A 116,898-nucleotide genomic window follows, 5' to 3' on the forward strand; every position below is an offset into this window, starting at 1 on the left:
TGTAGGAGTTGGGAGATCATATTGCGGCTGTACAGGACATTAGTTGGACCATATTGGAATACAGGGTACAGTGGGCTGGTCTTCCTGCTATAGAAATGATGTTGTGAATCTTGAAAGGGTTCAGAAAAGATTTACAGGGATGTTGCCAAGGCTGGAGGGTTGGGGGAGGGGGAATAGACTGGGGCTATTTTCCCTGGAGCATCGGAGACTGAGGGGTGACCTTATAGAGGCTTATAAAATCATGAGGTACATGGATAGGGTAAGTAGACAAGGTTTTCCCCTCGGGGTGGGTGAGTCCAAAAGCAGAGGGCATAGGTTTGAAGTGAGAAGGGAAATATTTAAAAGGGACCTAAGGGGCAGCTTTTTTCAATCTGGAGCTGGTGTGTGTATGAAATGAGCTGTCAGAGGAAGTGGCGGAGGCTGGTACAATAACGACATTTAAATACGTATTTGAATAGGAGCCGTTTAGAGGGATATGCGCCAAAAACTGGCAGATGGGATAATATTCAATTAGGTTATCTGGTCGGCATGGAGGAGTTGGACCGAAGGGTCTGTTTCCGTGCTGTGTACCTCTATGACTATGTTGTACACCTCTGGATGGGACTTGCTCAGTCTCCTTCCTCGGAGGGAGGGATGCTACCACTAAAGTCCCTCCTGATTGAGAGTCCTTCATCGTGACTTCAGCCAGGGTGAATTGAATTGAACTGAATTGAACCCATGCTGTTGGCATCACTCTTCATCACAAACCCAGGCATCCGAGCTAACTGAGCTCACCAACCCCCCTCAACGAAGTCAACGCCTGTCGGAATGTGCGAACTGTTAAAATTAAATTTAACTGATTGATTAACGCTGTCAAGGTAATCAATGATATCTGTATCGTATTCAAACCCGATTCTTTCCTCATTGCTTTTAAAATATCGCTGGCATCACATCCTGTGGGCGGTTTGGGATTGAAGCAAACGCCGTTTGATTTTCTCCGTTCGCGTCAACTCTAGCGTTACACGTCACTCTGCTTCCCCATAGGTCTCAGGCGAGTTCTTGTTACTGTGCAAAGCAAGAATCGAGATGCAAACGATTCAAATGCGGATGTTCCTGAATTTAATGATAGCTCTTTCGCACACAGGTGAGTTTCTGTCCTATCACCCGTTATATACATATAGTGTTTTAACACGGGACAAACCATGAGCCGAAAGAACTGCGGATGCTGTAATTCAGAACCAAAACCAGACATTGCTGGAAAAGCTCAGCAGGTTTGACAGCATCTGTGCAGAGAAATCAGAGTTAACGTTTAGAGTGGAGCAACCTGTTCCTCAGAGCTCGACCCCAAAGCGTTAAATCTGATTTCTCTCTCCAGATGCTACGGGACCGGCTGAGCATTTCCAGCAATTTGTGTTTTTCTTTGTTTCTGAAGGGACAAACTGATCCTTTCAAGGAGAATTCCTTCTTATTAGGCATCGAGGATGATCTTCTCCCACTCCGATGCTGTGAACCCCGAAGTGACTAGACTGTCCACTACTGCACGCGCATACCCTATCACTAGTGGGGGGCGGGGGGATTGGTATTTGCTGAATGAAGTTAACAGGCGTTCAAGTAGCAATATATATGTGTGTGAGAAAGGATTGTGACTAATAATGTGGAGAAACACAAGGTGATACACTTTGGTAAGAAGAGTGCGGAGAGGCAACATTGAATGAAGCTACAAGAGGGATTTGGATTTACATATGCATGAGTCATTAAAGATGGCAAGAGAGTTTGAAAGTGATTAGTTTAGGACACAGAATCAGAGGCCTCATAAATAGGTACATAGAGTACAACTGCAATGAAGTTATGTAGAAGGTGCATAAGACACTGGCCCAGCCTCAGCTGGAGTATTTTAAGTTAGGAAGGGTGTGAAAGCCTCGGAGAGAGTGCAAGGTGGTTTACAGAATGCGGGAGACAATGACAAAGCGGTATTACCGCAGAACTGTTAATTCAGATAAGGTTCTGGGGGTATGGGTTCGAATGGTGGAATCTGAATTCAGCAAAAAAAAATCTGGAACCAAGAATCTAATGTAGACCGTGAAGCCAATGTCGATTGGTTCACTAATGCCCTTTAGGGAAGGGAAAACTGAAATCCTTACCTGGTCTGGCCGCCACGTGACTCCAGGCACACAGTAATGTGGTTGACTCTCAACTGCCCTCTTCGCAATTAGGGATGAGCATTAAATGCTGTCTAGGCAGCGACGCCCTCATCCTATAAATGAACAAAAAAAAGTTCCGGGAATGAGGAATTCCTGTAAAGAAGGTGGATTGGAGAAGCCTGTGCTGTTCTCCTTGGACAACGAAAAGCAGATAGAAGAATTGACTGAAATATTTAAATGCATGAGACGTTGGACAGAGTAAATAGGGCGAAAATGTTTCCTATTTTCGCGTGGAAAGATGGAAAACAAGAAAGCAAGTTGTAAAAGAAGCAAAAATGTTATAAAGAACTTAATTTTCATGCAGCGAGTAGTTAAAGTCTAGATCTGGAGCAGGTGAGACTTGACCCTGGTTCTCCCTGTTCAGTGGCAGGGACACTACCAGTAGACTCCCACCTGACTGAGTTACATAACGTTACGAAGGTGCTGACATGGTGGTTGAGCAGGTCAATGGTGAATAACAAGGCAAAATAATTTTAAGGTGAAGGATGTGAAGTTTAGAGGGATTTTGAGGAAAAACGTTTTAACCCGGAGGCTGGTGGGAATCTGGTATGCATTGCTCGGAAGGCTAACGGAAGCTACACAATCTTTAAAAAACTTTATATGGGCAATATAAATATCATAACATTCAAGGCTATGGACCGAATGCTGGAATATGGGATTAGGGTAGATTTAGAGTGTTTTTTTTAATCGAGTGCAGACTGGATGGCATGATTCTATGACTCCAGAGGAATTTACAGGGAAATTAAACTGCTGTCTGAAAGGAAACAATGGGCACGCTTATGGGGAGAAGGCAGAAAATATAACACCAAGTGAGCTGCTAATATGGAGAGCGGGTGCAAATACGATTACAAAGAAAAATTACAAGAAGCCATTCATCCATACATCGTATGTGCACTATCTGTTCTACGGGCCTCGTGACTTGGTAGCTTTCCCTTGTAGTCATGTACATTGTTTCTATTCAAATAAACATCTATTATCCTACCAAATGCCTTAATCGAACCTGCAATCATCACACTGCCAGGCAGTGGATTCGAGACACAAGCCACTCATTCTGCGAAAAATGTCTTTTTCCCGTCACATTTGCCGCATTTACAAATTATTTCAAAACTGTGCCCTCTCATTCTTAAGAATTTTTAGAAGTGGAAACAGTTTCTCCCGATACTCCATTCTGACTTTTCAAGTGACAGTTTCTATCAGGTCTCTTCCCAGCTTCCCTCGGCCATCCGCATGACTGGAACATTTTTTATAGATCTCTTCTGCACTCCCTCCAATGCATTCTCATCCGTTCCATCGTGTGGTGCCCAGAACTGTACCCAATACCCCAACTGAGGCTTAAAATATATAAGTTGTATAAATCCATGATGGGCCAAATGGTACTTCTGTGCATTGTAACTATTCTGCAATTCTGTGACTGTGTTGAATCCAATTACTTTTATGGGTAGCTTTAACATAAATTCAGACAGTATAGAATGAGGCCGTTTAGCCCCATGGTTCTTTCTCTGGCTTTTTGAAAATGTTATCCTCCAGTTTGTTTCCCATCTTCATTTAATTATTTTCCTTTACAAGTTTAGCTAATTATTTTGTGTAAATTCTTATTGTTAATCAGTTTCCAATATGCTTTTAGCTGGTAAATTCCTAGTTTTATAAATTATATCTATTAAACGTTCTCATCTTAGAAAATTCTGTGGATAGCCACTATAAGTTAATATCAGCAGTTCTGGAAATAACTGACACCTTGGACTCCTGAAAGAACTTTTTACCTCTAACTATAAAAAAACCCTGTGGAAATATGAACTTAAAAATAACACAAATAGCTAGAAATATTAAGCAGCTGTTATGACATGAGTAGAGAGATAATCAGACCTCAGTATGAAACCTAGTTAGGGAGATCATATCCTTATTTTTGTGGTTGGTTAACATTGTGGTTTCTCACTGAAACACATTGACATGCATCTGCATGTAATATTTAAACCAGAACAACTTCTTTTGCACAAATTGAAAAACAAGTGTAGCTAGCTAGCTTTGGTGCAAACACCAAAACAAGAATTCGACCTGTTTTCCAACACCATTGTTGAAAAGATTCAACGCCAGAGAACTGCCATTCCTACCTTGGATTTTCAATCCTTGCTTGATTCACAGCAAATGGGGAAATGTAATTTGCCTGCTTTGGCAGGAAGAATAAAAAGGTAGTGTACTATTAAAATAGAAAGAGGCTGCAAAACTCAGTGGTTCAAGCTGATCTTGGCACCCTGTGCATGAATTACCACAAGTTAGTTCGCATACCGCAAGTAATTAGCAAGACATTTGGAATGTTTTTATCAGAAATGGAATGAAATATAGGTTGGAATTTTATGGCAATTGCAGAGCATATTGATGAGGCCACATCTGGAGTATTGTTTACAATTTCCATCTTGTGCTGTGGGCATCAGAGGCAAACTTAGCATTTGCTACCAAACCCAGATTACCTTTCACATCAGTGGCTTGTTAGGCTATTTCAAAGGCCCTTAAGAGTCAACAAAAATTGCGTTGGGTCTGGAGTTATGCACGAGCCAGATTTCCTTCCCTAAACCATATTAGTAAGCCAGGATGGGTTTTTACAAATATTGAAGACACTTCCACAGTCTTGATTATTGAAGCAAATTAATAATTCCTGGTTTGCTTTTATTAGTAATGTGTTGAACCCATATTCCTAGAGCATTAGCCTGCATCTCTGGATTGCTAATCCAATTAATTTTGCTTTTATTTAACCTATAATCCTATTCAACCTGTTCAGAGATGTTACCACTGCACCACAAGCAGGCCCAATTCCACGAACTTCACACTTAAATGTAAAGTCTCTCAAACTGCAAGTTAACTGATACTTTACACTCACATACATAGGGCCCCATTCATTCATTACTGGCAAGTGAACACCATTGGCAGAACTGACATTCTTTTCTGGATCTGAATAACATCAGTGAGACTGATGGTGGCCATCATTTTTAATAAGCTACGCTCCATCTGGTGTGTGTAACCATAGCACTGTTTGGGAACAGAGTCCCAGGATTTTGACCCAATGACAGTAGGGAACAGTGATATAGTAACAAGTCAGAATGATGTGTCTCTTGGAGGGGACCTCGTGGTGTTCCTAATTCCCTGCAGCCCTTGTCCTCCTATCTGATAGAGATCACAGGTTCAGAAGGTGCTGTTAAAAGAGACTTAATAAAGCACAGCAGTGTACCTTGTAGATGGTTCATTTTACTGCCACTTTGCAATATTGCAGAAAGCCCAAACAATCTGTTTGTTTTTGTCTGGGATAATGTCTATTTCCTGAAATATTGAAACTGCAACTGTTTGGCTAAGTGAGGAGCCTTGAATCAGGGGTCTTCACCTGCATCCCACATATGAGATGGGAAGCCTTTGGGGAATCCAGAAGTGAAGTTGCTGTTCAAACAGATATGAATGTTGGGAATTCTCCACCTCAGAGAGTCAGTTATTGAATATGAAAGAGGTTGACTGTAATTTGGATACTTTAGGATTGAATATCTTGGGGGATTATTCTATAGATATTTGTAAGGTAGGAAATCAGCCATTGGTCTAGTGAATGGTGGAGCAGGCTCCAAGGGCCGGCTCCAGCTACTGATCATGTGTTCTTCTGATGAAATTGTTCCATTGTACTCCAGACAGCGTGCTGATGAAGGAAGTCAAAGTGTTCCAGTCTCCAGATGTCGTGCATGTGACAGAAGGAGCTTCTGTGCAGCTGAACTGTACCTTTGAAACGCTAGGCCCTGTTGGACAAATTGTTTGGAAGCGTGCCTTTGAAAATGCAGAAGTTTCGGTCAGGAACCCTTTCTATGAGAGGCGGCTGGAGACATTGGGGTCTGAGTTATTTGCCCAGGGCAAGGCTTCCATTAAGATCAACAGAGTATCGAAAATAGACTCAGATTATTACTACTGCCAGGTGGAATTCATGACAATTGGGAAAAGCCATGGGACCACAACACAACTTGTTGTAACTGATCGTAAGTGAACAGACAAAAGTTGATTTTAAGAGTTTTTTTTCCCAGTATCATGACATTTTCGTAGCTTATGTTCATGTTATGCTCTCAGATAGCATGTGGGCACTGTCAGTTATCGCCTTACATCTGCATCAGTTTTGGCAAATTGCTTTCAGAAAAAAGTAAATCCAATGGGAACCATTTCTTTCTGGGGATAATTAACGTCTCTTCCTGGTGTGTTGCCCTAACCGACACCAAGGGTAACCATCACTTACTGTGCTCATTGACCTAGGCTGACTCCTCATCTTTGTAACTTGTGACTTTTCTCCATGGACCAGACTCTCCCTATCGTTATCCTCTTTGACATCTTCTCTACCCCGGGGGTTCTCCGTTCCCTCAATTCTGGATGTTGTACGTTGCCCCATTTAAAGAACAAAAAGCAAAGAGCTTTACAGCACAAGAACGGGCTTTTCAACCCATCAAGCCTTGAAATGACACATGATGCCCTTCTAATCTAAAAATATTTTGCCACTAGGCAATCGTATCCCTTTATTCCCTGTCTATTCAAGTATCTGTCAAGATGCCCCTTAAATATTGTGATTATATCTACTTCTACCACCTCCTCTGGCAGTATCTAGGCACTTACTACCCTCTGTAAAAAATAAACTTACATTTCCGTTAAACTTTCTTCCTTTTATCCTAAACCTATGTCCCCTAGTAATTGACATTCCTACCACCTTTCATCTCAACATAGAAGGTACTATCTTCAACTCCCAAAGCTTTGAAAGCTACTCACTCAAAAATTTTCCCTCAATCTTGCCCCCACCCCAGTTCTTTAATGACCAGCTCCTGGAGGTCTTTTTCCATGCAGGTCTTACAGGGAGTGCTTTATGAGAAAGTTGATGCATTGGTTTCAATTTTCCAGAATTTCCAAGATTCCAGGTAAGTTCAACTGGACTGGAACAGGGAAAATGTAACTCCTTTACTCAAAAAGAGAGAGTAAGAGAGAGAGAGAAAGAGAGATACAGAAAACATGAAACTATAGGCCAGTCAGTTAACATCTGTCAAAGGAAGGATGGTAAAAGTTGTCATTAAATATGTTCTGGTGGGACATATTGAAAAAAAAGTAACAGGCAGAAATAACATGATTTTGTGAAAGGGAAATCATTTCTCACTGACTTCTTGGAGTTACTTGTGCTATCAGTAAAGGGGTACTGAGGGATTCTCTATGCTTATATTTCCAGGAGGCATTTCAGAAGGTGACATATTGAAGATAATTGTGGAAATGAAAAACTTGTGGTTTGTAGGGAGCATATGGACATGGATAGGAGATTGGCTATCTAACAGAAAAGAATAGGCGTAAGTGTCATTTTTCAAGAGACAACAAGTGGTGTGCTCAGGGATTGGTGCTGCATTCTCACATCTTTATAATTTACCTAAATAATTTGGATGAAGGGACTGAAGGTAAGTTAATTGAATTGGCTAAAATCACAAAAATGGGTCAGAAAGTAAGTCATGAAGAGGACATTAGAAGGCTGCAAAGTGATTTTAGAGAGATGTTGTGATGGTGGGGTGGTGGGGTTGGGGGGAAGCTAGCGGGAGGTGGTGGAGTTTGAAATTTTACAATAACCCACCAGTCAGAGATGCATGTCTTCACTTCATCGAGTTACTGTGTTTGAGATGGTTGCATTGAGTGAATGTTACTGGAAATTTTAGTTGCATTTAGTTTATTCCTCCATAAGCTGGTTGTAGAGAATTCATAGACTCTGCAATGTTTACTGGTGTGCTGTTATGAATTACCTCAAGAATGGCTAATGTGATTTTGTAGGACTACTACATGCACGCCATCATTCTCCCCATTACATTTTTTCAGAAATGCTTCACATTGCTATGTAAATTATTCAACTGTGTGTTGTGAATTAAATGATATTTGTTATCTTACACCAGAGTATGGAACTGATTGTCCTGACCCACCCATCAGTCAATCATTTTTACTGATGCTGGCACCCCTGGCGTTATTCACTCTTGTGATTATTGTCCTATTCTTTCGACTGTACAGTCAACATAAAGGTATGGTGTAAATGCAAAAGCGGTTATGACTTTTCTGTTATTTTTGAGAATGTGGTTGTAGATTTGTGGCAAGCTTGGCACTGATTACAGGGATTGCATGTGTTATTGCAATTATTATAGCATAAAAGATGTAATTAGCCCAGAAGTGTAAACAAATGTCTTAAATTTCACTAATTTTGTAAACTTTTCTTCCAATTTAGTTTTAGAGAGTCTTAAAGGGTATGTATGGAATGTTTCGCTTTTCACTATGTAAGTGTTGGCTTTTACAACATAGGAACTTGCAATCCATAATTGTCTTTAACTTGATCTTATCTTCCAGGTCACACACAGTCACACATGTGAAAGGAAATGACCGTAGAGATGGTAATATTTTATGTCCATTTCTTATAGTCAAACAATTGTATAGTTAAATATTGAACCAGGTGTTTTTTGGACTATTTTTAACTTTACTGCTGTGATGTACTTCATAAGGGTGTTTAAATACCTAATCTATAAATAGTTGTTTGAAAGTATGAGACATCGGCATGAAATTAATTGTCAATAATCAATAATTTATAATCTCACCTCAAAGAACATCCTTCATTAGTCTTGATCTGCACAAAGCTAGGGCAATAAAATGAACTGCGGTAACACCTTAACCCCTGTCTCAGAATGTTCAGGATGTATGTCCCACTCAAGAAAGTGAAGGAAAAAAATCAAGGATGGCACTTCCCTCAGTTCTGAACTGTTTAAGATACTGACGTCCAGACAAGATCTGAAACCAATGCTGAGTTGGCCTGTTCAGTTGGCATGGTGCTACAATTAGGGAGTTCTTGCTGAGGTACTCTCCAGATCTGTAGTTCAGTGATGTCTCACTTGAGGCATTTCCAAGGTTACCTCATCTGCTGTAACTGAACTGCAGCATACAGACAATGCTTGTGTCTGCATTTACTCCAGGCCAAAGTCAACAGAGGAACATGCACAACAACAAGGCCCTGACACGAAACTTTCATAAGATAAAGTTCATCTACTAACCTGTCCCCTGGTTATCAAAATCCATGATGAGGCCTTCGGCAACATAAAGTATCTTCCATACCTTGTGAGCTTACTATCAACTAGGTCAGACTTTAAAGATGACATTGCACCTGGGAAGGATCCACATGCCAGGAGTCTCATCGCTGATAGTAAGCTGAAGTCAAAGCTCGGCAGAAAGAAGTGCATCTGGCAAACCAGATATTCCACCCTTTGATTTCCAAAACTAGCTACTGTGGGGTTTGAGGAGAGGATGTAGAAACTGTGCTTGGTTGTTTGATGGCAAAGATAACTCATCCGCATTATGTAACTGTGCATCACTGTTTATTTTTATTCCAGAGGCAATTGAAGTTCAGGTAAGATCATTTTGAAATTGTAATTTCAAATAACAATATAGACCTGCATACTACAACCAGATGGTGGTAGAATTGTCACCTATGAGTAGAAAGGCTCTTGCCCAATATTTTTAGCCACCAAACAGGTGCATTTTAAATTAATAAATAATGAGCTTTGCTGGCAACACTAAAATTTATTGCCTGTCTCTAAGTGTCTTTGAGAAGGTGGAGCAAAGCCTCCTTGATTTACTACAGTCTATAGAGTGCAATTATGTCCAAAGGACTGATGAGAAGGCAGCACCAGAATTTTGACCCAGTGAAAGCAAAAGAATGGTGATATAACTGCACTATAGGGCGGAGAGTAACTTGGAGGGGAGCTTGTGAGTGGTGGTGTTCCTTTGTGTCTGTTTGTTTTTAATGTGCCAGAGATTTGACAGATACTGTTCAAGGGAACTTGATGAGTTGCTGCAGGGCATCTTACAGCTGGTAAGACGCTGCTGCCACTGTGCCTGTGGTAGAAGGGATGAACGTTTAAGGCGGTGGATGTGTGCCAATTGAGCAAGTTGTTTTGTCCTTAATGTTCAAAGTTTTTTTCATTGTTGTTGGAGATTCCCTCATCCAAGTGGAGAGCATTCCATCACACTCCTGACCCTTTTGTAGATAATGGGCAGACTTTAGGAAGTCAGGAATCACCACAGAATACCCTGGTCTTGCAAGCACAATGTTTATGTAGCTGGCACAGTTTAATTCCTTGCCAATGGCAACTCCTATGGATGTTGGTGGAAGAGGATACAAGGAGGTAACAGCACTGAATATGAAGGGAAGAGGGTTATATTACCTTTTGTTAGCAATGGTCATTATCCAATAATTGAGTGGTGCAAACATTGCTTGAGTCTGAATGTTGTCCAGATCTTGTTGCATGTGGACGTGGAATGCTTCAATATCTGAGGAGTTTCAAATGGTACTGAGCATTATATAGTCAACAGTGAACATCACCATTTCTGCCCATACATTGGAGAATTCATCTGTAATGCAATAGCTTGGGTCCAGGACATTATTTTCAGGAACATGTGCAGCAATTCCCTACGGGTGAGAAGCTGTCTGAAACGTGTTGGTCTTCCAGAGCAAGCCATGACCTTGACTGAGTGTTGAAGACTGGCCCATTCCAAGGTCCAGGGCTGCATGCTAAGGGATGCACTAAAGCTTAGGGCAGCTTCGGTCAAACCACAGTGGGGAAAGACCACGATCTAAGATGTTTCTGCTGAAGTTTAATAGGGGTGCTCTCAGTTATCGGATCCCCCAGTGCCTCAGATACATCTAAATGGTATCTTACATAAGTAAGAAATACCCGAATTTTGTTTGTCCTCCCTACAAAGACTGTACAGAACCAAACTGCTTTAGTGACTATGTATATAAAGAATTTTATGAGTGAAATACATTTTTGAAATTAAACACAATATTATTTTTAGGAAACATCATCTGGTCCCAGGCAAGAGACAGTTCTGCCTTTCAAAAGCCAAACCTCCTTACCTGTGTACAGCACTGTAAAAGTACTGAGCACTGTTAGAGAAACCACCTCTTCAAACCAACATCTCACCTATGCCCAAGTCACGTTTCATTAAGATTATAAGAGCTATTGAAAAACTGCACTGAAGAGAAAGGCTCCATGAGCGATGACCGAAGTGGTAAAGCATTTGATATGAAGTCAGTTTGCATCTGAGAAGTCTTTTTGTGTATTATTCTACATCTCAGTCAGACCAAAAAGTGATGTAAAAGATTGCAAATGATAAACATTCTCTTTTCATGTCAGTTGTATTTGTTTTGAAGGATTGTGAAATTAGTTCCATTTGAAAGTCTGTAAGAATATCAACATTTTTTTCAAAGAAAGGGTACTTCGGATTATTTTCAAATGCTGGAATGCAGGATGGAAATTCACTGCTTGAACTTGTTTACTGGAAGTCATGTGTCTAAATGAATAGCCATCGGGAATTGTGGCTATTCACACAGCACAACTGGGAGTTGTATGCACATGTAGATTTCAGCCCAGGTGACGACAGTCTTCTGCACTGGGAAACTCCATTGCCAATGTCCCCTGGCATGTGAGTGGATCATGTTGCAATGAATCTCAGCTCATTCTTGAACCTAAGTAATGATCACTGTCAAAGAGGAAACTTGGGGATCTGAATGCAATACGAATCAGACAAGTAACTCCCATCTGTTGGCCATTCATTAATCTCAATCCATAATCACTTGCACAACCTTGTTGAGAGCATTTTACACAATATACTGCAGCCCTTCTGCTCCCTGAATTGTTACTTGTATAAAATTGGGCCTCATTGACCCGGAATAAATCACATGCGACACCTTACTATCACCACCCCTCCTAGCTCAATCACCACAGCTCCCAGTGTCCACCACATGAGAAGGCAGAGGCATTTCAATTTCCGTCTTAAACTTTCCTAAATCAACACTCCATATGGGCACAGAAACGTTGTGATGAAGAAAGAATCAGTTTTCACTTTATCCTTTCTCCATCCGGGTACTGGCAAGACATGACAGTCGAGTTGCTAACTAATACTAGCAGTCATATTACAAAATGTACTGCTCTGAAACAATCACAATTTATTTGGAATGACATAATGGTGCGCCTGGTAGGTCAATGTGAGAACTGGGCAAACAGAGTCATCTCCTTCTCCTGAGAAGCTCGTACAAGACTCTCCTTCACATATCCTGACAAAACTACATCTGAAGAGATCCCAGGGGCAACTGCTTGTATCAATGATAACTGTCTGCGTTTAGTGACACTCACTTATACTGTGACATTGGATTGAAAGCTATCATATTTTAGCACCTTTCATCTGAAGTTAACAATTAATTGGCCTTTTTTTTTGGTTTATCTCAGCAAAATACATTAGCTTATCTTTGACTGGTGTGCCTATGTTATGGCATTCCAAAGGTAAATCCCTGCACTTCCATATTTCAAACTGTGTCAATAAGCTCTGTATTTTTGTTGAATATGTTTTGTTTTATAATAAGTCAATAGTTTTCTTGTTTCTTAAAGTAATCTGGTTGATGAAAGCTTGTTATGAAATAAATCTGCATACTTAATTGGCCATATCAAGAATTGGCCAAAATTCTTTACATCAACTTAAATTAATCTTGTGACCAGCACTCTAGTGGGCCAAGACAAAGACAAAGCAATCCTGAAATAACTCCACAGAGGCTGTTATCCCCTCGCCAAGTTGGCCTTTATTGACAGGTACATATTTCATGACACTAGCCTGGCTTCCTCAGGCCAGCTCTCAGAGTGAACAGAACTTCTGACAATCTCATTTTTATCTGTCAGTCAGGGCCCCGACTGGGTCAGGTTAACAGCCCTAATCAGGGAACTCATATTGTGAGATCCGCACGGCTGGCTTTGTTACAATGACTACACCTTCCACAATTGACAGTAATACAGTGACGCAGTAATTACATTTCAAAAGTATTTAATTGGCTCTAAGGCAGTTTGAGACATCTGGTGATCATACAAGCTGTCCCATAAATACTAGTCTTTCATTGTTTCTCCCAAGTAATTAGCATTTATGTTGCTGTACAATTTGGCTTGGGGCCTAACACGTTTCAGTTGGAATCAGAAGGTTTATGCTTTGAGCCTCTCTCTAAAGACTCGAATCTAGAATAATACCACAGGAGGAACTTACAACTTAGGAGCAAGAGAAGGCCGCTCTGCTCTGATATTCAGTAAAATTGTAGGTGATCTGACTGTGATCACAATGATTCTTTCTTGACTACCTCCTCAAAGGTTGATTCACTTGTATATCCAAAATCTATTTAACTCAGCCTTAAATAATTTCTACATCCCAGCCTTGTGTGCTTTGTTGGGAAAAGAATTCCAAGCACTAACAAATAAGTTTTACTAATCTCTATTTGAAAAATAAAACTTCATTCTTAAAATTGAGTCTTCTAATTCTACTCTCTCTTACATGAGGAAACATCCTACTGGTATCCATCCTATACCTCCCCCCTCATGATGTTACACACTTCAGTAAGTTCTATACTCCCAACCAATTCTTAAACATTGCTAAATGGAAACATTGTCTTGCACTCATCAGGATGAGGGTACAAGAAACCAGATTTGGAAATGGAACGCCAACATGCAAAGAGAGTTCTAATTGGTTCTGCTATCATTGACATGAAGATGAAACTCAAACTATAAACTATCATTCTTTCTTCTATTGATTTAACTTGTGACCTATGACTACAATGCATTGATATGAGACTTCTTTAGAATCATAGAATCCCTACAGTGTGGAAGCCAGACCATTTAGCCGAACAAGTCCACACTGCACCTCTGAAGGGCATCCTGCCCAAAACCATTCCCTACAATGTGGCATTTCCTCTGTCTAATCCAATTAACTTACACTGGGCACGAAAGTCAATTTAGCACAGCCAATCCACCTAACATGCACATCTTTGAACCGGGGGAGAAAAACCCACACAGACAAAGGAAGAACATGCAAACTCCACACAGACAGTCACCCAAGGGTGGGATCGAACCTAGGTCCCTGGCACTGTGAGGCTGCAGTGCTAACCACTGAGCCACCATACTGCTCTTCAGGAGGTTGAATCGTTACATAAATCTGTGTGAATTCTTTGAAATGCACTCGAAGACTTCTTCTGTACATTATTGAACATTTGAATAAGAATGTACAAAAACGCAAATGAGATATGTGAGGCAAATTGACCTTTTGTGAATTTCAAACAGCAGTTTTACTCTGGGAATTCTGAAACATCAATAGTATGAATCTCTGAAGTTCAGGCAGGATGCCAAGGACCAAATTTTCACTCCAGAACAAAGATTAAGGCATCAGGGAGACTAGAAAATTGAAAGCTAATTCAAGCAGAAGAACTTCCTTGATTTGCCATAAATTTGAAACAAATATGTATCAGAAAAATAAGGAGGCTGAAGAGAAAATCATCAAATGAACTGTACTTTCACCTCAGAATATCAAAAGGAACTAGTGAAGGTATTGCATATCACATTCTTGCAAAACTTCCTGCAGGGATTGTCACTTCAATGGAAACTTTAGTGTCACTTAATTCAATGAGCTGGTCACAAGGTCTGAAAACCATTAACCTAGTATCTCATCATCTTTTGTGAAATTGAAATTGGAAGAGTCTTGAGTTCCATATTTGAAACAAAAATTAATGCATATTAATGCATTATGGGCAGTTTGCAAAAGGTTCCCAACATGAGGGGTCAGTGGTCAGCACTGCTGCCTCACAGCACCAGGGGCCTGGGTTTCATTCCACCCTCCGGGCGACTGTCTGTGTAGAGTTTCCACGTTCTCCCACTATCTGTGTAGGTTTCCTCTGGGTGCTCCAGTTTCCTCCCACAATCCCAAGATGTGTAGGCTAGGTGGGTTGGCCTTGCTAAATTGCCTGTAGTGTTCAGGGATGTGTAGATTAGGAGGGGATGGGTCTGGGTGGGATGGTCTAAGTGTCAGTGTGGACTTGTTGGGCCAAAGGGCCTGTTTCCACACTATAGGGATGTATAATTCTCACAATAAAGGAGTTTATGCCCTGAGGAGGTACTTGACAATTTTGGCCTGTTTCCATTGGAGCTGAGCAGAACGAGAGGCAATCTTACCAAAAGATACAAAATTCTGAGAGGACTTGACATAGCGAATACTGAAAGGATGATTAATCTTAAAAGGAAAGATTAAAATAAGACAACCCATTGTAAAATAGAAGTGGTCCCCTATTCAAGATGAAGCTGAGGATATTTTCCTTTTGAGGGTTGAGAGTCTGTGGATATTTCCCCAGAGTACAGTGGAGGTCATTAAATATTTTTAACCTCCTCATAGGCAGGTATTCATTATAAATAGGAAAGCGAATTTGAAGTCACAATCAAATCAGCCGAACTCTAATGGATGGCAGACTTGTCCTGAGTAACCTTACTCCTGTTCTTAGTTCATATGTTAACAGTCACAAATGACTGATTGACTGAGCACTTGGGTAGATATTAAAAAATCAGATGGAGTGAGTACAGATTAATAAAGACTAGCACTTGGTAAGCTAATATAGACAATCTTTTCTACACAATTTAATAAGGGAACAGGTGACCCTTCCTCAGAACTGATGGTGGCTGGGAAAACATCAGTTTGTATGCAGAAAATAGGGAGGTGGGTGGGGTAGGGAGTAAACAATAAGATAGAGCCCAAAGAGAGAGAAAGACAGTTTTACAGACAAAGGGGTTGCTATCATTAGGAAGGGTCACTGGACCTGAACATTAACTCTGTTTACCCCTTCACAGATGCTGCCAGACCTGCTGAGCTTTACCAGCAACTTTGTTTTTGTTCGTAGTTTTTCTAGCCTCTCCTTATATTTTATATCCTGTAATCCAAGTAGAATCCTGATAAACCTCTTCTGCACCCTCTCCAAAGTCTCCACATCCTTCCTGTAACGTGACATCAAGAACTGAAGGCAATACTCTAAGTGTGACCTAACCAAAACATTACAAAGCTACGACATGACACCTTGACTAAAAACCAAAAAGCACTGGGGATGCTGTAAATCAAGAACAAAAACGAAGCTGCTGGGAAAGCTTCGCAGGTCTGACAGCATCTGTGAAGGAGAAAACAGAGTTAACGTTTCAGGCCTGGTGACCCTTTCTCAGAACTGACATCTTGACTGTTGTGCTCAAGCGTGATGTGCGATATGGAGTGAAGGTACATAATCCCACAATCTATTTGGAAGGGGAGGAAGGCTCAAAAAGGTCAAGACCCATTTTTCAAAACACACGAAACTAAGAGAAAGGAATGGGACAATAATATTCAATACACATGTGGATAATTGAAGCAGATTCTCAATTTTATTAAATCAGAAGATTTGCTTACAAAGGAGGCACGGTACAAAAGGTGAATTTTAGGCATCAGAATAAAAGCACCATGTGACCTGGCTCTTCTAAAACTCCCAATCTGGGGTGAGAGGAGGTAACACACTGGAAATGGATTAGACTGCATGAAAGGCAGAGGCGTGGATAATCTAAATTGTTATACTTTACTGCTATTCACTAAACTATAGGTAGTACACACACCTTGCCTGGAGAAAGGGGGATAGGAGGGTGGAAGACAGAGGACACACACACACACACACACACACACACACACACACATACACGTACATACTCTCTCAATGAGTATAGCTTATCTTTCACAGACAAATGTCCACCCTAAATATTTCAGCCAGGACAGTAGTTGGGAGCTCTGCAATTGGTCAAATTGACTCATTGTCGTTAAGGTTTGGGGAACAATAGATGATCCAGGATTCCCACTCAAACTTGCGGGAAAGACCAGGTATGGTGTTCCTTGCAAAACCGCCAGGCAATCAATACGCAGGGGCTTTGCCTGACTGTCAAGCAAATGGTCACTCAATGCTGCAGCGCGAAAGTGAAATTCCCGCCTTGATACATGACAGCTCAAGATCTGTATAACTGTCGCTGCTAATATTTTTCTCTCAAAAAAAGGACTCCATTTATACTGCACATAGTTAAACTTCTCAGCATCCGTATTTAATGGCGAAGTGAGGGATGTTTTCAATTACATGTTGTCCAGATTATGGCTTTGTGCATCTTACAAACACAGAGACATGCGTCGTCTGTCCAAATTAATCCTATCAGAATGAACTTTCCTCGGATTTTAATTACTTTGCCGGCAGTGATACTTAAAACGAAAACAAAAGCAAAGCTTTCCCTGCTTGTTTTAAGAACCCAAAAGGAGCAAGGCAACTGGAAGTATGCTTCTGTAATATCATTTTTTGAACTTTAGGTGGTGCTGTTGCGCAAGACAAAAATGCTAGAACACCCAGGGTCAGAGGCAAGCGGCAGTGGGCAGCATTTTATCAAAAAAAATCCTTTTTAACCCCAGATTGAAGCCCTCTTTGCGCGCGGGTTTAGTAGGAGTACGTTTTCAAATTGGCCACCGAGTCTAAAACCGGCATTGTGTTTTCCTGGAGCTACCCCATTATTCCATTCAAACCAGTTTGCACGGCCAAGCGCCCACTTGAAGTTACATACTTAATAGGGACAAAAAATCTGAAATGCAGTCGGAAGAACTAATTGCCTCTCTCTGCTGGACCAGCATTTCAGAGCGCAAATCTCTCTCACCTCTCACCTGCCCATAGATGCAGATGTATCAAGGTATCTTTAGCACGGGATCTCCCCTGGTTAAAACATACCGCTGTTCAAATAGTGATGTGAACACAGGCATTCAACTCATCAGCAAAGATACTCCCCACAGGAACTCAGCAGAACGGGGATCGTCCTCTCAGCTCTGGTTTGAGAAAATCTTTGAAAAAAATTCCAAAGGCACAAATTAACAAGGTGACATTCCCCAGTTATGTGCTTTTTTAAAAAAAAAACGTTGCCCAAACAGAAAATCAATGATTTTAGCCAACTGGGGAACGATTAATACTTTTTTTTAAAAATGAAGGCTGCCGTGTTTCTCAATAATTTTCTCGAACAGTAGAGGACAATAATAACTGAACTACTGCGCATTTAGTTTCGACGCAGGATTAAGTCACAGTGGGTTTGACCACAGCTGGGTTTGGGATGACTCCGAGTTTGTGGAATTTGACATGTTGCCTCTTCCACCTCGCATGTTTTTTTCCAGATTTCGCCCAACCAGTTGCAGGCTAGAAAATGAATAACAAAACCGAAAAGTAAAAGGCAGACTTGATGGAGCCCTAGTTACTTGGTTCTGGAAGCAAACAGCTGAGAGAAAACTGGGATGTGAGAGAAGGCGGTGGAATATAAAAAGATGGAAGTCTGACCTAGGGTGTGTTGCACAGGATTGGAGACAGACACCTACTGAAAGCAAAAGATTCGTCGGAAATCGAAAAATCCTGGAAAAGCACACACGGAGGGAATCCAAACGTGAAAGGAAGGCAGGGTTTCAGGAATTGTTCTGAGAGGGTGACTAGCCCCGAAATGAGGCACTGGGTTGGACCTGGAGACAATAAAAAGTTGCTCCTCAAATTAGAGCTACATTAATACCGATGTTTCACCCCTAGGTGTCGTAGATAGACCCACAATCATCAAACAGCAGCTTTGTTCTGCCGGTCGAGCCCTGTCGACATTGAAGAGGAGCTCTCGGTCTCTAGCCCCAAAGAAGAAGCCCACCTCACTTCTCGGATTGGGTTGAGGCAGTTTGTTCCCGATCCAAAAAATCCAGTACATCTCTAGCATATCGATCAAATCAGAGTGGTTTTCTATTGTATGCCACCATAGAATTAAGGCAGGTGTGGATTAAACGCCACACCCCTTCTTCCACAACTCCCCCTCCCTCACACCCTCCCAAACTGACTCTAATACTCAAACTTCTTATTGATTAAAATGGAACAGGAGCTCAGGGATGCTCCCAGTTTAGCCACTTCTGTGCAGGAGGCAGGGATCAATGTGTAGTCTGGAAGCTTTTTGAAGGCCTGGAAATAAAGGTGGGAAAAAGAAATCCTTATTATCAAAAACAGAAGAAATGTCATGTGAGCACTTCAACCGTTAGCAAGAGCAGACCCCCCCTCCCCCATAACTAACTCCATTTGGCAACTTACGTTATGAAAACATATTTTACAGTAATCAGGATGTCCAAAGGATACCCAAAAGAAGCAGTGTGTAAAATTTGACGCTGAGCTCTAACTCAGTGTGTAATGTCATTATTTACTCCCCATTCCCAATTCTATTCAGAAAGGATGGTGATGAGCCACATTTTTGAACCACCATCTGTTTTGACTTGTGCAAGCACACCCAAAGTACTGACAGGGTGGGAGCTCTTGAATTTAGATTCAGTGACAGTAGTGATATAGGTCTATGTCTGGACAGTGCGTGGCTTGGATGAGAACTTGCAGGTACTTGGTGTATTCCCACACTGGGCACTTCGAGGTAAGGAGACATCAAAATGTGGCGAGAGATACAGGCTTTTGAAAATCTTGGATAATGGAATGAAGGAAGGGAGGGAACCTTACAACTCGGTTCCTCTGCTGTTGAAGGACTGCCAACAGTGGACAGTAGAAAATTAGATGTGGAAAAGCCAGAATTGGAGGAGCACAAAGATTGTGGTGGGTAATCGGGCTGGAGGATTTTAAAATGAAAGAGAGAAGCGAGAGCAGGTTATAAAAAAATCAAAGACAGGGATAAGAACTTAAAAAAAATGGAAGTGATGCTGGACAAGGAGCTAAAATAGGTTAGAGGCCCAGGAATGATGGATGAACAGGAGTTGGTTCAGAGTTACATTCCAAGCACCAGACATTGTGTGTTTCCTACCGCGCAAGAACCTGTAGCTGAAAATAGAAGGACAACCCATTCAAGTCCATTCAATAACTGTTTCAATGAGCCAGCCTTTAAATTTGTTCCGATGATGCTGCACTAGTGGCTGTGCCTGGAGGGGAAGGGAATCCCATCTTACAATGTCCGACAGTCTGATCAGTAAAACACGGAGACCTGATGAGTGAAAGAACTCCCCAACTATTTGCCACGCAAGGTAGTTACACCAAAGCAGAAGACAGCCATCAGCAGAGAAATGAGAGATGCAGAGTAGACAAACAGGAGGCTGGAAGAACACAGCAGGCCAGGCAGCATCAGGAGGAAAGGAGCAGTCAACATTTCAGGTATTAACAAGAGATGCAGCTCTCTAACCAACAGCAAGGAGCTAAAGGACATTTCTGGCATGTGATCCTCACCCAGACTGACCAAACACACAGGCTCCTGAGGGCAGTCAGAAAATTGTAGACCCAAGTCTCACTCGAGACCTGTGCACCAAAAATAAACATTCATAAAATCATGAGGGGCATGGATAGGGCAAATAGCCAAGGTCTTTTTCCCCCCGAAGAGCAGGGGAGTCCAAAATTAGAGGGCATAGGTTAAGATGAGAGGTGAAAGATTTAAAAGGACACTAAGAGGCAACATTTTCACACAGGGTGATGCATGTATGGAATGAGCTGCCTGAGGAAGTGATGATGGCTGGTAGAACTGCAACATTTAAAATGCATTTGGATGGGTGTATGAATAAGGGATTAGAGGGATATGGGCCAAATGGGACCAAATTAAGTTAGGATATCTGGTTGGCTTGGACGAGTTGGACCAAAGGGTCTGTTTCCACGCTGTACAAATACAGCCAGCATCATTGGGAAGAAGGAGTGCTTTACTGTCAGAGACACTGCATTTTGGATGAGGCATTACAGAGAGGCCTCATCTGCTGTCTCAGCATGATGGGAAAAAGTAAACTCAGTACTATTTTGAAGAGCAGGAAGTTCTCCTTAGTGCCCTAGATTTTTCCTCAATCAACATTGCTAAAAATATTAAACATGGATCCAACCACTTACTGTTGGTGGAACCCTACTGTACATAATAACTAGGAGACTGTAAGGACTGCAGATGCTGAAAGCCAGAGTCAATAAAGCAGGTCAGACAGCATCAGGGGAGCAGAAAAGTCAACGTTGACTTTCCTACTCCTCTGATGCTGTCTGACCTGCTGTATTTGTCCTACTGTCCATAAATTGGCTGCCACTTTTCTTGATAGTCCAAAAGCATAATGCACTGTAAAATACCGAGCCTCAAAGCACTTGCTTACTTAAACTTCAAAAAAAAATGCAGTAGCACTGAAGACCATTCAATTTATTCCATCTGTGCTAGCGCTTTGCAAGAAACCCACTCAATTTAATCTCTCATGCCAGCTTTCTCATGCAACTGCCCCCTCCACACTTCTTCAACCCCAGCCATATGGGTCAGCCATCTTCAAATATTTATAAGCAATTATGTGTTGGGGTGGCAGTGACTCAGCAGTTAGCAGTGCTGCCTCACAGTGTCAGGAACACCTTTTTCCTGTGCTGAAGATCCCTGCGACTCCAGCAATCAAGTTCAAGGGAAACCAAGTCATCTTGGAAACTGAAGGGCCACCCCAAGAAGAAAGGGACAGCTCTCTGAAGAAATTTCTGCCGGTTACCCATCTCATCCATTTTGTGAATTATTTAAAATTAATAAATTCTGATTGGTGACTCATCCTTACTTGGACAATGAGAACCCCTCAACTCTTGAGTGCCTCTTATTACATCTTCCCCCCAACCTTTTTGGATTCTTACCATTGGCTTGTTTCTGTTCCAAAGAAAGATTAACTTTTAAGTCATTTGGGCCAGGGTTAATACTGCTGCACAAGTAAACCCAGGGATATTCAAATCAATGGCGCCGAGAGATTTTTCTACTGCTTGCTTGGCTCTGCTCTTCAGACAAAGACTTCTTTAAAAAGCATCAAAGCTGCCAGCATCTTTCCCACAGAAACCCCCTTCCCTTTTCATCACTGCTCATTTTACAGAATGATCAAGCCAAGTTCAAAAAGACAGCCAACTTGCTCGCATGTGTGTTAAAAACAAAGCCAAGCCCACTTTAGATCAACCCAACTGCCAAAATTGGGTGGTGGGGGAAGCAAAAAGACTTTTAAAAAATCCGATCACATATTCCTATAGATCAGAGGCTCAAGAACATACCAGACTGCTCAGTCCATTCACACATCAACAAAAAAAAAGTCATCTATTGAGTACATGAATAGGAAGCATTTAGAGGGATATGGGCCAAATGCTGACAAATGGGACTGGATCAGTATAGGATTTCTGGTCGGCATGGGTGAGTTGGACCGAAAGGTTTGTTTCTGTGCTGTATGACTCTGAAAACAAAATTGTCACCAGGAGCAGTTAGATTGGGCCCCATCTCCTTAACGATGGTACTTAGCAGCAGGGCAATGATCCCAAGGGCCTGGCAGTAATGGCAGAACATGCTCTGTCTCCATCTCTGCAATTCTCAGGTCTACAATTTGTTCTTATAACTGTCACCCAGCAATTAAAAGTGCTCTCCTGGGCCCCTTTCTTTTAAATAAAATAGCAGCTGTTTGATTTCCCTGTCTAGTGTTAGAATGTGCATCAGGACAAATGGAAGGCATCAGCTGACTCTCAGCACCTTCACTATCACAGGAGTTAAGGAGAAGTGAAAAAGGAGACTCTCTGTGCAGAGTATACTCAATAGATCCAATATTGTAACAAATTTTACAAGGCAGGGAGGAGCAAAAGCACTGAAATAACTTCTAGGGGTGGGTGGGGTGAAGGTTTAATGAGTCAGATGCAATCAATCTTTTCACCCCATGGCCTCTTCAGAAAGAGTTCAATGCAAGGTACAGCCAGCGAAAGAGAAGAAAACACAGAGGAAGAAAAAGTAGAACAAGCCAGGGAGAGACAGCGTGAAAGGGACAGAGATTAAGAGAGAAAAAAAAGGAACTTCGAGAGAGAGGAACACACGCACAGAAATTGCTGGGGGAGACAGAGAAAGAGAAAGGAACACGCGCACATAAACCAAGGTGAGTGAGGGGAGGGCAATGCAGACAGACAGCACACACCAGGGACAGAGAAAGGGAGTGAGGAGAGAAAGTGATACCCAGGCAGAGAGAGAGCTGGAGAAAGAAGAACCTGGGGGTTGTCACATGGGAAAACAATGGGAAAGTCGTAATATTGGGAAATGAACACACTGGAGCTCCATTTTGAAGTATAGGAGACAAGTGGGACCAGTGTATCTCATCTGCCAGTCTTGTTGGCTTTTGCAGACAGAGTGGAAGGCAGAAACAGAGACAGAAGGGGACAGGATTAGGGGGATGGGAATGGGGGAAGTGAAAAAAAAGAAAGACAGAGAGAGAGAGAGAGACAGCTGACGTGTCTGCACCATGTTTCCGCACAGCTTTCAAAACATCTGTGAAGTATTAACCCAATGTACAGACACGTTGCAGCTGTGGTGCTAATTGAACACTGCCTCGGTCGCAGAATACGGTTAAAATTTTTTTTCAGTGTAAGTTAACAGCTTTTCAGAATATGCACAGCCTGTCTCTCATGTTACCAGGCCCAGGAGAATAGTGGTTGCAGCTCTTAACCTGAGGCAGAGACAATGTTAAATTGGGGGGCGCTACAATTGCCGTCTATTCTTCCCTCAATCGGGCCCCCTCTCTTTCTTTACAATACTACTCGCCAACCAGCAGGGGCGTTGAACTCGAGCTGGTGTAAACTATGAACAATTTAAAGAGGAATGCACACCAGTGTTACTGCTCACCTATTCTGGTTTAAAGGGGAATACGCACTAGTAGCTGACTTAGTTTAAAAGGGACTCCCAACGGCGGTGGTAGAACTGAAAACTGCTCATCTCCAACCATTTAAACGTTTTAGAGATTTTCACACTGAAGGAGCAGTCGTATCCCCTCCTGCCAGAACACCCCTCCCCCACCAAAGACAGAGCCCCTGTAGAGCCGAATTTATAGCTCTGGGCACTGACCCAAGAAAACAGGACAAGGAAAATTAAAGACCTTGGAACTTTCCGGAAACTCATCCACTGTCCGATGGACCAGGACGTTGCATTTGTTGCCAACACGTGCATAGATGCAATTGGCCGCAGCATCATCTGGTACACTGAGTTTGTCGTACTGATAGTCCGTTAGTTGCTCCATCGCCTGAGGGCAGAAAGAGGAAAACAGTGAGGAAAGGGTGCACATTGTGGAAACCACAGGCCTGTGTCAGTAACCACTCACCTCACATGGGCTACTGTGATAGCGACTGACTCAACATCTTCCACACACAGGCAGATACAAAGCGATTCGACCACACTGCACCCATTCCACACTTGACCAGAGTATTGGGTCACGCAGAGGGAGCTTTGCTCTGCATCTAACCCATCAGTACCAGGGAGTATTTGACAGGGGCGCAGTAAAAAGTTCTCTCTACTCTTTTAATATGAAAGTTCACTGTCCCCATCAAACACTCCCAGGACAGGGATAGCAGGAGTTAGCTACCGAGTAAAACTCCTTCTACACTGTCCCCATCAAACATTCCCGGACAGGGACAGCACAGGGTTAGATACAGACTAAAGCTCCCTCTGCACTGTTCTATCAATCACTTCCAGCACAGTCACAGCATGGATTTGATATCGAGTAAAATTTCCTCTACACGTAAAATTACGCCGCTTCCACTCTACACCCATCAAACACTCCCAGGACAGGTAGAATGCAGAATGAAGCTTCTCTCCACACAGTTTCACAAACACTGCCTGGTGTTGGTACAGCTAGTCTCAGGAACTGCAGCTTTCAGCTCACTAGAAGAACCAGAGTTAGTGCCGTGAGGAAAAATGTTTTAATGCAGTCACTCTTTATGATTGGGAGTGCACTGCCGAGGCTGAGGTTGAGGCAGATTCAACCGAGCTTTGTGAAGGTAACTGAATTAAATACCTACAAGAGATAATATTGTCAGAGCTACAGGGGAAAAAGCAGAGAGTGCGACTGGGTGAATTGCTCTTTCAGAGAGTCAGTATGGGCAATAGAGGACCATTGGTTCCCTTCTAGGGCTGCGACTAAATGATTTTGTCTCCTTTTATTCTTTCATGGGATGTGGATGTGTGTGTGTGTGTGTGTGTGTGTAGGCCAGCACCTGTTGTCTATTATAATTACCCTTGAGCTGAGTGGCTTGTTGGGCATTTCAGCCCATAGATAAAAACCTGGCACATGGAAGCCAGAGCAGGTAAAGATGGCAGATATACTTCCCTGGAGAACATTTGTGTATCAGATAGGTCTTTACAACAACTGACAATGTTAATCATCACTGCAGTTGGCTTTATATTAATTTATTGGTTTTATCAATCAACTCTAAATTCCAGCTGCAGGCTGAGTCCAAAACAGCATTAGTTTGGGCCTGAGGATTGCTACTCCAGTGATACTACTGCTACACTGCTGTCTTTCCAAATTAACCATATCCAGCCCTAATCTGGGATAAAGGCCCATTCCTGAAGATTCCTGGTGAGGTCTGCTGTAAAAGCACAGGAGAAAATGAAGTCTGGCTTAGCCAAGAAACAGAAACTCAAATAAGAGCAGAGAAATGTTATGATGCTGGAAGAGGCTACGTGGCCCATTTTATGACCAATAATAAAACTAGCCACCACTTCATCTTTCAGTACCTGGAAATCTGAAATCTTGCAGCCTACAGCACGTGCAGGTCCAGGTGCTCGTTTCTGCTTCTGCTAACAAACCAGGCAGCAAAGTCTAGATTCTGAGGTGTAAATGATTTTTCTGCATATTCATTCTAATCATGATACTAATTGCCTTAAACTTCTGGCAATGGACCTGTCTTGTACAGAAGAATCTTCTTCCTGCCTGCTCTATCTAGACACCTGACATTTTGGATCAGGAGAATCACAGACACGGAGAATTAAATGGGCAAAACTGGAGCCCAAGTTGAGAGGTTTAGAGCACAAAGAGGAGTGTCTTACCTTGATTGCCTTTCGAGCAGCCTCACTGTTCCCAATGATAATAGTGCTGGGTCCACCCATGCTGCAGAAACTTTTCAAATGATGGGGTTCAGGAATGTGCACAATAGAGACTGTAAAATCCTAGACAGAAAAGACGGAACGATCCATTGACACAAACCTACCTTCTCCACATAAAAATCGCATCTGAAACAATCAACCCACAAACCAAACTAGAACATTTTGTTGTGGTTACTTGGCTATATATTACTTTGAGGATTTTATCTCATCAAATGTACATGGATCAGTAAGTGCAGATTCCTAGTTCAACAATTTACTCCACAGCCCCTAAAACCTACTTCCCCTCGGACACAGAGGCTGGAGGACAATAATAAACTTCCTAAGTATTAATCAACCAAGGGAACATCACAAAATAAAGGGCACTATTTTATAGAGAGTGTGCAGGAGCACACACACCTGGCTGTATAAATGTTGAAATCATTAAAGATGGAAGGACAAAGGAGATCGCAATCACAGTATTCTGGGCTTCATTAATGTGGGAATAGAGTACAAGAGCTGGAAGGCTATTTAGAAATTACTGGATATTGCTTAAACATTGACTGGAGTATTGTGTACATTTCCAGGTTCACACTTGGGAAAGGACATGAATACTTTGGGAAGAGTACAGAAGAGGTTTACTGCACTGGTTCCACGGAGGAGGCTCGTCAGTAATGTGGAAAAATTGGAGAAGCTAAGAAAAAGGTAGAAATGTCCATAGGAGAACATTTTGGCCGTAATGACCATAACTCACCAAGATTTAAAGTGTTCATGGAAAGAGACAAATAGGGGGAAATAAATAAAAGTTTTGAAGTGGGGTTGGTGAGGGGAGCCAATTTTAAGACAATAAGGCAGGGTTTGTCGAAAGCAGACTAGATGTCTGGAAAAATTTACATTAAAAAAAGAGTGGGAGCCCAACATGTTGCTATAAAAGTGGGACCTGAAATTCCAAAGAATAGTTTGGGATGTACAGGATTGAATAAGGATTGACAAAGGGAAGCTTATGAGAGCTCAGAACACCAGATTCCCTAGAGATAAATGCATTCTGAAAGGGGTTAGGAGTTAGGAATGTAAAGATGGAGCATGAAAGACACTGGCAGGTAACAAAGGAAAACCAGGAGCATTTTAAAGCAATGTCTGGACCAGACATGTACCTAGGCCTTCTTGCCCAGAAGTAGGGACACTGCCACTACACCACAACAGCCCCCATTTTATGAGCTTATTCAACAACAGGAAGAGTACGAAGTAGCAAGTAGGTGGAGCCAAAAGGCAAAGGAGAGCTTTTAAATCAATACTTTACATCTGTACCTGCAATAGAGAACACTGTTGGTATAGAAATCAGGGAAGAGGACTGTGATATAGCTGAAGAAAATTGAGTGGGAGGAGGCATTAATGGTTATAACAAGCTTAAAATTGGAGATGTTCCCAGGCACAGCTGAGATGCAGCTGATTCTGCTGTGGGAAGAAAGGGAGAAGATTGTAGGGACCCTGACATTAATTTTCAAATCCTCTCTGGATACAGGAGAAGTGAGAGGACTGGCAGATAGTTAATCTGGAGCCTGTATTGAAGAAGGGTGGTATAGAAAAACCAGGGAAATGCTGGCCAGTGAGACTAGCATCATTGAAAGTGAAGTTATTAAAAAAAAAGTTGAGGGCAAGAACTAATCTTCACTTGAAGAGGCAAGAATTATTCACGCTGTAAAACTCTGACTTTATGGGACTATTTTCCCTCGAGAGGAGAAGGCTGAGAGGGGATCTGCCAGAAGTTTTCAATTTAATGAGGATCTGGACAGAATAGGTAGAGGTAAATGGTTTCTGCTCGTAAAAAGATTGAGACACAGAGGTGACAGTTTGAGAGTGTTTTGCAAAAGAAGTAAACAAGATGCGATAAAAATATATTTTTAACAAACAGCAATGGCTTGGTTCTGGAAGATGTGCTGCTGGGAAGGGTGCTGGAGGCAGATCCAACTGAGACATTCAAGAGGGCATTGGATGATTATTTATGCCTTTGTTGGACAGGACATTGAATATCGAAGTTGGGATATCATGTTGTGGCTGTACAGGACGTCGTCTAGGCCACTTTTAGAATATCATGCTCCCCCCAGTAGGAAAGATGTTATGAAACTTGAAAGGGTTCTGAAAAGACTTACAATGATGTTTCTGGGGTTGGAGGGTTTGTGCTAGGGAGGGAGAGGCTGAAAATGCTGGAGCTATTTTCCCTGGAGCATCAGAGGCTGAGGGTTGACCTTGTAGGTGTTAATGAAAATCAAGAGGGGCACGGATAAAATAAGTAGTTGAAGTTTTTTTCCTAATGTAGGGGAGTCCAAAACTAGAGGATGTAGGTTTAAGGTGAGGGAGTTGAAAGAGACCTAAGGGGCAGGGGTTGAAAGAGACCTAAGGGGCAGGGGTTGAAAGAGACCTAAGGGGCAGGTTTTTCCACACAGAAGGTGAAGCCTATATGACATGAACTGCCAGAGGAGGCGGTTGGTTCTGGTAAAGTTAAATCTTCTAAAAGGCATCTGGATGGGTATACGAATAGGAAGAGGTCAGGGGGATATGGGGCAAATGCTGGCAAATGGGACTAGATTAATTTAGGATATCTGGTTGGTGTGGATGAAAGGTCTGTTTGTGCTGTAAGAATCAATGACTCTAAATCAAAACAAAGTGCAGGATTACGGGAACAGACTGGCCGGGGACAAGCTAAAAATTCTCACTCAGCTTGTGCTAATACGTTGGGATGAATGGTCCTTCTTCTGTACTGGTACAGTTGACTGCTTGTGTGGTTCAGTCAAATGAACTCTTTTTTAAAAAACTATATTTATATCATTAAAACAGCCTACTTTTTGGAACCAACAAATCTTTCACTGTTTAACCCAGGGCATTAACTACTCCCAGCCTTCATGCCCAATTTAAGTTCCTCACCCCACATTTGCACATTATCCTCAAGAAAAGCGCATTAAGACGGTACCAGGCTGCCCCCTTCACATTGACATGCCTGCTCTCGACACTGGATCATCTCCATGCAACAGCAAAGCATATGACCCCAACCAAACGCCCCCACCCGGGGGGGGGGGGGGGGGCGCAAGGTGGGGCGTCTCACCTTGAATGCCTCCGCCACATACTCTGCTCCTTTGTGATTTGTCCACTTGGAGATCCCAACAAAGAACTCGCGGCCTGGAACCAAAGAAAAGGAGAGGGAAGATCAGAAGTTGAATGCCGAGCAAATGTGGCACAGAGGTAATGCCACTGGGTAAGAAATCCAAAAGGACCCCAGGCTAATGCTCTGGGGTTGCAGGTTTAAAAATGGTGTAAATTTAAATGCTATTTTTAACAAAAAAGTTTAAGTTATCATTGATTGTCATAGCAGTTATCTGGGTCACTAATATCCTTTATTAAAGCCAACTTTCTGACCTTATCCATTGTAGACTGCGTGTGACTCCAGACCATAACAATGTGTTTGACTCTTAACATATCCCCCTCTCAGTTGTACAGTAATGGAGTAATACAGCATGGAAACAGGCCCTTTGGCCCAAACTGGTCCATGCTGACCTATGGAGCCCATTCAGCTAGTTCTAATTGCTTATCCCTCCAAATCCTTCTCATCCATGTACCTATCCAAATGCATTTTAAACATTGCTATTGTACCTGCCTCAACCACTTTCTCCAGCAGCCCATTCCATATACTCACCACTCTCAGTATGAAAAAGTCACCCCTCAGGTCCTTCTTAAAACTATCCCCTCTCACCTTAGACTTGTGCCGTCTAGTTTTCAATTCACAATCCCTCGGATAAAGACTATATGTATTAATCTAACTATGATTTTATACACCTCAATAAAGGTCACCCTCATTCTCCTACATTCCAAGGAATAAAGCCCTATCCTGGCCAACCTCTCCCTATAATTCAGGCCTACCAATCCTGGCAACATCCTTGTAAATTTTCTTTGCACACTTTCCAGTTTAACTATGTCTTTTCTACCACACGGTGACGAAAACTGTACACAGTACTCCAAGTGTGACTTCACCAACAATTTATGCAACATGACATAATATCCCAACTCCTAAACTCAATGCCTCGACCAATGAAGGCCAGCATGCTAATTGCCTTCTTCACCACCCTGTCCACCTATGACACCACTTTCAATGAACTATGCACTTGTACATCTAGGTCCCTCTATTCCACAACAGTCCTCAGGACCTTATCATTTACTGTATAAGTCATACCTTATCTTGACTTTCCAAATTGCAACACCTCACACTTATCTCTATTGAACTGCATTTGCCGATCCTCAGCTCACTTTCCCATCTGATCAAGATCCTTCTGTAATTTTTGATAATCTTCTTCACTATCAACGATATCTCCTATCGTTCACAAACTAACTAATCATGCCTTGTACATTCACATCCAGTTCATTTATGCAAATAACAAAAGGTCCCAGCACGGACCTCTGTGGCACACCACTAGTCACAGACCTCCAATCCAAGAAGCAACGTTCAACCAACAACCTCTGCTTCCTACCACTGAGCCAGTTTTGAATCCATTTAACTAGCTCTCCCAGGATCCCATGCGACCCAACTTTCGTGACTAGCCTGCCATGTAGGACCTTGTCAAAGGCCTTACTAAAGTCCATATTGGTAATATCAACTGCCCTACCCCCATCCATCCTCTTGGTTGGCTCTTTAAAAAACTATAAAAAGATTTGTCAGACATGGCTTCTCACGCACAAATCCATGCTGACTCTCCCTCATCTGACCTTGAATATCCAAATATTGGAATATCCTGTCCCTCAGTATTATCTCCAATAACTTGTCCAGCACTGATGTCACTGGCCTGCAATTCCCTGGCTTGAATTTGCTACATTTCTTAAACAATGCAACAACATTAGCCATCTACCAGTCTTCCAGAACTTCACCAGTGACTAAAGATGAGGCAAAAATCTCTGCAAGGGCCTCTGTAATTTCTTCTCTCACCTTGCTCAACATCTGAGGATGGACTTGATCAGACCCAAGGGATTTATTCACCTTAATGCACTTTAAGGCTGCAAACACCTTCACTCTGGTCCTGTGTATGCAATCCAAAACAACCCCACTTGTTTCCCTTATTTCCTTAGCATCCATGGTTCCTTTCTCAGTAAACACTGGAGGAGAAATATTCAGTAAAAATCTCCCCCATCTCTTGTGACTCCACATGTAGACAGCCATGCTGATCTTTAAGGGGTCCTATTCTCTCCCTAGCTACTTTTTACTCTTAATATAGCTATAAAACCTCTTGGGATTACCTTTAATCTCATCTGCCAGATCAATCTCATACCCTATTTTTGCTCTTCTGATTTCCCTAGAGTGTGCTCCTAACACTTTTTAATAGTTATCTAGGGATTCACTTGAGCCCAATAGCTTAAATTCAGTGTTTGCCTTCTTTTCCTGACCAGACCCTCGATACCCCTTGTCAGTCGGAGATCTCTTGGGACAATTAGGGATGGGCAACGAATGTTGTGACATCCACATCCCATGAAAGTATCACTTTAAAAACAATTATACAGCACAGAATTTAGAGCAAGAGCAAGAGCATGTGCTGCCAGAGTGAACCAGAGTGATAATGAAGCAGTAATGCTATTTTACAGTGAGATAAGATGACCTGCAAAGTTCGATCTGAAAACAGGTTGTAATCTGATATAATAGTTACGTTCAAAATGCAATAAGTGAAACAGATACTGTGTAGACAAAATGGTAAAATGTTGCTGCGTGCAGCTCGCTCTCGGAGGGGTGGCAAAGGATAAAAGGGCTGAATGATCTCAGCATTTTGCTGCATCGTTCTATAACTGTCAATTAGGTGAGATGCAGCTTTGTCTACAGGGGCAGCACAGTCATTAACACTGCTGCCTTACAGCACCATGGACCTGGGTTCAATTCCAGCCTCGGGCAACTGTATGCACATTCTCCACGCATGCTCTGGTTTCCTCCCACAGTCCAAATGATTTGCAGGTTGGGTAGATTGGCCATGGGAAATTGTCCAAAGTGTCCCGGAATATACAGGCGAGGTAGATAAATCATGGGAAATGTAAAGTTCTGGGGGTGGGACTGAGTGGGATCATGTTTGGAGGGTCAGTGTGAATTTTGGCCTGCTCACACAGTGTAGGGATTCTACGATTAAACGCTGCCATTTCTCTTCCCCAACAGCCTTGGAGTACACACACCAAGGCAGAGGGACAGCCACCAATTTCCAACCACCAGATCAGTTGAAAAGTCTGAATAGATACAAATTGTTATGATCTAACACCATATCAACATCCTGGGGATTACCATTGACCAGCAAATGAACCGGACTTGTCAAATAAATACATTGGCTATAGAGGCCAGGAGTTCTACATTAGGGGATCTCCCCAAAACCTGTCCACCATCTGTAAGGCTAAAGTCAGGAGTGTGTAGGAATTGGGACATCATGTTGAAGTTGTGCAGAACATTGGGGAGGCCTCTACTGGAGTACTGTTTCTGCTTATGGTTGCCATGTTATAGGAAAATTATTATTAAACTGGAGAGGATTTAGAAGCAATTTACCAGGATGTTACCAGGAGTAGGGAGTTTGACTTATAAGGAGAAATTGGATAGACTGGGTCTTTTTCTACTGGAGCATTGGAAGTTGAGGGATGACCTTACAGAAATTTATAAAATAATGAGAGGTATAGATAAGATCAATGACAGATGTCTTTTCCCTAGAGTGGTGGATTTCAAGGCCAGGAGGCATACTTTTAGGTAAGTTGAGAAAGATTGTAAAGAGACATGAAGGGCACTTTTTCTTTTACACACAGAGTGGCTCGTGTGTGGCGTGAACTTCCAGAAGAAATTCTGCAGAAACAGTTACAACATTTAAAAGACATAGGGATAAGTACATGAATAAGAAATGTTTGGACGGATATGGGCTAAGCACAGACAGGCGGGACCGGTTTAGTTTGGGATTATGATCAGCATGGCCTGGTTAGACAGAAGGGTCTGTTCCCATGCTGTATGAGCCTATGACTTGCTGGGTGCAATTCCAACAATACTCAGGATGACTGAACACCGTCCAGGACAAAGCCTACCAACAAACTTTTACTCCCTTCACCAATGCCATAGATCAGTTGTAGCATGTACATCTACAAGGTGCACTCTACCCATCCCTTATGTTCCTGTCACAGAACCTTCCAAAGGTATAGATTCTACCTACTTGAAGGACAACAGAGCAGAGCAGCAGATACTTGGGAGTAGCACCAGCTGCCAAGTTTCCTTACAAGCCATCCTGGCTTGAAGGTACATTGCTGTTCCCTCAGTCGCTGGGTTAAAATCATGTAGCTCCTTCTCTATACACACCACCCTGTTTACCATGGTTCCAGATGGCACCAATTTCAAAGGCAATTAGAGGTGGGCAACAAATGCTGACCTTGCTGTTGGTGCTCACCCATGAAATATTTAAGAGAACAATCATGCTGCCCTTAACTTAGCAGCAAGGCTTGCACAAGACTTGGCAAAGCTACCAGATTGACACTCAATTTTGACAACCAACAGGCGAAGAAAGCAGAACCACTTCAGGGAGATAATAAAATGTGAGGCTGGATGAACACAGCAGGCCAAGCAGCATCTCAGGAGCACAAAAGCTGACGTTTCGGGCCTAGACCCTTCATCAGAGAGGGGGATGGGGGGAGGGAACTGGAATAAATAGGGAGAGAGGGGGAGGCGGACCGAAGATGGAGAGTAAAGAAGATAGGTGGAGAAGGTGTGGGTGGGGAGGTAGGGAGGGGATAGGTCAGTCCAGGGAAGACGGACAGGTCAAGGAGGTGGGATGAGGTTAGTAGGTAGCTGGGGGTGCGGCTTGGGGTGGGAGGAAGGGATGGGTGAGAGGAAGAACTGGTTAGGGAGGCAGAGACAGGTTGGACTGGTTTTGGGATGCAGTGGGTGGGGGGGAAGAGCTGGGCTGGTTGTGTGGTGCAGTGGGGGGAGGGGATGAACTGGGCTGGTTTAGGGATGCAGTGGGGGGAAGGGGAGATTTTGAAACTGGTGAAGTCCACATTGATACCATATGGCTGCAGGGTTCCCAGGCGGAATATGAGTTGCTGTTCCTGCAACCTTCGGGTGGCATCATTGTGGCAGTGCAGGAGGCCCATGATGGACATGTCATCAAGAGAATGGGAGGGGGAGTGGAAATGGTTTGCGACTGGGAGGTGCAGTTGTTTGTTGCGAACTGAGCGGAGGTGTTCTGCAAAGCGGTCCCCAAGCCTCCGCTTGGTTTCCCCAATGTAGAGAAAGCCGCACCGGGTACAGTGGATGCAGTATACCACATTGGCAGATGTGCAGGTGAACCTCTGCTTAATGTGGAATGTCATCTTGGGGCCTGGGATGGGGGTGAGGGAGGAGGTGTGGGGACAAGTGTAGCATTTCCTGCGGTTGCAGGGGAAGGTGCCGGGTGTGGTGGGGTTGGAGGGCAGTGTGGAGCGAACAAGGGAGTCACGGAGAGAGTGGTCTCTCCGGAAAGCAGACAGGGGTGGGGATGGAAAAATGTCTTGGGTGGTGGGGTCGGATTGTAAATGGCGGAAGTGTCGGAGGATAATGCGTTGTATCCGGAGGTTGGTAGGGTGGTGTGTGAGAACGAGGGGGATCCTCTTGGGGCGGTTGTGGCGGGGGCGGGGTGTGAGGGATGTGTCGCGGGAAATGCGGGAGACGCGGTCAAGGGCGTTCTCAATCACCGTGGGGGGGAAGTTGCGGTCCTTAAAGAACTTGGACATCTGGGACTTCAGGGAGATTACCTCTCATACAGTGAAAACAGGCACGTGTCCTGAACTCCTCCTGACCCTCATGAAGCAGCAGCTTCACGCATGCATTCATGCTGTCAGCAATTCACACTAACCACTTCCTCATTTTAGACAGTGTGCAAAATAGAACCATTACAAAACAAAAATAGTCTTATCTTAATGTATCACTTCCTGAGTGAGCAACAGATGGGAGAGTTACAGACACTGTGGGGGAGACATGAAGTGCAAGTGGGTGAAGGTTTGCTGCCTGCAGGATCCATATACAGAAAATCCAGTATAAAGCAGCTCAAGTCTCAAATAGAACAAAACCTACTTTGTGACCAATGGGACCACCACAAGATAGAATTAATAATCTCAAGCCACTGTTGACAATTTCCAACAGAGCACAAGACAGAATGGAATATGCAGAAATGGCATACTGGGTCACCTGGAGATTGGGGCCAAAGTAGTATTGAATGAGTGGTGTTCAAGAAGCTTTGTTCTGTCCCTGCTCTGGGAAAAGTCACAGCGAGAAAGCACACATCCTTTGCTGCACATTGGGAGGAAAAACCACTAGGATGGAAAAGAACTGGACTACAGCATAGCATATAGTTGGCTGCTAGGTACACTTATTTTGAACAAAGTTGCTCTTCAAATTGAAGCAGCAACTTCAGATTTAAATTGAATGAAGGAGATACTGACATTTTCTTGTTTTGGCTCTCTGTAGATTAGCAAGAATGAGTTGAGGAGGGGAGCTTTGCCATTACTGTCCTATTATTCTAGAGAAAGGGCAGGCAATTGTAGGTGCAAATTATTAGATCAGCCATCATCTCATTGAGTGGTAGAGCAGACTCAATGGGTTGTATCGCCTACTCTTCCTACGATGTCTTATGGTATGAACATGGCAGATGGAGCAAAGTCACATGCATCACTTCCAAGTGAATGCTTCTGTGAGGAAATGAAAGCATGGACGTGTTCAGTTTAGGGCACCACATTTTAGGAAGGATACGTGGAAGCCTGAGAGAGGGTGCAATAAAGTTCACAAGAATTGTTCCAAGGATGAGGAATTTCAGTTTTACAGACAGATCGGAAAAGCTGGGAGGCAATCTGTCAGAGATATTCAAATTCATGAAAGGTCAGGTGGAGTGGATTGAGAAAAACTGTCCTGATTCATGGATGAAGTGAAAAACTGAAAAAAGGTATCCATTTAAAGCTGTGAGAACAGAAATGCTAGAGAAACTCAGTAGTTGGAAGCATTTATGTGGAAAGAAACAGAGTGCATATTTTAAGATCAATGACATTTTATTCTCCAGTATCAACAGTACAATGTTTATAAGTAGTAAAATCATAGCAACTGGTTCTTTTAAGATAATGCAAGAGTAATCTTATTTATGAAGAAAATGATTAGGATCTGGAATGCACTGCCCAGTTGTGTGGTGGAGAAAGTCTTTCAAAAGGAAATTGAATAATTATTGGAAGAAAATAAGATTTGCAAGCCTGTAGGTAAAGCAGGGAATTGGGACTAGCAACTTGCACAAGCGAAGAATGCACACAGACACTATAGCCTCCTTCTGTTTTTTAATTCACTCGTGGGATGTGGGCATCATTGGCTGGCCAGCATTTGCTGCCCACCCTTACTTGTCTTGAGAAGGTGGTGGTGAGCTGCATTCTTGAACCACAGCAGTGCATGTGCTGTAGATGGACCCACAATGCCCTTCAGGAGAGGAATTTCACCAAGCAACAGTAGAAGGTCAGTGAGATATTTCCAAACCAGGGTTGTGAGAGGCTTGAAGGGGAAATTGCAGGTGGTTGTGTTCTTGTGTATCTGCTGCCCTTGACCTTCTGGATGGAAGTGGTCATAGGGTTGGAAGGTGCTGCCTAAGGATCTTTGATGAATGTCTGCAGTGGATAGTACACACTGCTGCTACTGACTGTCAGCAGTGGAGGGAATATATTCTTGAGGATGTGATGCCAATCAAGTGGGTGATTTGTCCTGGATAGCATTAAACTTCTTGAAGGTTGTTGGAGCTGCACCCATCTCAGCAAATGGGGACTATTCCATCCCACTCCTGACTAGTGCCTTGTAGATAGTGGACTGGCTTTGGGGAATCTGGCGGTGAGCTACACACAATATTCCTAGCTTTTGACCTGCTCTTGTAGTCACTCTGTTTATATTGCAAGCCCATTTGAGTTTCTAGTCAATGGTAAGCCCCAGGATGTTGTCAGTGAAGGATTCAGTGATGGTAACACCATTGAATGTGAAGGGGTAGTGGTTAAGTTGTCTCTTATTGGAGATGGTTATTGCCTGGCATTTGTGTGTCACAAATGTTACTTGCCTTTTGTCAACCCAAACCTGGATATTGTCCTAAGCCCTGTTGAAAATGGACTGCTTCAGTATCTGAGGAGTCACAAGTGGTGCTGAACATTGCATAAATCAACGAACATCCCCACGCCTGGCTTTATAATGGTGAAGGAGCCGAAGATGATCGGGCCTAGGACGCTGCCCTGAGAAACTCCTACAGAGATGCCCTGGAGCTGAGATAACTGACATCCAACAATACTGGCAGCTGGTCTATAACCATTCCATGGATGAGCTTCACTCATTCCCTAGTCAGCCCACAGTCAAGGCATGGGTCCACGCCAAGGAGAATGGGTAGGCAATGCCAGACAGCCACTGGAGTCTGGAAAACAAGTCCCAAATTAGAAGGAATGCCTCCAATGGCATTGTCAATCCAGCGTGGGTAACTTGACCACAAGCAAGTAGGTGAAAGCTCACACAACTGAGCTTCTGGCAATGATGCAGGAGTAATTGTCAGGAGGTGGTGGGAGAAAAAAGAAATATATAATCAGTTTTCACCTGTAAAGAAGACATCACTGCCATCAAGCGTGGCTCTCTCGTCAGTCACCTCGAACACACGCAGCTTCAGCTCTTCCAGAACACTCTTCACCGTTGCCACCTGCGATACAAGAAGATGCCAATCAAATCGCTGCCTCATCCAAAAAAAAATCTACCTGAATAGCACTGAACTACCCTCTCCCCAATCAGTATGCTGCTCCAGTTACTGAATGCACTCCCATCCAAAGACTGCCAGGATGGGATTACCAAAAAAAAGCCTCCATTTAGAATCGTTAACACAGCACAGTAATCATCATTCCGCGCTAGTTCTCTACAACAGCAGGATATAATGTTTCAATTTACAAAATTCTTCCTAAGTGTGGATAGGAAGTATTCCTTTGGTTGGGGATCTGGTTGCTCCTAGCTGTAGGCTTAGAATAAAAGGGCAGGCAATTTAAGACGGAGAGGAGGAGGCACCTTTTCCACTTAGAAGGGTCTGAATCTTTGGAATTCTTGAACTGAGAGAGCTGTGGAAGCTCATTCATTGAGAACATTCAAGACAAAAATCAACAGATCCTCTGGATATAAATAACATCAAGGGATATGGGGTTCGTGGAGGAAAATGGGGCATAGGAATAGATAATCAGAAGAGCAGACTCGATAGGGTGAATGGCCCACCTGTTGTCGAACACCATTTAAAAAAAGATGTTAAGCATTTCCCCAGGTAGGCAGCCACAAGCATCCATAAAAAAAGGTCAGGAACTCCTGTCTTTGTATCCAGTCTGTGTTGCACCACAACCAAAGATATGAAGATGAGTCCTCATCTGCCCTCTTTTTTTTTTCCCAAAGGAAAGGATCCCATGGCCCAACCAATTTTTTTTATTATAAACTGAGATTAAACGATAATGACCTAATCATGTCCTCAATGCTCTTTGTGGGATCTTGCTGTGGACAAATTGGATTCTGTATTTCTCCCATTACAATAGTGAAGAATTGCCACAAAGTAACAATGAAAACAATTCAGTGGCTGCAGAGCAGTTTGGAAATTCTTGAAATGGTGGAAGATGCCGTAGAATTATCAGGGTGTGTTCAAGTTGTTCAAGGCTCATTGAGCAGAAATTGAGCTTGGCCCCAGGCAAATAACACGAAAAGTGTAAACCAAGTCAGAGTTATATGGAGACAGACCCTTCAGTCCAAAATGTTCATGACATCCTAAAGTAATCTAGTCCCATTTGCCAACATTTGGCCAATATCTCTCTAAACCATTCCCATTCATATACCCATCCAGGCACCTTTTAAATGTTGTAATTGTACCAGCCTCCACCACTTTCTCTGGAGCTCATTGCATAGACATACCATCTTCTGCGTGAAAATATTGCACCTTAAGTCCCTGTTAAATCTTTTCCACTCACCTTAAACCTATGCCCTCTAGTTTTGGACTCCCCTGCCCTGGGAAAAAGGACCTTGGCTATTCATCCTATCCATGCCCCTCATGATTTTATAAACCTCTATCAGGTCGGCCCTCAGCTTCTGTCGCTCAAGGGAAAATAGCCACAGCCTATACAGCCTCTCCACATCACTGAAACCACCTCAACCCCAGCAACATCCCTGTAAATCTTTTCTGAACTTTCTCAGGGTTCCTAAGTAGGGGAACCAGAATTGAATGCAGGAATCCAAAAGTGACCTCACCAATCTCTTCAGAAAACTCAAAGAAAATTGATGAAGAAAGGACAATCAAATTAACAAGACATAATTTCCCATGCACAAAGCCATGTTAACTATGCCTGATCAGTCTTTGCCTTTCCAAATACATGTAAACCCTGTTCCTCAGAATTCCCTTCAACAACTTATACACCACTAACGTAACGCTCACTGGTCTATGGTTTCCTGGCTTTTCCTTGCCACCTTTCTTAAATAATAGCATCACTGTAGTGACCCTCTAGTGTTCTGACATCTCGGCTGTGGCTATTGATGATATTAAGGGGACCAGCAATCACTTTCCTGGCTTCCTACAAAATTCTAGGGTACATTTAATCAGGTCTCAGGGATTTATCCACATTTATGCATCTGAAGATAAATCAGCACTTCCTCTTCTGTAATATGGACACTTTTCAAGATATCACAATTTATTTCTCCAAGTTTTCTAGATTCCATATTCTTCTGCACAGTTAAACACTGATGCACAGTATTGGTTTCATATCTTACCCATCTCCTGCAGTTCCACATGTAGACAGCCTTGTTGATCTTTAAGACACCCTACTCTCTCCTGAGTTACCCTATTGTTCATAATGTATTTATAGAATCTCTTTGGATTCTCCTTAAATCTATCTGCCAAAGCTAGCTCATGTCCAATTTTAGCCCTCCTGTTCTCCCTCTTAAAATATACCTGTACTGCATTTATACTCCTTGAGGGAACTACTCAATCTCTGCTGTCTACCTGACTTATGCCTCCTTCTTTATCTTGGAGAGCCTCAGTTTCGAGTCATCCGGCATTCTCTACACCTACCAACCTTGCCTGTCATACTAACAAGAACATACTGCCCCTGGACTCTTGCTATGTCATTTTTGAAGGCCTCCCACTTGCCAACCATCCCCTTGCCTGTGAATAGCCTCTCATCAACTTTCAAAAGTTCTTGCCTAATTACATCATAATTGGCCTTACTTTAACTTTTGGGTCTGGTCTATCCTTTTCCATAAATATTTTAAAACAAATAAGCTTATGATCACTGGTCCCAAAGTGCTCCCCAATGACACCTCAGTCACCAGCCCTGCCTTATTTCCCAACAGAAGGTCAAGTTTTGCTCCTTCTCTAGTAGGTACATCTACATCATGAATAAGAAAATTTTCTTGTACACATTTAACAAATTCCTCTCCATTCAGCCCTAACTATAGCAGTCCCAATCTATGCTTGGAAAGTTAAAATACCCTCCTACTATGACCCAATATTCTCTATCTTACAGTTTAAAAAAAAATTCAATTCATGGGATACAGGTATCACTAGCTGGATCAGAATTTATTGCCCATCCCTAATTGCCCAGAGGTCAGTTAAGAGTCAACCACATTGCTGTGGGTCTGGAGTCACATGCAGGCCAGACCAGGTAAGGATAGCAGATTTCCCTCCATGAATGACATTAGTGAGCCAGATGGGTTTTTCCTCACAATTGGCAATGGTTTCATGGTGGTCATTAGACTCTTACTTCCAGATTATTATTAAATTCAAATTCCAACATCTGCCATTGTGGGATTCAAACCCAGGTACCCAGAACATTACCTAGGCCTCTGGATTAATAGTCTAGCAATAATACCACTAGGCTATCGCCTACCCTCGATATCCTAACAAAATTTGCTTTTCAGTTTTCGGCTGACTGTTGGGGGGTATATAATGGAATCCCAATGAGGTGATCATCCTGTCTTATTTCAGTTCCAATGAAATAACTTCACCGAATGTACTCTAAGGAATATCCTCCTTAAATACTGCTGTAATGTTATTCATAACCAGTCCCCCTCCTCTCTTGGCCCCACCCCACTTCTATCCATCCAACAGCATCTATACTCTGGAACTTACTCCCTTCTCTGCCTCACTCTTGCCTGCCTTGACTATCTGACTTGCCCCTCTGTACCGGCCTCAGGCTTCTCTCTTTGGTCACCGCTCTCCCCCTTATTAGTTTAAAGCATCCCAGTAGCACTAGTAAGTCCCCACCAGGATATTGGTCCCCTTCCAATTCAGGTGCAACCCGTCCTTTTTATACACCAGAAGAGATTCCAATGATCCAAAAATGCAAATTCTTGCCACCTGCACCAGCTCCTCAGCCACACATTCCATCTACTCCATCCTCCTATTCTTACCCTCACCAGCAGGTACCACTGTGAGTAATCCAAATAATTGTTGCAGGAGTAAGTCATTCATCCCACTTGGCTCCTGCACCATTCAGAGATAGTAAGAACAGCCGATGCTGGAGTTAGAGATAACACAGTATGGAGTGGGAGGAGCACAGCAGGCCAGGCAGCAGAGGAGCAGGAAAGTTGACGTTTCGGGTTGGGATCCTTCTTCTGAAATGGGCTGTGCCTGAGGAGCAGCAGAGGCTGTCATGGTCAGGGCTAAATTGGGATGGCCCGAATGTGGTTTGGAGTCCATTTTGGATGACCCAGTTCCATAGGCAGGTACTAAGACAGACATTGTGGCTGTACTACCTGGTTTACATTTCTAAAGAAGGATCCTGGCCTGAAACCTCAACTTTCCTGCTCCTCTGATGCTGTCTGGCCTGCTGTGCTCCTCCAGCTCCACACTATGTTATATCTGCTGCACCGTTCAATAGTTTTTCTTTTAAATCATTTAGGGATACGTGGGAATTGCTGGCTGGGCTAGAGTTTGCTCCTCATTCCGAGTTGACCTTGAGAAAATGGTGGTTAGCTGCCTTCTTGAACCATTGCCCTCTATTTGGTGCTAGCATACCCATAATGGCAGACAGGGAGTTCCACTTTTGAGCTAATCTGATCACACCAACTCCACTTTCTGCCTGTCCCCACAATCCTCAATTCAACTGTTAAATCAAAAATCTGCCTAACTCAGCCTGGAATATTTTCAATCATCCAGTGTCCACTCTCAAAATGAATTCCCAAGATTAACCATGCTGAGAAAAGAAATTCCTAATTATTGGAAATTGAAGATCTATTATTGTCAAACCGAGCCCCCTAATTTTACATTCCCTCACGAGAGGAAATATCCTCTCAGTATCCAACCTGTCAAGCTCCCCAGAATCCTGGGTTCAGGGAAATTAGTGGCGTAGTCGTAATGCAGTAGATCAGTAAACCAGAAACTCAGGATAAAAGTTTAGGGACATCATTTCAAATTGCACTGTGGCAGATGGTCATATTTAAATTCAAGTTCTAAAAGAATTCTGGAATGAACAGTCATCTAATGGCAACTACATAGACATTATCAGTTGTTGCAAAAGTGCATCTGGTTCACAAATGTCCTTTAGGGGAGGAAATCTATCATCCCGACAGTCTGGCCTACATGTAATATAAGAGCCAAATACTGGAAATATGAAATAAAATCAAAAAAAGTGCTGGAGAAACTCACCAGGTCTGGCAAACTCTGGAGAGAGAAACAGAGTTAACATTTCACGTCCATTATGATTCTTCAAAAGAACAATGTGGCTAACTTTTAATTAGAGATGGGCAATAAACACTGGCCTAGCCAGCAATATTCACATCCAATGAATAATGTTTTAAAATATTTTGGTAAGATTACCTCATTCTCAATCTAATAAGCATGGGCCCAATCTTGCCTCATGAGACCACCCCTTCATCCAGGGTTCAGTCTCACCTTCTCAAGCCTGCTTCCAATGCAAGTATTTTGCAGTTTACATAAGGAGACTAAACCACACACAATACTAGTCATGGTATCACCTACACCCTGAACTTTTGTGGCAAGGATTTTACTCTCATACACCGTCCCACCTGCAATAAAGATTAACACTGTGTCAATTACATATTGTGTTACTCAGCCACCTTTGTGAAACTTCAGATGAAATTGACATTGGAAAGAGCTGGCCTCCTTCACAACATGCCCTCCCACCCACCCTCAGTTTTAGGTATACTGCAGCTACCACTGCACAAACATCTAGGGGAGCACACAGACATAAATAAGTGGAGATTCAAAAAGTAAGAAGACAAAGGGAATACTGTCGCAGTTCAGGCTGTTGGTTACTAAGGAGATAGATAGATGGCAGCGTGAACTGAAGTCAGTGTGAAGTCAATGACTTCCAGCATTGTAGGCCAGCTGGCCTGGAACCCGAGACCTTAGAGCTCAGCCTTCAGCAGCTGTTACACGGTGTTGAGCTTCACTGCTGTGTATTACATTCACAAGGGGACTGACAAGCTTAATAGTCAGCTAGGGCCCGGGAGTCCAATTCTGGGCACTGTATATTTCGGAAAGGATGACAAGACCTTGGAGAGAATACAGAGGAGATTTACTAGAATGCCTTTGAGGATGAGGGACGTTCTGTTCTTTGGAGGCCAAGACAACCGTGGTTTTGTCATAAGGTTAACAGGTACTGCATTAATACTAAAACTGCTGTTTCATTTGGCCCCTTGGAACAAAAGGAACTGCAGGCTTGATAGGGCCTCAAAGAAAATCAAATCATTTTGGTGGATAGTAAACAAAGAGAAAATTACAGAACAGCCCATAAAGAGAGAGGTCTAGATTTAAGGTGATCTGGAAAGCAGAATAAGGTGACGCAAGGAAGCATTTTTAAACAGAGCTAATTTTTTTTTAAGAATCTGGAATGCACTGCCTGAAAAGGGTGATGGAAGCACCCCCCCAGATGAGTAGCAAAATTTTAAAAAGGGAATTTGATAAATACTTGAAGAACCTTATGAATCAGTGCAGGAGGCCGCCATTCGGCCCCACATTCCTGCTCCACCATTCGATAAAATCAGAATATTCAATATTCCTGCCTATTCCCCAGTAGCGTATCCCCCTCTTTCTAAGAAATCTGTCTGCTTTTGCCTTAACAAAATATGCATGGACTCCACCTACACCATCTTGTAAAGATTAGTTTCCATGGTCTCTCAAACTTCAATTTCTCCTCACTTCTGTCTTAAAATGGATGACTCTTTAAGATTCAACAGTGACCTCTGGATCTAGATTCTCCCATGCGGAAACATCATCTCCACATTCACCCTGTTGACCCCTTAGGATCTTACATATTTCAATCAAATTGCATTTTACTCTATACTCCAGCAGATACGGGTTGTTGACTTGCTGGCTGAGCTGGCTTGTTTTTGTTCAAACATTTCATCACCATGCTAGGTGACACCATCAGTGCAGCCTCCAATGAAGTGATGTTATTCTACTCTGCTTGGAATTTATACTGTCTGGTCCATTATACTGAGTACTGTCATTTCCAGTTTTGATCTGTATGCATTTGTATGGTCGGGGCCAATTCTATATGTTTGTTGAGTGAAGTATGGATAGACAACCATGCTTTTAGGAATTCCCTTGTGTGTCTATGTTTGGCTTGGGCTACAGTGGTTACCTTGTCCCAGTTAAATTGATGGCCTTCACTGTCTGAAGGTACAGATATTAAGGAGAGCTTGTCATGCTGTTTTGCCGCTAGTTGATGTTCATGTATTCTGATGGCTAGTTTCCTTCCTGTCTGTTCGATGTAATGTTTGTGGCAGTCATTGCATGGTATTTTGTAATGCAAGTTGTGGGAATGGGATCTTTATCCTTGTACGCGTTTGTCGCAGGTTGGCTGTGGGCTTGTGGGCCACCATGCCTCCTTGCAGTCTTAGGTGCCTAGTTGTCAGTATGTTCTTGATGTAGGGCAGTGTGGCCAGTGTGTTAGGTCATACTGTGTCCTCCTGCTGTTGTTTGACCTAGAGGCATGATTCTCCACCTACAAGTATATAGAACTGGACCCCATGTACAAACCCATGCAGATCAAAACCAGAAATGACAGTACTCTCTACAATGGACCATACAGTATAAATTCCAAGCAGAGTAGAATAACATCACGTCATCAGAGGCTCCACTGATGATGTCTCCTAGCATGGTGATGAATAGTCTGAACAAAAACAAGCCAGCTCGGCGAGAAAGTCAACAACCTCATCCACAACCAGAGCTGCAGGTTTTTGTAAAACTCCAGCAGATACAAGTTGAGCTGGTCCAATCTTTCCTCATTAGGAAAACTGACCGTTCCAGTTTTGTGCCTAGCAGATGGGAAATAATTGCAGAACCACGGAGAAAGCCCTCACTGGGTATTGAAGGTGCGAATATCTTCCGTGTGCTTTAAATTCTGTGATTCGCAAAACACAGTGAACAAAGTATGCGAGGTCCCAAATCTTCAATCTACGACTGGTTACAGTACAGGATGTAAGGGGACCCTAATCATCAACCATGGATCCCCGCTGGTAAGTATCAGGAACAATTAAGAACCACCTCAATCCTAGGAGAGGCCATGATTAAGCTAGGGATCCTCATCCTTAAGGCAAGGCTGGAAAAACTCTTGGATGCCCTCCTGACAAAGTGGTCTCTGAAGAAACCCATGTTAATGAGACAGTACATTAAGAGCCCCACACACCACCTCGGACAGAGAATCTTGTTTCTTGTTGTTTAAAGGAACATATGAAATTCACCAACGTAATTTGCCAATATTTAATTCTTCAACTGATCTAATTGAAGAGCAGATTAATTTTCTCTGTCAATGGGTTGCCACATTTCACATCAGCAATTCAGGGGAGGTGATGTCCTATTGGTATTATCACTGGGCTGTTAACCTAGAGACTTGGATAGCATTCTGAGGACCAAGTTTCGAATTCCACCGCAGCAGATGGTGGAATTTGAATTCAATGAATTTCTGGAATTAAAGAATCTAATGATGACCGTGAATCCAGTGTCAGGAGAAACCTATCTGGTTCACGAATGTCTGTCAGAGCAGGAAACTGCAGTCCTTACCTGGCCTGGCCTACAAGCAACTCCAGACCCACAGCAATGTGGTTGACTCTGAACTGCCCTCTGGGCAATAAATGTTGCCTGGCCAGCGATGCCCTTATCCCTTGAAAGAATAAAATGCACTTCAGAAAATGTGCTTTATTGCCTATAGTGCACTTTGGGACATTCAGACAGATCTGGTGGCAGAGACATATAGCAGCGCACACACACACACACACACACACACACACACGTATTTATGTATGGCTGTGAAAAAGACACGCACATAGCCCTATATATAAATGTGGGTTTTCTCCTTTAAAAGGTAGGCTCCCTCCTGCAGGCAAAATACTGGCTCTGAGTTCACTCGTCCACAGTGGGGCCAGTTCCCACTGCCCACTTCCGCCACCGGGTACTGTTTTATTGGAAAAAAAAGCAAGAAACATCTCTGTTTATGAAACATAAAAAGAACAGACAGCTGGTGGAGACATGTTCAGGGCAGCATAGGTTGATTGCCTTCCTGTCATCTCTTCCCTTCCCCCACCCTGGACAACACCATCACTCACCCCACCGCACCAGATGGCAAAAGTGGAGCAAACAGAAAACACAGGAAGTTCAAGTCGATAGAGAGAAGATCGAAGGAGGAGAATGCCACTTTATGCCTATGCTGGCTGAAAATGAGCTACTAAACCTTATGACTTATTCCACCCTTGGGGGTGTAGCTGTATAGGTCAATGCAAAGGCACTTTAACTGCAGATCCAAATGCATTTTAAATGAGGTGACATTTCTGTCTCTGCTACCCTTTCAGCTAATACTTTACTGCCTCCCACTGCTATCTGCTTGGAACAATTCTTATCAATCACTTTAATCAATGTTCTCAGTTGTAATATTCAAATCTACAATCACTAATAATGACTAGGATCAACAGCTCAACCAATTCTCTGTTCAGCGTCCTCTTCTCCAGTGGAACTGACCTGGCAACAACTTCTGCAAATCCTACACGCAATCATGTCCTTACTGTAATTGAACCAGTGACCAGTCGCAGCCTGCCAAACATTTTACAAAGTGAATTTTTACAAAATTCTTTCCAGGGACATGTTTGTTGCTGGCGAGACCAGCCTTGGTTGTTCCATGCCTAATTATCAATGAGTTGAGCTAGACCATTTGGGAGGTCAGGTCACCAGACCTGAAATATTAATTCTGGCTTTTCCTTCACAGGTGCTGCCAGACCTACTGAGAATTCCTTTCTGTGTCATTCAGAAATAGTAAGAATTGCCAATTCTGGAGTCAGAGATAACACAACGTGGAGCTGGAGGAGCACAGCGGGCCAGGCAGCATCAGAGGAGCAGGAAAGTTGATGTTTTGGGTTGGGACCCTTCTTCCTGGGGAAGGTAGGTCGGATGATGACAGGTCAGTGCAGGTAGGCAGTGGGGGAGATTGGTCAGAGAGGTGGGAGGAGCAGATAGGTGGGAGAGAAGATGGACAGGTTGTGTCAAGCCAAGGAGCTGTGGGTGAGGGGGAGGGCTGGTCATAGGACAAGGCTGGGGGTGGGAAGGATTTTGAACTGGTAAAGTCCACATTGAGACCATTGTTTCAAGTCCCAGCCGACAACCCAATGCTCCGCCAGAACATCAGCTCTTTGGGCCTAATCCTAACCAATCACATGATTTGCAAGTTGGCTACAATTCCAGAAACTGCCAGCTGTATGATTACAAAGCCAACCTCTGGAATTTCACACTTTTCATTTTGCAAACATTGCAGTCAACAAAAACAAAAGACCAGCCTTTTTGGAATGCCTCCCAGTCAGAACTGATAAACAAAGAGGGAGTCATGAAAATATGCTCGCAAAAGGCACAAGCAAGCCACCATCAACGTCACACAGCGTGAAATAGATTTTAACTGGGGCAATGGAAGCCTGCCTTATTAACCTAATGGAATTGTCTGGGGATGATGTTACATGACCAAAACTTCTCTGAAGGAGGATAGTTTTATTTATCCTGGGCCCTCCAAGTTAGTCTGCTGTCGATCCACAACACTGTCAACAGAAATCCGGATTCCATAGTGCAAGCTAAACTGCCTCAAGTTCAAGCCTCTGAATTCTGGTATTTGCCTCAAAATTGGACCAAGTTGCTGTACATTAACTTGCCATTGCTGCACATTCAAAGTTTAAACAGGATTTCAGCAACTCCTGCATTGGGTGGCTGAACATGCTGGAATTGAAGTTCCTACAAGAAAGGACCATCACTGGGCATTATCTTTCTGACATTCTATAAGTCACATAAATTAATATCCAAATGTCTGGTTTTTAACGAAGTCTTAATTGCAAGTGCTTTCCTTTTGTCTTCATTGTATGTTTGTGTGCACATGCACATGTGAGAGTGGGACATGTATGCACTTTCACAATCACTCCTGTGTTCAAGTGCATGAATAAACCTCACATCTCATTTAAACCCCAAGAGAGTGTATTGTGGGTCACTTTAAAGTTTGGTTTCACAAAGGGTTTTGGGGGAGAAACACCCCACAGCCTGTTGTTTCAAAAAGAAAAAAAGCAGCAAGAACACCTTTCCTAACGGATAAAAAGGTGAAAAAAAAAATTAATTTACACCCCTCCTGTGTCTGTGACACCATTTTTGTACTTTCATGACCATCTCAGTGATTTAGAAGAATCACTAAGTGTGGAAGAAGGCCGTTCTGTCTAACAAGTACACACTGGCACTCCGAACAGCACCCCACCCAGACCCTATCCTTTCCCTGAAACCCTAAATTCCCCATAGCTAATCTTCCTAACCTTTACATTCCTGGACACTATGGCAATTTAACATGGCCAATCCACCCAACCTGCACATCTTTAGCCTGTGGGAGGAAACCAAAGTACACAAAGGAAACACTTGCAGATGTTGGGAGAGTGTGCAAACTACACGCTGACAGTCGCCCAAGGGTGGAATCAAACCCAGGTCCCTGGTGCTGTGAGGCAGCAGTGTTAACCACTGTGCCACTCTGCTGAGCGTTTATGCTTTCTTCTGTCCATAAATTTCATCCACACTACCAACCAATGTCATTGGTAAACTTCATAAAATGTAGGGACCACAAAGCAGTGAAGCCACAAGGAGGACAATGTGACTCTGACCTTGAGACACTGACTGGAAACAATTCTGCAAGCACAAAAGCACAACTGTGCAACCTTTTTGCCCCCTGTCACTGGGTCCAACTTTCCACAGGGCTTCAAGGACTCTTACTTTGGTGACCAGTCTGCCGTTTGGAGCTTTTTCAAAAGCCTTGCTAAAATCTACACGGATGATATCAAATTCATTATCTTCATCAACTTTCCTTACTATCATCTCAAAAAATTCAAACATTCAATCATCAGACACAAAATTCTCTCAACTAATCCATGCTGTCTGTTCTTGATTAATCTGTGTCTTTCTAAGTGACAATATGTTCATTCCCTGAAATTTGTCCAAGTGTCTCACAACTGCATGTTTACTTTTCTAAATTTGGGTTGTCATATAGGATCTTGACAAAAGCATCCCCGTAAAAACAACCCACATGAACGACAAATGTTTTCACCTGCTCAAACAAAAAAATGCAAATGAATTGGGTAGACATGACCATCTCTTAACAACCAGGGGAGGCAGTGGCCTAGTGGTACTATCACTGGACTGTTAATGCAAAGACCCAAACGACGTTCTGGGGAACCTGGGTTCGAATCCCTCCACAGCAGATGGTGGCATTTGAATTCAATTAATATCTGGAATTAAGAATCGAATCATGACTGTGATTGTTGGACCCATTTGGTTCACTAATGTCCTTTAGGGAAGAAAACTGCATTCCTTATCTGGTCTAACCTACATGTGAATCCAGACCCACAGCAATGTGGTTGGCTCGTAACTGCCCTCAGTCCAATCAGGGATGGGCCTAGCCAGCGACATCCTCATCCCACAAATGAATAAAGAGGGGCAAAATGAAATCCCTAGTCACTACAAACACGATTAATCTGTTCTTGCCTAATCGACTATTAATACTTATTTTATATTGCTTTCCAGCGATTTTCCTGACACAGACATGAGGCAGACTAATCTGTACTTATTCAGTCAATGCTTTTGGGCACTTTTAAAAGAAAGAGGTTGTGCTCCAGTTTTCAGGCATCACCGTCTGCAATGAGAGGAGTCTGGAAAATGCTTGCTAGAGCCTCTGCTACTTCCTCTCTTCAAAAATACCATTCATTCAGCCTGGTGATTTATCCAACTTTCAAAGTGGCTAAATCCCTCAATATTTCCTAACAATAGAATCCTTACAGTATGCAAGCAGGCCATTCAGCCCACACTAACCCTCCAAAGAGCATCCCACCCAGACCTACCCCTGTGACCCTGCATTTCCCATGGCATATCCATCTTTGGACTGCGGGAGGAAATGAGACCATCTGGAGGAAACCCACACTGACACAGGGAGGACATGTAAACTCCACACAGACAAACAAACAGTCACCCCAGGGTGGGAATCAAACCCAGGTCTCTGGTGCTGTGAAGCAGCAGTGCCAACCATTTGAGCCGCTGTGCTGCCGCTAAGCTTAACCCACCCGAATTTTCACAGCATTATTTATTATTGGAATAACAGCGTCATGGGAATTTTTTTTAAAGCAAAGGCAATTAAATAGCATTTAGGGGCTGACTTTTCAGTTTCTTGATTCACTCCTGGAATGACAATGTCTGTAACTGAGGCAGCGTTTCTTATTTACTCTGATATTCCTGGTTCTATAAAAGAAAAGAAGAGAGAGAGCCACTGCAGCAGCTTAAGTGACACCAGCCACAGATATCAACATATGCTTCAACTCCAGTGACCTGATCATATATGGAACCGTTTGATTCCAGACATGTTAGAGGTAATATTACAAACATACACAATAGAAGCAACGTCAGAATTGCCACATGGGACAGATGGAAAATATCACAAGATGTTAGCATGGTATGTGATTATTTCAGTTCTATTCAGTTCCAGCATTCAAAATTTTATTCTTGTTTCTCACTGTTCCATTATCCTGCAGCATGCAGCTTCTGATTTCAGGACTTCAGCCCAATCTTCCAAATAAGAGTACAACTTCTCAAATCATCACCTATAGAAGGCCTTAAGCAGAACAATATAGGAAACAGTACAGCTTCTGCAGCATCTTTGTGGCAAGGCAGGATGAGCGTGCTGCCCAGTGCAGAGGTTACCAAGAGTATTTCCTCATGGCTTGTGTGAAGCGCGTTCAGAAACAGATCAGTCATGACATAATTGAGCAACAATAAAGGCCTGAGGGGCCAAATGGCCAAATCCTGCTCCCGGTGTTCTCAATGAATGAGAAACCACCCTTTGCATTGGACAAGGCAAACCTTCAGAAGTCATCCTCATTGGCGGTCCCTCATAGACGAGGATGACTCTCTTCCCCTCGGAGTAATTCTGTAGGTGGTGGTTTGGACAATACAGGTATCACAGGCCCTTTTACACCTGGGGTAGCAGGTGGTTGTGGGAAAGCGTGGGAGAGGCTTTGGTGTGGCAGTACGCTCCTTTCACTATTCCTGCCTTTTACTCCCCAACAAGTCTTGAGGTTCTTAATGCCCTTCCAGATGCTCCTCCTCCACTTTCTAGAGTCTTGGGCCAATGATTCCCAGGCATCTATGGGAATCCCGCACTTTGCCAGTGAGGCCTTGAGGGTATCCTGGAGGCATTTCCTCTGTCCACCAGGGGCTCGCCTGATGTTTCAGAGCTGGGAGTAGAGCAACTGCTTGGGGAGTCATGTGTCAGTCATGTGGATGACAGGACTGTGGATCTTGCATAGGCTGCATTGGTGGTTACTGCTCCAGCAGGTGTCTGCTGTAGACAGTCTAAGTTTCAGAGCCATACAGAAGGCTGAGAACAACCATAGTGTTGGATCTGATGTGGTTGTCCTCAAACACCCTTTTTCTCCTCAGGTGGCTCAAGTCTACACTAGCACTAGAAAAAGGACTGAAACAGCCCTCCTGAAATCATCTTAACTCGTTCCTCCAACTTTAGCTTTGAGCAATGATGCTGGGAGGGAATTTTACAACTGAAAAAGAAGCTTGAACCGTAGGAACAGGTGGAGGTCATCTAGCTCCTCAGTGCTGCCCTGGCACTCTGAGCTGTACCGTCATTCACTTTCACTTTCTGGCTCATCAGGCATGGATTACTCTTTATAAACCAATGATGAGAAGCAACTAAATAGCCTGTTCCCCCACATATTGTTTAGTCCCCTTAATGCTAAAAGGCAGACCCCTCCCACCCCAGCAATGCTCCTCCACAACCTCTTTCATCAGGCAGAAGATACAGAAGCAGGAACACATGCACCAATAGGTTCAAGAATAGCTTCTTCCCTGCCAAAATTAGACTGATGAATGAACTGTCTAGCTTCAAGTAATGGGGATGACACTGTGTGAAGCCGGATGAACACAGTGGGCCAAGCAGCAGGAAAGCTTGACGTTTCGAGTCGTTTCTTCAGAAATGGGGGAGGGGAAGGGGATTCTGAAATAAATAGGGAGGCGGGGGAGGCAGATAGAAGATGGATAAAGGAGAAGATAGGGTGAGAGGACACAGACAGGTCAGAGAGGCGGGGTTAGACCTAGTGAAGGTGAACATAGTTGGGGGAGTTAGTGGGGGGAATAGGTCAGTCCCGAAACGTCAAGCTTTCCTGCTTCTCTGATGCTGCTAGGCCCGTTGTGTTCATCCAGCTTCACACCGTGTTATCTCAGATTCTCCAGCATCAGCAGTTCCTACTAACTTCAAGTAATGCTGATCTTGTTAATGCTGATCTTGTTTTGCGCACCTCCTGTGTAGTGTAATTTGTACGCCTCACTCTGTCTAAGCACCCTATGATCTCTATGTCCTTGCTTAGTATGATCTACCTACAAACAAAGCTTTTCACTGTACATTTGCCTACACATGACAATAAATCAAATCAAGAAATGTGACAAACAAAAAATACCACCTCACGTGGCAGTCCCAAAGGTGAGGGCTAACTTCTAATTGCACGTTAAAATTTAGACTTCACAGCGCCAAAATAACCCAGGCCATTCAGCCCAAGTGCTCTATATGTGCATCTGTGCCTCGAACCATCCGCACCACCACCAAAACACGAACTCCACCCCAGCTCAGTGCCAGACATCCACTGGAAAATAACGAGTGGATACAGAGGCATTTTGCTTCCTTTTTAAATTGTAAAACTATTTCTCCTATTGCACTATTTGGGAATGAATCACTTAATCCTCTGCCAAGAACTTAAGGTGACCAGTTATTCCGGTTCTGTCGTGGCTGCAAATTTAAGAATAATAGCATCCAATCCTTTCTTACTTCCTCCATCCCTTCAGAAATGTTGTGCTTTGTTTGGGTTAAAAATGTGGTAGCAAAGCCAGTGGGGCTGGGATCCATGCTTCTTGGAAGATTGTACATGAAGTGTTAATTCAGACCTCAACAAACAGAATTACGCCCAGCTTTCCCAGAGCATCGGACTGGAAATCAGAAAGGTGACTCCACCTTAATATTATATCAGCAGACAAGTTACAGCAGCCTCCACCCTTCAGCAAAGGGAATGGTCAGAAATCATCATCATCTTTACCGGAACTCTGCAAACAAATGCAGACTTAGAGACACTAAGTGTCCCAGGCACCAACTCTCAGTCCCGTGTGTGTTATATCTGTCTTCTCTCTCTCTTTCCATCTGTGTCTGGGTGTGTCTGACATCACCAGAAAATGAGAGGTTGAGACCATGCCATTTCCCCAAGGGAAGGTTTGCTGTTTATCAGCTGATGCTCGACATGAAGCAGCTGCTCACATTTAATTCACTCTCGGATGCCTAAGTCAACAAATAATATGCAGACAATAGAAAGCAGGAGAACAACTTGGCACACTGCAGTGAATACATTTAGACTGCAACCCTGCTGTATGCACAGAATAGCAGCTAACCAGGCACAGGCTGTGGTGCTCTCTCTCTTTCTCCTTCGACCCTCGATTTTAAAGTAATGAGCAACATGGGTTATCAAGCTGAACTCCTTTGTACTGTTGCAGCCCTAAATGGCCTCTTTGCATTCTCGCTCACATGGAAAGTAGAGGTCAATACAGCATCTTCATTTTAGCTCACACTGCCCCAGAACCAGTACCACTTCAGAAAGCCTCACCATAAACATCCAAACAAGGTAATAACTGGCACCTTTACCGCACCCTTCATACTAAGAAGAAATTGTAAAACAGTTTCGGAAGTCAGGAGACTGCTGCATAATGGGACACAATTCTTCGAGAAGACCAGTTGGCAAAAGGAAGTACAGAACAAGAACGAGAGAAAGAAATACCAATGATCTCAACAGCGAGGACCCCATGGAAACACCTGCCCTGTGTGTGGTGGGGCATGTGGCTCTAGGATCAGGCCCATCAGCTACAAAAGGACCTACAGAGTGACAGAGGTTCCTAGGTGGACAATCATACATGTTAGCACGTGATTGCCGATGAAGATGGCACAGCAAACTCATACAAACAGAAACATAAGGCCAACATCATACAATGCTCTAATCCACCAGAATCTTTTCTCCTAAATGTCTGGTTTTTTTATATCTGACTGAAGGAGCAGATAGAACCCTTCCAACAATCCCCACCCCCATCACAATCACTATGGCAACGGCTCTCCTTCATGTGGAGGACAGCACCTCAGGCAGTGCAGCATCAAGCGAGTGCTGCATTGAAATGTCATCAAACCCACAAACCAATGAGCCAGAAAGACCAGAATTTACCACCCAGTAGGTCCAAATTGATGCTCTCCTGATTGAACAGTCATTTAATCGGAGGGTTAAGGGTTTTGGTCGGGCAATACTTTCGGCAGCACGGTGGCTCAGCGGTTAGCACTGCTGCTGTGCACTGCCGGGGACCCAGGTTCAAGTCCACCCTGGGCGACTTTGTGGAGTTTGCACGTTCTCCCCTTGTCTGCACGGATTTCCTTCGGGTGCTCTGGTTTCCTCCCACAGTCCAAAGATGTACAGGTTAGGTGAATTGGTGAGGGTAAAATTGCCCGAAGTGTCCACGGCTGTGCAGGTTGAGAGAGTTAGTAAATGTAGGGTTACAGGTATAGAGTAGGGGGTGAATGTGGGTGGAATGCTCTTTGGATTTGATGAGCCAACTGGCCTGCAACCAAACTGTGGGGATTCCATGATCCTTTCCTGGTGGGGCGAGAATGTGGGGTCCAAAACTCTTCAACACAGACCATCCACCCCATTCCCCGAGGCTCAAACACATTCCTACCACTGTCCCCTCCCATTTAAGATCAAGTGTGCTGAAGAAAACAAGCTCCTGCTGCCCCCAGTCCAACTCTTGATGGCACACAGGACAATCCTCACCCTCTCACAGGGCTCCTTGGTACACAACTTGTGCAGAACTGATTTGGCATCCCCAGGGATGCCAATCAGCAAAACAAATGCAGAATGTCAGATATGAGGCATTCAGTTGGACAGAATGATGAAGCCCCATCTCACCTTATGGGTGGGGAATACTTAGCAGCTAATTCTTTTCAGTGGGTAGAAAGCTAGAGTCAGGAGTATTCCTATAGGCTGCCGGTGCAGTTCAGCCAGTTGCCTGGCACATTAGAAAGCTATACCGTTTCAGAATCTTGCCACTTTACTGTGTATCAAGGTAGTGGGAATGCCTGTCCACACACACATGACTGTTTCTTAGAAACAACATTTCAGGTGCGATCAGAGTTTGACACCAAGCCACATCCTGGCAAGGAATAGCAAAGGGTTGGAGGAATCTGGGCCAGGAAGAGGCTGGTAGAAACAATTTAATTTGGGATTATGGCTGGTATGGACTGGTTAGACCAATTGTTTCTGTGCTGTATGACTATGACTCTTTGATAGAGGGTGCTTTGTTTTTTAAAAAAAGGAAAAATGCGAATGGGAGGGTAGGACTTTAAGAGCTACTCGGGGCTAGCAGCAGAGCTATCAATGGTGGTGTCATGGAATGGAGGGGAGCGTGAGAGTAATGCACAAATTTTGGGAATGATGTGAACATTAGGAAATTTTCCCAACCCCACCATGCTGCATCCATCTGGGAGGAGACGGATGGGCCCAATTCTCTGCAAGGCCCAATGCCTCTGAAGATAGGTAGGTAGGCTAGAGGTTGGAGCTAGTCCCACAGGTTTAGGTGGAGATGGAGATAAAAGCAGTTTAACCTTAGTGACCACCTCCCGGGGCGAGTACATTGGTAGCTTCAAACAATCAACAAAACAGGCCACCATACCAACCCACCCTCTCAGTCTTCCTACTCACCCTCTCTGTCCCTTCACCTCCTAACCCCTCTCCCATCCCTCACCTTCCTCGGCCCACATGTCTCACCAACCCCCCACCTTAGCCCCTTCACTACCTCACTCTCCCATGTCCTCCCAATCTCAAAAGGTACAAATATTGGATCTAAGGACCAGGATGCAGGGTTGGGGCAGGGTGTTAGGGGTGTGGTGGTGGTTTCTGGCTGTCACCTCTCCCTGATGTGGAGCTCTAACACCAGGCCCTGAGCTCAGAGTGAGGCCGTGTAGGTCAGTGATCAGAGGAAGTGGTGTCTACATGCAACGCCAATTTCAGGAGTTTAGAAGACTCTGCCTCAACACAAAACACATCTGTATTTGGTGTTGACAGGCAGGCTTGCTGGTCAGGTGGCTTTTTCAAGCAATACTTCTCAAATCAAGTGAGGAGGGTTTCAACGTGTCAGCCTTTAAATCATAGCCTCTTCAATTACTGTCAGGGCCCAAATCATCAGACAAAGCATTAGCCCATTAATGTCACCACACAACAGGCAGTAAATTTACTGGACCAGATCAGCCTTTCGCTTCCATTGTAGAACTATAGCACAGCCCCAGTCTAACTTCCACATTCCAACATCTCCAGCAAATTAAATTGCCAAAATTCTCAGAGACACAGCACATGAGAACACTCTCAGTGTGATCAGGAAAGCTCCAGGGGGAAGAAAATGTGTTTCCAAAAGTCTCTGTGAAATGGTGCAAAATGCAAAGGACTGCAGGTGCTGCAAACCCAGAACCGCTTGGGGCTCTCAGCCACTTTTAAAAAGTGTTCGGAAAAGATTGACAAGGATGTTGCCAGGGTTGGAGGGTTTGAGCTATAGGGAGGGGCTGAATAGGCTGGGGCTATTTTCTCTGGAGTGCCAGAGTCTGATGGGGACTCCTCATAGAGGTTTACAAAATGGTGACAGACATTGGATAGGGTGAACAGACAAGGTCTTTTTCCCCCAGCATAGGGAAATCCAAGACTAGAGGGCAGAGGTTTAAGGTGAGAGGGGAAAGATTTAAAAAGGGGCCTAAGGAGCAACTTTCTCAGGCAGAGGGTGGTGCGTGTATGGAATTATCTGCCAGAGCAGGTAGTGGAGGCTGGTACAATTAAATCATTTAAAAGGTATCTGGATGGGTACATGAATAAGGAGGGTTGAGGGGGGTTTGGGCCAAGTGTACAGTTCTATGACTCAGGAAGCCTCTGTTAACTCAGTTTCTCTCAGATAATGTCCAAGAGTCTTTTCAGCATTTTTCTATTTTATTATAAAATCAATATTTTGACATTAGTGGACTGTAGCCTCTGGGTTAGTTATCTTTCAGAATGAACAGTCTCTAGCCTATACAATAAAACATTCGAAGTACATCTCCTAGTCAGTTTTCAATTTTTATACTTGTTCAGCATTACCTTAGCTTACTCCACAACACCCCTTCCTCTTCATCACTGTCCCATCTTCACTCTTTCCAATGCTAGCACACTCTAAAAAGACAGATAGGCTATTCCAACACATCTCTACAACACCAACACCAAGAAGAACAACATTGCTGGAAAAGCTCAGCAGGCCTGGCAGCCAATTTACGGCATCCGCAGTTCCTTCAGTTTTTATTTTTGCAATATTAATGCCGCTTTGTCTCCTCTGATGCTGCTAGACATGCTGAGTTTCTCCAGCAATTTCAATTTTCATTTCAGATTTCCAGCATCTGCAGTTTTTTGTTTTAGCCTAGCTGCATAGTAAAGATCAGCATTTTAGTACCAAGAGCAGCTCCTGAGGCAATGTCATAATAGTGTGGATTCCACGGAGCATAAGTAAGTGTAACACTATCCTTACTAAGCACAAAACTAAAATCACACCCAACCATTGCCCATCTCTCTCCCATGCCTCAAGAAAAATTATGTTGAACTTCGTTGTTATGCATTGGCACTAAATGCCGGATTTTTGCAGATCTGGCAGAACACTACAGTTCACAGAATGGTTACAGCAGAAAGATGCCATTCAGCCTGTCGTGTCTATTGGTGCTCCCTGCAAGAGCATCTGGCCCAGTGCCAACCAGACAGCAGTCACTTGCCATTTTAATTTAGCTCTCCATTTCAGCCTCCATCTCCTGCACTATTCCAACCAAGCTCAACTAAACGATAAGCCTAAATATGTGCTGGTTAGATTAATTAATCATGGGAAATGTAGGGTTACAGGGATAGGGTGGGGGCTGGGGGTGGGTGCTCTTCAGGAGGTTGATGTCGACTCGATGGGCTGAATGTCTTCCTTCCGCACTGTGGGGAATTATATAATTCTACAACCTGCTCATTTCAACTTTCAGTTGGGAATTTCACAGCCTCCCAGAATCAACAAAAAAGTTCATCATTTTCACATCAAAACCCTCAGTTCCCAGCTTGTTGTACCTTTTAGGGAGGGACTTTGATTTCAGACAGGGCTTGTTGCTGATAATTTTACTATTCCATTTTCACTTTATTTTAAATGAAATTCATTCACAATATGTAGGTGTTGCTGGCTGGACTAGCGTTTCTTAGCCATCCCTAAATCACCCAGAGCACAGTTAAGTCAGCCCCTGTATTTTGAGATAATGGGAACTGCAGATGCTGGAGATTCCAAGATAATAAAATGTGAGGCTGGATGAACACAGCAGGCCAAGCAGCATCTCAGGAGCAGGGTCTAGGCCCGAAACGTCAGCTTTTGTGCTCCTGAGATGCTGCTTGGCCTGCTGTGTTCATCCAGCCTCACATTTTATTACCCTGTATTTTGACTTCACCTGGCCTGGCCATGAGCGAAACATTGTTTTTTTACAGCAGACAAAAGTATTCGCAAGGTCACCATTAGACTAGTTGTTTTATTTCAGACTTTTTAAAATTATTAATTTCAAATTTCATTATTTACCACCATCGGATTCGAACCCATGGCCTTAGAACATTTTAGCCTGGACTCCTGAATTAATTACCAATCCTCTAGCTTCCTATTACTGCCTCCTTTATGCCTTGCACTGTCATTCTCTCCACCATTTAGCCTTTCTGTTCTCCTGTCAATTTCACAGAATGCCTAAAACGTGAAAACTGGTCCTTTGGCCCAACAAGTGCATACCAGCACTCAAAGCATCCCTCTTGTTCTGGAATAATGAACATCTGTACCTTATTTGGAGGAAGCAGTAAAAAGCCAAAACTTCTATTCATACAAGTCACAATGCCATTTATAAAAACAAAAGCAGTTCACTGTGCTTTTAAAGGAAACGTGACAAAATCTAACACTAATTCTTCAGATGTAAAATGATGGATCTAACGTTTCAACAATGTCAACCATTACTCAGTCAGCAACACTCTCGAGCTACAAGACCTTGTAATTAAGCCCTGGGCCTCAAACCCAAAAGGCAAGGCTGAATGCAGCACCAGTGGAATGCTGCACTGGAAGTACCGTCATTCTGATGTGAAGCTAAACTGAACCTCACCTACCTGCCTACATGGTGCTACTTTGAAGAGGTGATGATGTGGAGGTCCCGGTGTTGGACTGGGGCGGACAAGGTCAAAAAAATAAATCATACGACACCAGGTTGTAGTCCGCAGGTTTATTTGAAAACACAAGCTTTCGGAGCCTCACTCCTGACACCTGAAGGGGAAGTGAGGCTCCAAAAGCCTAATATTTTCAAATAAACCTGTTGGACTATAATCTGGTGTTGTGTGATTTCCAACTTTGAAGAGGACTGGAGGAGATACCCTTGATTCTATCTCAAAAGCAAATTATTTGAACAGACAAAGATTGCTGTGTGCATACTGTCTGCTGCATTCACTGTGTAATAACAGTAACTGTAGCACAAAGGTCTTAAAAGGGTTACCATTCAGAAGAGTGCAAGTAACACCACCGACTGGTTTGATGTCAGAGAAGATGATCTTGCATGAATTTCAATGCAGTTGGAAATTTACTGGGATGTAGTACATGGTTTACAAGAGCACATTTAACAAAAATTAGTTTACATACAAGGCACTCTAATCTCTGCTAATTAGGCCTGAAGGGTGAATTGCCCCTTTTCAATCCTGACAGCAGTGGCTATTCCTTAAAAACAACAAAGTACTTCCCTGGATTGTAAAATGCTTTTTGAGGCATCTGAGCTTGGGAAAAAACACTGCAAAATAAAGATTTTCTCCCCCATTTCTTTAAACCTGGTGAAGAGGTAGGTTCAATGAAGAGAGCTAGATGATAAAATAATTATAAAAACCTGATGCAGGGCATGGAGTAGAATGATACAAGAATTGGAAGGGAGACAGGGACAAAATCTAGAAGAGAATGAGAATTTTAAAAGAAAAAGACATAACTGGAGTAAAAGACAAAATATGGCATAAATGGACTTTTTTTAAAAAAAGCCACTGTGAGCACAAGCAGCATTTAGTTCAACCAAACTAAAAGCAGCATATCATAAGCAAAAATAAAAGGTGTCAAAAGAAAGCTGAATGAAATCTTCCCAATACAAATGCCAATAAATAGAAGACAGAATCTATGAGGCATGTTATAGGGCTCACACCCAGCAGGCAAACAAAATGCTTTATCCCAGCAATCTAATCAAGCTTGACCACATCTCCAGAGATTGACACATTGCCTCCCTGAACAACAATTCTACAGCTGGCATCTCACCAAGTCTCGCTCCGATAGAATCAGGTTCAAATTAATCGGAAAAATAAAACAGAGAAAAACGTCAGATGCTGGTCGCCCAAGCCGAGCAGAAAAAAAGAAAACTGGCATCACACTGGGGACTGCCATTGTCTGTAAGGGTAGGGTTAATGTTTCAGGACAATAACATTTCATCCGAAATGGATGTGTGCATTGGTGCCTGGGCCAGCATTTATTGCTGTTTCCCAACTCCCCTCAAGGTGATGGTGAGCTGCCTTCTCAAACTGACGCCGTCCTTGGGGTGGATGGACATGCATGAAGGTGTTAAGGCAGAGAGTTACAGGATTCTGACCCATCAACAGTGAAGGTTCCAAGTCAGGATCAGGCTTGGTTTGGAAGAACTTGCAGGCAGTGGTGTTCTCATGCACCTCCTGCCCTCTCCTTTTGGATGGTAGTGGCTTTGGAAGAAACTGTTAAAAGGAGCTATTAGTCAGTTATGCAATGCATCTTGTAGAGATGGCACACATCACCGCCACTATTGGACAGTGCATAAGGAAGTTAATCATTGAAGGTGGTGGAAGTGGTGCCAGTTAATCAAGCTGCTGCGTCCTGAATGTTGTCTAGTTTCAATTGTGCTGCACCTGCACCCATCCAGGTACCTGGGGAGTATTCCATCACACTCCTGATTTATGTATTGGAGATGGTGGGCAGGCCATGTGGAATCAGGAGGTGAGCTACTTGTCTCAGAGTTTCCAACCTCTGACCTGCTGTCGTAGCCAGATACAGCAGATTCAGCTCTGATTCTAGTGAATGGTAACAGCCCGCACTCCAGAAAAGTAATTTCAAACTTCCAGTGGTGTCAGCTGTGCTGTTTCCATTCAAAGACTCAATTAATAAATATTTAACCCGCAACCAGCGTCGCTAACCACACATCACTCAGCCCGGTTATCTCACTGCTGTTTGTGGGATCTTGCTGGGCACAAATTGGCCAATGTGTTTCTTGCACAGAATGATGCGAAGAATACTAGTGTTCTATGCAGGCCTGGATCTTTCTTTTCATAGAATTTTCTGCTCAAGATTGAAGGCAGGGAGGAGCACTGGCAACTTCAGCTAACTAGTCAGAATGGTGGCTTTGTGGCTAGCACTGATCCAGGTTCGATCCCACCTTCAGGTAACTGTCTACGTGGAGTTTGCAGATTCTTCACACAGTTTCCTCCCACAGTCCAAAAAAAAATGTGCAGATCAGGTGGATTGGCCGTGTTAAGTTGCCCATTGTGTCTGGGGATGTGCGCAGTTAGTCATGGGATATTCAGGGTTACAACGATGGAGCGATTCTAGGTGGGATGCTCTTCGGAGGATTGGTGTGGACTTGATAGGCAGAATGGCCTACTTCCACACAGTGGGGATCCTTCGATTTCCCCTGCATGCAGAAGGAAATGGAGCTCAACAGTCATGGAACAATTACACCTCTCACTCCACCACTGGATTATATTAAGACCTTTTCTCAAGGCTTGATATTAATGTGTATTGATGGAGTTAATGCTTCATTGTCAAAACTGGCAATGGGGGTGGGGAGAGTCATAAAAGAGTTAACATCTTGGCCTTCGATGCCATAAGGAGGACAGTGATTATAGGAAGTCTGAACAAAGGAGCAGAAGCAAAATTAATAACCCCTCCCATGGAACAAAACTGATAGTTGGCTCTCCAAGCTCTTTCACGATCCAAACACTATCAATCCCCTACCACTGGGGATCATGCACCAAAAACCTAGCCATCCTCTGCAAGTAACTGTAGAGATCAAGAATCAGAAGAGAAATAAATGCACTGTACAGGCTTTGCTGGGACTGAGGCATAGATTTACCAATGACAATTCCTCAACTCCAAGCATTTGAATTACAAGGAAATACTCAACAAACCATGATTACACTGAGTTCCCATAGTGTTTACAAGGTTAATGATGATTTGGTCAAAGATTTCAAGGTAAAGATGATCAGATTGTTTTCTTCCATCTACCCTACTCACATTGACTCTTTCCAAAGATATGAGATTTTGGAGGGGACAGGGTGAATTACGGAGATGGAGTGGTGAATAGGTCTTTTCAAAATAAAATTGGAGCCAGACCTTTCATGACAAAGTTGGGAAATATTCTTACAGACAAAGGGTGGTGGCAAAACAGTAACTGCATGACATTGAGGAAAAGGGCTGGAGGGTCCCAGGGTTGATCTCCAGCTTAGAATCAAAGCAAGGTGGTTGAAGGAAAAACAATTACCCCCAACCACAGCCAGCCCCAGATCACATGGACTTTGGAGAGGAGGCAGCTTTCCCATTCTCAAACGCAGCTCAGTGACACTGTTGCACAGGATGCAGACATTGATGCTGATCCCAACTTAGCCCTGAACTGAGCACCTTTGCCAGGCCAGAACAGGTATTGATGGCAGATTTCCCCTCCCTAAAGGTGTGGGTTTTTTGACAATCAGCAATTTCATGGCTGCCATTGGACTGGTGTTTAATTCTAGATTTCACAGGATTCAGATTTCACCTTCTGCCATAGTGGGACACAAACCCATGTCTGCAAGACATTGGCCTGGGACTCGGGCTTACCACTTGAGTGACACTAATCCCCTGCTACTTTCAGTTGGGAAAGGTGGGGCTGATAGCCCTCTGTGATGTTACCACTCTCCCATCCAAGACTCTACAGTGGCAATGAGGTATCTGAATTCAGAGTGAACATGAGGTGTTGTCCCCTGTGGTGGCACATATGTATGTATTGGGGGTTTTAGCTTTCAGCCATCCACACCCTCAGCAATATTGTCTGCATTAAAAGCAGTTAAGGAATTTGCTGCCAAAGCTTTTGCATGGATCCATAAAAAGAGTTGGAAGTACCTATTTAACTAGGTAGATGGGTCAGTGCCACCAGAGGGAGGAATCACCATGGGCTAGACTTCACTACTGCCTGGCACACAGAGGCCTCCAGGAGATGGGCAGGCATGTAATTTGACACTGCGAATGGTAAGTAGCCACATAGTTAATGCACCTAGAATGTTAAAGCCTGTCAGAGGGCCAATGTCCAGCTCCCATGTCAGCTGGAGGGGGGTGGCAGTCTCCTGGAGATTGATTTGAAGCACCATTTGTGTCCAGAACACACAGCGCCACACCTGCCTAACTGTCCAAGTGTAGGTGTAATCACAGGCTGCTCCACAAAGCAGGTCCTGTAGAACAGGCTGCTGAATCAGTGTCCAACTTTCACTTTGTAAGGGGATAGGAAGAGAAGGTCCTTTGACTGGCAGACTACCAATGGTGTTGGTCATGTAATGAAGTTCATAGGTCTATGATATCTTGGGCCGCACAGTGGCTCTGTGGTTAGCACTGCTGCCTCACTGCACCAGGGACCCATGTTTGATTTCTGCCTCGGGCAACTGCCTGTGGGGTGCTTGCACGTGCTCCCAGTGTCTGCATGGGGTTCCTCCGGGTATTCCGGTTTCCTCCCAAAGTCCAAAGCTGTGCAGGTTAGGTGGATTGGGCCATGCTAAATTGCCTGTAGTATTCAGGGATGTGTAGATTAGGTGGGTTCTAGGGGTCTGGGTCTGGGTGGGATGCTCTGAGGGTTGGTGTGGACCTGTTGGGCCAAAGGGCCTGTTTCCACACTGTAGGGGTTCTATATTCAGTGATCTATATTCTGTACATTTGACTGTCCATTAAAAAAAATTGTTAGAACACCTGAGAACCAGATAATAGCCACCCTTCAGTAAGGCAGAGACAAACTTGCTGCAGACTCAGGGTGAGGACAAGCCTAGTCTGAACGAGCAACCTTGACAGTACAGCACCCAGAGACCCAAACCTCAGAATAGTCAACATCCATGAGCATTCAACATCCTTAGGGCCTGATTTGTGGTGCTGGTGTCATTCATGGAGATTACATAATCCATTGTCCCTGTACACACTGATCATTTGGTCATTCAGTCATAGAGATACTTAACATGGAAACAGACCCTTCAGTCCAACTCATGCATGTTAATCAGATATCCTAAACTAATATAATCCCATTTGCCATCATTTGGCCCATATCCCTCTAAGCCCCTCCTATTCATGTACCCATCCACTATTCATCCAGATGTCTTTTAAATGTTGTAACTGTGCCAGCCTCCACCACCTTCCCTAGGAGCTCATTCCATGCATTCACCACTCTGTGTGAAAAGGTTACCCCTTACATCCCTTTTATATCTTTTCCCCTTTCACCTTAAACCTATGCCCTATAGTTTTGGACTCCCCTACACTGGGAAAAGACTTTGGCTATTCATGATTTTGTAAACTTCTAGAAGGTCACCCCTCAGCCTCCGACAGTCCAGGAAACACAGCCCTAGCCTATTCAGCCTCTCTTTATAACTCAAAACCTCCAACCCAGACAACATCCTTCTTTAAAATCTTTTCGGCATCCTATCAGGGTTAGGGTACAGCTGAGATTGATTTTCTCTCTCTGTCTCTCCCCCGCACCTCCCCCAATTAACATCTCCTTCCTTCCCCTGTTAAAAATCAGCCTTTCACATTGTTTAAAACAGAAGCCCTAAATCTCTAATCAGGATTATGCAGACACAGAGGGCACGTGGCCACCTCCTTTTGTCTCATCACAAAGTCTGAATAAATTAATCTGCCCATCCATGCACTGCCCTCCCCCCATCACAGCTGCTTCTCAAGTCAGCATTTCTCAATGGATTGTGGACTACAAGGTGGTAGAAAAGCTGGGGAAGAACAAATCCTGGAGAATCATTCCATGACAAAATATTGACAGTGCTAGTCTTTAAACCTAACGTGTGCTATATAGCACTATTTTGAGTGCAAAACATCTGAACGGAGCCCACACTGGGCCAGTTCTGACTCTAAACAGACACCTTCAAAACAACAGGGAGAGATTCAGGGACTCACAATAACTAGCAACGTCACTTGATGCTGAAATCAACACATGCATCACATAAGCTGCAGCTGTTCCATACAAACTGAGCAACAGAGAGAGAGAGAGTGTGAGAAACAGCAATCTGTCCAATAACAGTGGGGGGAGAGCAGAGTGGTACTGCCAATGGGGTACTAATCCAGACGTTCAAGCTAATGAACGTGGAGGCTCAAATCCCACGTCAGCAGCAGCTCACCATGACCATGAAAATATTAATCGATTGTCATAAAAGTCCAGCTGGTTCACTGACATCTTTCAGAGAGGGAAATCTGCTGCTCTCATCGGCTCTGGCTTACACGTAACTCCAGATCCCTAGCAACTGACCTGCCCTCTGAAAATGGCCACAGCAATCCACTCAGTTCAAAGGCCATGATAAACAAATGCTGCCATAAAACCACGATACACAGGAACAGAAGTAGGCTATTCTGCCCATGGAGGCTGCTCCAACATTTAATGAGAATCCTCAATTCCACTTTCCTGCCTTCCCCCACCCCCCAACCTCAATTCCCTTAATGATTAAAAATCTTTCAATCTCAGCCTTGAATATACTTAATGACCCAGCCTCAACAACTTTTCTTGCAGTAAAGAAGTCCACAGATCCACCAGCCTCAGAGAGAAAATATTCCTCTTTATCTGTCTTAAAATGTGTAGCCTCTTATTCAGAGATAATGCCTTCTGGCCCTAGGCTCTCCACAATGAGAAACAGCATTTGCACATCTACCATGTCAAGTCCCCCAGGATTTTATGTCTCAATAAGACCTCTTCTCATTTTCCTAAACCCCATTAAGTGTGACCCAACCCAGGAAACTGTCCATATAAACACAGTTCCTGATGCCCGGTATCAGCCTAGTGCGCCTTTGCTGGACTGCCTCCAATGCCGGAATATCTTTCCTTAGGTTGGGGCCCAAAATGGTTCACAGTATTCCAGCTGTGTCCTTTCCAGCGACACGCAAATCGCGAAAAGAAAAACAGTTCAACAAATGGCAAGACCCAAACAACACAAACGAGGCAGATTATACATTTGAAAGGCAATATATGAGGTTTCTGCTGCCTCAGAGCACCAGGGACCTACATTCAATTCCAGTTTTGGGTGACTGAATCAATGGAGTTTACACATTTTCCCCATTGTCTGCGTGGGTTTCCTCCAGGGAATCCAGTTTCCTCCGAGAATGCAACAGATATGCAAATTAGGTGGAAGAGTCATGCTAAATTGTCCCTTGGTGTCCAGGGATGTACAGGCTAGATAGATTGGCCATGGCAAATGCAGAATTATGTGGATAGGATAGAGAGCTGGGTCTGGGTGGGATGCTCTTCGGAGGATCAGTGCAGGCTCTATGGACCAATGTCCTCTTACCGCCCTCTAGGGATTCTATGATTCTAAACGTTTCCACTGTCCCAGGTATTTCCTCTTCCCAATGAAGAGTCACAAACCCAGAGATTTGAGAGCATGCCCATTCCATCAATGTACACTCATTGCTAAGCCAAGAAAAGCCATCACCTAGAATGTACTTTCAAACCGGCATAAATAAAAGCTCTAATTGTTCATAGCTGCCTTTATTCTATAAATAAGAAAAGCACTCTCACAGACAAAACTACTATATTTCAACAGATCGTAGACAGCCTGCAGTTCCAATGGGTTCAGACAACTTAAGCAATTTCTGCTTTCCTGTTAAAATGTGTTTTATATCACCTCTCATCTTTCTGATCGCCAACCTGCCCAACCTTTCCCCACTAAACAATCGCTCCATTGCAGCGAGCAGCTAAGTGAACCTTTCCTGTAATGCCTCCATCACAGGCACATCCCTTCGATAACAGAGAGATAAACAAAATTGTGCACAGAAATCCATGTGTGGTCTCACCATTGCCCTGTTTAGTTGTTGTAAGTGATCCCTAAGCTGATACCTATTTCTCCAAGATGCATCAATTCCCACTGGGTTCATTCTTGGAATTTACATCACATGATCTTCTGCCTCCATGCTTCTGTCTTTGATTGGCCAACATCTCATTGGCGCTATGTCTTTGCAGAGTACGGCTTTCAACAGCCCCTACCCAGGATTGGCTTGGTGCTTCAGGAACTGAAGCCCAATTCCAGGAGGCTGCTGGAGGAAATACCACAATTTTGTACAGAAAGTGGATTTTCTTTCTCCGGTCATCTTTCTTGTCAATCATTCGATGGGATACGGGCTTAGCCAACAATTACTTCCTGTTGCCAATTGCATAGTGGGCAGTTAAGAGTTCAGCGGTGCTGCTGTGGATCTAGAATCTTATGCAGGTCAGACCAGGTAAGGGCAGCAAATTAATTTCTCTTATTAATTGATAATCAACCAGAGGTTCTAGATAAACACGGGCTGTTTTCTCTGCGACTTAATAGAAGTCTATAAAATTGAAATGCATACAGATTGACAGTCAGAATCTCTCCCACCCCAGAATTGAAATGTCTAAAGATTAGGTTGCACGCATATAAGGTGAGGGGGATGAAGGGGATTTCAAAGAAGACATGGATGGCAGGTTTTATATACAAAGAGTGGTAGGAGTCTGGAACATGCTGCCGTGGTGGTGGCGTTGGAGGGGGAGGAGGGTATTTAAGGGACTTTTAGATAACCAAATGAAAATGCAAGGAGTGAAAGGATATGGACTAAGGGCAGGCAGATGGGATTAGTTTAATTTGGAGTCATGCTCAGCACAACATCATGGGCCAAGGGGCCTGTTCCTGTGCTGTACTCTTCTGTGTTGCACATAGATGGGCTTTCATGACAGAAGTCAACAGTGGTTTTATAATCATTTGGCTAACATCATTATTCCAAATCTGTACTCAATTCAAATTTTACCTTTGAAACTTTGCACCCCCCCCCCCGCCCCGACCCCAGAGGTTCCTAACAGTAATCCTCTACACCACAACCTCATTTGACCATATATGGTAATGGAAAGATGGGCGAAAGAAAACAGGGCAATTCAGGTGACAGTGCTGCATCAGGCTTGTCTGTCTTACTTATTCTTCAACTGATTTAGGCTGAAACCTCTAACAGGTTTAAAATCACATTTGTCAACCCTAATGCAAAGCATTAATAAAACAGACTATTATTCAGTTAGTGAGTTTCAATGTCAAGAAACTGAAAGCATTCACACCCCGTGCAACCAACTTCCAATCACTTCTTTTCAAAAGCCAGCACAGTGTAACATTAATCCTCATGAGCGCAAATATTTTTGCCAGCGATTGCTTGCAGCAGTTTCACAAGATGTACCTTGAAATTCTTGGAGACTTTAGGGCATTCTTGGAGATTTACTGGCAACACTGTAACGAAACTGAAGAATTTAAAACAGCATTCCTCTGTTGTGAATTATGGGCACTGAAGGCTGATGTGACAATTTCAATCAATTACTGCTTTAAGTCAGGGCCAGACCGAGGAACGTCAGCCTCCAATAACAGTTAGTTATCAACACACACAGAGCAAATCACACCCTCGGAAAAAGCCTGCATCTTGCTTGTGAGATAAGTGTTTGGGGACCAAAAGGATTTTAAAAAACCAGAGAGAGAGTGTGCAGGCAGAGGTCAGGAGGCAGCTATGAACAATAAGGCTAAAGGATTTCAAGCCCAGCTGCTGTTGCCACGGCTACCGAACGGCAAATTGGTAAATCTTAATGCTTCACAAACGAGTCACTGAAGGAAAACCAGCCCCAGGGTACCATATCCCAAGGGAATGTTAGATTTAAATGGATTGGAGTGCTTCTTAAAGAAAAGAAAATGAGAACCAATCTTTATAAGTGCAGATACTTGAAGAGTAACTGGAAGGCTTTAAAATGTCTCTCAGCAGTAAATAATTAAACTTTTAAAAATAACAACATGTTTGACTGTAAGGCAATGATGCATTACACTTAATTCATGCCGAGTGCTCCCCACCCAACCTCTCAAATGAACAAGGCATTTGTTTTTAAAAGAAAAAGGACATAATACCTCTCATTTGAGACAACACAAAACTACTAACATTAATAACTGCTTCTCCAAAGATCTGGAGGCAAGGACCCAACAAATGATGACCTTCAATCTTCACGCCCACAACAAAAAGAAATCCTCAAAGTTGTCATCTTTGATGGCCATAGATCACAGAGAACTGCATCCTGAATGACCTAGTGGAGGCAAATAACACAGGGGTGTTAAGGGAGTTTTAGATAAGCACATGAATATGCAAGGACTGGAAGGACGTGGGCCAAGGGCAAGCAGTAGAGATTAGTTTTGTTTGATGCCATGTTTGGCACAACATTGTGGGCCAAAGGGCCTATTCTTGTGCTATACAGTTTTACTTTCTATGAAATTGCTCTAGATTTGTAAACATCTCACCCTCTTTTCGAACTCCCTTTGAGGCCTCACCACATGTTTAGAGTGACCACATATCAAACAGACATTCAGATTGCGGAAAGGGCCTGAGAAACTCAAACATCCTTCAGCTTCCGGCTAGGAAAGACATCAGGAATTTATGATTCATAAGCTGACCTAAGGTAATTTGACTTTTGGGTACAGTTTACATTATTGCATTTTAATGGTAAACATGTGGAAACATGACCCAGAGGATTACAGGATCAACCAAGGCTCTGTAGTTTTTGAAATTACTACTTAAAAATGTGACTAGCACCAAACACAATTACACCACTTTAATAGGTAAAATTGACTCTAGTGTTTCATTTCTTAGGCTTGGCAGATTCTATTTGCTCACACAAAGAGTGGTGAGAGTCGTTGTGGAGTGAAATGGCTATTTTCTGGAGGTGGTGAAAGGGTAGGGAGGGGGAATTGATGTGGTTAGGTATACAGTAACGTTCCCTAGGGATCAGTATTGTAACCACTGCTCTCTTGAAAGACTTTGGGCAAAGTGGGAGTGGGGATGCTGGGATGGGGGAAGGTGTTTAGTCTTAATTACAATTTTAAAATGTTTCAGATGACATGAAAAGTTTGGGCTTATTTGTGGGTGGCACAGCTGCTTCATAACACCAGGTCTGATTCCAGCCTTGGCTGGCTGCCTGTGTGGAGTTTGCACTTTCTCCCCATGTCTATGTGGGTTCCCTCTGGGTGCTCTGGTTTCACCCCACAGCCCAAAAATGTGCAGGTTAGGTGGATTGGGCATGCTTAATTGCTCATAGTGTCCAGGAATGTGCAGGGTAGGTGGGTTAACCATCGGAAATGCGGAGGTACAGGGATAGGGAAGGCGGGGGGCGGGGTGGTGGAATGCTGGTCAGAGGGTCAGTGAGGACTCGATGAGACAAATGGCCTGCTTCCACACTGTAGAGACTCTATGATAACAAGCATCAAGGAAGATGGTAACAGACTTCAAGGGGCCAGTAAAACACCAAGCAACAGACTTTGCGGGAAATACGAGAAAAATAAAGGAGAGATAACACAAGCTTACTGGCGTAATTCCCAGAAAGGTACAACCAAAGTCACTCTAAGCTGCAGCCTGAAGGAAACCTTGCAATCTGCACACAGGTCAGGCCCTGTGAAGTTGCAAAAAAAAAACACATTTTTAAAAGGGCCAATTGATATCAAGATAAAGCTAGAAGGCACATAGGGTAGAAGAACTGAAAACTTGGATTTTTTTGTCCACAGATCTCCCAAAACACTGGAGATAGTACGATCTGCAGATGCTGGACAATTTGAGATAACAAGGTGTAGAGCTGAATGAGAAGGGTCTAGGCCCGAAATGTCAGCCTTCCTGCTCCTCTGATGCTGCTTGGCCTGCTGTGTTCATTCAGCTCTGCACCTTGGTATCGCAAAGCACTAGCCCAGGTTATCAACAGTGGACGTAAAGACTGTCATTTTTCATTTTTCTGTAGTTTTGATTATGTACTGGTGTGGGAAAGGGGCCATTTCAAACAAAAGCAAGGATCATTGGAAAAGGTTAATGCATTTTTTTTAAACAAAGTAAATGCAATTATTCTCAGTGGTGTTTCTGCTGCTGTCTATTCATCCAGTGGGAGAAGTTTACTTGCAGACAAAACTAGCAAGAGGTGTGTACACAAAGTGCAATTCCTCTGTCAAAAAAAAATAGCTGATTGGAGTGATCAGTTATTGGTGATAAAGGCCTTCTGCCTGGCAACAACTATGTCATTGCCTTCTTAAGGAGCTGAAAAGTTGGTGGTTTGAACCATTGGCCCATAGAGTTCACACTGTCTGTCCAAACACCATCTCACCCCGACTCACCCCCTTATCCTATCCCCTTAGTTCTCTATTCACCATGGCTAATCCACATAGCCTGCATATCCTTGGGCACTGTGGCAATTTAGCAAGGCCAATCCACCTAATGTGCACATCTTTTGACTGTGGGAGGAAACTGGACCACCCAGAGGAAACCCATGCAGTCACAGGGAGAATGTGCAAATTCCACACAGACAGTTGTCCAAGGGTGGGATCAAACCCATGTCCCTGACACTGAGGCAGCAGTTCTAACCACTAAGCCACCTTTCCACTCCACACAGGAAGGATGTGACCAAGAGCTCTCAACAGGGGAAATGGTGTCTCTTTCTCTCTACAACAAAAAGTATCTGAATCCTGAAGATAAACCATTCATTTTCCTCAGTATTTGTGGGAGCAATGTCTTTTAACCAGTAACTACGAGAATTTCTGAACCAGTCACTCCATGCTTCCTGCAAAAAATTGAGAAGTACCCAAGGAAGAGCGATTGATGAACAGCAAATTCTGAATAGGAAAAGAATCATCTCAGTGAATCCAGAGGACAGGGGCCATTGAACTGCCTTTACTGGTGTTATGAGTTAAGCAAAAACAAAGTTATTGTGTCTGCAGGTGAGTGTTGAGGGAGTTGTATAATGGGATTAGAATTTTAAACAAGGAGAGTTATAATGGTTCATAATTGCTTACCTCTAGCTAGAATCTATTTCTTTGTAATAGATAGAAATTGCTTAATTATAAAAACCTGGTCTATGCTTCCTGTTAATGTGGATCTAAAAGACACAAAATTTGGAGTTATTTATGAACTTCTATAAAATGGTTAAAAGCAAGAAAAGTATTAACTTCCGTCTTGCTGCTCTTTTGAGGTGTAATACAGGTAAGAACATACAAGAATCCATATGCTTTGAGCTACATCAGAAAGTACAAAAGCCAGGACTTCAGAACAGTCATGTTAAGTAATCAAAGTTCAAAAGGAGGAGTGGAAATAAACATAACTATTCACAATTATTTTACTATATATTGTACTTATTTTGATCTGGATGAGAAAAACAGACAACTGGCAGTTACGAAGCAGAGGAGCAGGAAAGTTGACATTTCAGGTCAGGGCCCTTCTTCAGCAAAAGAAGGGTCCTGATCCGAAATGTCAACTTTCCTGCTCCTCTGATGCTGCTTGTTCTGCTGTGTTCCTCCAGCTCCACACCGTGTTATCTCCGACTCCAGCATCGGCTGTTCTTACTATCTCTGGTGGTTATGAAGGACGTGGCCAAAAGATTTCATAAATGGTAGATGATGTCTCTCACCCTCTCCTTCTCTCTACAGTAAAAAGTACCTGAAGCACAAAAGAAAGACATTTTCCCACAAACACGCAATAGCCAAGTTTGTAGATGACACAAAAATAGGTGAAAATGCAAACACAAAGACTCTGCACAGAAATTTGTACAGGTCAAACCAGGGTGGGGGGGGGGGGGTTAGAAACTCATCAGGTATAACATAATCTGGGAAAACGTGTGAGGCTATGCATTTAGACATGACAACTAGAGGAGTTGAATATTTTTTCAACGGAGGAAGACCACAGAAACTGGCAGCACAGAGGGATTTGGAAGTCCTTGTGCATAAATTGCAAAAAGATAGCATCCAAGTTGAGGTGATTGGGAAGGCAAATGGAACATTGGTCTGTATTTCATCCGGAATAGAGTTTTAAAATATGTAGTTCTCAGGAATGCAAACAGACACTTTTACAACTGTACTAAATTTCCAGAATACTGTTCATTTTATTACAACCCTCTGGTGCAGAGGTTCTTCTCAGATCTAGGCTGTATGCCCAACTGTTGATTTCAGAAGTCCAAGTTACACATTTCATTACTGTGTGCAGTATGTTCAAAGCTGCCGAAAGGCTGCAGAGGTCTACTCGAAGAGTTCTAGGGATCCATATAACGGTGGACGTTCTGCAGAAAATAGGATTATGCTGCTCAGGGTGGAGGCAGTTAAAACAATGCAGAGCTGGGGTAGAGAAAACAAAGACATGGCTGGAGGGTCAGTAGCCAGGTTTAAGGCGATTGGAAACAAGAATCTGAGGGACAGGTATCACAGAGATGAACGGGAGGCAAGGTCAGAGAGAGCATGAAACTAACTGGAGATAGGACAGCCTGGATGGGCTGAATCATGTCTTTCTGTGTCAGGCAAGTAGGAAGTTGGAGACATCAGCAGCATTAGCATCAGCATCACAGGTGCCTCGATGGTTAAAAGCGCGGACAGCCAGTTTCGCCCGCAGTCAGCTAACCAGAAATATCAGCAGTAACAAAGATTAAAATAAACTAATGGAAATCAAACCCCTACCTAAGAATAGTGATTCAACATACACAATTTCATCAAAACGTGAAGCTTCGAGAGCACCCTGTACATTCTCTGCTTGTGTGTGCGTCTTCATGGGGTTTTATTTCTATGAATGGTTTGTGGTTTAACCCATGCGTAAAATGTTGCAGAAACTTGAAGATGCTTCCTGCAATCCTCACATAGTGGTATCTATACAGATTCTCAGCCCAATGGTCCTCAGATCCCTTCTTTTCTGTGCAACTGGCATTAGGCCCTCACAATTACTCATGCTACCCACCACTTCCTCCATATCAATAAACTCTTAAAGATGTATGTACATGCAAGCATGAATACTGTGCTCAATGAAGCAAGGACTGATCACTTCTGGCACACTCCCAGGAAAAGTCCTGAATGCCGAACCTGGTGGTCTGTTCCTTTGCTCAGCACTTCTAATCGGACATCTGAAGCTGTGACTCACATACTTGCAACTATTCATACACAATCATGATGGGGTCTTGACTGGTTAGGAGAATTTAAAACTAGGCATCACCACTGAAACATAAGGGGCAGCTCATTTAAAACACAAATGGAGGAGAATTTTCCTCACTAGGCGTTGGAGTCTTTCAAAACTGTCTTCCTCAAGGAGGTAGTAGAAACAGTCTTATCTTTTTAAGGCAGAGGCACATAGATTCTCAATAAGCAAGGGGATGAAAAATTATGGGGGTGGGGGTGTAAGGGCGTAAACAGACAAGAGTAATAAGATCAGCTATGATCTTATCAAAATGGTAGGGTGGACTCAAAGAGCCAAGACACTTGCTCCAATTCATACGTTATGTTAGCTACACCTACCTCAGGATCCTGGGCTCAGTTGCAGTGATCAGGGACCAGCTATCAATCTTGCACATGCGATATAAAAATAAACTTCCCCTTTCAAGATGTGCACATTTGCCTGCAGCACAAGACTTTGACTCAACAGAACAGTGACACCTTCAAAGGCGATCTCATAGCCCAAAGACATTTTGCAGGAGCATTATAAAACAGAAATATTAATTCCGAACCTCCCAAGGAGAGATATTAGGATTGGTCAAAAAGGGCAGATTTTAATGTAGAATCTTAAAAAAAAGGAAAGTAAAGTAGAGAGGTACTAGGAGGTAATTTCAGTGCTTGGGACCATGTAAACTGAGGGTCACCAAGTGGAGGAGTGATTTTAAAAGCAAGATGAGGAACGCAAAGAAAGAGGCCAGAATTGTGAGGTGTATTGCTGTCTTGGAGGAGCTGGGTGAGACGACAACGATGGGAAATCTCTGACATAACAGTGTGGAGTTGGAGGGCCCTTCCCTGATCCAAAACATCAGCTTTCCTGTTGCTCTGATGCTGCCTGGCATGCTGTGTTTCTCCAGCTCCACACTGTCATCTCAGACTCCAGCATTGGCAGTTCTTACCATCTTTGATAGGAAGCGCCGGGCATGACAACCATACCAGGTGTCAACCCCTCTCTCAGCACCTCCACAGGCACTCAGTACACAGAATAAGAGAGTTACAATTCATCAGAACCCCTTCCTCCAGTGTATTGGAAAGCACGCAGCTGCGAAATTCATTCAAGCTCATCTGTAAGGCCTGCCACAGTTAAACAACTGGTCGCCACTCAACTGTGAAAAAATGACCATGAGGAGGGGAGGAATCAGAAGGCAGACAGCACCTTTGATGGAGGTCACAGCACCTTCAGGATGGACTGGAATGGGTGATAGGAGGGAGGAATTTTAAAAAAAGTTATATAATAATTTAAACAACTCATTTGGAAGATTTCCCACAGCATAGCATTTCTTCAGCTCTGCACTGGATCCTCTGATTTGAGCAGCTTTCGTGGGCCAGTGGTTAGTATTGCTGCCTCACAGCACCAGGGACCCAGGTTTGATTCCAACTTCAGGAAACTGTCTGTGTGGAGTTTGCACATTCTCCCCGTGTCTACATGGGTTTCTACCAGGTGCCCTAGTTTCTTCCCACAGCCCAAAGATGTGCAGGTTAGGTGTACTGACTATGCCATATTGCCCATAATGTCCAGGGGTGGGATAGGTCTGGGTTGGATGCTTGGAGGGTTAGCGCAAGCTCAATTGCTTCCACACTGTTAGAATCCCATGAATTCATGGTGACAGATTTGCCAGAGTTTGCATTCTTGCATCCCAGGAAAACATTGAAATCATAGCAAAGCTGACTTGTATCAACTTATTTAAGTATCCAAAGAATCTCCTTGCACCCAACTTCATCTACACTACCTGAAATTTTGTTTTCTGTTTTAGGCAAAATGACAGTGTGGAGAGAGAGAGAGCGCGCGAGAGCGAGACATCAGCTTCAGCTGTCGTATGTGTCTCATTATCATTATAACCTTTTGTCTAACCCTCACAATGGTAGATGAAACACAACAGCAGCAGCTTATATTTAACTGTAAGCAACAGCTTTCAGCAATGAAACACACTCCTAAACTCAATCCTGGGAGTGTTATCAGACCGAGGAAACAAAACTGTTGGAGAAACTCAGCAGGCGCTGGCAGACTCTGACTCTTCCCCAGGATTGTTAGCAACAAGGGAAATGTGGTATTTATGCTGAAGCCAAAATTTGGTGGGAGGGGGAAGAAAGAGGGAGGAGAGTGTATAGATGGAGATAGAGACCACAGGGAGAGAGCTACGAAAGGAGGAGGTATACACGGTGATTTCGGACAGAAGTTGAATAAATGATAATAAGAACTAGGAGTAGGAGAAAATGGGTGAGCTATTCTGAATGCAATCCATTTAATGTAATAATGCACCAAGGAGTATTTGAGGATGGGTGACTATGCTAAAAGCAGCTCGTGTCAGTACAGAACTGGGTGCGGGAGAGATAAAAAAAATGGAAGGATGGAATCAGATCACAAAAAGTTATTGAACTCAACGTTGAGTTCTAGAGGCTACATGGTCCCCAAGTGGATAATGAAATGCAGTTCTTTGAGTATGCGCTGCACCATGTAGGTTAAGTCAATTACCAACAGCTCATTCGAAGAGGTAAGGTTTTAAAGAAGTATCTTAAAAAGAGGAAAGTGATGTTGAGAGGCAAAGGCGTTCCTGAAACGTTGCAGAGCTTGGCTCACGGGTTGCCTATTGCAAATGAGTATTCATTCCACTCCTGCCCAAATCTGTCAACATGACTGCCTGTGCACCCTTCCTGCAAAGATTCATTCAATCATTCAGCAGTGAGCGGATGAAGTGTCCTCCAACATTACTGACTGCTTGGACCATAACATAAAGAAACCCCTCATGTTTCACTCCCTTCAATCCCCAAGGTAAAAATAAGGGCTAGAATATTTAACTCCCAGTCATGACCATCCTGTAACCATGTCTCTGTAATGGCCACTAAATCATACCCATTTGCCATGATTTGCACTATCAACTCATCCACCTTGTTTCGAATGCTCTGAGCATTTAGATAAAGTGCCCTTATGCCAGTTTTTGCACCGTATTTTTGGGTCCTATTACCTTCATTACAAACAGCTCGAGTTCTCCTTCCCTTTAACTTTTTTCCCAATTTTCAATGGAGTTAAAGCTTCCTCATCACCTGCTGCTTTGCCTTACGTTAATTGCTATTCTCCCTCTACGCTCACTTTTCCCTTCCCCACTACTTACTAGTTTAAAGCCCTATTAACCACCCTATTTACCCTTTTTGCCAGAACACTGGACCCGGCCCTGTTCAGGTGGAGTCCATCCCAGCGGTATAGCTCCCTCCTGTCCCAGAACTGATGCCAGTGCCCTATGAAAAGGAAACCCTCTTTCCCACACCACTCTTTTAGCCACGTGTTTACTTCCCTGATCCTCGCTTCCCTGTGCCAATTTACAGGTGGCTCAGGCAGCAATCCAGAGATTATGGCCCTTGCAGACCTGCTTTTTTAAGTTTTGTTCCTTGCTTTTCATAATCCCGAAACAGGTCTCTTTTCCTAGTCCTGCCTATGTTGTTGGTACCTATGTGGACTACAACAACTGGACCCTCCCCCTCCCTCTCTAGTATCCTCTCAAGGCGGCCAGAGATGCCTCGTACCCTGGCATTGAGCAGGCAACACACCATGCGGGATTCTCTAACCTGCTCGCAAAAGACACTGTCTATCCCCCTGATGATGGAACCCCCTACAATTACAACCTGTCTTTTTGCTCCCTGCTCTTGAATGGCCTCCTGGACCATTGTGCCGTGGTCAGTTGACTCATCCTTCCTGCAGCCCTGTTCCTCATCCACGCAGGGAGCAAGTGCCTCATACCTGTGGGACAATGTCAAGGGCTGCTGTACCCCTGTCTGCAGGGTTCCTCTACCTGCCTCACTCACAGTCACACACTGCTGTCCCTGCTTGCCGATCGAATTAACATTAGTTAATCTACCAGGTAAGACTGCCTCCTGGAACACAGCATCCAGGTATTTCTCCCCCTCCTCGATGTGCCGCAGTGTTTGGAGTTCTGATTCCAGCACATCAATTAGATATTACTTCAATTAGATATCCCCTCATTCCTCTGAATCCTATTGAGCATAGGCCTCAACTGCTCAATCTCTTCTCTTAAGACAAGCTTTTCGCAGAATTCCTACAGGGTGGGGCGCTTGGCTCCTCAAGTCCACTCCAACCCTCTGAAGAGAATCTCACCCATACCCACCATAGCCCTATGATCCTGCATTTCCCACAGCTAATCCATCTAACCTGCACATCCCTGGACATTATGGGCAATTTAGCATAGCCAATCCACCTAACCAGAGCACCCAGAAGAAACCCACACAGACATGGAGAAAACGTGCAAACTCCACAGAGACTGTCACCCAAGGCTGGAATCGAAACCAGGTCCCTAGCACTGAGAGGCAGCAGTGCTAACCACTAAGCCACTGTTCAACTGATCTTCCCTCCTATTCATCTCTGCAATAAATTTACTGAACATGGTCTAAAGTGCCTCCAGATCCTGTGGTATTCTTTTTACAATGTGAATTGTCATTTTTAAAAAAAAAAATCAACTGCACACTTTCATATTATGAATAAACTATCTTACAAATTCTTAAGTAAGTCCCACAACAGACATCGTCATACCAAACTGACCAGCACAAACTCTCACTTGTACACCTGTAGCTAGTTTGTTACACCCTAGAAAAACAAGTCAGTCAATCTGTCTGGGCATCGTCTATATATAGCATTACAGTCATGCTTACTGCATGCAGACTGACACGATTATGTGCATTTCCACTGTGCTATATAGTGACAAGCACCTGGACCATACAGACATAGACTCAGTCAAACAGCATGGAAACAGGTCCCCTGGCCCAACTGGTCCATACTGACCAGTTTCCGAATCTGAACTAATCCTGCTTGCCTGTGTTTGGCCTATATCCATTTCTACAGCGTGGAAACAGGCCATTCAGCTAAATGAGTCTGCACCAACCCACTGGACAACATCCCACCCAGGCCTCTACTAAATCCCAGTGACCTCGCATTTACCGTGGCTTATCCACCTAGCCCACACATCCCTGGACATTATAGGACAACTTAACATGAACCATCCTCCTAATCTGCACATCCTTGGACTGTGGAAGAAAACCAGAGCACCCGGTGGAATTCCACGCAGGCGTAGGGAGAACATGCAAACTCCACAAAGCCACCCCCCCCCCGCCCCCAAGGCTGAACTGATCCTACATTCTTGATGCAGTGAGGCAGCAGTGCTAACCACTGAGTCACCATGTCACTTTGTGAATATCCTTCTGAACCTTGCCCCCACCCCTACTTAAACCTATGGGCTCTCGTTTTGGATTCCCTTACCCTGGGGGGAAAAAAGGCTTTGGCTATTTATCTTCTATGCGTCTCTTGAGTTTGTAAACTTCTATAAGTTCATCCCTCAGCCACCTACACTCTAAGGGAAAAAAATCCCAGCCTACTCAGCCGCTCCTTATAACTCAAGTCTCAGTAATATCCCTCTAAAATCTTTTCTTGCACCCTTTCCAGTTTAATAACATACTTCTTACGGCACTATGAGTGACACAGTGACCAGCGTGACTAATGTTTTAGTCACACGAGTCACTGCCAATGCCTGGTAAATTAACAAACACCAAGAAGACACTGTACACATCAGAACACTGGCCCCCCTACATTGTATTAGAAATATGTCAGAACTGACTATAAGACTCCTATGATCTCTTGGAATAAGGATAGCACACAAACCAACAGCTACACTTCGCCAGTTACTCTCAAAGACAAAATACCCCATATGCACAATGAGCGGGACAAATGCGATGTATAAAACGCCATACAACAACTGCAAGAAACACTATGTAGGACAGATGTGCAGGAAACCCGCCACTGGGACACAAACTCACAGCAAAATGGCACGACCAACTTTCCCTCATTTCAATACACTCCTAAATAGAAGGACATCAGTTTAACTGGGACAAAGTTACAGTACTAGGATAAGCGAGACAAAGACAAGCATGAGAATTCCTTGAGGCCTGGTTTTCAGCCGCCACTGAAATAAACAATCTACGTACCACTATGGTACAAAACCAGACTACCCACCCCACATGGACTACTCTCCATGGCAGACCAGGCCAAATAAATTCAGAGCAGGACAGAACAACGGTGCTTCAGTGCAGCCTAGACAACACCGAAGATGTCACCGAGAATGGAGACAAAATGTTTGCACGAAAACCGGTCAGATCGGCAAACCAACTGACAATACCAGAATGACAAACAGGAGGCTGGAAGAACACAGTAAGCCAGGCAGCATCTGGAGGAAAGGAGAGTTGACGTTTTGGGTCTGGACCCTTCTTCAGAAATGGGGGAGGGGGAAGGGGGCTTTGAAATAAAAAGAGAGAGGCAAAGGCAGCAATGGAAGGTGCATAGTGGAGCAGATAGGTGGGAGGGAAGTAGGACAGCTCAAGGAGGCAGGGATGAAGCTAGTAGGTGAGTTTCAGTAGGAAGTGGGGTGGGGTTTGGTGAGTGAGGTGGGAGGAGTGGATAGGTGGGGGAGAAGATGACAGGTCAAGGAAGCAGGGACGAGGGTGTGCCTGGTCTTGGGATGAGGTCGGGTGGGGAAGATTTTGAAGGTTGTAAAAAGTCCACATTGAGACCAATGGGTTGTAGGGTTCCAAGGCAGAATATGAGGTGTTGTTCCTCCAGTTTTTGGGTGGCATGGTTGTGATACTGGAGGTGGCCCAGGATGGACACATGTTCTAGGGAGTGGTAGGGGCAGTTGAAGTGGTTCGCAACCAGGTGTTGTTGTTATTTGTTGCGAACCAAGTGAAGGTGCTCCACAAAGCGGTCTCCAAGCCTCAGCTTAGTCTCCCCGATGTAGAGGAGGCCACATCAGGAACAGTGGACACAATAGACCACATTAGCGGATTTGCAGGTGAACATCTGCTTGATGTGTAAGGTTTTCTTGGGGCCTGGGATGGAGATGAGGGGGGAGTCGTAGGGGCAGGTGTGGTACCTCCTGCAGTTGCAGGGAAAGGTGACCGGGGTGGTGGGCCTGGTGGGGAGTGTGGAGCAGACGACAGAGCCACGGAGAGAGCGGTCTCTCCGGAAGGCAAATAAGGGTGCGGAGGAAAATATATCTTTTGTAATGGGGTCAGATGGTGGCGGAAGTGGCCAAGAATGATGAGTTGAATCTGGAGGTTAATGGGGTGACACGTGAGGACAAGGGGAATTCTGTCTTTGTTTTTATTGCAGGGAGAGGATGTGAGGGCTGAGGTGCGGGAAACACAAGTGATGCAGTCGAGGGCAATTTTGACTACTGATGGGGGGGCGGGGGTGGAAATTGCGGTCTTTGAAAAGCGAGGCCATTTGGGATGTCCGGGAGTAGAACGCCTCATCTTGGGAGCAGGTGCGGTGGAGGTGGAGGAATTGGGAATAGGGGATCACACCCTTGCAGGAAGGTGGGTGAGAGCTGGTGTAGTCTGGGTAGCTGTGGGAGTCAGTGGGCTTGAAATAGATACCAGTTTCCAGGTGGTTACCAGGAGGTGGAGCCAGAGGAAGTCCAGGAAGGAGAGAGAGGTATCAGAGATGGCCCAGGTGAACTTAAGGGTGGGTTGAAAAGTGTTAGTAAAGTGGATGAACTGTTCGAGCTCCTCATGGGAGCATGAGGCAATGCCAATACAGTCATCAATGTAACAAAGGAAGAGGTGAGGTTTAGGGCCAGTGTAGTTGCGGAAGATGGACTGTTGCACGTATCCTAGAGAGAGGCAGGCATAGCTTTGGCCTATGTAGGTATCCATGGCCATCCCTTTTATCTGTAGGAGGTCGGAGGAGTTGAAGGAGTTGTTGCTATGGGTAAGGACAAGTTCGGTTAGGCAGATAAGGGTGTCGATGGAGAGGGACTGGCCGGGTCTGCGGGGGAGGAAGCAGCAGAGGGCTTTTAGACCATCTGCATGGGAAATGCAGGTAAACAGGCATTGGAAAGCCATGGTGAAGATGAGGTGTTGAGGGCCAGGGAATCGGATGTTTTGGAGGAGGTGGAGAGCTTGGGTGGTGTCCACCATGTAGGTGCAGAATTCCTGGACCGGAGGAGAAAATGGAGTCGAGATAAGTGGAGGCATGTTTGTTGGGGCAGGAGCAGGCAGAGACAATGGGTCGACCAGGGCAGTATCCCTAAACCAACCTCATCCCAAGACCAGACCCCTCTCGGCCCGCTTCTTTGAACTGTCTGTCTCGTCTCCCACCTCACTGACCAACCCCCAGCCCCACTTCCTACTTACACTCACCTCAGCTAGCCTCATCCTCACCTCCTTGACCTGTCCACCTTCTCTCCACTATCCACCTTCTATCACCATCTCCCCCTCTCTCTCTCTATTTATTTCAGAGCCCCCTTCCCTTCCCCCATATCTGAAGAATGGTCCAGACCCGCAACATCATCTCTCCTGCTCCCCGACGCTGCTTGGCCTACTATATTCATCCACCTCCACACCTTGTTATCTCAAACTCTAGCATCGGCAGTTCCTACCATCTCCAGAGGAAAGGAGCAGTCAACATTTCGGGTTTTACCCTTCTTCATGATTTTTCATCTCTAACAACTCCAATATGACTGACTCTACACCAGTGTTACTGTTTTCTACATCTGGTCTCAAGTTGCATAGCACACTGGTTGTAACTTCTTTCTTGTCCCCTCTGGGAAGGGGACATTGGTTTAAATTAAAAAGACAGACAAGGCATTATTAGAAAACCCAGTCACTGCCTACAGAAATTTTCTCTCTTGCTGTACGAGAATGAGGAAGCATAGTTGTTTATTCCTAGTCTAATTACTGACAGGATTTCCAGAAGGTCAGTCAATAAGATTTCAAAATTACATTGAATTCAAATTTTTTAAAAATTGCATTAAAGGTGTTTGTGATGCTTTCCAGGCTAGAAGAAAATGCTGGAAACAGTGCATGGTCAGCCAGGGTTTAAAACAAAAAGGAAAGATTGAGAGATTTCCACAGGGTTGAGCATTAATTCAACAGGCATCTGTCCAAAATAGGCCCCGTTTCAGCAAAAAAAAAGGATGCTGGCTCTCAACAATGTGGTTTTTTTTGCAACCAGATGCTGAGTATTTCCAGCTTGTCAGCTTTCCAATGCTCCATACACACCCTTCCATCAAATACTTGCTGAGGTCATAGAGGTCAAGGTAAAAGTTCAAGCCAAATCAATAAAGACTTCAGCTCGCCTCTCAGGAAAGAGGTGGATGGGCAGCCAGATGTCTTTCCTTCAAACTTTGAACGGGTTGTACAGGAAGACATTGCCACTTGTGTGGGAGTCCAAGAACTAGATGCAAAGAATGTCGCTATTAAATACAGACACAACCTGCCCTCACAAATGGAATTGCAGCCATGTGGAACATTTTAGCTGAAAAATATAGACACATTTCAGGGAAGCACAGGAGGGAGACAGAAATAGAGGGAATATGTTGATAAGTAGAGATAATGTAGGACAGTAGCACAAACACTGGCAGGGAGCAGTCAGGTCAAGTGGTCTGTTCTCATGCTGTAAACCTTCTGTTCAACACCATATGAAAATTCTTTCTGCGGGATCTGTCTTGGGCTCATAAATCCACGATATGCCACAGGAGAGGAAGATTTAAGCCTTAAACAAGAATCTTATCCCTGCATCAACAGCTTTTGATTCATCCAATTGTCAATTCTCTTCAACAAAAGAAAAAGGTGGTAAATTTTTGTACTTCCTGCCCGGCCCTTGAACATTTCAATGGACAGAACATTCTCTCACAACCCACTTTTCCATTCTGCACTCCATTCCAACAAAACCGAACAGCTTCCTAGCTGTCAAGACAACCTGAGCACTATTTTTTTAGCTGCTTGGGAACAGGTTTAGAGACAGGAGTTGGGTATCACCTGGTGCACATTGAATGAACTGGGTGGTCGGAGGTAGAACCCACTGCTGTTCACTTCTGCTGCTGGCTCAAAAGCCCAGTCCATACGCTCAAGATTCCCATCTCATGCTCAACCAATTCTGGACCTGAGCCAGTGACCGAACAACGGTGAAATAATAATTAGCTGCACTTCTGGACCCTGGGTGGAGGAAGAAAAAGGCAGATACTTGAGTACACAGAGTCCTCTTTATGGGAGCGCATCTGCCATCAGCTCCGATCTTGCAAGAGAAACAATTTCAGGCGGAATTGCATTACTCAGGCACAAGTGAGGTGAAAAGCTTTCATTCAATACTTGTCACAGTGGGAGGACAGAGTGGCTCCCTGAATCTCTCCCAGGACTGCATACAATGAAACCTTTTTGCACTGTCTTTCTCTCCTACTGGAGTGTTTTGAAATGCAAAGCTTCCCTTCATCTTCTCACTACGTAGTTAACAGAACACAAACAGGCTTCCAGCCAAATGAATCTACACTGCACCATCAAATCCCATTGATGTGCTCTTCTTCCCCATGTGTGCATTGACTTTCCTCTCCGAAGCAACTACACCATCATTTCAAAGGAAATTTGTTTGGCATGGAAGCAAATAAATTTGCAGAGCTAGGGAAATGAGACTGATTGCCTGCTATCTGTAGAGCAATGGATGGGCCAAAAAGCCTCTTTCTATGCCACTAATCACTTTATTGACTTATCGCCCTACTCTGTTTACTAGCAACTTCTACATCATTAGGTGATGAAATATGCCGTGAACTCATGATTCGTGAAAATCTCACAGTTACAGTCAGTACTTTGGCTTCTTCGGGTTTCTGCTGATCTTAATAGTCGTATCCTAAGAATCAGTTGTTTCTAAGTCTGGTGTCTAAAACTACTCGCCTTGTGCTAAATTGTAAATGATGCATTGAAAATGGACACCTCCGCCCTATAGTTCTATTTACCTTTTCTGTCCAGGCCCATTTGCCAAATACCTTCAACAACGTCTACTGACATAACCCTAAGCACTTCACCACTTTTAGTGCGAACACACACTGCTCCTCCTATTCTCAAGTGAGTCACACCATTAAGCACACACTAATTTCATTATTAATCACAGAACACCCAGCAACAAGGAGATATTTCACGGATAAATTCTGCAGAAGCCACACCCAAGGAGCGTCATTGCAAACAAAGCATCCACATTTGCAAATTACATACACTCCCCAGTGTCAAAACAAGACCAGAGAAATGAGAAAATAAAGGCTCTTGTCAAGTTAAGCAGTGTGCAAGGTCCGAGCATCAGCAGGAGACCATTCAGCCCCTCAAGCCTTTTTCACCTTCAATGGATAATGGTGATCTTCACCCACCTTGGCTGCATGACCCATTTTCATGACCCTTGGCTAGCAAACATCTACTGGTCTCAGATTAATCTAAGATGGTGTCAGTTTTATTGACATTTGTTCCATATTTTCTAGGAGCCATTTAACAAATCCTTTCCAAAGCGGTGCTGTTCCACAATCTTGAACAAGGTGGCAACCACCTACTGAAGTTAGCTGGCAGATATTAAAAACTCAAACAGGCGGCACTTTTGAACGAAGATTAAAGGGTCTTGCTGTTATGTTCAATATATTGCACTGATTTGATGACAAGCATTTTAATGCTGCAAGCTTTCAATCATCGTTGGACCAAGCGAACGGGGCCAGAGAGGGATTTGCAACATTTAAATACTCAAATGCCCAAAGTGGTCCTACAGTAGGTGGACTGCAGCAGTTTAAGGAGGCAGCTCACCATCACTTTCTAAAGGGCAACTAAGGACTGACAGTAATTGCTGGCTCAGCCAGCAATGCCCATGCCCCATGAGTGAAAAAGAAAACAAACAAAGATAGCCGAGCTTAAAAAGCAGGAAACTTCTAATGCAAGGCCGTTAGCTGTCACAGGATCAGGAAGATCATGGCTTCAAATCCTTGATCCCCACTGTTAGCCCAGGCTCCTTAATAACACCCAGTGACTCCTGCCAGCAGAGAGGCGATGGCTTAGTGGTATTATCACTGGACTGTTAATTCAGATAACGTTTTGGGGACCAGGGTTCAAATCCCACCATGGCAGCTGGTGGAATTTGAATTCAATAAATATCTGGAATTAGGGGTCTAATGATCACCACGAATCCATTGTTGATTGTCAGTACAAACCCATTTGGTTCACCAATATTGTTTAGGGAAGGAAACTGCTATCCTCACCTGGTTTGGCACACATGTGGCCCCAGGCCCACAGCAATATTGTTGACTCTTAACTGCCCTCTGGGCAATAAATGCTGCCTAGCCAGCAATACCCTCATACCATGAATGAATTTTTAAAAAATGCCTGTGAACTTTGCACTTTACCCTCGCTAGGCCAGTGTAGTAAGGACTACAGAGAACACCAGGACAGTTAGAGACCTCAGTGTTAACTCAATGTCTATGATCTAGTTGAACAATGTAGTAAGTTTAAAGGGGTTGAATGGGCCTTGTCCTGTAACAATGTCAGTAACAAAAGCTCCCTACCAACCTCCTTCAAGCAACATTCATTGAAATGCTTTTTCTTTTATGTGGAATAGCATCCTATGTTCTTTAGAAACTGTAATCACAGTGAAGCAGATGCCAAATTACAGCCAATGAGAAGAGACAGCGTGCAAGAGATTGATTTTAAAGAGGGCTTGAAATGACAGGCAGTCTGTTTGTTCCTTTTATCAACCATTGACAAGGATTGGCCATCACTGACAAGACCAGCACACTCCGTACAAATCAACACAATTCAAACAGTCAACAAGAAAACAACTGACCTTCGAAGTGGAAACTATTTAAAAACTGTTAAATTACTTCTTAAGCAGCTGTCAGCTCAATCTAACCCACACCCTGATTTTCAGATTACTCTGAAGCCTCACTCCTTCACATATTTCAGGGCTTTCTGCAGCACCACAGCCTTCCAATGTCTCCAAACATTAACAAATTCATCTGTCCACTATTGGTAGACAAGTTAATGCCACCAAATCAATCAGCCTCACCCTGTCTTGCAACATCCCACAACTCACACTCCTCCTTTAAGCAGCCCCTTGCTATCAATTCTCAAATTCCTAGTGAATTGTTTCAACATGTGCTGTTGTGGTTCCATGTTATGTAAACTGATAACACCCCTGCGAAAAACCCTGGACCCTTAACTGCAGATACACTCTACATGTAGGCAATATGCTTCTTAATTTAAAAAAAAATTCTGCAGCTTATCAGCTCAACTAGGTGATGGGAATACAGAAGTCACTTTTTAGTGACCCCCCCCTCCCTGCCCCTCGTTACCATTGTTTGTCTGCACCCAACTATGATCCAGCTCTGTAATGATCCCAATGCACATTAATGAGCTACATCAAGCTCACAATACCACTCTGTGTGACTGAGGAATGAGACCATTGCTCCTTTACAATCAATCCTAAATTTCAATTGCAGCACTAGTCAATTGCACTCTTCTAAAGATACTGTCACCCACAAATGCAGTTTTCTGCTTTCATTCAGCAGCAAGCCTTGCCTTCACACCATTGGTGTCACAGCCACCGCATGTAACAATGCAACTCACTTTGTTTGTACCATTTGTGGCTGTATTTGGGCATCTCACTGACAGCAATGGACTGTGAACCTTGCCAAGTTGGGGATTGATCGACAAATGAAGTGATACTTCAACCTGAACTGCCTCTTCTAAATACTGTCTGAATCAAATCAATGCACATTCAAGGAGTAAAACAAAATCTACAGGAGGGAAAATTGAGTGGACACAGTTGCTCAGAATTTGAGGAGATGGGATCAAATTAGCAGCTATCAGATTCCTCCCGATATAGTAGTGGGTCATCAATATTGCCCCACGTTCCAAGAATGATTTTAAAAGAAAATCTAGACTTGTCACACAAATCATAAAAATTAAGCTGGAGTACAAACTGTTTTTCAAAAGTTACTTACTTCCAACTGAACAAAAAGTTTCACACGTTGTTTGGCAATGGCAGTCAATCATGCAAACAAAGAAATTAGGAGCAGGAGTAAACCATTTAGCCCCTCAAGACTGTTCTGCCATTGAATGAAATAGCGAATGATGGCTATTGGGTTCTCTACTTCACTTTCTTGCTTTCCCTCTAATTACTACTGCACAAAATGTCCTAGCTGGTTTGCATTCTGCATTTTTCTTGAAAGGAAAGGGACACCATCTCCATTTAAAAATCTGCATTAGAACTTAATTTTAAAAAGAAATGCAGTAAATACTTGGAATGCACAGTCTAGGAGCCTGGTGAGGTATGTTCAATTGTAATTTTCAGGGCAAGAAAATGTTTGCAATGCTACTGGGCAGGCTCTATGGAATTAGTGGAATTGTTCTTGCAAAGAGCTGACACAGCAGTGATGGGTTGAATGGTCTCCAGGGTAATCATTTGATTATTCAGTGGTGGTCAGACAATGACTGTAAATTTGCATGGATGTTTACCTGGGTCTGTCCCCTAGAGAAGAATTAGTGCAGTTATGGACATTGTTCACTGACTCAACATTTAGCTCAGTGAAATAAAAACAAAGAACCGTAGGTGCTGAAGATCTGAAATGAAAACAGAAAGTACTGGGAAGCACAGCAGATCTGGTAGCATCTGTGGAAAGGCAGAGTGAATGTTTCAAGTCCAATGACCCATAACCAGAACATTTTAAAGATGTTCACTCTGTTCTATCTCCCCCCAGATGCTGCCAGACCTGTTGAGTTCTCCAGTATGTTCTGTTTTTGAATTAGCTCACTTGAGTTCACACTCAGAAGTAGAGCCCATTACTTCAGAAGAAATACAAAACATTTTGCAGCAAGTGACTTCAAGCAGAAATAGTAGGGATAGGGAAGAGGGTTTGTGCAAAAGTGGGTACAACCCCTGTCTAAGTCAGAAGTTTATGGTTCAAGTTCCACTCTAGGACTTGATAACCAAAGGAGGTGGGTACATTCATTTATTAACTTACTCAGGCACTGTTGCTGGGCCAACATTTATTGCCTATCCGTAGCTGCCCCGAGAAGAGAATTCAGCATCATGATGATTGAAGTAAGCAGAATGATGGTGCTGATACAAAAGGTTGATGGAAGGTGAAACATTTAGCTGAGTGGGCTGGATAGAGTAGATAGTGAAAAGCTGTTCTCATTTGTAAAAGAAAGAGAAGTGAGAAAGCGTGGATTTAAAATGATGTGCAAATGAAGTATGGGTGATTTGAGGAAAAACGCTCACTCAACAGTTAGGGTATGGAATGCACTGCCTGGAAATGTGGAGGCAGGTTCAAATGGAAGTATTCTCGATGGCAATGAATGATTATTTGGATAAAAATGTGTGCAGGGATTGAGGAGGAGGGTGGAGGCAGGAGATTGGCACTGAGCATAAAACTTTAGATTTCACATCAGGGATCGGATGCAGTGGAGGAACAACAACTAAACTGGAATCCATGTGAGTGGGATGGATGGAATATGATGTTGAAACAACAACATTTTGATTCCACCAGTACATATCGTATTACTTCCATAGGGGCATGAAGAATTGATCAGATTTAGCACTGTCTCCAGTGGACGAACAAAAGCAAAAGAAAGGTTTTAAAAACAAAACTTGCCGCAAGCATTGGTTAAGATCTGGAATTCTTCACAGCCAGAAGAGTTCCCCAGGGTTGTCAGTGTTTTGCAGCCTGCCCAGCCACAGCTGGCAGGACACCAAACATCTGCAAAAGCACATTCCTTTTCTTTTGCGAGTCCCGAAAAATTTTCCAACTAATCATCTCTGTCCTCCCACACACCCAACAGAAAATCGCCACCTGTGGGAGTCAGCAGAGAGAAAGGCCGGGGGTGGGGGGGGAAAAACAACAGGAATTCAGTAAATCTCACACTGCAGAATTCCCTGGGTAAGGAATACCTGCCATAACCGCACAAGACTGAAGTTTGATACCACACTAGACCTTAATAAAATGAAAGGCCATCCTTCAAGTCCGACCCGTGTTAGTACTGAGAAATACTAGCTTATTCACAGTAGCGGTTCCAGATTTGAGGGATTTCAATTGCATAGATCGATGGCAGCAGTTGGGAATAAGTTCCAATGGGGAACAAAACATTCGAAAGGGGTTGGGGGGGTGGTAGAAGTGGAGTTGTGGAGAGAATGGGGTGAAGAGAGGAGGTGACAAATGTTTCGAGGAGGTGTTGCAGTTAGCGATACACAGCATTGAGCAGCAAAGCGAGGAAGCAGCGCTAGAGTGGGGTCAGTGCCTCGTGAACCGTTTCTCACCTCTTTCCTCCTGTCCGGGTTTGCGGGACGGGTTAGAAGGGCCGTGTCTCCCTGCACGACCACAATGTCCTCCACACACAGGCTGAGGGGCAGCCCGGGCTGCTCACTCGCCGGCAGCTCGATGACCTGCAGGCCCAGTTTCTGCCTCAGGATGCCGGTGTAAACACCGAGCTGGCGGTGCAGTTTTGCAGCGTCCACGCCGCCACCCTCGCTATCTTCGCCGTCCTTCTCTCCGTCCTTCAGTCCCATTCCGGCCGGGATCCCCCTGATAATGGCGTGAGTGTACTTCCCGAAAGAACCCATGGTTCCCAGTGGAAACTCTGCCTTTTCCCAGGACCTGGAGACCAGCAAATGGCTTGAAATCCAGTTCCAGGAGATCAATCTGAATTCGATTTATTTCATTTGCTTAATTCCGGTCTAAATCGTCTTAATTTGCCCTCGTTTCTGATACCCAGTCTAACTCTGTGCCCGTTATGAAAGTACAAATGCCCCAGTTCAACTCTCCTCCCGCTACAAATTTTCCTCTAACCCCCCCCCCCCCGTTCCTTTCCGCTTGATTCCTTGACCCACCTTATTCTCATGAACTTGTGGATAATTTGATTTGATCGCCCAAGATCGTGGTTGTCAAGAATCCCTGCCTCTCTCTCGCTTAACCCGTACCCTCTCTCGTCCTTTTTAAACCGTTTCCCTGCCTTGGCAGTCCACAATAAACTCAGCTCCGGCCGATCATGACATTCCCGCTCGAACCGTGTGGCTCCCTGGGCTCCGGCGCCTTTCAAAATTTAAAACGAATGTTACTTTCCCCCGTCCCCTCGCTATTTGGGTGATTTCGATATACAATCTGAACTGTATAATCTGTATTGTCTTCCGCTCGCGTAGTCGGCGCTGACCACTACCCCACCCCAATTAAATTGAAAATCTTTTGAGGCGGATTCACAAATCCTCTCCTGTTCCGCCACGCACTTACTCACTCACTCACTCATAGTTAGAGTAATCCTCGCCTTGGATCTGCAGCGTCCCTTTCTTTTTGTCCCCCCCCAATCAAATTCTCTTCTGATTTTTGATTTTCTCTTTTGCTAACGATTTTTGGTCTTTAATCTCTCTCTTTTTCCTCCCCCACCCACCCCTACTTTGCCCCTCTAACTGGATTCCGTTTACGGATACTGCAGTCAGTTTGAGAGTGCTGTGATTAACGGCGCGGAGAGAGAGAGAGTGTGAGGTTTAAACGTGTCTCGACGTTATAGCGTTTCCAACGGGCTGTGTTTACAAAAGAGAGCGGGACTTAATGGGAATAAAGACAAGACCGAGACGGGGAGGGAAGAGGCGGAGCGGGGGGAGGGAGGTGAAATGAGGTAACGTTTGGCTCCTCTCGCAGAGGAGCACCAGTCGATGGCTCTCTCGGCTGCAGGACGGGGGCTAAGTTTTATTTTAAAGTGTTAGAAGTTTCCTCTAGCCTTTGATGCCGTGTCCCCGTTCTAGCCTTGATCACGTTACTCCCCATTAATTTTCTTGCCAGACAGCCGGACTGATGCATAGCAAGATCCCAACATCCAGAATGACCCAAAGTGCCGTTTGCCCCCGACTCCCGGGGCTGTCAACGTGACTCCCCGACCAAATCGCCGCAAAAGTGAGCAGCCAGGCTAAAATGAAACTTTAGCCAGCTTGACGGGGATGTCGCTTAGCAGTTCAGGTGGCGCCTCGGACAGTGCGGCGCTCCCCCAGGACTGCACCGGGCCAGTTATCAGCCTGCATTCGCTCTCTCTCTTTCTCTTAAGGTCCTTGGGGCTCGAACCCCCTCAGCGCGAGGCAGGAGAGCCGCAACAGGTCTCCAGTTTGAAGGAAAGCACACCCAACCACTCCTCAATTGATTACAACAGAGCTCCGATAACGGATCGAAGCCCGAGTGCTGTTTGGATTCAAGAATGAAGCCAATTTGTGAGCGAAGCGCGCCGGGAGAAAGCATGGATTGAGGCTCAGGGAATTTTGAAAAGTTGATGCTGTTCTAGGCTGCACAGGAAGCTACCACACAAGAAAGGAATTCATTAAGAATGCAATAGCCGGGCGGCATCCCACCAAAATGTCGGATGATGGAGGACTGGGGAAGACAATTCAGATTTTAAAAGTCACGACGTCGCTGTGTTAGAATTTGCTGCATGTTGAATCCGTCCCTGAAGTATGGCAGCGCGAAACTTGAATTGCCCCCAGGGGAACCCGCATCTCATGTAATCTCTGGTCGTTGTTCTCTCACAGATACCTCCTTTTAGTGTGTGTGGTGGTATTTTTCTAATCAACCAGCTCAGAATTGCTATTACACGCCACTGGAGCAGGTGGGACTTGAACCTGGGCCTCCCCGTGCCGGGGCAGGGACCTTACCACTGCAGCACAAAGAGTCTCGTGTTCTGGCTCCCTATCCAACACTCCAATCCCTTCCGTCCACTCAAATAGTCCGGACCCTAGGCATTCCCGGTCTGACTCAGTTTCTCTGCTGCTCTCCCTATCACCATGTATTTTTGCATGGTGACGTTCTGTTTCTTGTGTTTGTTCCGACTTCTATTGAGAAACGAGTCTGGAGATAATAGGCTTTTTCTCAATCCTGAAGCACAGTGAAAGGTCTAGGGGAGATCTGATGGAGGTGTACAAGAGTACTTTGATAAAAGGAGTTAGAGGGGAAAAAAAACCTGATTCCATTAGCTTCCCCAAGAAAGGACCGCAAGTGTTGCAATGGACAGGGAATGAGGAGAGATTACACAAAAGAGGCCTTTTTTTTCCAGAATATCAAAGGTTGAGGGCGATATCCTGTCATCACGTCACTCTTCGTTTACTTGCTATGACGCCAGTTTGCAGCAAAGCGCACCCACCCACTCATCAATTGATTACAACAGGGTTCCGGTAACGGATGGAGGCCCGAGTGCTGTTTGGATTCAAGAATGAAGCCAATTTATGAGCAAAGCGCGCCGGGAGAAAGCGCGGATTGAGGCTCAGGGAATTTTTAAAAGTTGATGCTTAGTACTACCTCTTCAGTGTCGGCTGTCAGGAAGCCAGAATCTCTGACAATCCGTTCTCTAATCTCTTACTGAAGCTGCCTGACTAAACCAGATTAACAACCCCAAACAGGGTCACAGTATTCTATGACCTCTTTACAATCACTACTTCCCTCCCCCTCTGAGTCCGAGGATATAGACTGGCCCTTTTTCTTGGTGAGCCTCGTGGGGCACTTAAGCACTTGTTCAAATTGCTCTGACTCGGCATCTGTTACAGGTGACTTGTAATGCAGGGGAACTCACTTCTTACACCTGGAGCACCTCTGTTCTTCCAGCAGCAACAGCATCAAGCCAGCCAAATCCGTCATGTCCCATCTCTGATTCAGAGGACTCCTCAGCATTTGACAGAGAGGGTGGACTCATGGGCTCTTGCAGATTTTCCAACTGTTCCAAGGAGCAGGGTGCGCTTTCCTTCCGCATCTTTTACGAATTTGTAGTTTTCATATGGCCCACAGGCTTGTTCAGGACTGTTGAACCTGCCCAAACTTATTCCTGACCTTGTGTGGTCAACATACCTTTTACCCAAACGGGGCCATTTCCATTATTCTTAGGCCAAATTTCACCTCCTTTCAGACTCTCCCTCTTGCTTGGCAGAGTCTTGTGCCCAGGGTTGATGTTCCTGACGCTGTTTCACACACCCTGCCCCACGCGCCCCCCCCCCCAAGATCAGAATTAGTTTGATGCAGAGCCTTCTTCCTATTAGCAACTCTACTGGTGCTAGCCCTGTGGTTGCCTGAGGGGTAGCCCTATAATCAAATAAGAACTGGGACAGCTTGGTACCTGATCGGACTATTTCTTCACATCTCCTTGTGCCAGACCATTGGATGATTGGTGTTATGGAGCTGTCCTTACATGTTAAATCCCATTCAACTTTAGGAAATACCCAAATTCATTTTCAGTAAAATGATGACCAGTGATCAACAATTCTAAGACTCTCTGCATTGAAAAAGATGTATGCCGTATTTCTATCAACACTGCTGTGTTTGCTGAATGAACCTTATGCATATTTAACCACTTTGAGTGAACATTGATCCCATGAAAGGAGGATCTACATATTTGACAGACAAACAAATCCAAATTTAACCCAATCTTTCCCATGTATGTGGAGGAGCTGTTGGCAGTAATTTTTGATCCTGTTGATACTCCGGGCACTGCCCCACCAATGCAGCTATGTCTGCATTTGGGCCTAGCCACCAGACATAACGTCTCACCAACATCTTCATTTTGGAGACCCCCCTGGATGGTCCTGGTGGAATTCCGCCAGTATCTGATGGTGGCCTTTGCTTGGAACAATCACGCTTGCTCTCCGTAACAATATGCCATCCATTACTGCGAGCAAAGGGGTTTCAAGTCTAGTTGTGATGGCCCTTTGGTCTCCTGCATCACAACCGATTGTTTCAGTTTTATTAGGGCTGGATTTTGATGCATTCAAAGTCTGATATTGTCAGTTGTGACTGGGAGTGTGTCCAGAAAATTTAATACCACTACAGACTCTTCCACTGGGGATACCACCAGTGGCGTATCCATTAATGGGAGGTTGCTCAATGCATCCACATTTGCTACTTGATCTCCCAGAAGGGTGTTATAAGTTGTAAATATAAGCAGTTGGGGTTAGAGTCCACTGCTGAATGTGACCTGAAGCTGTGGGCGGCACTGCATTGGCCTCTTTGACCAGACCATGTAAGGTTTTGAGGTCCATTATTATCACAAATTTTCAAACATAAAGGTATCGTTGGAACTTGCTGATTTCAAATATGACCACCAATCCTTCTTTCTCTAAATGTGCATATTTATGCTCTACATGATCCTGAATACTGGATGCGTTCACTTTTGGGCGTTCCTCTCCACTGGGCCACTTATGAGCTAATACTCTCCCGATGCCATGTGGAGAGTATGCGTGAGTTGCATGTCAACGTCAGAAATTTGGGATCATTGTGTGCCAATATTTCAGAAGATGACAATTGTTTCTTTATATCACTCAAAGCTGCGGCTGGTCTATGTGACTAATTCCAAGGCTAATCCTTTTTTGAGGATGCAAAGGTGTCAGGATGGAAGTCAGGCTATGTATTACTGTAATAATTTACCTCTCAAGAAATGACCTAAGCTTCTGGACAGATGTGGGAACTGGACCATCTTTGATTGCTCTCATTTTATCTTCCAATGGGCATAACCCAGTCTTGTTGACTCTTTGGCCAAAGTATATAACTTAGGGAGCCTGGAACACACACATTTTCCTTCTTTAGGCTTATGTCTGCCTTGGAAAAATGCCTTGGGACAATGTCCAAGTTCTCTAAGTGTTTTTATTAGCTTTCCCTGTTATTAGAATATCACCCAGATAAAAGGCGAACTGAGGTAGACCTTGCGAAATGTTCTACGTCATCCGCTGAAAAATCACAAAGGCTGACAATACCCCAACTCTCAGTTTCATATATTGGTGCAACACGCAATGGGTATCATAGCACACTTCTGGGAGTCCATGTCTAAACACAATTGCAAGCAAGCCTGGCTCATGTCCAGCTTTGTGAAGACAACCCCCTGCCAGCTTTGCATATAAATCCTCTATCTGAGGGTTTGAGTATTTATGCAGCTCTGAAAAGTGGTTCACAGTTTGTTGAAAATCCCCACAAAGATGAACCAATCTGCTGAGCTTCACAATAGGCACAACGGAAACTGTCCATTCCACAAACTGGATTGGTTTAACGATTCCTTTGCTTTCCAACCTTCTGATTTCTGCCTGTATTTTTGTCCACAGGATATAAGGCACTAGGTGGGCCTTGCAGAATCATGGAATTGCTTATTGGTCAACATGTAAGGTGGTCTTGGCTCAACCCAGAGGGATGGAGAGGCGATGGCCTAGTGGTATTGTTGAACTGTTAATCTAGAGATCCAGATATTGTTCTGGTGACCTGGGTTTGAAGCCCACCAAGGCTGATGGTGGAATTTGAATTCAATCAAATATCTCAAATTAAGAATTGACCGTGAATCCCATTATCGATTATCGGGGGGAAGAAAAACTTTTGGTTCACCAATGTCCTTTAGGGAATGAAACTGTCTGGGCAATTAGGGATGCACAGTAAATTTTACCTCGCAAGCAACATCCCCATCCTGTCAATGAATTTAAAAAAAACTGATAGATCACAGACCTTCCTGGTATTTAATTAGGACTTCACTCAGGCAGTCATTTTTAATTGAAATATGTTGAGACAACCTAGGTGAACGTGTCACAACCAATTTCACCCTATCAAGCCTGGGTGCAAGCATTTTATACAATTTCTGGTAATTGTACCAGCTGGTTTTCATAAGTGGCTGGAACCAAATTTGTACCCTTAATCTGTAAATCCTGAGTATAGGTTCTCAGTCTAGTCAAGATCTTGTGCAAACTTAAGGGTTGGAGTCCAGAGCATATTTTGTTAAAGACTGTCTCTGCAATTCACTGGAACAGCTGCGCCAGTATCATTAGCACTGGGTGACTATTTAATCAGACACTTACTTTGGTTCTGATTTGGATGTTGCTCAGCTATTTGATTGTTCCAAACCAGATGACAGTGAACTTTCCAGGAATGAGCTTTCCTGATACCACCCTGTGAGCTCTTTTACTCAACTTAGGTCTAGGGGACTCTTTCGCTGTTTGAGCTGCACACCAGCAGCAATAACAATGATGGAAGACAATTTTAACCATTTGTCCAAGGCTAGGCTTTGTTTTGGGGTCTTGCTGTGGGCTGACCTAGAGTCCCTCTGATCAAGAAGTGTCTTGAGATAGGAAATGCAATTACCTGACTCAAGTATGTTCCCCAAGCTAAATTGGACTGGCAAGTGTGTCCACTTCCATTGCAATATTCTAGAAGTGATTAGCTCCCTTGCTGCATTTTCCAATGATAAAGCCAGTTGTAATGCCTGTTTGAAGCCCAGTTGGGCTTTAGCTGGTGGGTTCTTTATTATCGCTACATTAATAATGCCACATACCAAATAGTCTTGCAGAATTTCATTAAGGGTTAAACCAAAGTCACATGCTTCTGCCAGTTGTGTTAACCTTGTCAAAAATCCTGGTATGGACTCCCCTGGTTCTTGAATTGCTGAGTAAAACAATAGTGCCTCAGAATTAGAGGTGGCTTGGGGTCATAATATTTCTTTACTATGTCCATCAATTTTTGAAATGTTTTAATACCTGGTGCCTCAGCGAAAGTTAGGGTCCTAAAAACAGAAAAACCGCAATTACACAAGCTTTCAGGAGAATTACTTGATGCTTTTCATCTGCCACAATATCGTTTGACTGGAAAGAAAATAACGTATTGTCTCGACATACTGTCCTTGACTACAGCATTGAATGAATCAAGCATCCCAAACAAAGGCATGATGTAAGAAATGCTCTTCCCAACTCAAAGGCATCTATTGTGAGTGAGTTTCTTCAGTACCATACTTTACTTTCATTGCCTCCGAAATAACTCCTTTGCCAGTGTCCCCTCACCATGCCACTCTTTATTTATACATGAACACCCCTTGATTCTAGAAGTCTTCAGGGTCAATTCTCAAAGTACCAGAATTTCTGACATTCCTCTCTTTATCTGTCAGGTAAGGCTCCTTAATTGGACCAGGCTAACAGCCCCAATCAGGGAACTGATATTCTATGATGCCCAGCTGACTACCCTCAATATAATCACCAGAAATTTGTTTTGATTAAGTCTTCAAAATATTGACAATAAAAGATAAAGATAAATTACTTTCACTATTTGGAGATTCCAGAACTAGGGGGCACAGTATGAGAATTATGGAGAAACTGATCAGGAAAGGTGTTAGGAAATATCTGTGTGCAAAAAGGATGATAGGGTTTTGGAACTCTCTTCAACAAATGGCAGTTGATGCTAGATCAATTTTTGTAAAGCAAAGGTATTGAGGGATAGGGGATAGGTGTATGAATTTAGACCACAGATCAGTCATGCTATCATTGAAGGGCAGAGCAGGATTCAGGGGTTGAATGGGCTACTCTTGTTCCTATGTTTCTATGTTTCATTTGCTTGAAGTTTACAGATACTCAGTTCTCCTGATAGCAGATAAGGATGAATCAATCTGGCATAAGATGTCTACCATCTACAAGATGCACTGCAGAAATTCACCAAGGTTTCTCAGTCAGCATCTTCTACATCCATGACCACTACAACCTAAAAGAACAGGGGAGACAATTACATGGGACCATTACCACATGCAAGTTCCCCTGCAAGCTACTCGTCATGTTGACCTGGAAATATGTTGCCATTCTTTCAATGTCTCTGGGTCAAAGTACTGGAACTTCCTCCTTAATAATGTGCCCACGGACTGCAGTGGTTGAAGAAAACAGCTCACCACCCATGTTCTCAAGGGCGACTAATGCCAGGCAATAAATGCTGACTCAGTCAGTGATGCCCTCATCTTATGAATGAATATAAGAATAAATGGTAGCTGACTAACCATCTCTGGTGAATCTGGCTTTGAGGTCGAAGATTAGTTGGGGTAATCTCGGAATGGAACAGAAAGTGAGTGATAGAGACAGAAGGATATGGTCCCAGATTTTGCAATTACTTGACCAATGAAGACAGGTCAAGAGGTCAGTCGATCAAGGATAAAAGAACAGGTGAGAGACATAACTAAAAGTCAATGCAAAATCTGCATAAACCTGACAAATAATATTTCAAGTTGTGTCTTACAGATCAGACTGACAGCGCAGTCAAACAAAAATGGGCTGGAGAAAAAGACTGGGTATGGCTCAGAAGTGAATCGCAGGATAATGAGTCTTCTTCTGCACCTCACTCTCTCACCTCAGCTCTGAAAGTCAGCTCTATAGTCCACGTCAAGGCTACAGTGAGAGCATGAGGTCAGTGGCCCTGGTGTAAGCCAAACTAACTGTCAGTGATAAAAACCAAAAGAACTGCGATGCTGTAAATCAGGAACAACAAAGTTGTTGGAAAAAAATTCAGCAAGTCTGGCAGCAGCTGTGAAGAAATAAACAGGGTTAACGTTTCGGGTCCGATGACCCTTCCTCAGAGCACTGAAGTTTAGGTTTTCACTTGCAGTTCTGCAGAATGTTCACCAGACCCGAAACATTAACTCTGTTTCTCCCTTTACAGATACTTGCGGACCTGATGTCAGTGACTAGCTTGTGCCAAACACCTACCACTTGTTAATACTGTTGTGATGATGCTACGGCTTAAAGTGGTCTGTTTTGTCCTGGTTTATTTTTGAAGACAGGTTTTAACACAGAGATTTCAAGCAGTCTATTTGAATCCAATAAAGTAAACAGCTTGTGAGGCCTTTTTTTTGTAAGTTGGAAAAATAGAAGCAGCCTGGCTGGGTGGGAACAAGCTCCCACAAAACCAAGACTTTTAGTTTTAGTTTTTCAGTAGCAGCTGTTGAGGTCTTGAAGCTAGAATTTGGAAGCTGCAGTATATCTCTTCCTGCTACTCTCTCTCTCTCAGAGTTTTCTCTTGATGTTTTGCCTCCTGGACTGGAGAATTGCATGTAAGACAATCTATTTTACTGAATTTCCCATTGCTAAGTATGTTTTCATGAGATGTTACTACATTGGAACAGTTACTTAGTAGCAGTTAATATATCTATTATTTTATTAAGCATTTTGATAGTTATAGTTAAGCCAATTTTTTGTCTATACTCTGAGTGTAGTGTAAAAATAAAGTATGTTTTACTTAACATCAAGCAGTTCGACTAATAAAATTGCATTTGAAACATAACGCCTTACTCTTGCCTTTAAAATAAACAAATGTCAAGGCTAACTTCTGAACATATTTGAGGGGGTTTGGTCTGGTCCATGACACTGTTGATGATTCCTTCCATCAGGTGTTTTATCACAACATTAAGAGAAGATTGGGGCAGTGATTGACTGAAGGGATAGGATTCTTGGGCAGTTTTTGCATATTGCCAGGTAAATGCCAGTTTGTAGCAGCATTGGAAGAACTTGAGTAGTTGCATGACTAGTTCTGGAGTACAAGCCTTCAGTCTTATTGCAGGAAAGTTGTCAATCCCTTTGCAGCATCCATTGATATCACATGGAGTGAATTGAATTGGCCGAAAGCTGGAAAGCTGTGATGCTAGACACCTCCAGAGGATGGTGCCATCTGGGGCATCCACTTGGCACTCATGGCTGAAGTTGGCAGCAAATGTTTCAGCCTTGTTTTTTTCATCATGAGCTAGGCTCCCTGCCATTGAGGACGGGGGATATGTGCGAAACCTCCTCTTTCTCCTATTAGTTGTTGTTTGTCCACCACCATTCACAGCTGGATGTGGCAGGATTCATAGGTGGGACTAAGGATAAGAAAGTGCCGAGAAATGATCTCATGAAGGTGTCCAAAGAAACTCTGCAAACATAGAAGATAAGCTCAGAGCAAATTCTCACATTAAACTCAGTCAGTGATATTAAATGAAACAGGTCAAAAATCACAAAGCAAACAGGGGACTGTTGTCAATGAGTGATTTGTCATACAGAGAGATACAAGCATTGATTGAAACTTCAAACAATCTCCCAGCATAATATAAACTAACACTGAAACTGATGAAGAAACAATGAGATTCAACAATGATGGATGATTTCTGGACTGACTGGCCTTCCAAATTCTTTCACTTCCCTTCCTCTTTTCTGGCTGTAAACAGGTCCATACAGTGGGCTGTGGAAGGGGTCATTTTGGCTGACTCCCTGCCTCTCTTCCCTGGCTATGTTCTAGTCTGGGTGTCCTTAGAGAGGGAGCATGCAATGTCCACCAATGCTCTTGATGCCTTGAGGGAGAGTGGGATGTTGGAGTACTTTATTTCCTCCTCCAATTCTACTCTGATTTGATCCATACCCATCCTCTTCACATTTTTTTCAAGTAAGCATTCCCCTCACCAGACTTTGCTTGTTACCAGTTCCCTGGCCAAATGGGTGCTCTTATATATAATATATATACAATAAATAAAAGGGAAAGAAGGAAAGAAATTGAAAAGTTGTGGTGTGGGCTGTCCCACTGGCTGTTGACCACACAACTCTGTTAAGCAGTTTGAAAATTAGATTCTTTCTCTATCCCTTGCTGCCCTAATCCAAGTCTTTGTCCCATCGCAGTCTCCTCTCTCTAATCAGCCTTGTGCAGCTTTAGCCCAACAGTGAGTATCAGGTTCAGAGGGAGGGCGACTGACCAAACTGTGTATCAACAGAGCACATTGCTTTCAATTTCAGGAACTCTATACAGATATCAGCAAACATGTAGTGTAGAGTGGAGTTTCCAGTGTGGAAACCCTCAGGCCTGACATGGAGTATATACAGCAAATATAAGAGTATTGCAAGTGTATCTCAATGTGGAATATGCAGTACGGAGAAAATCTTATTGCCCCTTCTGCAGTTTCAATGTGAATGCTTTGGGAGGTACTTTTACAAATTTTATGAATGAAGCATACTTTTGGAGAACTAAAGGATTTGTCAGTCTGCCCTGTGCCTTGAATTGTGGAAGTGAAGGTTGGCACTTGGGTCTTCCAGTTTCCCCTTGACCTTCTTTCCTGAAGGGGCTGAGACATGATGGGGCCACGTTGCACAAAAACTGACTACAGTTTGCGACCCAACCCACATGACTGTAATCCGTGCTTAAAACCAGACGGTGGTTGTCAGTCAGACTGAGCGTGAGGGGGCACATGTGCATCTCCACCACTCCGCTCCACTTATTGGGTTAGCCAGTGAGCCACAGTGCTACAAAAGACCAGGCAGAGGCCACGACTGAAAGTTCAACCTTGCCAGGTGAGGCAGCAACAGGAGCTTGCAATACCATTGCACCACAAACATGGCGACGCACATACTGAGATGCTTCACAGGAGTACAATTGTAGGAATATAGGAGTACACGAGAAGGAGTAGCTTATTCAGCCCATCAAGCTTGCACCATCATCATGGCTGATCACCGATATCAATGCCTACTCCATAACCCTTGATCGTGCCAGTCTCCAGGAATCTGTCTTTTGAATCTGCTCAATCCCTAGGGTAGAGAATTCCAAAGATTCACCAGCCTCTGAAGAAATTCCTCCACCTCTCAGCCTTAAATATCCTGCCCCGTATTCTGAAATTATGTCCCCTGATCTTAGACTCACCGACAGGGTAGATGGTGGGATAATGGTAATGTTACTGGTCCAGCAACATTGGTGTGGCATGGTGGCTCAGTGGTTCGCACTAATGCCTCACAGCACCAGGGGACTTGAGTTTGATTTCGCCCTCAGGCAACCGTCTGTGTGGAATTTGCACATTCTCCCCGTGTCTGCATGGTTTTCCTCCCACAGTCCAAATATGTGCAGGTTAGGGTGGTTTGGCCTTGCTAAATTGCCCATAGTGTTCAGGGATTTGCAGGGTAAGTGGATGAGCCATCGTAAATGCAGGGTTACAGAGGTAATTTGGGGGGCGGGGGGGGGGGGTGGTGGTGGGTGGGGTGGGATGTTCTTTGGAGGGTCAGTGTGGACTTGATGTGCCAAATGGCCTACTTCCACACTGTGGGGATTCTATGACACTAATCCAGGCCCACACAAATGTTTTGGGGACATGGATTTGTATACTTCCATGGCAGATGGATTAATTTGCATTCAGTGAAGATCTGGAATAAGAAAGGTAACCAGTGTCAATGGTCATTAAAAAAAATACATCTAGTTTACTAATCTCCTTTGGGAGGGAAATCTGCTCGCCTTATCTGTTCTACAGGTAACTTTAGACCACAAAGTAATGTGGTTGATTATAGCTGTCATCTAGTCAGTTAGGGATGGGCAATAAATGAACACCCACACCCCATGAATCAACTTGCAAAAGGGCAGACTTGCACTGTGTTAGGATTTTTTAAAGTTTCACTGAGATTACCTTGCTTACTTCAAAACTCTGGAGAATACTTCCCAGTTTTCCACCATCCTTGGTATTAATCTGGTGGACCTTTGCTGCACTCTCTCTCTCTAGCAATTATTTCCTTCCATAGATCAGGAGACCAGGAATGTATACAATACTCCTGGTGTTTAATCAGGAAGGTTCTGTACTATATAGGGGATACCTTCACTCCTGTACTCAAATGCCATGTACCAATACCTCCCTTTTTGATTGTTCCTCCTGCCGTTACCTTTGAGTGAATCAGGAAGAAGGAAATCCAATTTACTTTACACACCAACACATTACAACCACTCACCATTTAATAAATATTTTCGCTTCTTCTGTTTTTTTCTACTAAAATGGATTACTTCACTCTTATTCACATTCAATTAGTTTGTCAAAGTCCGTTTGATATCTCCTTCCACGCAACTTACTTTCCCAGACAGTTTTAAGTCATCTGCAAACATGGAAATATACATTTGGACTCCATGTCTAAATTAATTTTATAGATTATGAATAGTCTGGACTTGACTGCACCCCACTAATAACAGCGTGCCAATCTGAGGATCGTTCAATTATTCTTACTCCCTCAGCCTGTTAGCCAACTCATAATCCAAACTATCTTATTCCCAATCCCATGTACTCTAATTTTATTTTCTAACCTTCTGTAGGGACCTTATCAAAAGCCTTCTGAGAATCCATATGTACCTTTTCCATTGGTCCTCCTTTATCTACGCTGTGAGTATGAGACTCAGTAAACTCCAAAAGCTTTGTCAAATATGATTTCCCACTTATAAATCCATATTGGCCTTGCCCAATTCTACTATTGTTTTCTAAATGTTCAGTTATTATATCCCTTAGGACAGATTCTAAGGGTGGGACAGTGGCTCAGCAGTTAGCACTGCTACCTCATAGCCCTAGGGACCCAGGTGGGAGTCCACTGTCAGGTGATGGTCTGTGTGGAGTTTGTACATTCTCCCTGTGTCTTTGTGGGTGCTCTGGTTTCCTTCCAAAGTCCAAGGATGTCAGGTTAGTTGGATTGGCCATGCAAAATTGCCCATAGTGTCCAGGGATGTTCAGGCTAGATGGATTAGGGAAATGCAGGGTTACAGAGATAAGGTGGGGGAATGGGTCTGAGTGGAATGCTCTTCAGAGGCTTGGTGTCGATTCAATGGGATTCTATGATTTTCCCTATGACTGATATCAGTGTTTATACTTCTTCATTTTCTCTTCTTCCTTAAATAGTGGTTTACATTTGGTACCTTTTCAGATCTATAAAATTTTGAAAGACAACCACCAATGCATCCATTATCTCCATAGGTCCCTCCTTCAACACTGAGATCTAAATAATCTAAATAATGGTCAATGCAGTTGACATTTCAAAAACTATCTCTTTATTAACACTAACTTATTTCGCTTCCTCAGTTTCATAAGTCCTTTGGTCACCTAATATTTCTGGAGATGATCTACATCTTTTCCAGTGATGACAGATAAAAAAATTTAAAGTCTCCATCATTTTCCTATTTTATACCATAAATTCATCAGGCCTAAGTCTGTCCAAGCCAATGTTTTCCTTTCGCAAACCTAAAGAAGCTTTTACTGGCCACCTTCATGTTTCTTGGCAGCATCTCAGCAAAAATTTGACACAGTGCCATGTCAAGAGGTATTAGGACTGGTGACCCAAAAGCGTGGTTGAAGAAATACAATTTAAGCAGTGTCTTAAAGTGAGGCAAGTCGACGGAGAAATGGAAAAGGAATTCCAAATCGATGTTTTAAGCATTTATTTCATAGTGTGTCAACCTATTAATCAGCTGATGAATTCCTCCACTCCTTAGCATTGTTCTCTGAGCAAAGCAGGTATATGTATGATCACAACAAAACACATGAAGTGAAGGAGAAATGAGACGGTAGAAAAAGGGCAGGCATTTGGAGGGACTTTTCAGTCTGTGTGGAAAATAGAAAGAGGCACAAACACAGAGGTTTCTCGGAAATCTGATAAAATGGCGTAAACATCAATAACGTCATGACAACTGCTGAGGAGGAGCTTTGGCCGAGTTTCCTTCTTGAACTACAGCAGTCTTCAGCTGTTGAGCCCAACCAGAAGGGATACAAAATGACTGGTGAGTGACTACTGATTTTTTTTTCCCCTCTGACCAGATATTGAGTTTGTTACTGATAGGTTCAGCTGGTTCACGCGGGAACGGAAGCAAGTCTGAGCACTTTGCATTACAATGGTGACTCTAAAGGGAATTACTTCATGCATGCTTTAGAGAAAATATGAAGGATTAGAGGGGGTGCATTAAATGATGTTTGCAGGGAACTGAAACATCAGCATCTCAAAGCAGTTGTGGGGTGATGCGGTGGGGGGAATAGTATCACACATCTGCTGCTGGAATGTGCCTTTGAAAAGAACATCTGGAGAAAATACAATGGCTTTTATTGATGTTCATCCTAAGTGGCTCCATGATGCAGGATTCTCTGCTCTACAGTCTGTTCCCTGGGATGCACACCGAGACAAACATCAACTGAGCCTGGAGGACCATCAAGTGGGTGAAAGATGCTCTTTGGTCTGTGTGAAACTTGTTGGTTGTCCAGAGCATTCCAAAGCCCAGGACTACATGCTGAGAAGACACTAAAGATTGAGGCAGCTGCCGCCAAGGCGCTGTGGGGAGAGTCCACTGTCTGAGGTGTTTCTACTGAAGTTAGGCAGGGGCTTGTTCAGTTATTGGAAGCTCCTAGTACCTCAAATGCTTGTAATATAATTTTGTACAAGTAAGAAACGCCTTTGGTTTGCTTGTTCGATAGTGTTAAATGCCAATATTTGTTTGATTCTTCGTATGCTACTGGACTACTTCATACACTACTGAGATAATAAGGTGTGGAGCTGGATGAGCACAGCAGGCCAAGCAGCATCTTAGGAGCAGGAAAGCTGATGTTTTGGGCCTAGACCCTTCATCAGAAATAGGGAAGGGGAAGAGCGTTCTGAAATACATAGGGAGAGAGGGGGAGGTGGATTGAAGATTGACAGAGGAGAAGCTACTTTCCACCTATCTTCTCCTCCGTCTATCTTCAATCCACCTTCCCCTCTCTCCCTATTTATTTCAGAACCGTCTCCCCCTCGCCCATTTCTGATGAAGGGTCTAGGCCCGAAACGTCAGCTTTTGTGCTCCTAAGATGCTGCTTGGCCTGTTGTGTTCATCCAGCTCTACACTTTGTTATCTCGGATTCTCCAGCACCTGCAGCTCCTATTATCTCTCATATGCTACTGAACTGCTTCAGTGACTATGTAAATATATAAAGATATTTTTATAAATAAAGTATATTTTTGAAATTTAGAAAGGAGTCAACAGCATTGTTAGATCGGAGAAGCTGTGTCTGCTCTCCTTGTGAGGGGAAAGAAACAACCGAGAGGCTTAGTACAGTTCTTCAAAAAACCATGGGGTTTCCAGACGGAAAAAAAATGGATAGAAGCTGTTCCTATTGTCTGAAGGATATAAAAAAAATACAGAGAACATGGATTAATGGGGATTGGCGGAAGCAAAAGATGTGATTTCCTTCTGTCCAGAGTGAGGTGATTCAAATTTGGAATGTGCTCCCTGAGCATGTGATGAGGACAGATTCCGTTGAGCTTTCCAACAGGAACTGGACAGGCACCTGATGAGAAAGGACACTGAGGGTAGGAGGGCCATGGAAGCCGGACTGGGTGAGTTGCTGTGGCAGGGAGCTGGTAGGGTCTCGAGAAGGGCTGAATGGCCTCCTTCTGGAATATGACCACTCTCATGCTTCCACGGGTGGTAAAGTGCTTTGGAGCCACCATTCCCCTTCATTCCTCTGGATGTATTGCAAAAAAAGAAGCAGTGGTTAATGTAAAACGGTGTGAGCCAAAACAACAACAAAAGTCCCAGTGAGCCAGGAGCAGCTGTGCCAGGAATTATTCTGAGAAGCCGACTGCAGAATGCTGAGTCAACATCGCTCCAGGAATTGCAGCCACTGGTTTATCTTTCTTTGCACCTTATCTGAGAAGCCGGGCATGTATATTAAATAAATAGGCACATCAAAAACTAACACTGGCACACATAGATAATCTACAGGAAACGGGAATTTCATACTGAGTGTGGGAGCAGTACTCCTAGTGATCCACATCTCAGAGAGAACAATGTGAAATGTGCTTTTTTTGGATGTTTGGGACAGAGTAAGCTTTTTATAAATTACTTAGCCAGTATTCAGTTGCAGTTTCTGACCATCTGCCACCTGACAATGGGATAATCCCTCAGCCTTGGGGTGGAGACCACTGCTCAGAGTAAATGGAGAAATCCCCACTTCCATTTGCTTTCACTCTTCGGGGAGTTCTATCGCAGCACAGTTGCCAAGATTAGTCAGTGTTCACACCCCAAGCTCCCCAGTCCTTCTCACACAATTTGTTGCTGTTGTCTTGAAGTTTAATAGCTGGAATCTTTTCTTTTTTGTCTGATTTGCAGTTTCAGCAATGAACAAGTTTCCAACAGCCTTGGGCTCCAGGGTGAAGAGGGGCCCCTGTGATATGAGACTCCACAGCAGCGTGGCACTGTGGTGCGGGTATCTCCTATTGCTGGGACAATCCAACCTCGCTGATGTGGTGAGAGAATATGTGACTCCTGCAATTCTGTCATTCCCAGCAATAGAATGATAGCACAGACTGGGAGTGAGGTAGACAGGGAATTAAATCTGGGAATGAAATAGGCAGGAAAGAACATATTGGGTCTGAGATATGTAAGAGTAGAACTTGGGAGTGAATCGTATGGGAAATAGCAGGTTGGGATTCACTGATAGCATTCTGATAGCGGAAATAGCATTCTGAAGGAGTAATATGTGGAAACACTCCCATAGTTATATAGAATTGGAATGAATTGCATTGTATGATGTGGAAGCAGAAATGCAATGAGATCAGAGGTGATCAAATCCACTTTTCTGCCTTTTCCCCATAACCTCACTCACTATCTATTTCAATCTTGAAGGTACTTAATGACCCAACCTCTCCAACTCTCGGTGGTAAATAATTTCACGAATCCAATAATGCAGGGAACAGCATCAGGTAGTGAGCTATATAGAGATTAAGAATTTCAGGTGCTGCCAGACCGGCTGAGCTTTTCCAGCAATTTCTGTTTTTGCTAACAATTTCAGGGGTTGGTTAGCTCAGTTAGCTGGACAGCTGGTTTGTGAGGTAGAGTGATGCCAACAGCATGGGTTCAATTCTTGCATCAGCTGAGGTTACCAAAAAGGACACTCCTTCTCAACATCTCACCTTGTGTGAAGGATAATGGCACCTCAGTTAAAGCACTTCCAGTTGTCGCTCTCTCTCTAGTTGTCTGGGACCTTGACAACTTTACCCTAATAAAGGATATGATTAAGTTACAGAGAATGGAATGAGTTCTACAGTGATTAACCTCTGGGAGGGAGTTATTCAGAGAATAAATCCTTTAGGAGTAATTTAAGGAATAATACAAGGGATTGACCTTTTAGAGAAGAACACCCGGGAGTGAGTTAATTCGACAATAAGGCCTGTGAGGGGTAAGTTACCGAGAGGATAATGGCTCGGAGTGGTTCACATAGAAAATCACATCTGTGAGGAAGTGAGTTATTTACAGAGTAACACCTGGGATGAGTTATAGGGAGCTTAGCAACCATGAGTGAGCTATTACCCAATGACATATGGGAGGGAGGGAGTTACTTATGGAGTAACACCTAGAACTGTGCCGTTTTGAACATATGAAAGACACACACAGAATAACAACTGGGCAGGGGTTATTTAGCGAAAAGCGCTTGGGTTGAGTTAATTAAGAAAGTACACATCTGAGTTATGCTGACAATAATTTCTGTTGGGAGGGTGTTATCTAAAACACAGCACCTAAGAAATGAGCACCTAACCTGGGAATGAGTTATTAGGGCATGATTTCTTTTAGAGTGGATCATTTACAGGGTAATCCCTGGGAAAGAGTCACTTATAACGTGACCCATGGAGAAGGAGTGATATGCTTAGAACAAAACTTGTGGGAGGGAGTGAGAGGTTTACATTCCCTACAGTGTGGAAACAGGCCCTTTGGCCCAACAAGTCCACACTGCCCCTTGGAGCATCCCACCCAGACCCATCCCCCATAACCCACACACCCCTGAACTCTACGGGCAATTTAGCATGGCTGATCCACCTAGCCTGCACATCTTTGGACTGTGGGAGGAAACCAGAGCACCCAGGGGAAACCCACGCAGACACGGGGAGAATGTGCAAACTTTGCACAGACAGTTACTCGAGGCTGGAATCAAACCTGGGTCCCTGTGAGGCTGCAGTGCTAACCACTGAGCCACTGTGCCACCCAATAACAGAGAATAATATTTGGATGGAGGGAGTTATTTAGGGATTAACTCCCGAGGTCAAAGTATGTGGAGAACAGTATTTGTCAGAGAGTTACTTAGAGGATAACAGCTGGTGGTGTGAGCAAGTTATTTAGAGAATATTACCTGGGAATGAGTTACTTAGAGCATAATACCTGGAAGGGAGATGTTTAGAGAATAACACTTGGGAAGGAGGTAGGCATTTTTTCGGGATTAAACCTGAGATTATATTGTTTGGAGATTAACTCCTATAGTTGTCCAGCTAACTGAACTAACCAACCCCTGATTATTAATCTCTACATAGCTCACTACATCATGTTGGCAACACGATTTGAACTCATATTTCTAGTGCAGTACTGAGGGCACATTGAACTGTCAATGATATGACATCTTTTCTAACTAAAATTGTAGTGTTATCTCCGGTCAGAAGCAAGCTATAAATGGTCAAGTAGCCACCAATTCTAAGAAGAGCAGGGAGTGGCCTTCCCTCCAACATTTATGCAGAGAGTCCTAGAGCAAAGTCACTGCAAGAGAATGGTTAATCATTTACTTCCTGGAGTGCCCCCGTTGACAATTGTACTTCCCTGCATTATGGCAGCGGCTCTCCTACAATTTCTTCAATGACTGTCAAGTTCTCTGTCACAACAGAGAAAGGTGCTAGATGAGTAAGGGCTTATTTTCTTCAGATGAAGCTGGAGATTGAACAAACAGTGAGGAAGACGACAGTGAAATCTGTAATAATTCTGTGGCTTTAAGAGGTGTAGTTTGTACTTTTTATTTAAAAGAGAGGTTTTCAGACAAAGCTGTGGAGCTGTCTACTTGGAAAGCCAGGAAACAGCTTGTGAAGCCTTGGGTTTCCTTTTAAAGTTGGAACAATAGAAGCAGCCTGGATGGGTGTGCCCAGCTTTCACAGACCAGCATTTCTAGTCTTTTGTTTAGTTTTAGACTTAGCTCTAAGCAGTTGCTTTTGGAGTCTTAACAGGGCAGAAGATGCCGAATTTTGAAGACATCTAAGGTAATTTTTCCCCTCTCTCAGTGACAGCGAGAAGCTGGGGTTTCTCTCTGCTGCTATGTTACCTGTAGAGCAAATCAATTTTTCTGAACTTGCATTTTTGCCAATGTGTGCGCTTATGTGATATTACTATATTATGACAGTCAATTAGCTATAGTTACTGTATCTATTATTCTGCTAAGTTTTCCAATACAGTTATCTTCCTTCTTTTGTTGTATTTTAACTATAGTGTTTAAATAAATTGTGTTTTGCTTATGGTCAAGTAGTTTGACCAATCAAATAGCACCTGGAACACAGCATGTTATATTTGTTCTAAAATAAGAAAAGGTTAGAGTCTAGCCTACCATTTTAAACTATTTTGAGGGGGTCTGGTCCAGTCCATGAGAAATCTCTTTACTCCACAGGCAACATGCCCTGCACAGTGTCACTGCCAAAAACCTGTACCATGCCATCCAAGTGTGCCCCTGGTTCTGGATGACTGCAGATGCTGCTCAGTTTGTGCTCGGCAATTCAACGAGGAATGCAGCTTGCTTCAACCATGTGACCGTGACCGCGGGCTCCGCTGCCAGCTGGAAGCAAGACCAAATGCCACAACTGGGATCTGTAGAGGTGAGGAAACTTGGCACCGCCGACAAAGAATGTTCCCTCCTCCTCACACAACCAAGCACATCAGAAGGCATTCAAAGCACTTACAGACCCACAGTATCAACCGAGGGTATTCACAGAATGACAGCAACGCCACAGTGCAAAAAGGGGCCCTTCGGCCCATCATGTCTGCATTGACTCTTCAAATGAGCATTGTGACTCAGCTCATCCTCCTCCCCTTTGACCCCTGTAATCCGGTTTCTGTTTACACAATTATCTCAGGTCCATTCGAGTACCCACATTGAATGGGTCTCCACACACACCCAGGAGGATCATTCCAGACTCATTGCATTGAAAAGTGAAGTAATTCTACCAAGGCCAGTATCCTGTCACCAAGTCACCTTTTATTTATAAATGAACTGTGCTTGTCCGTTAGTATTGCCTCCTCAGGGACAGCTATCACAATGGCAGTATCTCTGACACTCCCCCTTTTTATATATCAGCCAGGGCACCCGGATTGAACCAGATTAACCGTCTCAATCAGGGAACTCATATTCTACAAGAGCCAGCCAGTCGACCTTGTTACAAACACGATAAAAATGATTGATTTTAAAAGGCATATTAGCATCATATTCACAGTGTTTCATTGCACAGTGGTAGTGTATCTACCTCTGGTCCAGAAGGCCCAGTTTAAGTTTCACCTGCTCCTGAAATGTGTGATACCAACCCTGAACAGGTTGATTAGAAAATATTTACTGATTTTGGTCACACTGAGGCCATTTAAACAGCAGACCAATGCAATCAGCACACTTTCTCAAATACCCTTCCAACAAAAGGATTATAAAGGAGGGGATCAATTTGACACTGTCAGTATAACACAGGCACTCCTGCTGAAAACATATCTCCCACCCCACCCCACTTAGAAACAGGCCAGTTGTCATAAGAAATGATGGGAAAACTCAGCAGGTGTAGCAGCATCTGGAACAAAAACACAAAAATGCTGGAAAAGCTCAGCAGGTCTGGCAGCATCTGTGAAGGAGAAAACAGAGTTAACGTTTCAGGTCCGGTGACCCTTCCTCGGAGCAGTAGAATAGCAGCAACTGCGCTGGGCTCCCTTCCCAGAAGGGCAGCATCTGTGCTGGGACCCTTCCTCAGAATGGCAGCATCTGAGCTGGGACCCTTCCTCGGAAAAGCTGCATCTGTGCTGGGACCCTTCGTTAGAAAAGCAGCACCTGTGCTGGGACCCTTCCTCAGAAAAGCTGCATCTGTGCTGGGACCCTTCCTCAGAATAACAGCATCTGTGATGGGACCCTTTCTCAGAAAAGCAGCATTTGTGCTGGGACCCTTCCTCAGAAAAGCAGCCTCTGTGCTGGGTCCCTTCCTCAGAAAAGCAGCATCTGTGCTGTGTCCCTTCCTCAGAAAAGCAGCATCTGTGATGGGACCCTTCCTCAGAAAAGCAGCATCTGTGCTGGAACCCTTCCTCAGAAAAGCAGCCTCTGTGCAGGGTCCCCTCCTCAGAAAAGCAGCATTTGTGCTGGGACCCTTCCTCAGAAAAGCAGCCTCTGTGCTGGGACCCTTCCTCAGAAAAGCTGCATCTGTGCTGGGACCCTTCCTCAGAATAACAGCATCTGTGCTGGGACCCTTCCTCAGAAAAGCTGCATCTGTGCTGGGACCCTTCCTCAGAATAACAGCATCTGTGATGGGACCCTTTCTCAGAAAAGCAGCATTTGTGCTGGGACCCTTCCTCAGAAAAGCAGCCTCTGTGCTGGGTCCCTTCCTCAGAAAAGCAGCATCTGTGCTGTGTCCCTTCCTCAGAAAAGCAGCATCTGTGATGGGACCCTTCCTCAGAAAAGCAGCATCTGTGCTGGAACCCTTCCTCAGAAAAGCAGCCTCTGTGCAGGGTCCCCTCCTCAGAAAAGCAGCATTTGTGCTGGGACCCTTCCTCAGAAAAGCTGCCTCTGTGCAGGGTCCCCTCCTCAGAAAAGCTGCATCTGTGCTGGGACCCTTCCTCAGAAAAGCTGCATCTGTACTGGGTCCCCTCCTCAGAAAAGCAGCATCTGTGCTGGAACCCTTCCTCAGAATAGCAGCATCTGTGCTGGGACCCTTCCTCAGAAAAGCAGCATCAGTGCTGGGACCCTTCCTCAGAAAAGCAACATCTGTGTTGGGACCCTTCCTCAGAAAAGCTGCATCTGTGCTGGGACCCTTCCTCAGAAAAGCAGCATCTGTGCTGGGGCCCTTCCTCAGAAAAGCAGCATCAGTGCTGGGACCCTTCCTCAGAAAAGCAACATCTGTGATGGGACCCTTCCTCAGAAAAGCTGCATCTGTGCTGGGACCCCTCCTCAGAAAAGCAGCATCTGTGCCTTGACCCTTCCTCAGAAAAGCTGCATCTGTGCTGGGACCCTTCCTCAGAAAAGCTGCTTCTGTGCTGGGTCCCTTCCTCAGAAAAGCAGCATCAGTGCTGGGACCCCTCCTCAGAAAAGCAGCATCTGTGCTGAGGAAGTGACCCAAAGCTCTGATTTCTGCTGACAGATGCTGATGGACCTGCTAAGCAGTTTCTTTGCCCCTCAGCAGTTGCTGTTTCAGGGGAAACAAGACAGGGGGCTGCGATGGTCTCGTGTACCCCTGAACCATTAATCAGAGAGACCACAGGTAACATTCTGGGGACTTTCGTTTGAATCCTGCCCTAGTAGACACTGTGAAATTTTCAATTTGAATCAAATAAAAATGTGGAATTAATGCTGGCCCAAAATGACTTTTTGTTGTTAAAATCTTGCTTCTTTGGCTTTTTCCTCAATGTCTTGCTGTTCTTGCAGCCAGCAGCCCGGGGCGGCCTTGCTTCTTGAGCGGCAGAGTTCACCAACATGGCGAGAGCTTCATGAAGGGTTGCCGGCTGCAGTGCAGCTGCCGGGACGGTAGGGCCCAATGCTCCCCGCTCTGCTCCGGGAAGCTGCCAGCAGCGCCTGCCTCCTGCGCGGACGCTCGGCCCGTCAAGGTGGCTGGCACCTGCTGCGAGCGATGGAAGTGCCTGACACCCCTATCCAAGGACCACAAGGGATGGCCCCCAGCCAAATGGAAGGAGTTTGCCGCCGGCCCTGGGAAAGCGGTGAAGTCGCGAAATGCAATGCACCCTAAGTTGGGAACAAAACACAAGAGCCTGAAGACCGACGGCCTAGATGTCAAACGCCTCTTTGGCTTCCCTGGTATTTTTCTTTATTTCAAAAATATACTTTATTCATTTCTTTTAGAAGAAAAGTATATATACATTCACAAACGCGGTTTGGTTCTGAACAGTAGCATATAAGGAAACAAGCAAACATTGGAGAAAGAACTGCGGATGCTGTAAACTATAAATAAAAGTAGAAATTGCTGGAAAATCTCAGCAGGTCTGGTAGCAATTTGTGCAGAGAAATCAGAGTCAATGCTTCGGGTCGAGTGACCCTTCCTGGGATGCAAACGTTGGGAGTTTGATTCCTTCCAACCAACTAACCGAAAGCATCTCTTACTTGTACAAGAGTATATTTACACGCATTTTAGATATTGGGAGGGTCTGATAACTAAACGGACCCCCATTTAACTTTCGGTGGAAAGACCTTAGACTGTGGACTTTCCCCACTGTGTCCTGGAGGCAGCTGCCCCAAGTTGCAGTGTGTCTTTCCCAGCAATTCTTCTTCATACCCACCACTGGCACTCAGACATCTGATGTGATTCACAGGCTTGGCGTTGTAGACTGCAGGAGGAGACCACTAGGTGCCTCCTTCCAAGCTGTTATTTTGAAGAAGCCCCCAAATTAGTCCCACTCCGCCTCAGTATGATTCCTTTTGAGAACAATTCCAATGTGGCGGAATCAATATTAGGGGCATGGTTTGCAGGCAGCGATTTTGTTCGAAATTTAACAAACTTGTACACCTTTCCCACACCTGACCTTGACCCAGGCTGGCTAAGGCTGGATCCCAATTCTACACCCAGGCTCATTGTACTCTCTAAGGAAGTGAATAAAACATAAAAAGGAAAGGGATATAAAACGAATGCTTGGCCTAAAATGGATGTTTGGCCTGAACCTGGCAAATTTATCCCTTAAGTATTAATATTGGCAGTTTCACTGCTGACATGAAAGTATGATGAAAAAATGCATGAAGTTGGTAATGAACCATTTGTAATTTTGGGGTGTGTATCTGTATGTATGGATGTCTGTGTTTGTGCATGCGTGTACATATGTCTGTGTGACTAAGAGTGCCTGTGTACAAATGTGTTTGTGGATGTGTCAATTTCTGTGTGTGCGCCTGTAAGTATATACGTCTTTGTGTGTGTCTGCTTGAATGTAACTGTGTATATGTATGTTTCTGTGTCTGTGTATATCAATGTATGCACGTGTTTGTGTGTGTGTATTTGTGTATGTGCATGCATATGTCTGTGTGTGTACTGCATGTGTATATCTGTGTGTAAGTATGTCTCTGTGTAAGTGTGCATGCATGCAACTATGTAGGTTTGTTTTGTGCAGTTCATAGGTTCTTGAAAATGCATGTGATAGTGAGCAGGAGAGAATGAGATAGGCTGAGACCATATATACATGAGAGCATTGTGTAAGATCTTGTGTGTTTGTGAGTGTTTCCACGTGCTTGTACATCTCTGCAATATGTGTGAAATTATCACAAATGTTTGTGTGTGTGTGTGTGTGTGTGTGTGTGTGTGTGTGTGTGTGTGTGTGTGTGTGTGTGTGTGTCCATACTGTGGTGTGTTTTGTGACTGTCCCATGCTGCACGTTAAGAATACATGAACTTGTGTGAGTGGATATGGAGGCATTTGCAGTGTATGCTGTTTCTGTTGTGCATCTCTTTGTTGCTTCAGAGCCAAAAGGTCAATTCAAGAGACAAAGCTTCAGCTACTCTGACTGCATGGTCAAGAGCACAGAGTGGTCGGCATGCTCGCAGACCTGTGGCATGGGAATTTCATCCAGACTGAGCACCAACAACACCTGGTGCCATCCGAAATGGGAGACCAGGCTGTGCCAGATCCGGCCCTGTGATATGCTCAATGAGGTCAATCTCCAGGTTAGTCTTAGCAGAGGGAAGAACCCTGTTG

General features: G+C 43.9%; 3 protein-coding genes across 4 annotated transcripts in view; 2 read left to right on the plus strand and 1 right to left on the minus strand.

The window, feature by feature from the left end:
* The window catches only part of LOC125446623 (uncharacterized), a 12,174-nt gene extending 564 nt beyond the window's left edge, over nt 1-11,610 (plus strand). Inside the window, exons 2-8 of the mRNA XM_048520331.2 lie at nt 1,024-1,123; nt 5,843-6,181; nt 8,105-8,227; nt 8,428-8,446; nt 8,547-8,590; nt 9,578-9,594; nt 11,043-11,610. Of these exons, the coding sequence (XP_048376288.1) occupies nt 1,066-1,123; nt 5,843-6,181; nt 8,105-8,227; nt 8,428-8,446; nt 8,547-8,590; nt 9,578-9,594; nt 11,043-11,195 (753 nt within the window). The 5' untranslated portion in view covers nt 1,024-1,065 and the 3' untranslated portion in view covers nt 11,196-11,610. The remainder of the gene's footprint in view (nt 1-1,023; nt 1,124-5,842; nt 6,182-8,104; nt 8,228-8,427; nt 8,447-8,546; nt 8,591-9,577; nt 9,595-11,042) is intronic.
* A 4,815-nt stretch (nt 11,611-16,425) lies between these two features.
* On the minus strand, nt 16,426-92,255 carry ddah2 (dimethylarginine dimethylaminohydrolase 2). The gene is made up of 6 exons (XM_048520245.2): nt 90,973-92,255; nt 37,554-37,653; nt 29,040-29,113; nt 25,907-26,026; nt 23,958-24,101; nt 16,426-19,056 (listed from the first exon to the last, which is right to left on the minus strand). The coding sequence occupies exons 1-6, from the start codon at nt 91,273-91,275 to the stop codon at nt 18,940-18,942; spliced, it is 858 nt and encodes a 285-aa protein (XP_048376202.1). The 5' UTR covers nt 91,276-92,255; the 3' UTR covers nt 16,426-18,939.
* Nucleotides 92,256-105,862: 13,607 nt separating this feature from the next.
* LOC125446672 (CCN family member 1-like) overlaps nt 105,863-116,898 on the plus strand; it is a 13,492-nt gene continuing 2,456 nt past the window's right edge. The window contains exons 1-5 of one of the 2 annotated variants that reach the window (XM_048520420.2): nt 105,863-105,976; nt 108,335-108,471; nt 111,639-111,843; nt 114,633-115,019; nt 116,665-116,867. In XM_048520420.2, coding sequence (XP_048376377.2) covers nt 105,880-105,976; nt 108,335-108,471; nt 111,639-111,843; nt 114,633-115,019; nt 116,665-116,867 — 1,029 coding nt within the window. In that variant the 5' untranslated portion in view covers nt 105,863-105,879. Of the gene's footprint in view, nt 105,977-107,947; nt 108,049-108,334; nt 108,472-111,638; nt 111,844-114,632; nt 115,020-116,664; nt 116,868-116,898 lie in introns of those variants that run through there. The other variant, XM_048520421.2, reaches the window with a different exon arrangement.

This window comes from Stegostoma tigrinum, chromosome 34 (assembly GCF_030684315.1).
Source record: "Stegostoma tigrinum isolate sSteTig4 chromosome 34, sSteTig4.hap1, whole genome shotgun sequence".
Taxonomy (NCBI): domain Eukaryota; kingdom Metazoa; phylum Chordata; class Chondrichthyes; order Orectolobiformes; family Stegostomatidae; genus Stegostoma; species Stegostoma tigrinum.

Bases quoted from the DNA above. Each gene is read 5' to 3' on its own strand.
- ddah2 (XM_048520245.2), bottom strand. From the start codon at position 91,275: ATGGGTTCTTTCGGGAAGTACACTCACGCCATTATCAGGGGGATCCCG. The intron at 29,114-37,553 runs GTGAAAACTGAT...CTTTGGTTCCAG, and splicing joins CAGTGATGTCTTCTTTACAG to GCCGCGAGTTCTTTGTTGGG. The intron at 19,057-23,957 runs GTCTTTAATTTT...CTTTATTTCCAG, and splicing joins AGTTTCCGGAAAGTTCCAAG to GCCTTCAAAAAGCTTCCAGA.